Below are 144,179 nucleotides of genomic sequence, written 5' to 3' on the forward strand. Positions count from 1 at the left end.
TACGGCCAAAGAGTTTACGGCCAAACAAGTTTACGGCCAGGGGTTTGCGGTTGAGAGTTTGAAGCTGTGAACATTAAGAACTCGATGAGTAACTCAAGTGACTCGGCGAGTTGACGAGTTAAGCAATGAACTTGACGAGTGGCTGGTTATACTCGACGAGTCGAGGTCAACATGGACTGTTGACCTTGACTGTTGACTGTTGACTTTGGCCATGGTTGATCAGGGTTGACTTTAAGGGTAATGATGGGATTATGAAAATTTAATCACATAATGATTATAGGCACCTGAGTGGGAGCAGCACGTGGGACATATCTAATTCTATCTATTCAGCCCAACATCCGAGAGGTGAGTCTTCTTACCATACAATTGGGTCTAAGGCACCAAGGCCGACCCATGTTATGTTATGTGGTACACTATTTGTAGTAGAGATTTGTGGTATGGTAGTTACCTTTATGCTAAATGGTATGCTAGTGATTATATGATATGTGATATGCTAGTTGTCTTTGTGATACTTGCATGGAAGACACCGGGGGAGCCCGTGGCATTGGATTTAAGACCATGTGGGGTAGCCCATGACACAATGGTGTAAGACCCTGGGGGGAGCCCACGACATCCTTACAGGTTTATGTTTGTGTTATGTGTAGATATTTATGTGATATATGTTATATTATGTGATTATGTAGATTATTGCATGGAAGACCCCGGGGGGAGCCCGTGGAAATTGGATGTCAGACCATGTGGGGTAGCCCATGGCATTCCTAGGTTAAGACCATGTGGGGTAGCCCATGACACAATGGTGTACGACCCTGGGGGACCCCATGACATCCTTACAGGTTTTTGTATGCATGGATTATGTGTTATAGGTAGCTTCTATAGCAAGCAAGATATGTGATACAGGTAGCTTCTATAGCTAGCAGGATATGTGTTATAGGTAGCTTCTATAGCTAACAGGATATGTGATATGTGGATTGTGTGTGTGGTATGCTCTAGGAAACTCACTAAGCTTCATGCTTACAGGCTTTGTTTATGCTTTCAGGTATCATCGTTTTGGAAAGGAAGAGCTCGGATTGATCGCAGTGTATACACCTACGATTTCCGAAAGGAATGATTTTGGGATAAACTCTGAGAAATTATTTACTTAACTATTATTTGAAATGTTTGAATTAAATGGTATCAATGTTTTAGTTAAATTAAAAGTGAAATTTTTACCCTTGATTTTTGGGTCGTTATACCTGAAATCCAGGACTATTCTCTCATCTAAAATGCTTGTTTAGTTATTTCCTAAGAATAAATGTAGTTTTGAGGGTCAACACAAGGTTGGTGACAATTACAAGTTTTCTTCTAGAGAAGTAGTATTACTTTTAAAACATTTAAAAAGTATTTTCCTTGTAAGTAAAACCGTATTTATAATTGAGTTTGTATAGAGCCTTTAGAAAAACTTTGAAAACCATAAGGTGTCTTTCCATAAGTAAAGCGATACTTATAACTGTTTTGGAAAGAGAGAAACTGAATCTGTGGTTTCTAGATAGATAGATAGATAGAGAGATACATTTAGTGTTTATAGCGATTCCTATAACCGAGCTATATGACTAGATATAACCCCTTACGACACTTCAATGGACGTCATGGATAATGAATTAAGATCTCTATCACCCGCTTCAATTGATCGGTCGAGGTTGTAGCTAGCAACCGCAGGTGGGGGTGTCAAGCCATATAGATCTATACATATGTACAACGCTATGAGTATTAACAGTTATAGTAATGTGGGTATACTAACTGTTTATACTTAGGTAATGAGAAATGTCTCACTATAAAAGCCATTGACTAATGTACAAGAATAACCCGACAAATTTTGTACGTGAATAAGCACCCGGTCTGTAATGATCGAGAGTGAAAAGCCCTAACCTATATGAGGATAAGTCATTAGGCAAAAAGATTTTTATTGAAATAAGTTTTACTATAAAAGTCGAGTATGTTTGATAAGGATATATGTAAAGGTATAAGGTACTCGCTTTTATAAAGAGGTAAATCTCATAATAGTGTACACAAGTACATGTAAAACTTTGAAGTTATAATATTTATAACTTATATATATATATATATATATATATATATATATATATATATATATATATATATATATATATATATATATATATATATATATATATATATATATATATAACTTCCTGGGAAGAGTTAAAGAAGCAAATGATTACGAAATTCCAGGTCAAGGCTTTAGGAGTATCCAAGATCATGGGAAGAGCTCTCCCCTGGTGGAGTATCAGGTCAAGGAATTAGGAGTAGACGAAGCCTATGTAACTTCCTGGGAAGAGTTAATGAAGCAGATGATTAGGTAATTCCATTCCGGAAGAGAAATGGCACGACCCGAGCAAAAATTCAATCATATAAGCACCAAAGAGTTAGGATTCGCTATATATACGGTACACTTTGAGTACCTAGTCACCATATGCCTTGAGTTAGTCAACTCAGATATCCATAAGATCAATGGTTATCTCTAGGGATTAGCTCCCCATATCAGATTCGAAGTGCAGTCGCAACAGCCTAATACCTATGAGGAAGCTAAATATTTAGCCTTCAGTCTCAAGGATCATGTGTCCCAAAACCCAAGAAGGAGGAAGATGAAATCCAAGGAGCTTAATAACAAGTGGGGAGGAATCATCAAGTGAAAATTTATTCGGCCCTTGTGGAAGGAAAATGTGGAAAGGAAGCCTCATGAGAGATCACCCACTTCACCAAGGGGATACTTGGGAAGACTCACCTTATGCAGTAACTACGAAATTCATCATCTGGGAAAATGTGAGTAGTTTAGTTGTAACAACTGTGGAAGACTAGGGTACATCACCAATGTTTGCAAAAGTCAACCCGTCCTGTAGAAGGAAAGGACGTTAGAATAAGGATATTTAGGAAAAAGCTTGTAACACCCCGTTTATTAAAGAAATAAATAGACAATTTAATGAATGAATAGTAGCCCTAAAATTAATAATAATATAGCAAGGCATTGGTCTCGAGGGTTAATTGTTACAATTTTAGAAGTTGGGGGGGTTAAAAGTGTAAGTTCTGGATTTTATTTGAAAAGGATTTCAGATGTCAGGGTGCGTTTGGTATTTAATGGATCTTAATTGAAATTATTTGAAGGATTAGGGGGCTGATTGGTAATTTAGGGACCTATTATGAAAGGAATTTATGGGATCAAGGTTTAAAGGGTAAATTATAGACTTCCTCTTAAAACAAATATTGTGGGAGGGATTGATTTTGTAAAAAACACTCAATGTTTGAACAAACACGGGTTGCATCCGGTGTTCATTACCTGTCACCACCTTACCATTCAACCCTAAACCTAATGATATGCAGCAGCCGCCACCATCATGTGAACCTTCTCAAGCGCCGCCGCCTAGCAGAGAATCGACCGCGTCGGTCGCTGCCGGTGATGCCCACTGCCGACAAAGCCGAAAACCCGAAGCCCAACCTCGCATTGTACCAGAAAATTGCCAAAATCGATGGAGGAAACCGGGAACGATGAAGTTCAGGCCGCGGACGACTAGAAGGCCCTCGGTAAGGTTAATCTGCAACTTATCTCTTCCGTCTTTTGTTCTTTTCTTTGGCTTGACGCCTTGAACGATGGCTGTGGTCGCCGGTGGTCCTTGAACCGTCGTTTCTTCTTGTTCCGATGATGACAGCCTCCTAGTCGGCTGTTGGAAGCTTTGATCTCGAGTCATTTTCATGTATGTGTTGCTGTCACGAGTTGAATGTGTTGGCATGTGTGTTTTAGCTAGAAAATCCACCGCTACCACCTCATGGTGGTGGCTGCCACCGCTTGCTGCCGCCTACCACCGCATGGGTGGTTGTATATGTGTCTTTAGATTTGTATGAGTGCGTTCCTATGTGATTAGGACAATGATTAGGTGTTTGGCCGGAGAAAAACCAAGAAAAACCCTCACCACCACCATGAGGCGGTGGCTGCCACCGTGAGCGCTTGCCGACCACCATTGCCCAAGGTTGTAGTGGGTGATGCCCGACCTAGTAAAACCGTAATGGACCTAAAAGCTTAATGTTAGACTTGGTTGGCTCGTGTTTGGGTTAGAAACACTAATTAGGGTTTAGAAAACAGTAATTTGGGTTTGTTGGTTTGGACCTATCAGGACCTGCGTCTGGACTGTTAGACTGGAATTTTTTATATATGTCCAACTACATTGTATGAATGGCCTATTGGACTGAGGGACTTCATGGATTAATTCCTTAATGGATTAAGTCCTTAATGGGTTAAGTGAGGAACACTTAACCCTAATTGTCATTTTATGTGAAACCCTAATTTCACTTGGGCCTTGAGTTCGGCCTTTCTATTGGGTTTTAGTAATTGGGCCAATAATGGGCCATCCAAGAATGATCATATGGACTAGAGTATTTTGATGGGCTTTAGGGTAAGGCCCATATGAGGGTTTGGGCCCAATTTGGAAAATTGGGCCATAGTTTGGCCTTGATGGTTATATGATATTGGGCCATTACAATGCCAAGTGTTGGACCAATAATAAATGGTTGGGCCTTAAGGAAAGACCATGTAGAGGTTTGGGCCCAATTTGGAAAATTGGGCCTTAGTTGAGTCTTGGTTCACTATTAGACTTTTGGGCCTTTGGATTAGGCCTTGGGCTTGAGTCAAGTTAAGTTAGGGGCAAAGTAGTCTTTTACTCCAAGCATGGACTTATGGATATGTGTTGAAGACCCACTTATTAATTGGGTATTATTTTGATGTTGACAGATTCGGGAATCTGTCATCCAGCAGCTACGGATTTGACAGCGGGACTTCAGCAGTACGAGGTGAGTCCTCTTCCAGTTGGAACGGGTCTAAGGCACCAATGTCGGCCCGTGTCGTTTATATGTTCTTGATACGAATACGAAGTGTGGGTGGGTCCCGTATCTCATTAATTACAGAGTATAGATATAAGTCAGATTGTTGGATTACTGTATTTTTGTCTGTGTGATACTTGTATATGTTTGTTTATGTATGTGAGTGTGGGCGAGGCCTGTATCTCATTATTATTCGAGTGTGGGCGGGGCCCATATCTCATTATTATTCGAGTGTGTGCAGGACCCGTATCTCATTATTATTCGAGTGTGGGCGGGGCCCGTATCTCATCATTACTTGAGTATGGTTACTAGTATAATGGTAGGTTGTGTATTTGTTGTCTCTGTGATACTTGTATGTGTTTGTTTATATATGTGAGTGTGGACGGAGCCCGTATATCCTTAAGTGTGGGCGGGGCCCGTATCTCATGATTGCTTGAGTGTGGGCGGTGCCCGTATCTCCTAGTCAGCAGAGTGTTGGCGGGGCCCGTATCTCCTAGTTAGCGGAGTGTGGGCGGGGCCCATATTTCTCAGCAGCCTGATTATGTGTATGGTATGTGGTAGTTTGGGGAGACTCACTAAGCTTGGTGCTTACGATTTTCAATTTTGGTTTCAGGTACTTCGGTTTCAAAAGAAGAAGCTCGGGATGATTGCAGAGTACACACTATTTGTTCAGCCTGGGATGTTTATACTCTAATATATTTGACAGATGTTATGATATTATTGAGATACACGATTCATGACTTTTATATGTTGAAAGATAACTATGGTTTTATTAATGATTTAAAACGAAATTTTTAGATTGTATTCTTGGGATGTTTCAAGTTGGTATCAGAGCCTTAGTTTGAGGGATTCGGGTACACTCTTGGGTGTTTCTGGACTCAAACTAAGGACTTGATATGAAAATTTTCAAAACGAAATCTTTTTCATAAAAATAATTTTGAAATGAGAATAGAATTTTGAAAAAGAAAAGTACTTTGAAAAGAGAAAAGTGTGTGTTGCATGCAATCAGCCGAGCTGAAGTAAGTACTCCCAAATTATGCATATAAATTTATGTTATGATATGATTTTTCGCTTTATGAGAACTGCATGCTAGATTAGGGCTAAGGATCTAAGAAGGATGCCTTATGTGCCTACTGTATGAGCTTATTGAACTGTATGCTAGTACTGATTAGTCAGTAATATGATAGTCTGAGAAGAACATGCTTGATTATGTTACTCAATGCTCGAATGCTGCTTGCTTTGTGCTTTTAGGAGTTCTAGTTATCTTTAACTAACTAGTAAATGAATATGTTAAGTTACAGATTACGAGGACTAAATAATTTCAGAAGGTTAGGTTTAGGTCTATATCGTAGCTCTTGTCTGAGTCCAACCGTTGTAGGGTAGGACCTCTCATTCGAAGAATTATCTAGTCTTAGTGATATGTAATGGTATTCACGATCTAGTTTGGGGAAGATAGCAGGAACTTCTTATGCAGATGATGGTGGAGAGTGGATTGGTGATTACCCTAGGGCAGGCCTAGGATAAGAGTAGCAGAGAGCAGTAGCAGTAGAAGTGACTTGGTAGAGTCGAGGCAGTTCTTGAGGAAAGTACGGATAGATGTGGAAACCCGTACTACTGAAAGCAGAGGATCTGTACTCAAATCAAGGAAGCCTAAGATGACTCCAGGAAACTTGTAGTGTGTGAGATCCCTCAAGTTATGCTGAGTATTATGATGTTAGTGATGGTATATTACCGAGTATACTGACGCTACATGGTCGGACAGATGGGAGTTCTGGTGGCGGCGAGGGATCAGGCTCGGACCCTGGAGCCGGGCAGCTTGATGGTCTGATGAGGGAGTTCATTCCATCTGAGAGTATGCGCAGTATCATTGATCAGACTCCTGTGATTTTCAGTACGATCAAGGAGGGTATTTTAGAGATTTGTGATGAGAGGCTGGGTGCATTCTACACTGAGATAGCAACCATGATAGGGGCACATATATTGATGATTCGGGAGTTAAGAGCTTGTGAAGCTCCAGATTATCATGGGGCTATGGACCCCATTGCTAGCAGCAGGTGATTGGCAGATGTCGCTAATATTTTCGTACAAGTCGTAGTCTCGAAAGGGGACAAGGACCGACTTGCTTCCTGCCTCCTGAAGGACAAGGCATATGATTGATGGAGAGATTTTGGTAGAAGGTTGAATGATGATGCGGTTGATGCTATGTCATGGGATGACTTTTAGACCAGATTATGGGCAGAGTCTGCCTAGGTGATTAAGGCGCAGCAGTTGGCGCAAGAGTTGTTAGGTCTCCACCAGACGACTGAGACTGTGGCAGAGATCACTGCCAAGTCTCGGGAGAGAGTTTAGTTTGGACCGAAATATGCATCAGTTGAGGAAATAAAGAAGATAAGGTATCATGACATACTGCAGAATGATAGCAGGGAGATTGTGAGTATCTCGGGATGCAAGACCCTGAATGCTATGACTTCTAGAGCTCGAGAACGGGATATGGACTTGGAGCATATTGGTCAGAGGAAATTAGATCAGTTGCTTATACTAAAGGGTCTTGGGAGGAGACCCAAGATTTAGGATTAGCTTTTGAGAGGCCAGCAGGGCCAGATTCGGTGCAACACTTGCGGGAAACTACACCAGGGAGCCTTTCGTTCCAAGGGTTTGAGTAAGTGTAACTCTGGTTTATCCTCTGTTTGTGTTTGAATTACATTTTCAAGAGATGGCATATGCCAATTGCATACCGTGAATTATTAACGGATATCGATAGATCATTTCCCAATTTGCGGGATTGAGCGAGTACAGCGTCATCTTGGTTTATTCCAAGACTGAGGAGCAGCATGAAAAGCACCAGAGGGAGGTGCTAGAGACTTTGAGGGGGGAGAGACTTTTTGCAAGGTTCTCCAAATGTGAGTTTTGGTTGCACGAGATGCAATTGTTGGATTAATGTCTAAGTCCATAACTATATTTGGTATGTACTTGACCCGACCCGGCATGGTCCATTTGGGTTGCACTTCACTGGCACAATTTATATGGATAGTCTTTTGAGAATAGTATATTTATGATTTATATTAATATATTATAAGTTCTATATATTAATATATAATCATATTATTTAATTAGTATTGATCAAGAATTAATTTATAATTAATTAAGTGATCAAAAGGAACTAATTAAATATGGACTCTTAGGTATATATGTGTAGTGGGCCAAGTTCATTTAGGTTGGGCTAAGTCTTCATGGATAGTCCATGGAGCTTTAACCTATGGATCCTAGGAAATGAAAGGTCATGGGTATTAGGGTTTAACCCTAATCCTCCACACTATATAAAGGGTCTTATGGTTCATGAAATTAGGCTAGTGGCTAGTGTGGATACACTAAAGAGAGCAATAACCGATTTCATAAGTGTGAGCCAAGTAGCCATATTCTCTAAAGTCTTCCAAGGTGTTTTGGTGATTTGTGATTCCACTTGAGGCTTCCACACTATTGGGGCTAAGTTCTTAAAGTTCAAGATTTCAAGCTTCATTAAAAGGTATGTATTCTAACTTGTTATATTACCCAAGTATCAAGGATTGTATGCTAGATAGGGTAATACCTTGGAATATTCATATTTGCATGTATAATAGAGAAAAAATAGATCCATGGTATTTAGGGTTGCATGTACACTTAGGAGTGTTAGAATGCTCAAAACCCAACAGTGGTATCAGAGCCTAGGCTTGTTTTCTTGTTATGCTTGCTTAAACTGCTTAAAAATCGAAGTTTGGAGCTGTCTGCACAGCAGACTCGCCGAGTCCATGAAGGGACTCGACGAGTCCAAGGAAAAAAGCATCCAACTCGTAGAGTTTGTTCATGCACTCGACGAGTTGGACCCCCTGACAGCATATCTTCGAGTTTTGGTGCTGGAATTGGTCTAGAATCATTACCTTAAACTGTTTTGGACTTATAAAACCTGTTTTTGATGTGGTAATGATTATGGTAAACCAATTTCAGAGTTGTTATCAAAATTTCAAGTTTTATATGGTTAATTTTATGATTCTTGAAATTGTTGATATGCTTGTTCTTGAACTTATGAGCTTAGATGATCATATGAATTATTTGTAACCTTCTTGGTAGTTTAATTCTTGATCATTATGTGTTTTAATGGAGTCCATAACTTGTCCTCAAGTTATGGATAACCAAAAGTCACAAGTCATTAAATCCATTAAAAGAACACAATGGTTACATAAAATGAAAAGTCACTCATTTTAATAGGTCAATAACTCATAAGTTATGAGAAATGAAAAGTTTTGAAAGTTTAAAAAACTTGCCCTCAAGTTTTGGAACATGTAAAGTCATAATTAAAACTTTAGTTCCAATCCCTAGAATTTAAAAAAAAATTAAAATTCAACCCTTATACTTTATAATATTATAAGTTTAATAATATTTATATATGTATGAGAACAAAAAGTCGTCTTACCATTAGTAGGCCTCATTCACGAAGCCGTTCTATAAGGGGGGTATAAGGTTACTGCCTATAAAATGGCAGTTTAATGGGTGTCCACTCTCACCCACCGCTTCCTTGACCGGTAGAGGGTCGTTAGCCGAACAGGTAGGACAAGGACTATAATTCTCCCTTCATTAAAAGTATTAATGATAAATACTACGTAACTAAACCTTTTATTAATTCCCAATCTTAGTTACTTAGGAAAATGTGAATAAGGTGCTAATCCATGAAATTACACTTTGCACTTTGTTTAAACCGTTAGTGGAGCGTGTGTGGTTAACCGGCACATCGATTGAGGGGTAAATATTTAGGGTACCAAGTATATTTGCATGGTTACTTCACACCTTGTTTTGTGATCCTCGGCATCCCAGTCACAAAACCTGAAGGGCACACTCGAGATTGAAACATGCCATTGAAAAGTTCAATGAATCTCAAAAGATCTAGGAGTTTCAAATCCAAGTAATTAAATTATTTCGTTTTTCATGGTGGAAATTGGTAAATCGTCATTTACCTACCTTCAACTATTTTATAACTCAGATTACGGCATCCCTCTTCCAGTTATAAATAGGTTGTTGGATCCTAGCCTTAATATTTCATATTGGGTGTTATATTAAGGACTTTAGATCAACTATCTTGAATATCTCCCAAAAGATGTCTAGTTCAGACATCTATGATCTTCCCAAATCTCTTGCAACTTTACTTCCTCCACCTCCTCCAATTATTCTCCCTAACCCACAAGTTCAAGGTCACTCAAGCCCTAATGGCAAGCAAGGTCTATGCGTGATCACATCTTAGAGATGAAGTCACATATTGACAAGCCGGGAGAGTTGGGTGTCAAAGTCTTGAGAAAGTTGGATGTTCAATCACTTTCTAAGTTACATAGTGAGTTCCTTTGGGACTACTATAAAACAGACTATGACATGAACCTTAATGATCATATCTATTTGCTTGGTGCTGCTGAATCAGCAATGATTTGGAACGATAGTAAAGCAAATTTGATTAGAAGATCAACTTCCCAAAAACTTAATGGACAGTGACAATGGTGACACTGGAAATCCAGAAAAAGCATTCTCTTCCCAGTGGAAAGGGATTGGCCATAGTCAACCTGGTTGACCAAATGGTAAAGAGAAAGGCTAAGTGTGAGATAGTCCCATTACCAAAGGGTCCATATGTTTATTTTGCCAAAGGAAGGGGCGTTGATTGCAAAGCTCCCAAAGGAAAAGGATGTTAAAGTCAATAAGTTTGACTCTACATCAGGTAGAGCCCATTATCTAACTCTGTTAAGTTCTATTATGAGATCCTCATTACATGATGTGACTGGGTCACATGTTGTTGTTTTAAGAATCAAAGAATAGAGAGAAATCTTAAAGGAAGTATATGCTGATTCTGATCGCGAAGGTGGATTTTGATCGCATCAGAATTTTGAGCAGTTGCTTAAGAAGTTATGATATATTGCTAAGGAATAGATAACAACAATTTTCCATGTGGATTGTAAGGATAAGTTTTTCCACAAAGTTTTAAAATAAAAGAAAATTGTTTAACTTTATTTATTTGAAGTATCCTTACAATGGCATTTGTGGAAAATTGTTGCTTATATGATTCCACTGACAGCAATATTGGAAAATGGATTTGATTCTTTCATTTGTGGTAGTGTCTAAATTTCCCAAATCAGGAAAGTTCCTCATCGCCCAAGTTTCAATTGGACCGAAACTTGGAATCATGCAAGTTGAATAGTATGATGAATGAGAACTTTCTAGCATTGGAAAATCAAGACTAATTACTTGTTCACATGGATGTGTGAGTCAAGTGAAGGACTAAAGGGATCGAGTACACATTCTTGTGCACTGGTCATGTCCACCACAAAGCTCGTTAAGACTATTTGATTTACTAAAGTTTAGTAAATATGGTTATACTTACAAGTTTAAGTATAATTCTGAAACATTGGAAAAGTCTCAATGTATGGTAGAACGAATGGGAAGAATCAGATTAGGCAGAAAGATAAAAGTTTCTCAAATCTGAAAAGAGGGGAGAGTACTTTAGTATCATGTTTCTGATCATCTTAATGATTTAGAAATCATATCACAATTAGTCCTCTAAAGGTCATCTAAGTGCATTCTTATGATTAAGAAGAGGAGTCATGAATTGTTGAAATGGTTAGATCAGGAAGATGAGTCATACTTCGTTCCAAAACAATTCTTAGAGTCATACTCCAAGATTGTAACTTGAGTGACATATCTTAAAGAAAGGTTTAAAACACTTGTCAAATGTAAGAGTAAAAGTGTCATACTCTTGTACATTTGAAATTGGTAAGTTGTGATGTTTTGGATAAAACAAAGACCAAATAAGGCCAATTGTGTGAAGTGTTGGATTGATTCGACTTAAGGAAATTCTATATATTTCGTTCTCAAAATTCGATTATGATTACGGCATCCCTTTTCATAGTCATATTTTGAGAACATGACAAATAAAAAATATTGTAGCAAAAGACTTGTTTAGAAATATGTCTTTATGTGAGACATCATGAATCGTGTCCCATTTGCTTTGGGTACAAGATCGATTACATGTGCTATAATGTTTATCCTTTCTAAATTTTCCAAATGCCTTGGGGCATAAAGGAGGGAAAAGGTTTAGAATTGGATATGACTAATGTGATTAAGCAATTGTCGAGGACAATCTAAGGTTTACCAAAGATTGGTTGCTCAAGGACAATTGGAAGTATAGTGTTAAATTTGGAAGGACCATATTGACATAATTTGAAAAAAGGCAACTCTTGTTCAGAAGGGGTAGTCAAAATGGGAATATGGAGTTGTCTCCATAGGTGGAAGCTGTCTGTGTAAGATTAGAAAAACTTAATGCAAGAAGCATGTTCAAAGCTATGTACTTTGAATATGAGACTTAATTTCCATGAAGTTGATCTTCATTGGAATACCCTGTAATGAATGTTGACAAGTTTTGTGACTTTGTACACATTCATTACAAGAGGGTCAGTGCATATAAATTTAAAATCTAAACAAATTTCGATAAATGATAGGAATTTGGAATTCTTACATTTTTTGATAAGGATTTGGGAGTGTGAAAAGAGAATCATTGAAAGTATGTTCAATCGATCTAGTTCACAAAGTAAGGATCATAGACAAACATAGAGTGCATACTTGGTGTATGGAAAACCTATTGTTTAAGAAAAACATAGTGTACATGCTTGGAGCATGGGACAACTAGTGTTTTTAATTCAAGTATAAAGTTGATAAAACCGAAACAATGAATAATGAGTAATCAGTATGGTGATAAATAAAAGTGTTTATTTATATTCATAGGGTTTGATACCATATTTGATTCATTTATTCTTGTGTTTCACTTTGCATGTTTTGACTTCCAGAATAACTAAGTCGCTCTTCCTGAATGATTAAGTTATTCAAACCATCCACAGTCGGTCATATGTTGGAAGTAGATATGAATCAAGACTGTCATGAGTTGGCTTGTAGAGGTCCAAGTTGGTGGACAAAGTGGTGCTACAACACTCATGAGTGCTCATAAGTTCTGAGTATTGGATTCAACCCGCACTCATTTGAATCAGTTCATGGATTTTGTCACGAGTGATCATGAGACGATAATATCTTATATTCTTCAAACCTAGAGATATGAGTTGTTACTATGAGTTGATAGTACATTGATTGCACGAAAATGCATTGGTAACTCGATGTTATAAAACGTGCCTTTATGTATGATTCAACAAGTAGCAGAACAAGCCATATGAGTCGAAGTTTATCCATTCCTTTTACCTTCGGGATAAAAGCGATATATGTGGGCCCCTCGATGATTTAGTGATGACACATGTGAGTGCTTGGTCAAGCCAGGACTGATTTGATTTGTTCAATCAGCCAGTCATCATGAATCGGAAATCAGGAAACAACAAATGGACAGAGAGAATGATTTATAATCCATGTCTCAGTCCATATGATATCTAGAATGGAGGAATATATGATCCCTTATCTAATGGACAAGTCATTGACAAAGGTCAGAGTTCGTTGACAAGATCAGAGTTCGACAACGACTTTAAGAGCTACGATTTCCAGTTGGGTTTTGAAGTCATACTCAATAATAGCTTTAGACTTATCCAAGTGGGAGACTGTAGGATTAATGTCTAAGTCCATAACTATATTTGGTATGTACTTGACCCGACCCGGTATGGTCCATTTGGGTTGCACTTCACCGACACAATTTATATGGATAGTCTTTTGAGAATAGTATATTTATGATTTATATTAATATATTATAAGTTCTAATATATTAATATATAATCATATTATTTAATTAGTATTGATCAAGAATTAATTTATAATTAATTAAGTGATCAAAAGGAACTAATTAAATACGGACTCTTAGGTATATATGTGTAGTGGGCCAAGTTCATTTAGGTTGGGCTAAGTCTTCATGGATAGTCCATGGAGCTTTAACCCATGGATCCTAGGAAATGAAAGGTCATGGGTATTAGGGTTTAACCCTAATCCTCCACACTATATAAAGGGTCTTATGGTTCATGAAATTAGGCTAGTGGCTAGTGTGGGTACACTAAAGAGGGAAATAACCGATTTCATAAGTGTGAGCCAAGTATCCATATTCTCTAAAGTCTTCCAAGGTGTTTTGGTGATTTGTGATTCCACTTGAGGCTTCCACACTATTGGGGCTAAGCTCTTAAAGTTCAAGATTTCAAGCTTCATTAAAACTTATGTATTCTAACTTGTTATATTACCCAAGTATCAAGGATTGTATGCTAGATAGGGTAATACCTTGGAATATTCATATTTGCATGTATAATAGAGAAAACATAGATCCAAGGTATTTAGGGTTGCATGTACACTTAGGAGTGTTAGAATGCTCAAAACCCAACAACAATTTCTTGGGCACCTTGTCAACAAGAAGGGTATTCTAGTCGATCCGACCAAGATAGAGGTCGTGACGCAGTGGGAGATTGCGAGGTCTCCAACTGAGATTCGGAGCTTCCTGGGTCTAGAGGGTTATTACTGGAGATTTATTCAGGAATTCTCCAAGATTTTAGTTCCTTTGACCCGATTGACCAAGAAGTCGGTGGCCTTTCGCTGGGGGCCGGAGCAGCAGACAGCCTTTGAGACTCTCAGACAATGGTTGTGCGAGGCACTGATTGTCACCCTGTTAGCCTATTATGATCAGATGGATCAAAGGATTTAAGGAGCCATGAGTAGCGGTATAGATAGGGCAACGATTGTCAGACGAGGTATCCTTTGGAGGTCACGTGGGAATGCTGTGTGTGTCCTGGCCCAGCAATCGGTTAGGTGTCCGGTGTTTCGAGCAGTTAACAGATAAGGTGTGATCAGGGAGGTCTCGGATGCCTTTGGAGAGAAGCAAGAAAAGTCAAGGTGGGTTTAGTGACTTGGGAATTGTGTGTGGAGTCACTTATATTTGGGGTATACCCTATGTTGAAGATATTAGTGTTGCGTCATTGGGACTATGTTATCTAGTCCATTTTGTATAAACGAGTTGGGCCTGTCCACTCGTATTTAATGCTAGGGTTTTAGTATATAAGGTGCATGCATGCTACATATTTTAGTTAAGTCTGATATTATATTTTGTAACCCTAATTAACGCCTCTACAGAAGCAATTCTTCATCGAGTTCTTCTGAGGCGTGACGATTAATCTCTCAGCACCAGTTTGATCATATTGAGTTCTTTACCTATTTAATTATATTCAATCATTAAGGATTTATTCCTATTAATTGGTATCAGAGTAGGAGACTATGTTCTTAATACACATCTCTTCTATTTCAAGAAATTATTAGGGTTTCCGCAAACATTGGATCTATCAAGAGTCGTCACTGATTTATTGACGTTACTCTGTGATCTCAATGTTAACCTAATAAGTGTTTACAGTCTGATTAGTTACAGGTAATAAAAGATCATTCACCATGAAGAACGAAGACTCAAATATCAACTCCTTGAATACCTCAAGCAGCATCGGATCAACCACCAGGATTCCAATTCTCTTTCCTCAAGAATATGAAGGTTGGGTGATGCACTTTGAATATTATGTTTTGGGTTCAGAAGACAATGGTTATCTGATCTGGGAAGCAATCACTCTAGGTTCGTTTGTTCACACAGAGACCAAAAGAACCATCAAAACCTAGAAAGAATACATCCAGCTGCTTCTTGATATGAAGGACGTGCCTCAAGATGAAAAAGACAAACTCATGAGCAAAAATAGAAACTGGCAGGGAAGCTACAGCTCAGAGAAAGTGAAATAAGAAAACAAAAGTGGTTCTCCCAAAGACGAAGAGAAGAAGGAGAAAAAGTTAGTTGGAGACTCCGGATACGATTGCAATTATTGTCATGGTAAAAACCATCTTGCTAAGGAGTGCATGTTGTGAAGGAAGAATGAGAAGAATGAAGAAGAGGATGAGGAGGCCTATCACAAACGAAAGCTGGAAGAGATTAAGAAGAAGAAATCTAACGATAATTCTATGCCTGCTTTTGTTGTACAGGAAAACTTGGCTAAAGGAGAGTTCGGAGGAGTGGAAGTCTGGTCAACAGACTCTGAAGATGAAGAAGTATGCAAGCCCTCACATGGAAGAGTGTTGGGTTAAAAGTGTTGCGCCATTGGGCCTTAGTAGTAAGGTCCATTATGTACTCTCGGTTTGGGCCTGTCCAACCGTGATTGTCTTTCTAGGATTTAGTATATAAGGTGAATACATGCATCCATTGTAATTAACTCTTTCATTATTATTTTTGTCAAGTGTATTGCAAACCCTAGCACATCTCTACACTGGAAGTTCTTGATCGAGCTCTGCTGAGGTGTGACTACATTCTAATCATTCGACATATGGATTGATTTATTGTGTGTTATAGTATTTATTGTTCTTGCTTATTTACATGTTAAAGATCTATCGATCTAAAAAATTTTAACTCATCAATTGGTATCAGAGCAGGAGACTGTGTAATCTATACGCATCTCTTCTGTTGAAGAAGGTTTCAGGGTTTTTTGCTAATATTGATCTCTGTTAGAAGCCGTCATCTTGTTGTTGACGTTGTTCTTGGATTTCGATCTTACCCTGACTTTGATTACAAGTCTGATCTTAAACAGTTTTTTAGCAATATCATAATGTTACACGACGATTCCAACACTAACCCTATCAATATCTCCAACAACATTGGATACACGACTAGGATTTCAATTCTATATACTCAAGATTACGAAGTATGGATGCATCACTTTGAAGATTATGTGATCGGTTCAGAAGACAATGGGTACTTGATCTGGGAAGCAATCACCGTAGGTCTGTTCGCTCACACTAGCACAGACCGAATAATAAAGACTCAAAAGTAGTACAACCAACTTATGGTTGATGTTAAAGACGTTCCTCAAGATGAAAAGGAGAAGTTTGCATGCAATATTAAAGCACTAAGAATGATCAGATTTTCCCTACAGTCTGACACCTTTCGGTTGGTTAGCTCATGCACGATGGCTAAAGTGGTTTGGGACAGGTTGAAAGAGTTCTATTCTACCGATGAGGATCTTGAGCATTCGATCCAGACTCTATTGCTTTCAGAGTTTGGAGACTTCAAGTAGAAACCTGAAGAGAAGATTATCCAAGCCTTTGATCGCTTTAATCATCTTCTTAGCAAAATGATAAAGCATGGAATAGAGAGGAAAGTTATTGAACAGAAGGTCACATTCATGAATGACCTAAGGTTCGAATGGGATGGATGTAGTGTCTACTATAAAGGCCCGTGAACAATTCAAGGCTTACTCTTTGGTGAAGCTAGTGGGGATACTAAAGTCACATGAAGGTGCAGTGACTAAGGAAACGAATGTGGTTTCTAGAATGGGTTCTTCGGCCCTAATTTCTAAAGGAAAGAATGCAATTGAAGAAGAAGAAGATTTAGATCTCTCTGAATTCGGTCTGACTAATGAATAATATGATTTGATGGCTTCAAACGCAAAGAAGTTTATCTACAGAAGGTTTCCCACCAATAAGAACCGAAACTGGCAAGGAAGCTACAGTTCAGAAAAGGCAAAGGAGGAACTGAAGATCACTCCCCAGCAAGAAGAACCGAAGAAGGAGAGCAACATGTCGAGTGACTTAGGATTTAATTGTCACTTTTATGGAGGAAAAAACCACTTTGCCAAGGACTGTATGTTGAGGAAGATGACTGAGAAGAATGAGAGTGAAGACGATGAAGCATACCACCTACGAAAGCTAGAGGAGATTAAGAAGAAGAAAGCTGCTGCAAATAATACTATGAATGTTCTTATTATGTAGGAAAATATTGCAAATGATGAATTTGGTAGTGTTGAAGTCTGGTCAACTAACTAAGAGGATGAAGAAGTAAGAAGGCCTACACATGGAATAACTTTCATGGCGAAAGAAGATGAGTATGTTGCTGAGGAAAAGTGCTTGATGGTGACTGCTGGAGTGTCACAGATGAGGGGTTACACCACTGATGGGGTAAAGATGAAGCGAAGGAACGAGAAGACAGGTTCTTCGCTGCCAAGCCTGTTGGTGAGCAGATCAATGAGTGCGACCAATTGATCAAGAAGGTACAATCTATTCTCGAAACATTAAAAATCCCTGTTACAAACTATGAAAAAGAAATGAACGGATTAAAATCTAAATTTTCTAGTTTAAGTGGTAGTTTACTACAGAATCGCATAACAAACTCTAACATAACTGATCAACTCAGCAGGGTGTCTTCGAAGAGTGAGGAGAGACGTATGTGGATAGAGCAAAAGGAGATCGAGTTAGTTAGGATTAAGGATGAAACAATTTATTTGCAAAGGGATAATTTAAAGCTTTTAAAACAGAGAAATGTTTTTTGTTTAATTGTCAAGCGTTTATATACAAACATTACCCAACTGCATTTGAATTGTGAAATAGGTAAGAAAATTCAACGTATGATTCTGCCCTTCCTTGAATTTAAGGAGGATGAAATTGATGCTGACGTATATAACTGTGAAGCTGTTGTTTCTTCTGACAAAATTTCTCCAGCATACAAAATTGTTCTTGACAAAATCGAGTCCTTCATAAAGTCGAAAGACCATAAGGACATGCTTAAGAACCTCTTGGACGAAAATGACAAATTGAAAATTAAAACCGAAACTATGCAAAAATTTGATTCATTGAATGCCAAATTGAATTCAGAAACAAAAATTAATGTTGAAAATTATTCTGAATTTGATGAGGATGATGATATGAGTGAAATATGTGTAGAAGATGAGGTAGACTGTTCTGAATTTGTCAAGAGCGAACCCGAACCCACCAAAAATCTCATTTCTGAAAACTCGGTGGAATTTGCCCGTTTGTCCCAAAATAGGTCCAAGGTTATGAAAGAAAAGGCAATGGTGTATCAAAAGGTCCAAACCATGCCAAATCAAGTGTATGCTGTTACTGGTGTTACACAGAAGCAAACTGCCGAACTCACAGCAGTAGTAAACGAAGATAATGCTGAAGGATGTGATGAATTTTTCTGGTCGGCACCAATAGACAATGTTGATGACACGGTCGGTCTATCTGAGAAAACATCATGGAGAGTTAAAGGCAGATATGTGGCAGAACCACATAACAAGCCTATGCATTTTGATGTGCCAAGCACAAGTGGTACCAAAAAGATTCCAAGTGAATCAGTTAAAGCGAAAAGCGAAACCTCCTCGTTGAAGAGCGAAACTCATGATAAAAGATCGAGACCGAAGGCCAACATCCATAAAACTCCCAAACAGGTGTCTGAAAAGAAACATGAACGTAACAGGAGATACAAGAAAAATCTCACTGAAAGGAAACAGTTTTGGCAGTCCCAAAACCCAAATTACGTTTAATCAGACAAGAGTTTAACTGTTAAGGATAAAGGATTGTTGAAGAATCAAGCTACTTCTTGTACTCAATTCTATTCATGTAGCCAAGCAAACCGAAAGGGAAATTTCAGTCCCCAAAATGGAAGCGAAAGAAACCGAAAGAGTGGTTTTGGCTCACAACTTAACAACCGAAGGAGCAGTTTCAGTTCCTTAACCACAAGCGAAAGGAACCGAAAGCAAGGTTTCGCTTCTAAAACACACTCCTCTCACTCAAAGCACAATCCTAAAGAAGATGTGAAGGGAAAAGGGAAGATCATCTCAGAAGATGAAAAGAAGTTGAATACTAACCTAGGGAAACAAAACCAAAAGTTAGAAAACAGAAAGCGTCCAATTCCTAGACCTAAGGTTAAAGCGTCAAAAGATAATAAAATCAAAGTGTTTAAAATCAAAAGAAAAGATGAAACAACCCTAATAAAACGAACTTACTTGGTTGATTCTTCTATTGTCATAACCCGTTCTGTAAAAGGCTCACATGGACCCAAGAAACTTTGGGTTCCTAAATCTGCTGGATTTTTGCAGGTTATGCTTGATGAGCAGTTCGACGACGAATCATACATTGATAGTGGCTGCTCACATCATATGACAGGGAGAAAGGAAGAGCTTCGGGAGTTTCGAGCTATTAAGGATGGTGGATGTGTCAAATATGGCAACAACTCATTTGGCACAATAAAAGGCTATGGAATGATCACAAATGGCGAATTCTCGATCAGGAAAGTAGCATACGTAGAGGCATTACAACACAATCTCATCAGTGTTTCACAACTGGTGGTGGGAACTGGGCTGAACGTTTCGTTCAATGATAAAGGGTCTGAATTAGTAGAGAAGAAGACCAAATCAATTCTACTAAAATCGAAAAGAAAAGGTGAAATGTACCCACTGAATCTCAATCCCATTCGAGGGAAACCAACTGTGTGTCTACTAACGAAAGCACACTCAGACGAAAGTTGGTTATGGCACTGAAGGCTCTAGCACCTCAACTTCAAAGACGTCAACAAGCTAGTTCTTGGTGATCATGTGCGAGGACTTCCAATACTCAAGTTTGATAAAGAACATCTGTGTGTTGCATGTGAAATGGGAAAGCAAAACAGGAAAAGTCATCCAACACGTGTCAACACGAAGATCATCCAACCACTTGAGCTTCTGCATATTGATTTATGTGGACCTTCGGCTATTGAAAGCATTGGTGGTAACAAACATATACTAGTAATAGTAGATGACTTTTCTCGTTTCACCTGGGTATTTTTTCTTAAATAGAAATCAGAGGCTGTATCAAAGCTCAAGGTTTTTGTCAAGCAAATAGAGCTTAAACTGAGAAAGTTGGTCAGAAATATTCGAAGTGACAATCGGTTGGAGTTCAAAAACAATGAATTTTAAGACTTTCTTGCTGAAAATGGAGTAACTCACAACTTTTCTGCTCCCTACACTCCACAAAAAAATGGTGTCGTAGAAAGGCGAAACCGCTCGTTGTGTGAAGCAGCCCGAACCATGCTCAGTTTCGCCTCATTGCCTTTATATTTCTGGGCTGATGCTATTGCTGCTGCCTGCTATACACAGAACATATCTCTTCTCAACAAGCTTTTCTCTATTAATCCATATGAGATCTTGAACAATCGAAAGCCAAATGTCAAGTTTTTCCATGTGTTCGGTTCCAGGTGCTTTATTTTCAATTCAAAGGAGCACCGAAACAAGTTTGATGTTAAAGCTGACGAAGGGATTCTTCTTGGCTACTCCTTAAACTCCAAGGCATATAGGGTTCTGAACAAACGTTCCAAGAAAATAGAAGAAACTTATTATGTCACCTTCGATGACAACTTCGTCAAAAAGCTTCAAACAACCGAAGGTTCAACGGAGGAAATCTTTACAACGTCTGGTTAAGTTACTGTTTCCATTTCGAATCTATTTGAGCAATATATGTCATTGTTCGATGAACCAGAGGAAGCCATTCACTCTGAAGCAAAGGCTGCTGACAACAAGATTGATTCCTTGAAGCAAATAATTGATGATGCAGCGAAAGATATGGAAAAAGAACAACCAAGAACAACCGAACAGCCAAGTCCAAGCGAACCTCCAAAAGAAAAATCTGCATTTCAGGGGGAGGGTTCATCTTCATCCAATAACCCTGAATTATCATTCCAGGGGGAAAACCCATCAACTACCATATCAACCGAACGTCCAGTTAAGGGGGAGAATTCAATGCCTGAAGGCGAAATAGTCTCATCATTTGAGGGGGAGAATGCAAATACAAATGATGATGATACTTAGTCAGAATTCAAAGAAGAAGTAAATGCTGAGTTGGATCCCTCCTATGATCCAAATTATCCACCTCTCACCAAATGGACAAAACATCATATAAAAACTCAAATCATTTGTGAATAATCAGAAAGAGTTCTTACTCGTTCTCAACTGAAAGCGAAGCAAACTGTATTATTCTCTCAAGTGGAATTTTGAATGATTAATTCGTTTGTCGCCAAAATAGTACCGAAGAGTGTCAATACTGCACTCGATCACTCTGATTGGGTACAGGAAATGCAAGACGAACTCAACGAGTTTGAGCGAAACAAGGTATGGAGATTGATTCCTACACCAAAGGATGTATCTGTAGTTGGACTGAAATGGGTATTTCGAAACAAAATGGACAAAGAAGGGAATGTAATTCGTAACAAAGCAAGGCTGGTTGTGAAGTAATATTGTCAAGAAAAAGGGATAGACTACGAAGAGACCTTCGCTCCTGTTGCAAGGCCAGAATCAGTTCAGATCTTTCTGGCCTATGCTGCTCACAAGAACTTTGAATTATATCAAATGGATGTCAAGTGTGAATTTCTAAATGGAGAATTTGAAGAAACGGTATATGTAGAGCAACCACCGGGTTTCGTGAACGAAATTATCTAGATCACTGCTACATTCTGGACAAGGCGGTTTACGGTCTAAAGCAAGCCCCTAGAGCTTGGTATAAAACATTAACTCAATTTCTAAAAATGTCAAAGTTTAAACAAGGTTCGGTTGACCCAACCTTCTTTCGTAAGAAAGAGGATGACCACCTTATGATCGTCTAAATTTACATCGATGATATCATCTTCGGTTCCACGAATCCCAGCCTCACAGCTGAATTCAGGAAGTTGATGGAGACTAAGTTTGAGATGAGCTCAATCGGTCCAATTAACTTTTTCCTTGGATTGAATATTAGACAAGGACCCGAAGGCAATTTTATTAATCTAGAGGCTTACACGAAGACATTGCTTGCCAAGTTTGGAATGATGGGAGACTCAAAAGTGAAGGTTCCTATGGCATTTGGCACGAAGTTAACACCTTCTCTAGAAAAACCGGCTGTCGACATGACTCTCTATCGCCAAATGATATGTTCCTTAACGTATCTGACAGCCCATCGACTAGACGTAATGTTTTTTGTCTATTATTGTGCCAGGTTTCAAGCTAATACACGCGAACCTCACATGATGGATGTGAAGAATATTTTTTGGGATCTGAAGCGAACCTTATCTCTCAGTCTGTGGTACCTGGCAAAATCAGGGTTCTTTGTTCAGGCATTCTCTGATGCTGATCTAGGAGGATGTGGACTGGACCGAAAGAGCACTACTGGAGGATGTCAGTTCCTTGATGGCAAACTTCTCAGCTGGAAATCTAAGAAGCAAACATGCGTGTCTCTATCCACAGCCGAAGCCGAGTACATAGCCGCATCGTCTTGTACCTCACAGGTCATATGGATACAAAGTCAACTTAAAGACTATGGCCTGAACATGAAGAAAATTACTTTGTATTGTGACTCTGAAAGTGAAATAAGGGTATGTCACAACCCAGTGCAACACTCCGCAATGAAACACATAGCACTGAGTTATCATTTTATTAAGGATCATTTCGAATTACATTTTGTAAGAACCACTTATCAACTAGCTGACATCTTTACAAAAGCCTTGCCTGAAGCAAGTTTTAACAAAATTTACAAGGCTTAGGAATGATGGAAGCTGAATCTGTACCAAAATAGCTTTCGCATCATTAAAATTTATCAAGCGAAATAGAACGAACGCTCAGTCTATTTCGGCTCCTGATTTTTTGGGAACCGAAATGAACCGAACGTGAAATAGAGCGAACGGTCGGTCTATTTCGGCTCCTGATTTTTTTTTGGGAACCGAAATGAACCGAACGCTTGGTCTATTTTGCTTCACTACTTTTCGATTGCAGTTTCGGTTGTATATTTTTGTACATTGTTTGTGTCTTTTCTTTCTTCGTTTCTATTCATAAAAATCAAAAATATTTTTCTTTCTATTTTTAATTCTTTTTCAGAAAATTCATAAAAATCAAAAATATTTTTCTTTCTGTTTTTAATTGTTTTTCAGAAAATTCATAAAATCCAAAAATATTTTTCTTCCTTTTGTTTTGTCTATGTTGCTTATCATTAAAGTCAAAAATTACAAAATATCACTGAAAGGTATCATTGTTCGTTCAAATGGTGCAGCTAGGACAGGTATACGTTTCTTTCTCTTTATACTAGCTCTGTGTCCCTAGAAGCATGTTGTTGTATGTCGAACAAAGCCTCAACGATTTCAAGTGTAGCCATAATGATTTGATATACACAAATCAAATCTTCCCAATCAGGCTGATACAATCACTTATGTTATGAGCCACCTTACTCGTCTCATATTGAGTTAAGAGTTGTCTGCTCGGTCCTTACTCTATAGCAGAGGTGCTTTCGGTTCTCCAACCTCCTTACCATTTTTCTCCACTTACTTTTGGTTCATAATTGTAACCCTTGAGACTCTCAATCTTTAACACTGTGGTTTATGGTTACACAACATCTGTGTTAATGATCTTAGTTTCCTTCTACCACGACCTGAGTGAAACCCAAAAACCAACACCAATAATGAATTGACGGTGAGCAATCAAATGTTCTAGCTTTCACCCACGATAAAATGAAACCATTCTTGTGGAACGTCCCCAGAAAGCAAGGCTTTTCGATTGCAGTTTCGATCCTTATGAAAATGTCTATTACCAAGGCTTTTCTTCCCAACGGATCCATTTTAATTTTTTTTGGGGTTTCTAAAAACAAATTTCATCAAGTCACTGAGAAATGTACAAACCTACTTGTTTAACAGGCTACATCGGTCTCACAAGTACTTCGTCCACTTTCGGTCTTATGTCAAGCATCAAAAGCATGGATTGAAGCTCAACCACCATCAATAGCTGTATAATAAAAAGATGCCTTTCTATACTTCTTAAAAAGTATTTGATCGTATTTTCACGGGGAACCACACAAGCACTTTGAAGTCTCTCTTGACTTTGAAGGAAGAGATTCATGCCCGGGATCCACTACTTCGTGTCTTGATTGACATCACTTATATCCCACATAGAATTTGCTTTATTTCTTTATCTTTCACACTAACTTGCACGAAAATCTTTATGAATTTTCCAGACTCTTGTTCGGTTACTAATCAGCTATTTTCAGACATATAGCTTCGGTTCTTTATGGTGGCGTTGATTTAATTAAAGAGGTAATGGTGAGTCAGCATGAATATGAAACGGTTTAAAATTTGAAAAGAAGATAAGGATGGAAAACGGTTCCACATATTACGCCTGATGACGTTTTCCTAGGGAAACCCAACTGTCACGTCACGCTTTTTCAGGCGTCGATTTAGAAGATCGTCGAATCATTATTGTGGATTCTTTCTCTCTCTTGGCGATGGTATATAAAGGTTTCTCACACCTGTTGGACTACTTTACCAATTCTCCACTTTCTGAAGAACACACCGGCAATTCTCTCTACTGTTCATCTTCTTCTTCACACCTGCAACAATGGATGAATCCTCCTCTGTTCACGAACAAACTGCTCAGTCATCTCTTCTCACCATCAAACCCAATCAGAATCTTATCATCAACTTGAATTCCTTTGTCTATGATTCGTACATGCTTCATCTGTTCGAATGCCTCAAGTATTCCTCGTTAGTGGTCGCTCTTACGCACGTTGAGTGTGTTCTTATGTCATCGCTTTCTCAAGTTTACTCAACTGCTGTCTACGATAAAGCTCAGGACCGTATTTTCTTCGAGATCGTAAATCAAAAGACATCGATTTCAAAAGTTAGGTTTTGTTTGCTGCTACGCCTTGTTGTCGCCGACTCCATGATTAGCCCTGATTCAATCACCACTACTCAGTTGTTCACTATGTTCTATGATATGGGGTACACTGAGATTCTCACCACTGTTACCAAGTTCAAGAAATCATGTCTTCCTCCTCTGTGGAACAGTCTATTTACCCTCCTCTCCAAGGGTTTATCGGAGAGGGTTGCAGGTTCTGATGGAGTGAGCAGGGCGTTCATGACCCTTCTTTATGGTTTGTACCATGGGGTTAACATGGATTTTGGTTCAATCATATGGTCTCAACTAGTTCAGAGTATAAGCTCTTCTTCAAGGTACTCTGAAATTTCATGTGCTAGCTTTTGGACTCTAGTCACTTAATGGGCGATGGATAAGTTTCATGTTCCAACAATGGCCGATTCACTGCTGTCATCTATTGCCACTTTCCACACGATGATGATTCTTGTCTCAGATCCCTCCAAATATCTTTTTATTTGTTCGAATCCGGAGTCTGTGTACAGATGTGTTTCCAATGAAATCAACGTTATAACACAGTACAAGAAGCTTCCCCATACAGGACCGAGGAAGCTTACTCCTAAGATGCAAAGTTACCTAGATGCAGCAGTTAAACCAACAAAAAGAGAGAAGAAGCCAGGTAGAAAAGGGGAAAAGGTAGGTCAATCCTCAAAAGCTTTTACTCCCAAGAAGCGCAAGTCTGAAAAAGCTGCCTCTTCTGCTCCAAATAAGCAAAAGATCAAGAAGAAAGCTCACAAACCAAAGATTCCTTCCCCTTTTTCAAGGTACTCAGATTATGTTCCATCTGACCCACAGCCAGACCCCGAGTCAACTGAAAGCGACGCTTCTCCAACCGAAAGTCCGGCTCGAGTTAATTCGCCTCCACCATCACCAACCAATACACGTAACCGAAACTCACCTCCTCCTGTTTCTACACAATCGATTCCTATTACCATTTCTCCATTTCCTCCACCCATCACATCTACCACTACTACCTCGATTCTAATTCCAACTCCTTTATTCACCGATGTTACAACCACAACTACCTCTCCAACCGAAACTATTGTTAATGTCAACGTATCTAATACGGGGGCATCTACTTTCGGTTCTGAAATCCCAATCACCTCAAAACCTTTATCTCTATCTCCTTCACACGACTCTAAGCCTGTTCTTGGCGGAGAAGACATGGAATTTGACTCTACTTACTATAGTCCTTATCGAGTACAAAGTGAACAAGCCTCAAAACCCATTTCGTTATTACAACTCCTTCATGATCGGTTACTGATTTAATCCCCAAAATCGACTCCAAATCAATCGATTTACCAAAATCTTGAACTTTCAAAATCAAATACCTTCGAAATCGTTATTACGACCATCGATCCAATGTCGATTCCACATCATCAATCGACTTCCAATAAATCTGTTCAATCATCAAACCAAAAACTTCGATCGAACGATTCCGAAATTATTTCATCACCAAGAACGAACTCAGAATCAATTTTGTTTTCCAGTTCCAACAAATCAAAAAATCGTACACCAAAAGCAAAATTCAATCATCCCATTTCGAATCCTCAACGAACTCAGTTTTTGTTCTATTCCAAATAAGCCCTAAACTGAAATCAGATTCATGTTTGATATCGATCAATACCACAAGATATTAGGCTAAATCGACTTTAATTTCTGATTATAGAACTTCCGATTCCAGATCCAAATCACAAAATCTTCTTGTTCTTCATTGATTTCAAGTGTTCTTGATCAATTTGACCAAAATCAAGAATCAACTTGATGATTTCTTCACTGGAACATGTATAAAATCGATTTCATTATGTCTCAAATCACATGAAATCGAAAATCATTTTCAGATTAGCAATCGACACCGATCGGAAAGAAACAATGAGAAAACTTGATTAAGAATGTAAAAACAACTGATTATGAAGATACAAGAACCAATGGTACAAGTACAAGATGCGTGTGTACAAGTGATGAACATCTATTGACGATTGAATAAGTTTTAAAGATCTGTGGGCTTATTCCATTGTAAACTCGGATTTTTATATGAATATTGATTGGGCTTGAAATCAATTAACAAATAGACTGAACTTGGACTGGGCTTCGAAATTAATCAAACAAAAGTATTTCCAAAATAGCTGAATGAATGAATAGTACTCGAAATTAAAAAAATGAGTTTGATATTGGTTTTGATCTAAACAAAAATTGATTGGATCATCAATGGGGTTGAAACGGATTTGATCCAATGAGGCAAATCGATCAAAAATAGAAAAACGAAAAACACGAATTGAAATCATGGACGTTTTGGAATCCATTTGAGAATTTGAGATACCTTTTTGACGAATTGAGTTCCGTTTTCAACGAACGAATCAAATTTAGAAGATCTTGGTTCTTTTGTTGGAATAAGAAAATCTCCAATTTGAACATTGTACCACCCACTATGCGAGATGTACAACTCGTTCTTCGTGTTCTTCGTGTTCTTCAACGATCCAAGAACATCTTCAAAAGAACCACCAACACTTTTGGGTTTTGACTTCAAATTCAATGCAACACTTGGAGATTGTTGCTTTGGAACCCAAATTTGCTTCACGGATTTCGGCTTCACAACATTTAACGATTTTTGTGAGTAAACCCGCTTGTTTTTGTGATTAATCTTCTTCTTCTTTTTCTTTCTCATCTTTTTGCATCTTGAAGACTTGATTTCATATACAAACCCACTTTCCACAACTCCTTGAGTTTGAATAAAATCTTTTGGAGTTTGATACTTGTGAATTTCTTTGATCACCGACTTTCGATAAGGAATCATTCCTTCAAACGAATCACAAGAACACAAAATATCATCAGTTTAAACTCCAATCGAGCAAAAAACATTTTCATCTTGAGAATCAACTTGAATCTTCTTATCATGAACTTCAAGAACATCAAGAACATCACATTGAACTCCATTGTCAACAACTTCAACAAACTTAAGTGCACGAAGATCATTCGGGTTTTAAATTAGAGAAATGTATTTCTTATTGAACAAATCTCTTTCTTATCCTTCCTTTTGATTTCTACTACGAACTAATATGGACAATGCAATTTTATTCAACCATGCAATCTTACAAATTGGTTGAAATACCAAGCTTACATGATCATCCTTCAATACTCCATAAGAAACCATATTACCCCATGAAATCAATTTGCTTAACACCAACCCATAAAATTGATCTTCATTGACTTTGTATTTGATGTCTTCAACAATCACAATCCAAGAATCATATGGCAAATCCACCATGATCACAAAACCTTGAAGATTTCTAGAGAGAGAAAGTGATTTTGAATGGGTTTTCTAGAGAGAGAAAGTAAAAATCACTAGAATTCTAGTGAAGAAAATCGAATTATGAATAGAATCAAAGATGAATTTGATTTCTAGAATCCAAAAACTCTCTAAAACATGAAGATCAAAGATCAAAAAATGAATCACCAAATCAAGATTGCCACCATGGATCAATTCTTGTTGAAATCAAGAACACCCGCTCTGATACCAATTGTAGTGGTGTTAATTATGATTGCATGTGCAGAATTAGAAATATCTAGTGAGTTATCATGTAAAATCAAGAACACAAGGAGTAAATAAATCTGTGTAAGCTCATATTAGATCTAGAAAGAATATACAAATGGGTTTGTACAAAGTTTCTCTCTCTAGTCTAACACTCCAAATAGTTCCTTACATAATGGGAGCCACTCACTTCCTATTTATAGGAAAGACTCAACCCCTTTACACATACAAGAGGGTAAGCCTAAAACACTACATCCAAGAGTGACTTTGCACCCTAACATGCTCCTATCACGAAGAAGCATTTAAAGTCCATGAATGATAAACTTGACCAACTGCTTTCTTCCTCTTTTGGCAGTGCATACTCCAAGGCAGCAATCAAGGCTCTATTGGAAACCTTTGGCAAAGAGCATGACACTTCCATCTCTACTGTTGTTAAAGCTATTGAAGCCTCCACTTCCACCTGTCAGAAGGCTTCCATTGCATTCGAAGCCTCAACCAAGGATTTCAAGCAAGCGACTGCAAATGTCGAAAAACTAGTTCTGATGCTCAACTGTTTCTTGATTCACTCAAAGATGCATCTCAGAAGAATGCTCAAACAGTGGATGCCTCTGTTGATAATCTTACACGTTCACTGGAGGCTGAAAAGAAGCATTTTGAGGACGCACGCAAAGCAATTCAGGCCGCCAACACTGAGCTTCACACTTCAGTTGATGCACGTCTCTCTCAACTTGAAGCTGAACTTGCTGTCGAAAACAGGGTAATGGATGAGCTGGATAAACGAACTTCTCAGCTTAAAATTCCGAATTTGAAGCTCAAGACTGCAACCAAGGATATTGATGAATTAAAGTCTGAGCGTGCAGTGGTTAAAAGCTCTATTGGTGATGTACACTCCATTCTTCTACATCTTTTGGAAGCTCATGATTCGATTCTTACCATCTCCATCAGACTCCACTTAGCTGAAAAATTGAGACCTGCTCTCGATATTTTAAGCAGGATTATGGGTGTTCCGGAGCCCGTTGTCCCTCCGAAACAAGGGGGAGAAAATTTTACTTAGGGCCAAGGTCAATCTCAACCTCCTCCAAAAAGTAAACCTTTCACCCAACCGAAAGTCACTACTGAGCCGAAGGGTAATGAAGCTTCGGGCAGTATGAAGGACAGACAAAAGAAGAAGATTGGTGATGATGATGAGGATGAAAACGATGATGAAACTGACACAGGAGAAAAAGGCTCTAATACCGATAGTCTCAAAGTTAAGCTTAATGATCGAGAAATTGAGGAAAAGGTTCGAAAAGCGAAGGAAATGCTTGATAAAGAGAGGAAAGCGAACGAAATGCTATAACAAAGGAAGTCTATGTTTCCTCTGTGGTCTATGGAAACGCTTCAGAGGGAGGTAATTGAAGCTCCAAGCACTCATTGGCTTGAACCGGTCCTTTCTTTTGCGCTTGAGAATTCTAAGGACTCACAATTTGATATGAAACCATAAAGCAAGGTAGAAAATTGATTACCACAAAATGATGAAGATGAAACAAACTTCCTGGATCTACCACCTTCTCCTTGAACCTCTAACCTCCTTATCCTTTCTCTAGCATCTAAGATCACTCGAAACACTTCAATAATGACTCACACACTCCAAGAGAACACTAGGGTTTCGTGGGTTAGGCTCTGAGTAATGGAGGCTACAAGGAGGCTGATAGAATGAGAATGAGATGCTTAAATAGGGTACCAAGTCCCGAAATTAGGGTTTCCCAACCAAGACCAGACTCGTCGAGTCAGTCCCCTGACTCGTCGAGTCGGTCACTTAATCCGCGACCCGGAACTCGCTCCTACTCGTCGAGTTCCTCCATGGACTCGACGAGTTAACTCCTTGACTTAGGGTTTTCGTTTCCTTTCTTGGTCTGCTAGATTAGGGGTGTTACAACTCTCCCCCACGTAAAGTAGACTTCATCCTCGAAGTTCGCCACAACCAACTATCCTGCAATCTGCTCACACACTTCCTGCCCGATTCACACTTCACTTGCTCGGTCCAATCCTCAGAGGACTGCCTCCAATGGCCTTCTACCCGATCATTCCGGCTAAAACTAGTCCTTGTAGATAATAACCTCGAGTGCACTCTAATCCCCGTCAATCCTGGGAACACAACATACTCAACCGACAATCCTTCTGGTACTCCCCGAGTACTTATGGTGGATATCCTAGGGGTTCACCCCTTTTCCTTGTGCGTTTACTGGCCTTCCCAAGGCAACATTCCATAACTAACTATCTCCTTTATCACTGTGAAGGACGTACCCGTCACGGTATCCATTACTCCAGCCACTCCTAGTGTTGATCACTACTGCTAATACACACTGAATGCTTCTTACTTCTATAACTTAGTGCTAAGCACCCAACCTAGCGAATGGATCAGATAATCCTTCGAGTAAAAGATTCATCCCTGCAATGGTTAGACTCATACGAGAGATGCGCAACAGGGTCAAACCCTTCCCTATGAGATTATTAACCCTGCTGTGAGAGGCGTATCACTCCCCGGTCAACTAGCTGCCCCATACCGTACTTTTCTTATCACCACTGTCCTTGTCTTAAGATTTTGATGTCCCTTATCCGCCTTTCGGATGAAGCGAGACCACCCTGGTCCAACTAATCTGCCGATAACTGGGTTACCGGACTCCCACCGGTTACTACACCCCAGCACAACCTCTCAGTCGCTCCCAGCGACTTCCGAAGAAACTTCGGCTATCTACAACTGCTCTATCTACCTTGCCACTCTAGCCCTACAAGTCCTGGGATCCTCAATCCCCTATCCTAACCCTACGGTCTCTACGAGGTCCCACCTGTCTCACTATAATCGCACGGGCCTCGCCCACGGGTCTCACCCGAACCATTCTATTAAGCTACCCTGCCCCTAGGTCTCACCTATACTACTACTGACATACGGGCCTCACCCACGGGTCTCACCCAACTGTATCTTCAAGCGGCCTCTCCCAAAGTCTCACCTCTCTAGGGCTATGCATGCCAATTCCATACTAAATCTCAACGAACTATCCTTTCCTGATCCCTACTTTTTAGAACTATCCTTTCCTGATCCCTGCATCCTGGAAACCGGTTCTAAAAAGGGGTACCACTATGAACTACCACCCGAAATCCATGGTATGCAGATGGCATATGATCCGAACACGAACATAAATAGAATTCTAACATACATTCACTAACATAGATGCAGTACCATAACGATATAATAATGAATAAAAATTGATAGCAAGGAAAAAGGTAAACACCTGCAACGTCCGGTGCCGCACGCGTCTCCACTGTAGATAGCTGGAAAACCCTGCTCCCCACCGCAGGCGCCTCTGCTCGGCCCTGACGGCCATCGGTGATCCTCATGGTTGCAGGCGCAGGTGCCATCACCTGTCCTGCTGGAAGCAAACTCAGACACTGGGCCTTCTTGTGGCCCGTCTGACTGCAATGGAAATATATCAGATCTGATCCCTGAGTGATGGTACCAGTACAATCCCTGCTGAAATGACCAGTCCGGCCGCACTTGAAACAGCCAGAATCACCACTACTATCCTTGTACCCACCCTCGTGCGTCCTGCCACACTTGCCACAACAACTGCGGCCTTGAAAATCCCTCGATCTCACATCCAACCCCTTGGGTCTCTTGCCTGAACCTGCAGCTACCTGAATCTCCTCCGGCTTCCTCCTCCTGAGGTGCTTTAGGTCGATCTCCCTCTCCCTGGCCCGAGCGATAATATCCTCTAGCGTCCTGTAGCTGGACCTGCTCACAAACTCCCTGATATCACTCCTTAGCATCTCGTGATATCGGGCCTTCTTCATTTCTTCGTCCGCGACATATTGCGGAACGATAAGAGCCCTCTCTCTAAACTTGACGGTGATTTCCGCCACTGTCTTGGTAGTCTGCCTCAAATCCTGAAACTCTCGTGCTAACTGTTGTACCTCAATCACTGGTGCAAACTCGGCCCTGAACCGGGTCGAGAAATCACTCCATGTCATCGCGTCCAACGCGACATCATCCCCAACGGCATGACCAACCTCCTCCCACCAATCCCGTGCTCTGTCCTTCAGAAGACAGGAGGAAATTCGGACCTTGTCCCCCTCAGGACATCGGCTCGTACGAAAAGCATTGGCAACATCGGCCAACCACCTACTGCTAATGATGGAGTCCTTGGCCCCATGGTAATCCGAAGCTCCACAAGCACTAAACTCTCGGAAACTCAGCGAACGCGCCCCCATCATGGCCATTATCTCAGTACGAAAAGCACCCAACTTCTCATTCAGAAGCTCCAAAACACCCTCCTTGACCGAACCAAAGATCACATGAGTCTGGTCTAGAATAATACGCGTAACCTCAGCTGAAATAAACGCTCTAATCCGCTCCTCGAGCTGCTCGACTCCTGAAACTGAGACCGATCCCTCTCCGACGCCTGTTCCGCCCACTGGTCTCTCACGCAAAGTCACCATGCTGCAAACATACCATAACAAACATCAGGATACACATCACTAACGAGGGATCACACACGCATTACTAGTTCCCTGGTTTTATCTCATCCCTCCTCGAATCGAGTACGGATCCTATGCTTTCAGTAGTATGTGCCTCTACTACCTTCCACATCTATCCGTACTTTCCTCAAGAATTGCCTCGACTCCACCAAGTCCCTTACTACTACTACTACTGCTCCCAACACTACTCTCATCCTATGCTTTCCCTAGGGTATCCTCTAACTCGCTATCTACCTTCAGCTGTATAAGAAGTTCCTGTTACCTCTCCCTAACTAACTTGCGAATATCATTACATATCACTCAGATTAGATAATTCTTCGAATGAGAGATCCTACCCTACAACGGTTGGACTCAAACAAGAGCGGCGGAATAGGGATAGACCTAACTTCTGAAATTATTTAGTCCTTGCAATATGTAACTTAACATATTCGTTCACTAATTAATTAGAGATAACTAGAACTCCTAATAGTACAAAGCAAGCAGAATTCGGGCATTGGGAAACTAACCACATAATCCAATCAAGTTGTTCTATCCTCTAATTAGAAATTTGTACTAGCATGCAACACATAAAGCTCATACACATATAACAGGCACATAAGGCATCTTCGTAGATCCTTGGACCTAATCTAGCATGCAACTCTAATAAACATAGCATATAAAACATGTATGAGTAATTTGGGAGACTTACTTGAGCTCGGCCGGTCGCGCACATCACACATCTTGTTCTTTTTCAAAGTTCCCTTTTCTCTTTTCAAACTTCTTTTTATAAAGTGATTTACTTTTGAAAATTTTCTTACCAAGTCCTTAGTTTTAGTTCAGACACACCTGAGAGTGTTGTTGGGTTTTGAGCATTATAACACTCCTATGGTGTACATGCAACCCTATAAACCTTGGATCTATGTTTTCTCTATTATACATGCAAATATTAACTATTCCAAGGTTTCATCCTAACTAGCATATTATGAAGCACCTATACTACAAAGTTCTAGTTAGATGACATACCTTTTGATGTAGCTTGATGTCTTCAAGCTTTAAGAGCTTAGCCCCAATAGTGTGGAAGCCTCAAATGGAATCACAAATCACCAAAACACCTTGGAAGAACTTGAGAGAATATGTATGCACACTAAAAATCGGCCCACTCTTATTTTCACACACTTGTCCCAATTTTATGAGCCAAGGACCTTTTTATATATTATGGAGGATTAGGGTTACATCCATGTAAACCCTAATACCCATGACCTTTCATTTACATAGGATCGATGGGTTAAAAGCTCCATGGACCATCCATGAAAGCTTAGCCCAACCTAAATGAACTTGGCCCATTCCATATATATAAGAGTCCATATTTAATTAGTTCTTTTTGATCACTTAATTAATTCTAAATTAATTCTTGATCAATACTAATTAAATAATATGATTCCATATTAATATATTAGAACTTATAATATATTAATATAAATCATAAATATACTATTTTCAAAAGACTATCCATATAAATTGTGCCGGTGAAGTGCAACCCAAATGGACCATGCCGGGTCGGGTCAAGTACATACCAAATATAGCTATGGACTTAGACATTAATCCAACAGTCTCCCACTTGGATAAGTCTAAAACTATTATTGAGTATGACTTCAAAACCTAACTGCCAATTGTAGCTCTTAAAGCCGCTGTTGAACTCTGACCTTGTCAATGACTTGTCCATTCGATAAGGGATCATATATTCCTCCATTCTAGATATCATATGGACTGAGACATGGATTATAATCATTCTCTCTGTCCATTTGTTGTTTCGCGATTTTCGATTTATGATTACTGACTGATTGAACAAATCAAATCAGTCCTGGCTTGGCCAAGCACTCACATGTGTCATCGCTAAATCATCGAGGGGCCCACATATATCGCTTTTATCCCGAAGATAAAAGGAATGGATAAACTTCGACTCATATGGCTTGTTCTACTACTTGTTGAAACATACACCAAGGCACGTTTTATAACATCGAGTTATCAAATGCGTTTTCGTGCAATCAATATATAACCAACTCATAGTAACAACTCATATCTCTAGGTTTGAAGAATATAAGATATTATCGTCTCATGATCACTCGTGATAAAATCCATGAAGTGATTCAAATGAGCGCGGGTTGAATCCAATACTCAGAACTTATGAGCACTCATGAGTGTTGTAGCACCACTTTGTCCACCAACTTGGACCTCTACAAACCAACCCATGACAGTCTTGATTCATATCTACTTACAACATATGACCGACTGTGGATGGTTTGTATAACTTAATCATTCAGGAAGAGCGACTTAGTTATTCTGGAAGTCAAAACATGCAAAGTGAAACACAAGAATAAATGAATCAAATATGGTATCAAACCCTATGAAAATAAATAAACACTTTTATTTATCACCATACTGATTACTCATTATTCATTGTTTCGGTTTTATCAACTTTATACTTGAATTAAAAACACTAGTTGTCCCATGCTCCAAGCATGTACACTATGTTTTTCTTAAACAATAGCTTTGCCATACACCAAGTATGCACTCTATGTTTGTCTATGATCCTTACTTTGTGAAATAAACCAATTGACCATAATTTAAATGATTCTAATTTCACACTCCCAAATCCTTATCGAAAAATGTGAGAATTTCAAATTCCTATCATTTATCGAAATCTGTTTACATTTTAAACTTATATGCACTGACCCTCCTGTAATGAATATGTACAAATTCACAAAGACTTGTCTACAGTCATTATAAGGTATTCCAATGGAGATCAACTCCATGGAAACTAAGTCTCATATTCAAAGTACATTGCTTTGGACATGCTTCTTGTATTAAGTTTTCTAATCTTACACAGATAACTTCCACCTATGGAGACAACTCCATATTCTCATTTTGACTATCACTTCTGAATAAGAGATGCCTCTTTTCAGAATATGTCAATATGGTCCTTCCAATATTAGCACTATACTTCCAACTGTCCCTGAGCAACCAATCTTTGGTAAACCTCAGATTGTCCTCGACAATTGCTTAATCATTTTTAGTCATATCCAATTCTAGACCTTTTCCCTTCTTAATGCCTCTGGGCATTTGGAAAAATTTAGAAATGACAAATATTATAGCACATGCAATCGATCTTGTACCCAAAGCAAATGGTACACGATTCATGATGTCTCACATAAAGACATGATTCTAGACCAGTCTTTTGCTACAATATTTTTATTTGCCATGTTTTCAAAATTTGACTATGAAGAGGGATGCCGTAATAATAATCGAATTTTGAGAACGCAATATATAGAATTTCCTTAAGTTGAAACAATCCAACATGAAATTCATATATATATATATATATATTCTTGACTAAAGATGATTAAGGTCTCAATCTAAGCCTTTAGAACTGAAATGAAGTATATCCTCTCCCTTAATTATAGCAAAACAACTTTTTCAATCCCTGCAGCCTCACAAATTGAAACTTTTGTTTTCTATAATTAACATTGCTAACTTGCAACACTAAGAATAATTATCATGCTCCCACTAACATGATGATTATTAGCATAACACTTATGCTCCCACTAGCTTTGACATGTACTCAGAAATCAGCTGGACTTCTAGAAATCAATACTTTATTGACTTTCTTACCAAAGTTCAGATTTCTGATACGAGATGCTTTGATAAAACTTTATCAAAATCATACACCTTTCCTTAGATAGCATGCATGTGTGTCTAAACAATTTCAGAACTATGAAAAGGGATGCCGTAATCATAGTCTCAATTGTTTAGACCTTTTGCCATCTGCTTCAAATCTACTTGGTGGAAGTGTTTCCTCACCATCATTTTCATGAATCGGAGAGAAACCTTATGACCCTTAGATTTTATGGTGTATGTGTCCTTATCCATGTGAATCGTCAAAACCATAGTCACAAGACAAGGATAATGACAAATCCAAACTCATATGGACTGAACTTGTGCAATCTTAACTTCTTGCCACCTGGCAGTACAGGGTCTGCCGTTGCTTCCAAGTTGTTATGCAACCAATTGAGTACTTTCAGAACTCCTATGCAAAGCCAACTTTAACTGGAATGGGCACAGTATATGTCAACACGATAGGTTATAAACCTCAAGTCGTGTGCTAGTGAAGAACCTCAGGTTTTATTCTTGATTAGTTCTTGAAATTCTTTTTAGGATCTTTAAGACTCCCACTATCCTCTTGACATATAAAACTATCTTGCCAAATATTCAAGAGATAGTGCGGATTCTTTATCATGAGAAACACTTCACACAATTGGCCTTAGTTGGTCTTTGTTTTATCCAAAACATCACAACTTACCAATTTCAAATGTACAAGAGTAGGATACTTTTACTCTTACATTTGACAAGTGTTTTAAACCTTTCTTTAAGATATGTCACTCAAGTTACAATCTTGGAGTATGACTCTAAGAATTGTTTTGGAACCAAGTATGACTCATCTTCCTGATCTAACCATTTCAACAATTCATGACTCCTCTTCTTAGTCATAAGAATGCACTTACATGACCTTTAGAGGACTAATTGTGATATGATTTCTAAATCATTAAGATGATCACAAACATGATACTAAAGTACTCTCCCATCTTTTCAGATTTGAGAAACTTTTATCTTTCTGCCTAATTTGATTCTTCCCATTCGTTCTACCATACATTGAGACTTTTCCAATGTTTCAGAATTATACTTAAACTTGTAAGTATAACCATATTTACTAAACTTTAGTAAATCAAATAGTCTTAACGAGCTTTGTGGTGGACATGACCAGTGCACAAGAATGTGTACTCGATCCCTTTAGTCCTTCACTTGACTCACACATCCATTTGAACAAGTAATTAGTCTTGATTTTCCAATGCTAGAAAGTTCTCATTCATCATACTATTCAACTTGCATGATTCCAAGTTTTGGTCCAATTGAAACTTGGGCGATGAGGAACTTTCCTGATTTGGTAAATTTAGACACTACCACAAATGAAAGAATCAAATCCATTTTCCAATATTGCTGTCAGTGGAATCATATAAGCAACAATTTTCCACAAATGTCATTATAAGGATACTTCAAATAAATAAAGTTAAACAATTTTCTTTTATTTTAAAACTTTGCGGAAAAACTTATCCTTACAATCCACATGGAAAATTGTTGTTATCTATTCCTTAGCAATATATCATAACTTCTTAAGCAACTGCTCAAAATTCTGATGCGATCAAAATCCACCTTCGCGATCAGAATCAACATATACTTCCTTTAAGATTTCTCTATATATTCTTTGATTCTTAAAACAACAACATGTGACCCAGTCACATCATGTAATGAGGATCTCATAATAGAACTTAACAGAGTTAGATAATGGGCTCTACCTGATGTAGAGTCAAACTTATTGACTTTAACATCCTTTTCCTTTGGGAGCTTTGCAATCAACGCCCCTTCCTTTGGCAAAATAAACATATGGACCCTTTGGTAATGGGACTATCTCACACTTAGCCTTTCTCTTTACCATTTGGTCAACCAGGTTGACTATGGCCAATCCCTTTCCACTGGGAAGAGAATGCTTTTTCTGGATTTGCAGTGTCACCATTGTCACTTTCCATAAAGTTTTTGGGAAGTTGATCTTCTAATCAAATTTGCTTTACTATCGTTCCAAATCATTGCTGATTCAGCAGCACCAAACAAATAGATATGATCATTAAGGTTCATGTCATAGTCTGTTTCATAGTAGTCCCAAAGGAACTCACTATGTGACTTAGAAAGTAATTGAACATCCAACTTTCTCAAGACTTTGACACCCAACTCTCCCGGTTTGTCAATATGTGACTTCATCTCTAAGATGTGATCACACATAGACCTTGCTTGCCATTAGGGCTTGAGTGACCTTGAACTTGTGGGTTAGGGAGAATAATTGGAGGAGGTGGAGGAAGAGAAGTATGACTTCCATGAGCCAAACTCGGGAAGTCATATTCATTAGGAAAGCTTGGTTTGGGAAGATCATTGTTGTCTAAACCAGACATCAACAATGAGAGAAATTCACGTAAAGTTGATTTAAGTCCTTAATATAACACCCAATATGATATATTAAGGCTAGGACCCAACAAACTATTTTATAACTTGGAAGAGGGATGCCGTAATCCAAGCTATAAAATATTAGAAGGTAGGTGAATGACGATTCACCAATTTCCACCAAGATAAACGAAATGTATTATTAGGTTTTAATTGGTTTTGAAACTCCTAGATTCTTTTGAGATTCATTGAACTTTTCAATGGCATGTTTCAATCTCGAGTGTCCCCTTCAGGTTTTGTCACTGGGATGCCGAGGATCACAAAACAAGGTGTGAAGTAACCATGCAAATATACTTGGTACCCATAATATTTACCCCTCAATCGATGTGCCGGTTAACCACACACGCTCCAACGATACTATGATAAACATTAAGTTACCCTTTGCCTACCTTGTTAAGTCCAGGTTAGTGTGTCGGTTAACCACACACGCTCCACTAACAGCTTAAACAAAGTGCAAAGTGTAATTTCATGGATTAGCACCTTATTCACATTTTCCTAAGTAACTAAGGTTGGGAATTTATAAGTGTTTAGTTACTTAGTATTTATCATTATACTTATAATGAAGGGAGAATTATAGTCCTTGTCCTACCTGTTCGGCTAACGACCCTCCACCAGTCAAGGAAGCGGTGGGTGAGAGTGGACACCCATTAAACTGCCATTTTATAGGCAGTAACCTTATACCCCCTTATAGACTGGCTTCGTGAATGAGGCCTACTAATGGTAAGACGACTTGCTCTTATACATATAATATATTAAACTTTTAATATTATAATAGTATAAGGGTGTATTTTAGACATTTAAAATACTTGGTGGTTTAATCTATTAATTAAACTATACTCTTAATTTAATTAAATTTAAACCATGTCATTATGGAATTATTAATTCTCTTTTAATTAAACACTTTAATTATCTATTAATAGAGTCCATAAGAGTTAATTGAATTATTCAATAAAAACATCATAATTCCAATTATTAAATTCAAAAATAAAACCATTTAATTAATTGTTTAAGTTATGAACCCAAGAGTTTTAGAATTCATTTTTTTTTTATCATAAAAAACTTTTTCCAAATTCCAAAACTTGAGGGCAAGTTTTGTAACTCTTGAAAACTTTTGGATTCCATAACTTATGGAGTTAAATACTTGTTTTATGATGAAACTTTTCATGTTCCATAACTTAAGAACAAGTTATGGAATTCTTTAAAACATTAAGACCAAGTTTTGTAACTCCATAAAAAACTTTAAATCAATTTTTTTAAAAACCTTTTCATATCCATAACTTATGGAGGTTTCAAAAAACTCTTTAGATCAAACTTTTAGAACTAATAAAATAATCATATCATTTTATCTTTTACTAAATTTGACCTAATTCAACTCATATAGCAAATGATTTAAATTTTACAAATAATTAGTTTTTCACAAAACTAGTAATTATCTTAAAATTTGACAAACGTCATGTTTTTTTTTTCCTTTTTTTTCAACTTGAAAATAAAACATTTGCATCAATATAACAGAAAACAACCATGGCTCTGATACCACTGTTGGGTTTTGTGCATTCTAACACTCCTATGGTGTACATGCAACCCTATAAACCTTGGATCTATGTTTTCTCTATTATACATGTAAATATTAACTATTCCAAGGTTTCATCCTAACTAGCATATTATGAAGCACCTATACTACAAAGTTCTAGTTAGATGACATACCTTTTGATGTAGCTTGATGTCTTCAAGCTTTAAGAGTTTAGCCCCAAAAGTGTGGAAGCCTCAAATGGAATCACAAATCACCAAAACACCTTGGAAGAACTTGAGAGAATATGTATGCACACTAAAAATCGGCCCACTCTTATTTTCACACACTTGTCCCAATTTTGTGAGCCAAGGACCCCTTTATATATTATGGAGGATTAGGGTTACATCCATGTAAACCCTAATACCCATGACCTTTCATTTACATAGGATCCATGGGTAAAAAGCTCCATGGACCATCCATGAAAGCTTAGCCCAACCTAAATGAACTTGGCCCATTCCATATATATAAGAGTCCATATTTAATTAGTTCTTTTAGATCACTTAATTAATTCTAAATTAATTCTTGATCAATACTAATTAAATAATATGATTCCATATTAATATATTAGAACTTATAATATATTAATATAAATCATAAATATACTATTCTCAAAAGACTATCCATATAAATTGTGCCGGTGAAGTGCAATCCAAATGGACCATGCCGGGACGGGTCAAGTACATACCAAATATAGTTATGGACTTAGACATTAATCCAACAAGTGTATCCGAATCTCTCAAACTAAGGCTCTGATACCAACTTGTAACATCCCAATTTTCAAGGCAAAAAATTCAATTTTAATTAAGTAACTCATAAAATAGATTACCAAAAACCCTTGCCAATGTCATAATAATTTATAAAACTGTAACAACGTATCTCAAAACCATAACATCACTAGTAATAAAAATCAGAGTACAATCCCAGAAAACTCGATGCAGAATCATGTGTGGGTGTGATGTGCCGCTACCGTGCCAGCTCCTTCTCTTCGGTGAAGAGGTACCTGAAACAAAACTGAAAATTGTAAGCACGAAGCTTAGTGACTTCCCCAACCTACCACATACCACATACATATCCACATACTGGGCCCCCGCCCGCTGCATCGGGACTTGCCCGGCATCGGACTAGCTCTGGCATCGGGCCCTGCCCGGCATCAGGCCCCGCCTGGCATCGAACCCCGCTCGGTCTGTATCTGTCTCTTTTAGGCCCTTCCTGTCTCCGGGCCCCTCCCACTCAACACATACAATCACATAACATAGCACATAATGCAATAACTAAACATACTCTACTGAATCCATGTACTAAGGCCTCGCCTATCTTGGGCCCCACCCCTGTCCTGCTACTGGTGAGTCATGGAACCCCGTCTATGCTCCTGCTAATAATGAGATACGGGCCCACGCCCACACTCATCTCTCTCCTAACTCGGGCCTCGCCCCTGCTCTGCTACTAATGAGATATGGAACCTCGTCCATACGCTGCTAATGGTGAGATACGGGACCTCGCCCACACTCTCCTCCCTACCATGCACATACAAGTATCACAAAGACAACAAGTATAAACTAACATACAAGCATTCCTCGAACTCCCACCCGGCATCGGACCTTGGTCCGGAATAACATACTAGCATACAGTGCCTCGGGCTAACCCCGGGGTCTTCCTACTCATAAACTACATGGGCCGGCATTGTGGTCGTAGACCCATTCACACAATGAGGAGACTCAGCTCGCACTACTGAAGACTAGCTGAACACTTCTGGCGGCTAACCGACAATTTCTGAACTGCTGACCCTTTGACTTCCCGAACTATCAATACCCAAAATAACATTTAGACCACAATAAACCCTAAAGTCAAACCTGGTCAAAGTCAACGGTCAAATTCAACATCCAGTTGACTTGAATCGCCGAGTTGGTCTGCCAACTCGTCGAGTCCGCACTCCTACTACCCATTATAACCCCGAATCCACTCGTTGAGTTTAGCAAGGACTGGACGGGTTCTCCTTCAACCATACAATCGGGACCATCTTCATCCGACTCGCCGAGTTCGACCTTGAACTCGTCGAGTTCATCATCCACATAAGAATGTGTCTAGGCTGTGACTCGCCGAGTTGTATGAACAACTCGTCGAGTCCATCTTCATAAACTAAGGAGATTGACTTAGACTCGCCGAATTCTTCCTTGAACTCGTCAAGTACGATGAACTTCATGACCGCTATGGATTCTGACTGGCTCAGTCCCTAACCATTCAACTCATACCCTTTAACAGAAGGGTTTTGCGGAAACAACTGCCCTGACTCGCCGAGTCCCATAAGTGACTCGTCGAGTCCCTCTATGTCCAACTCTATTCAGATGATTTTAGTCGAGCACAAGGCATCCAGGACCTAGATCTATGTAAGGTCCTAGAACGGATCTTTACCAATGATCAAGCAATCAAGCAATCAAAAGAGATTAGAATACGAGTAGAAGAAGAAGAGAAATCAAGCTTGCACACATTTATTACTGAAAAACGTCTGGTACAACTCGATATACTTGACCGTGAACTCTGTGACATCAACGACCAACAATGACCTAGACAACCTCTATATATAGTGGACTTGGGCCGGAAACAGGGTTTACGGCCGTAAACAGGCTTACGGCCGTAAACTCACTACAGGGCCGTAAACACTCTAACAACCTACTAAACCACATAAAAGACTCAAAAGAACTATTAAAATGAAAGCCTAGACCAAACCACTAACTGGACCCTTCAATCTCCCTCTTGGTTTGGTGCTAGCTTGGACTCAGTCTTTATCAACCACCATCACATCTGACTTCCCCATTGCCCCGTTCCACATCTTCTTGTTAATGATCTCGGCAACCATAGCTGTGTACTCTTTCGCTGCAGGCTCAAAAATATCTTCAACAACCTTAATCTGATGCAGGTTCAGCTGATGAATATCCCACCTACCAAATTGAAGCAAATCTCTTTTGTCATATAAGCGTATGCATCCATCTTCAAGCTTGATGATAGTAGAGGCTGTAGTTTCATCAAACACCCAGTAATGCATGGACTTTAAAGATCCATCTGGATGATTCTGAAGTACAGGAATTTGTTTCACTTGATCGGTAGCAGGCCACATCACAGATCGAAGAGGTTGATTGGTTTTAGGATCAATGACACTTGGGTATATCTTAATAAGCGACTCTGCACTCATCATTGAAGGAAAACCCTTAAGCACTTGATCCTCCAAGAAATGCTTGAATTGTGTAGCCTTGGGATTTTGAGAGGGATTTGCAAAAGGAGCCTTTGATAACTCTGAAAGATCAACCCTGGTCCAGGAGTGGAAGTCATGTGCATCTTTATACAATTCTGTGTTGCCACTCTTACGTCTCATGTTCCACATATTCAAAGTATCGTGAAATCCCCATGAGATGATCCCTGACCTATCACCATATACATCCCTAAAGCGATTCTCTCCAAGGTCTGTAACAGTGATGTTAAGTTGATCCCCATGAGCATTTTGACCCGAGCTCCTTTTAAACAACAGTTGGCCTTTCTCAACTGCTTTGGCTAACTTAGCACGTTTGTCACACCCCCGAAACCAGACGGTGGAAACGTCCGAGGGCTCGTGTAACTTAAATTGAATACCATCACAATGAATATACATGAATCATAACATAAACATCACCATGCATCAATACATTATAACTGATATTGTTTACATCCAGTACATTGTTTTAAATATTACACATTCATAACATAAATTCTTTGAGAGTTTTCAAAAACATAACATCCTAACATTACTTGATATTACCCTTCCGCTTACCTGTTACCTGAGAATACAAGTTATTTTGGAAAAACTCAACATATGTAATGTTGGTGAGTTCATAAGCAATGTTGTGATAAAAATGATTTGTGTAGTTTGTAAAACCCAGAAAATCCGATATTTTCTGAAAAGACAATAGTTTATCAAAGTGTGAAGATCCATAAGTTGATGCATGAATGATTTCATAACGTGTATAAAAAGGGAGTTTTATATTACAATTATTTAGATTACGAGCGAGTGTTGTTGAATTCCCCGAAAAACCCGATGTTTTCCGATGACGAAAGATATACTTGATTACTAATTTCTATAACGCCACAACGAATGATTTTTGATTACTCTTCCTTGATTACTCGGGTGGTGTCGGAGATTATCAATTCTAGTGAGTCGTTATAACTATGCCTGATAATGACTGGTTATAACTACCAACTACAAACGACCCTTAGAGGTGTCGTCCGTTATTACTCACTTAATCCAAACCACCTTGATTATTATTGATTAACAACCCGAGTCTGTTTACTTCGATTACTCACAAGCCTTAGCAAACGAGAGAAGAGGAGTATGAAGTCCTACCACTTTCGTGAGTTACTTTAGGCTGTCGGGGAAGCGAAGAACACGTTGGCCCATCTCGCATTTGATTACTTTCACCTTACTAGCAATACTAATGGACCACTAGGGCCCAATAGCACATAAAAGCCATTGAAGGTCCATTTATATGGAATTGGGTCATAGGAGGCCCAATAACATATAATCATTTTCCCTTGGGCCCAAAGATCATGTTAATGGATTTGCAAGGTCCAACAAGCATGATTTGAAACTTTCAAGCCCAAGTGTCGAATGTTTACTTGTCTTAGGTATCGCATAACTACTGGAGGGTTCGATTAAACGATTGTTGTTTTTGTATCGACTCGAGACCGGTGGATTTGTTTACAACGATATTTGGATTTATGCGTGTATTCATCTTACAATTTTTCGTAAGTCGTAGTTAGTATTTTTGGCTCGATACTCTTTAAATAAATCAATTTACTTAGAAATAGTGGTCTGACCTTTTCAACCCCTTTCTTTTAAAAAAATAACAATTTTAATCCTTTATATAAAAGAAAAGACATTTTAAGCCCTTAAAACATTTTCTTGACACTTTTGCATCATAGACTTGTTTAAATGATATTTTTGACTCAAGACTTATACTTTGGCAGTTTCAGCCCTTCCAGAATAGTATTTTTCGGTTAAAGCCCAACTATTTGCAATTTTTACAATTTTTGCCCAAAATCGAAAAACTTTACATTTTTTATCCTTTTCGAAAAGGAAAAGCATTTTCAACCCTTGAAATAGTTTTGTTACACTTTTTATCCCCTGTTTTGAAGAAATTACCACTTCAGCCCCTTTAAATGTCATATTTTCGCAACTTTGGGTTTATTGGGCCGAAAAGCCCAAAATTTAGCCCATTAAGCTAACATTTACATTATAAGTCCTTTGGAGGTTATAATGTTCATAAAAACAATTATTGTAACGGTTTTGACTCTTTTGACCTTTAAGAAACCGTGATTTGGCAATTTTGAACCCAACTTTTGTATTTTTGACAATTTAAGCCCAAAAATGAGTTTTGTGGTGAAATATATTTATCACAATCTTATAAGTTATTATTCTTGACTTGTTTAGTGTAAATAACTTAGATTATGTTTGATTTCCTTATTATGTCATAAATCTCGAGATATCTTCCCTTGTGGTTACATGTTCATCACAAAAACACATAAAATCACACATACATGCATAGAATCACACATAGCATACACATACACATAGATCTACACATTTTCTTGTATTCTCCCCCATAAAACATATATAAACCGAAAAGAGAGGGGTATGAAGCTCACCTTTGCTTGTTGTTTTCGGTTTAGAAGGAAGAAATGAAGAAAGTTTTGATCCTAGCTAGTCTTCTTGGAAGATCTCGAACTTAGAGGCTTCTAAGATGGTGATCACGAGTTTGAATAGATTAGGAGGAGGTTTTTGATGAAATGAAGTAGTTAGATCATAGATTAAACATCAAATTACCTTAGATGATGAATTTTGTGGAATAATCTCCTTGAAAAGCCCTTAGATCTCGAAAATTTGATGAAGAATGAAGAGAGTTCTTTGAGAGTGTTTGAGTGAATGTGTGTGTGTTTTTCCTTTGTGGTTCTCGGCCGAGGATAGAAAAGAGAGAGGAAGAGAAGTGAGTGAAGTGATGTGTGCATGGAAGTATGTGTTGGTGCATGGAAGACCAACATATAATAATGAGGTGGCAATCCTAAAGTCAACTTCTTCCCCCTTTGTGTTGTTGGGCCGAGAAGAGGAGAAGAAAGAAGAGAGATTGGGCCCTTTAATGCTTAAGCCCATATTATGATCCAATTAGGTGATTTTCGGCCCAAAATAAATCAAGGAATGATTTTTATGATTCATTAAGGCTATACAAATTTGTTGTGGCCCAATAAGGCCCATTAAAGTTAACCTAGTTCATTTTAGGCTTATAACGCCCAAAATATTAAGTTTCATGTATATGGGTCCAATTAGGGCCCATTTGAGAGTTCTATGTTCAAGATAGTTAAATTGGAAGCTTATTGGTCCATTAGGCCCAATAAGGAAATCCTAGTCGAAAATGGACTTAAACCGGGATTTCTAGGGCTTCCAATTCTTTGTTGACTATTTGTAGTGCTTGAATAAAGTTTTGGATTGAAGTTTGGTTGTTATTGAATAAGCATCATGCATGCTTTCACATTGTTGGTTTACAAATGTTATCATTGTTGTTGTTACAAGGCGTCAAAATTCCTAGTTGTGACATCATCCCCCTGTTAGAGGGAATTTTGTCCCAAAATTCTTTTGAAAGCTAGATTTGAGAATGCGAGAATAGGTGAGGGTACTTCTGCTTCATTTGATCTTCGCGTTCCCATGTGAATTCTGGTCCGCATCACGCGTTCCATCGAACCTTCACAATCGGAATGCGGCTCTGCTTAGTACGCTTCACCTCCCTATCCATGATTTCAACTAGTTCCTCAATGAACAGGAGATTCTCGTTGATTTCGACTTCTTCTAATGGAATGACGAGAGTCTCGTCGGATAAGAAATTTTTCAAATTGGAAAGAGTGGAACACGGGGTGTACACTGCTGAGCTCAGCGGGTAGCTGCAGTCTATACGTCACTGGACCGATTCGGGCAAGAATCTCGAAGGGTCCAATGTATCGAGGGTTCAGTTTTCCCCGCTTTCCAAAACGAATCACTCCTTTCCAAGGAGAGACTTTTAGTAACACCCTAACTCCGACTCTGAATTCCAAGGGCTTCCGTCGTTTATCGGCGTAGCTCTTTTGTCTGTCTCGTGATGATTGCAGTCGGGCCCTGATCTGAATTATCTTCTCGGTCGTCTCGCGTATGATTTCCGGTCCCGTTAAGGCATTGTTTGGCATTTGTCCTCTTGCTAGCTGGGTGTCTCCTACCTCAGCCCAACACAATGGTGATCTACATTTACGTCCGTACAATGCTTCGAAATGAGCGACTTTGATGCTCGAGTGATAGCTGTTGTTGTATGAGAACTCGATCAAAGGCAAGTGGGTATTCCACGATTTTCCAAAATCTATCACACACGCGCGAAGCATATCTTCTAGCGTTTGAATGGTTCGCTCGCTTTGACCTTCCGTTTGTGGGTGGTAGGCAGTGCTCATGTCAAGTTGTGTTCCCATAGCTTTCTGAAGCGATTACCAAAAGGGTGACGTAAACCTACTATCTCTATCTGAGATGATAGATACGGGCACTCCGTGGAGTCTCACGATTTCTTTGATGTAGATTCTTGTCAGGCGCTCCATCTTGTATGATTCTTTTATTGGTAGGAAATGAGCGGATTTTATTAATCTATCAACTATTACACATATGGTATCCAAACCATCTGTCGACTTGGGTAGTTTGGTCACAAAATCCATGGTAATCCTTTCCCATTTCCACTCGGGAATTACTGGTTGCTGTAGTAATCCGGAGGGCTTCTGATATTCCACCTTTACTTTAGCACATGTGAGGCACTTACTAACGTAAGTGGCAATCTCTGCCTTCATGTTAGGCCACCAATAATGTTGCTTAACATCCAAGTACATTTTGTCTGAACCTGGATGGATGGAGTATCGCGTCTTGTGGGCTTCGTTCATGACTACTTCTCTGAATCCCCCAAGTTTAGGGACCCAAATGCGGTTCATGAAGTAATTTGTTCTGTCTTCCTTCACTTCAAAGTCCTTCTCCATTCCACGCAACGCTTCACTTGTTTTGTTTTCTGCCTTCATGGCATCGAACTGGGCTGCCCTGATTTGAGAGGTTAGGTGGGATCGAATGGTTATGGAGAGAGTCTTCAAACGACGATTCGAGTATTCTTTCCGACTCAAGGCATCAACTACCACGTTAGCCTTGCCTGGGTAGTACTTAATTTCACACTCATAGTCGTTCAGCAGCTCACCCCATCTTCGTTGCCTCATATTCAACTCCTTTTGGTTCAAAATGTGCTGGAGACTCTTGTGGTCGGTGAAAATGGTGCACTTAGTACCATGAAGGTAGTGCCTCCAAATCTTCAGGGCGAAGACCACTCCTCCTAGTTCCAGATCATGAGTGGTGTAATTTACCTCATGCGTCTTTAGTTGCCGGGACGCGTAAGTTATCACCTTTCCATGCTGCATGAGTACACAACCTAAACCCTGATTTGACGCATCACAGTAAACTATAAAATCTTTTGTTCCTTCTGGTAGTGACAGCACCGGCGCACTGCAGAGTGCTTGTTTCAGGGTCCGGAATGCAACTTCTTGCTTGTCCGTCCATTCGAAGGGTACGCCCTTTTGTGTAAGCGAGGTAAGTGGCTTTGCTGTTTTGGAGAAGTTTTGAATGAATCTCCTGTAGTAGCCTGCGAGGCCTAAAAATTGGCGAATTTCGGTAGGTGTTGTTGGGATTGCCCATCCTTCGATAGCTTGGATTTTAGAAGGATCCACATGAATTCCTTCCTGACTAACAACATGTCCCAAAAAGTTCACACTACGGAGCCAAAACTCGCCCTTAGAGAGTTTTGCATATAACTTTTCGGTTCACAGGATTTCCAGGATTTGTCGGAGATGTCGTCCGTGTTCTTCCTCGCTTCGAGAATAGACGAGGATGTCGTCGATGAAGACGATGACAAAGTTATCGAGGAACGGTCGGCAGATTCGATTCATTAGGTCCATGAATGCGGCAGGAGCATTCGTTAGACCGAAGGGTATTATAACAAATTCATAATGTCCGTAACGAGTTCGGAAGGCGGTTTTAGGAGTATCCTCCTCCCGGACTTTGAGTTGGTGGTATCCAGATCGCAGATCTATCTTTGAGAAGTAACTAGCTCCTTGGAGCTGGTCAAATAGATCGTCGATTCGCGGAAGTGGATGGCGGTTTTTGATGGTAAGCTTATTCAGTTCCCTGTAGTCGATACACATCCTGAAGGTACCGTCTTTCTTCTTGACAAAGAGAACCGGAGCTCCACAAGGTGAGAAACTGGGTTGAATGAATCCTTTGTCCAAAAGCTCGCTGAGTTGACTGGACAACTCTTGCATCTCCGCAGGAGCCAACCTGTAGGGCGATTTAGCGATGGGAGTAGCTCCTGACACTAGATCAATTCAGAACTTGACTTGTCTTTCTGGGGGTATTCCCGGGAGATCCTCCGGAAAGATATCCGGGAAATCACAAGCCACAGGGATGTTTCGAATATTGATCTCTTCTTTGGACTTATCCACTATGTGAGCTAGAAACGTCAAGTCCTTATTTCGTAGGTACTTTTGTGCATTAATGCACGAGATGAGACAAAGGTTCGTGCTGGGTTTGTCTCCGTAAATAACTAGGGTTTCGTGATTTGGGAGATGAAGGCGAATGGCCTTCTCGTGACACATAATTTCAGCATGGTGGGGGTTTAACCAATCCATGCCGATAATCACATCAAAACTCCTAATGGAAACATGCATTAAGTTTATTTGAAAGACGTGATGATTTAAGGTCAGGGTACATCCGATGTAGATTTCCCCAGTGGATTTTGTTTTCCCATTAGCCATTTCCACCGTGAAGGTTTCATTAAGCTTCTGGGGTTGTTGTTTTAATAAGTGTTTGAATTTATTGCTCACAAAACTCCGTTCTGCCCCGGTATCAAATAGGACGCATGCATAAGTGTGGTTTAGGAGAAACGTACCGGTAACAACAGCGGGATCCTGAACCGCTTCTCCCTGACCCATAGCTAGCACCCTTCCTGTTCCTCCATTCCCAGGGTTGTTGGTGTTGGGGCAGTTTCGACGGATATGCCCAGTCTTTCCACATCCATAGCAGGTGGGGCTTGGTCCAATGTTATTGCCGCTATTGTTGGTGTTGTTGTTGTTGTTGCGGTTACTGTTGTTGTTGTTTCCTTGCTGTTGGTTCTGGTGAGGATAGGTCCTGCAATACCTTGTCGTGTGACCCTTCCGATTGCAACTGGTGCATTGCATTTCCTTGCATTCGCCATTATGATGGAGACCGCACTTGTTGCACTTTGGGAGATTCCCAGAATACTGCCTAGAAGTGCTTGGGTTAGCTGAGGCTGGAGCATGTGGTGTGAAGGGTACTTGGGTGGTTGCAGCGTTGACTGTCACTGTCTGTTGCTTCTTTGTCGACTCCGAGCCTTTTCGCCCTTTTCTCTTGTTGTTCTTTCCCTTCTTGTTGTCACTCTCCTTCTTGCCTTCAATTTCTGCTGGCTTCTCGCCCTTTTTGTTGTTGTGGTCGTACAGTTTCTTGGCCAACCTCTTGGCATTGTCGAAGGTTTCAGGATTTGCAGCGATTACATTTCCTTGAATTGGGGAGGTCAATCCCTAGATGAATCGTTCGATTTTCTTTCCTTCTGACGTAATCATGCCAGGGCATAACAATGACAGCTCGCTAAACCTTGATATGTATGCATCAATGTCGGAATTTCGGACGGTGAGGTCCCACAGCTCTTGCTCCATTTTTTGAATTTCGCCTCGCGGGCAGTACTCAGCCATCAACATTTCTTTCAACTCCGTCCACGGCATAGCGTTGGCTACGGGGAGAGTCATGGCCTCTACATGTCTATTCCACCAAGTAAGAGCTTGGTCAACGAATGTGCATGCGGCGAACTTCACTTTCACCTCCTCGGGGCATTCACATATTTCAAATATCGATTCCACTTTTTCCACCCATCTCTTTAAGGTTATCATTCCGCCCGTGCCATTAAAGGTTTGTGGCTTGGCGTTGGTGAAGTCCTTGTAGGAACATGTTCTGGTAGGTCCGTGATTAGTTCCGTTGTTCGAACTCCTAGCCCCTTGTCCATTGACTCCACCATTGTTCCCTTGCTGGTTTTGTTGAGTGCCTATAATTTTCGTGAGATTGTGGTCCTACAAACTAAGTGTTTTGCATGTACTTAAGTGGTTTCACAAATTAGCATACAATCATGTATATATAACACATAGCAGATCACAACATCACAATAAAACACATAAAACTTTTCATTAATATTATCCGCATTTTTGATACATGAAAATTTTGCTCAGGAGAGCATACATAAGTGGTGCAAGTTCGGCAGCGTAACGACTCTATGAGTAGTGTAATCACTTAAACATAGAGTCGATGGTACATAGCATAGATCACCTAAGCATAATACTAAAGATAGATATGACTAATCCTAACAATCCGAGATGCGCTTGCCGGTGGTAGATATGGTCATATACCGAAATGTTGTGCCAACAACTGGGCCATCTCGGTCATTTCTCCAATGACTTCATCTCTTTCATGTCCTGCTTGCACCGCGCGTGCCTCCATAGCGAATAGCAGTTGCCGCAAAGCAGCAATGTCAGCCTCCGGAGAGCGATTCTCCCTTGCGGGATTTCTCGATGGGGCGGGGTGATCCTGCTGCATCTCGTTGGTTGGTGATGTGGCAAAATCCTTGCCTGAGTTTTGTTCTTCATCCATGTCGTCGTCGGTACCATCAAACTCATAGTCTGTGTCTGTGTACTCGTCGGGCCCCACTTCGTGTGCTTCTGCTTGCTCTACCTCTGGCTCATCCTCGATCATCCCGTGGGCTACTAGGACCTGATGAAACTGCATGCCCTGATGTTCTCCTTCCATGTCGACTGAGAGGGGGGTATAAACTATTATTACTCCTAATATGATTTAGTTATTATGTAATTTGAACTAATGTTCTCTTCTTGGTAATAAGGGGTATGTTTTTAGGTTTACTGACCATCGAGGTTTTTCCCGGAGCATGTGATAGTTGCACTTCGGAGGAAATGTAGTTGATCAGGCTACACTCACCCCTTACTACAACCATGAACAGTCCCGACTTAACTGAGATGTCAGTGTTATCTTATTTGATTTGGTATCATATTCTTTCTCCTATATCACACAAGTAAAGATGTTTTATCGTTGTGTTTTATTTGTTTTGTTCAGAGTTGTTTTAGTCCTTCTTTGGTTTATAGTTTCATATCAATGTGTGGTTAGATATGCCAGTTCACTATAAACAGAGCTCTGGTACCAACCTGTCACACCCCCGAAACCAGACGGCGGAAACGTCTGGGGGCTCGCGTAACTTAAATTGAATACCATCACAATGAATATACATGAATCATAACATAAACATCATCATGCATCAATACATTACAACTGATATTGTTTACATCCAGTACATTGTTTTAAATATTACAAATTCATAACATAAATTGCTTGAGAGTTTTCAAAAACATAACATCCTAACATTACTTGATATTACCCTTCCGCTTACCTGTTACCTGAGAATACAAGTTATTTTGGAAAATGTCAACATATGTAATGTTGGTGAGTTCATAAGCAATGTTGTGATAAAAATGATTTGTGTAATTTGTAAAACCCAGAAAATCCGATATTTTCTAAAAAGACAATAGTTTATCAAAGTGTGAAGATCCATAAGTTGATGCATGAGTGATTTCATAACGTGTATAAAAAGGGAGTTTTGTATTACAATTATTTAGATTACGAGCGAGTGTTGTTGAATTCCCCGAAAAACCCGATGTTTTCCGATGACGAAAGATATACTTAATTACTAATTTCTATACCGCCACAACGAATGATTTTTGATTACTCTTCCTGGATTACTCGGGTGGTGTCGGAGATTATCAATTCTAGTGAGTCGTTATAACTATGCCTGATAATGACTGTTATAACTACCAACTACAAACGACCCTTAGAGGTGTCGTCCGTTATTACTCACTTAATCCAAACCACCTTCATTACTATTGATTAACGACCCGAGTCTGTTTACTTTGATTACTCACAAGCCTTAGCAAACGAGAGAAGAGGAGTATGAAGTCCTACCACTTTCGTGAGTTACTTTAGGCTGTCGGGGATGCGAAGAACACGTTGGCCCATCTCGCATTTGATTACTTTGACCTTACTAGCAATACTAATGGACCACTAGGGCCAATAGCACATAAAAGCCATTGAAGGTCCCTTTATATGGAATTGGGTCATAGGAGGCCCAATAACATATAATCATTTTCCCTTGGGCCCCAAAGATCATGTTAATGGATTTGCAAGGTCCAACAAGCATGATTTGAAACTTTCAAGCCCAAGTGTCGAATGTTTACTTGTCTTAGGTATCGCATAACTACTGGAGGGTTCGATCGAACGATTGTTGTTTTTGTATCGACTCGAGACCGGTGGATTTGTTTACAACCATATTTGGATTTATGCGTGTATTCATCTTACAATTTTTCGTAAGTCGTAGTTAGTATTTTTGGCTCGATACTCTTTAAATAAATTAATTTACTTAGAAATAGTGGTCTGACCTTTTCAACCCCTTTCTTTTATAAAAATAACAATTTTAATCCTTTATATAAAAGAAAAGACATTTTAAGCCCTTAAAACATTTTCTTGACACTTTTGCATCATAGACTTGTTTAAATGATATTTTTGACTCAAGACTTATACTTTGGCAGTTTCAGCCCTTCCAGAATAGTATTTTTCGGTTAAAGCCCAACTTTTTGCAATTTTTACAATTTTTGCCCAAAATCCAAAAACTTTACATTTTTTATCCTTTTTGAAAAGGAAAAGCATTTTTAACCTTTGAAATAGTTTTGCTACACTTTTTATCCCCTGTTTTGAAGAAATTACCACTTCAGCCCTTTTAAATGTCATATTTTCGCAACTTTGGGTTTATTGGGCCAAAAAGCCCAAAATTTAGCCCATTAAGCTAATATTTACATTTTAAGTCCTTTGGAGGTTATAATATTCATAAAAACAATTATTGTAACTGTTTTGACTCTTTTGACCTTTAAGAAACCGTGATTTGGCAATTTTTAACCCAACGTTTGTATTTTTGACAATTTAAGCCCAAAAATGAGTTTTGTGGTGAAATATATTTATCACAATCTTATAAGTTATTATTCTTGACTTGTTTAGTGTAAATAACTTAGATTATGTTTGATTTCCTTATTATGTAATAGATCTCGAGATATCTTCCTTGTGGTTACATGTTCATCACAAAAACACATAAAATCACACATACATGCATAAAATCATACATAGCATACACATACACATAGATCTACACATTTTCTTGTATTCTCCCCCATAAAACATATAAAAACCAAAAAGAGATGGGTATGAAGCTCACCCTTGCTTGTTGTTTTCGGTTTAGAAGGAAGAAATGAAGAAAGTTTTGATCCTAGCAAGTCTTCTTGGAAGATCTCGAACTTAGAGGCTTCTAAGATGGTGATCACGAGTTTGAATAGATTAGGAGGAGGTTTTTGATGAAATGAAGTAGTTAGATCATAGATTAAACATCAAATTACCTTAGATGATGAATTTTGTGGAATAATCTCCTTGAAAATCCCTTAGATCTCGAAAATTTGAAGAAGAATGAAGAGAGTTCTTTGAGAGTGTTTGAGTGAATGTGTGTGTGTTTTTCCTTTGTGGTTCTCGGCCGAGGATAGAAAAGAGAGAGGAACAGAAGTGAGTGAAGCGATGTGTACATGGAAGTATGTGTTGGTGCATGGAAGACCAACATATAATAATGAGGTGGCAATCCTAAAGTCAACTCCTTCCCTCTTTGTGTTGTTGGGCCGAGAAGAGGAGAAGAAAGAAGAGAGATTAGGCCCTTTAATGCTTAAGCCCATGTTATGATCCAATTAGGTGATTTTCGGCCCAAAATAAATCAAGGAATGATTTTTATGATTCATTAAGGCTATACAAATTTGTTGTGGCCCAATAAGGCCCATTAAAGTTAACCTAGTTCATTTTAGGCTTATAAGGCCCAAAATATTAAGTTTCATGTATATGGGTCCAATTAGGGCCCATTTGAGAGTTCTATGTTCAAGATAGTTAAATTGGAAGCTTATTGGTCCATTAGGCCCAATATGGAAATCCTAGTCCAAAATGGACTTAAACCGGGATTTCTAGGGCTTCCAATTCTTTGTTGACTATTTGTAGTGCTTGAATAAAGTGTTGGATTGAAGTTTTGTTGTTATTGAATAAGCATCATGCATGCTTTCACATTGTTGGTTTACAAATGTTATCATTGTTGTTGTTACAAGGCGTCAAAATTCCTAGTTGTGACAACGTTTCAGACCTACCACATTTGGAGCTTCAGCTGGTTCCTTATCAAATCGATCCACAATTCGAGTAGTTTGAGCAGAAGCTGGAACAACGGGGGCATCTTGATTGGGGATATAAATTCTAGGCTCATCGACCGACGACTTGAACTTATCTCCAAGTTCTTCTTCTAACTTCTTCTTCAAGTCATAGTAACTGGCAGTCATCAAACCAAAGTGAGTCTGAAGATCAGTGATCTGCTTGGTCTTTAGAGCTTTGTCTTCTAGAAGATCAGCAACATGAATGTTGAGCTTGGTCTTTCCAGTCTGAAGGTCAGTAACCCGGATATCAAGCTCTATATTCTTCTGATTCAGTACGTTGATCTCCTTCTGTAGTCCCAGAATAGTAGGATTCTCTTCTCCAGAGTTGCCTTCCCCAAAAGATATTCCTTTACCACGGGAGGGAGGCATTGAGAATTGTTCTTCAGCCAAATGCATGGCCAGCTACACTGAAGCAGCATCATGATCGGGCCTGGGAGGAGAAAATCTTGTGGGGATAGAAGAACCACCAGCTTCATAAGTGGTGCTAGGACCTTCACTGAAAGGTTCTGATGAGATAATGGCAGGAGTGGTTATTGATGGTGTTGAAAGGCCTTGAAGAACACCAGGCACAAGAATTCCTTGTCTAGGGTCACGTCTTCTTTTCTTCAGAGGAGGTTGAGAGGTTTGTGTTGTTGTGCGATCACTCTCAAGCGACTCAAATGTAGGAGAAACAATATCAAGGGGAGGAATCCCTGACACTGTCACCATAGGAATTGCTGTTTCAGCCACTTGTTGGGTAGTAGGAGGCGTAGATTCAAGAACGTCTTCATTTTCCCGTATCTCCGTTGCTGGATTAGAACATCATTGATATTGTCAAGCAGTGAGTTGAGATTTTCACTTGACATGAAATCTTCATTACTTCCAAAATTCAGCGGAATTTCATCTTTATCAAAACCAGAAATATCAAGGTCTTCATATAAATCAGTCTCACTCCCACTCTTTGAAGACCCTTCATTGTAATCACTTTGGACTGGAACTGATGTCAGAATATGTTCCTCTGCCACACAAACATTTGGAGCTGCTGTTTCTTCTCTTTCTTCATGATCTGACAAGGTGATAACATCATCTTCTGAAATTACCCTCTCTAAAGAAGTAGGATCAGATGATATTTTATCTGAAGATCCATGAGACTCGGATGCTTCATTTAGGTCTGCAAAATTTCCAAATTTCACAAGCGGATACAGTCCTTGGAAAATGACCTTTCCCTTACGGTTCTGCTTTATAAGCCCAACAGTGTGGGGAGCAACTGACTTCATATCTAGGGTATCTCCCTCCTTGACCATCTCCGGAAATTGATTATTGATGAACAGTTGGATGAACCTAGGATACATCAAGAAAGTATCCCGGGTTGTTGCATTGATGTTCACCACGAACTCATCTAAGATAAACCTTGAGAAGTTGAAGTCTATTCCGGCAGCAAGAGAAACAAATGCTCCAGTGTTCCTTAGAGAAATCTCGTCAGCTCCAGACCTTCTCCCTGAAATGCAGCTCGCAAATACATGAGCCAAGAATCTCTAGTACGGTGGCAGAAGCTTTTTCACAGTGGGAGGAAAGTTGCCTTCGTAACCCATCTTCTTAAGAACCTTCTGGGCATCTTCAATCCCAGTCTCAGTAGGAAAGCCAGATTGATCATCAATCAGCAACGCTTCTCTGATGAATTGTTCAGTAATAGCAATCTTGCAACCCTTCACAACAGCTTCAACAGTAACTGCTCCATCAGAATCTGTCTTCAGTTTGGCAGTCCGCCAGAATTCCCTAATGATATTCTGATAAACCACTGGATTCACAGTAATTGCAGATGCCAAGCAGCAATCCCTCAGTCTGTGGATCATCGACCTGAATTCTCCATGAACAGCAGGAGGATCAGCCAGTACGATGGCCAAGTTGTGCATGTCAGCGAACTTCAAATTTTCCATTTGATCTGTACTGAAATAAGCCAAGTAAGAAAACAAAAATATTTGAACAATTAATGTTTTAAGTTTTCTTTATTAATCGATTTAATTTTGGCCTTAAAAAATTATTTTGACTAAAATGGAGTTTACGGTCAACTAGGGGTTTACGACCGTAAACCCATGGCAGTAAACTCATGGCCGTAAACGGAGTTTACGGCCGTAAGCTCCTCGGCCGTAAGCTTCGACCGTAAGCTCCAACAGATCATTTTCATCGATTTACGCCCCAAAAATCCGTCGATTTGAAGAACAAAACAAATTCCCACGGTCGATTTTGCTATACCTTTGAGATGAACCGAACGATTTCGCAAAAACACGCAATTTTTTTTCGAGAGGAGAGAGAATGGGAGAGAGTTTACGGCCGAAAATTAAAAAATGAGAGGTGAGAGGGTTTTCGGCTGTAAGCTCTCCTTAAATACCCTGTTCGATTTTACCTGTCTTCCACACAATATAAGGCACAGTCCAAATCCCAAATGATTTTCAAAAATAAAATTTTGAGGATTTTAACAATTAAAATTAAAATTAAAATAAACTAGAAATAAAATAAAAATAATTTCTAAAATTTAAGAATTTAAAAGAATTTGACAATTATAAAAATAAAATAAAATAAAAATTAAAAATTAAAACTAAAATTAAAATAAGATAAAATAAATGCAGACTAAAGTTTATCTAAAAAAATCACTGAATATAATTTTGTGACACTGGGATCAAAGTTGTTAAACAGCCTTAATCCACTTGTCGGTACCCTTATCTTCATGTCTTTGTTTGGTCGATCGCCGGTATTGTGGTCCACTTAAACACGAAAAATTTATGATAAATTTGGACAAGCTAAGAAATACAAGACATTTTTGAGCCTTTAGTCTTAGATAAAATTTCCTAGGGACCATTTAGCTGACGACGATCAGGGATATTGTTGTCCACCTAAATTGAGCAGCGAGATCTACAGACAATCTGTAAGTGTTCCATTTTAATTGTACCAGAACATGTTTCCCGCTTCCTGATATGCTCCAGTAATCAAGGACTTCCAGAATACTCCTTACATCGGGTGAGCAGACAATTATTACGATAGAAGATAGATTTAGAATGCATATGTTATACACCCAGGTCGGATCTTTTCAATCACGCAGAGCGTGAAACATATGACTAACTAAAGTTTTAGAGGGATTGAGAAAAAGAATGATGCATATACTGTGTACCAGGTCGGATTGAAAGTCACGCAAATGAGACAGTATATGACTAACAGATAGAAAGAATTGCATAGATAGAGGATGCAGAGTGATAGAGTTGCATATGTTACAGTCCAGGTCGGATCTCTCGATCACGCAGAAGAAGCAACATATGACTAACAGACAGAAAGAAAGAAAATAATCTTATATAGACCTAACTTATCGGAATTCACCAGTCACCCCATAAATACCAGAATTAAGGACAGAATCCGCACATCGAGGAAAAGTTAATCCACAGTTCTAGATACGAGTTCTTTTAATGTGACCAGTAGATTCCCGTGTATATCTCCCTGCTCAACCTATCCGAGCGTCGTATTGTCAGGCTAAATCGGATTTAACTAGGTCAAGATTTGTCAAGTCTTTGAATTCCTTAAGTTCAACTCTGCCTAGTCAAGTCCATTTAGAATATTTCGTGCCTACCAGCGCATCCAAACACAGATCGTAGACAATTTAATTTTGGTACGTTACGCAGATTCAAATTGCCTGTTATCAGTTGATAATATCACTTCCTGTCACATCGCTTACAAGCAAAACTGTTAGCAACATATTTTTGATTTTCTGATTTTTAATGTTTTTGGGTTTTTCATATTTTCTGAAAAAAATAAAACAGAAACAAAATATTTTTGGATTTTTTATTTTTCTGAACAAGAAATAAAACAAAAATAACACTATTTTTGGATTTTTTTATTTTTCAATTTTTGTTTGGTTTTTATTTATTTCTCCCCCTAAATTTGTGCATGGGTGAGAATGAAATCACTAAAATGCGCAAATTTAAACTAACTTAACCTAAAAAAAAATTAATCCTCAAAACAAATCATTTTCAAAAATCTCACAAGCACATCGAATCGAGCTTTTTTAAAAGGCTTGGTGAACAGATCCGCCATATTATTAGCAGAGGGAACCTGTTCCAGCAGGATGAGCGAGCGCTCATAACAGTCTCTGATAAAATGAATTTTGATATCAATGTGCTTGGTTTTGGAATGTTGGACAGGATTTTCAGTAATTTGAATCGCAACCTCATTATCACAGTAAATGGGGGTTTGTAGATAATTCAAACCGTAATCCAACAAGCAGATGCAGTAACATATTTCGCTTCTGCTGTTGAGGTTGAGACGGTATGCTCTTTCTTGCACTGCCATGACACCAGCCTGTCTCCAAGGAATTGGCACACTCCTGATGTAGATTTCCTGTCAAGCTCACAGCCTCCATAATTACTGTCAGCAAAATCATATAAATCAAATTCGGAATTTTTCGGATACCAAAGACCCAATTTTGGGCTGCCTTTGACATACCGAAAAATCCTTTTGACAGCAATAAGATGTGAAAGTTTAGGATTAGCCTAATAACGTGCGCATTGACAAACTACAAACATGATGTCTGGACGGCTTGCAGTAAGATACATCAGCGATCCGATCATTGATCTGTAGAATGTCTGATCTACGGATTCGCCATCAGTATCTGGATTCATCAGGGGTCTTTTAGCCATCGGCGTCGAAGCAAGTTTTGCGTCTTGAAACCCGAACTTCTCAAGAATATCCTCCACATACTTAACTTGATGAAGCAGGATTCTGGTTGAATTTTGTTTGACCTGAAGCCCCAGAAACATGGTCATTTCTCCCAATGAACTCATCTCAAACCTCTTCTCCATAACGGCTTCAAACTCTTTGCATAGCTGTGCACTGGTAGACCCGAAGATAATGTCGTCAACGTAGATCTGGACTAGAATCTGATCATTACCAACATGCTTGATGAATAAAGTTTGATCGATAGTGCCACGAGAGTATCCATGATCGAGCAAGTGCTTTGTGAGAGTCGCATACCACGCTCGAGGAGCTTGATGTAACCCATACAACGCCTTGTCTAACTTATAGACATGATTAGGAAGCTTCGAGTTAACGAACCCAGGGGGCTGATCAACGTAGATTTCCTCCTTTACCTTGCCATATAAGAAGGATGTCTTGACATCCATTTGGTAAACCGTGAAGTTCATGTAGGAAGCATATGCAAGGAAGATACGAATAGCCTCCAAGCGAGCCACTGGAGCATAAACCTCAGTGTAATCAAGACCCTCGACTTGTCGAAACCCGCGAGCCACCAATCTTGCTTTATTGCGCACTATAACACCAGAATCATCCTGCTTGTTTCCATAGACCCAACGTGTGTCAAGAGTCTTTCTGCCCTTTGGTAACTCAACCAATTTCCAAACCCCAAGCTTTTCAAATTGATTAAGCTCTTCATGCATAGCATCTACCCAGATGGGTTCATTCAAAGCCATTTCAACATTCTTGGGCTCTATTTGAGATATAAAGCAAGAATGGAGACATGCATTAACATCTCCACTCTGACTTCTGGTTTTAACTCCATCACCCAACTGGCCAATGATGTTTTCGATCAGATGATTGCGTTGAATTCTTGATGGTATCTCTTGGTTGATATCATAGAATGAAACGGGAAGAGTGTGCATGTTGAAACCTCCATCATTTGCTGATTGTTCCACATTGGATAAACTGCTACAAACTCATTAGCAATTTCTTCAGGAAAGAGTAGTTCCATAAAAGTTGGAGTGATAGCGGAAGCATTTCTAGACATGAACTCTCTTTCAACAGGGGTAAGAGGTGTAGTATCAGTATCTGGAGTATCATTTTGAATTGGAGACTCTAGACTACCAAGTCGAACAGATGACTCCCCCTCAAGTGGTGAAGAGGGTACCGTTGGAGGTCTGTAAACAACTTCTTCGTCTTCATCTTCAGAAACAATCTTCGAACCAGAGGAAGACCCAGATGAACCATCTGAAGACACATTAATGGACTTGAAGAGCGTTGTGTAATCAAATAACCAATTAGGGCCCACTCGAGCATCCGTCTCATTCTCCTCTAACCAACGTACGTCGAAGGATTCTACAATCTGCTTCGTCTTCTTATTCTAAACCCCATACGCGGTGCGTGCAGCATATCCTTGTTGGGTTTTGAGCATTCTAACACTCGTATGGTGTACATGCAACCCTATAAACCTTGGATCTATGTTTTCTCTATTATACATGCAAATATTAACTATTCCAAGGTTTCATCCTAACTAGCATATTATGAAGCACCTATACTACAAAGTTCTAGTTAGATGACATACCTTTTGATGTAGCTTGATGTCTTCAAGCTTTAAGAGCTTAGCCCCAATAGTGTGGAAGCCTCAAATGGAATCACAAATCACCAAAACACCTTGGAAGAACTTGAGAGAATATGTATGCACACTAAAATCGGCCCACTCTTATTTTCACACACTTGTGCCAATTTTGTGAGCCAAGGACCCCTTTATATATTATGGAGGATTAGGGTTACATCCATGTAAACCCTAATACCCATGACCTTTCATTTACATAGGATCCATGGGTTAAAAGCTCCATGGACCATCCATGAAAGCTTAGCCCAACATAATTGAACTTGGCCCATTCCATATATATAAGAGTCCATATTTAATTAGTTCTTTTTGATCACTTAATTAATTCTAAATTAATTCTTGATCAATACTATTAAATAATATGATTCCATATTAATATATTAGAACTTATAATATATTAATATAAATCATAAATATACTATTCTCAAAAGACTATCCATATAAATTGTGTCGGTGAAGTGCAACCCAAATGGACCATGTCGGGTCGGGTCAAGTACATACCAAATATAGTTATGGACTTAGACATTAATCCAACAATCCTACGAAATAACAATCATCGGCTTTGGCATTGGACTTTGGGTTGGACTCCAGGTGAAGAAGGGTGCAAGCGCAGCCAAATACACGAAAATGACTGACTGAAGGCTTGTGACCACATAGAATCTTGTACGGTGTCTTCATCTGAGCTTTGTTGATTAAAACACGATTCTGCATGTAGCAAGCAGTGTTAATCGCCTCAGCCCAAAAGAAAACAGGTAACTTGGAATCACACAGCATCATCCTTGCGGCGTCTTTTAATGTTCTATTTCTCCTCTCAGCAACACCATTTTGTTGAGGCGTGTGGGTGGAGCTGTATTGACGCACAATTCCCTTTTCTGCGCAAAAATGATCAAAAACTGCATTCTTGAATTATGTTCCATTATCAGTACGGAGCGCCTTCACTCGGTTGTTGGTTTGGTTCTCAATCATCACAATGAACTTCTTTATCCTATCAGCAACCCCAGCTTTGTTGGATAAGAAGAAGACCCACGTAAAACGAGAGAAATCATCGATCACAACCAGACAGTACGAACTTCTGTTGATGCTTAGGATGTTGACCGGACCAAATAAGTCCATATGCAATAACTGGAGCACCTGACTGATTGAGTTAACTTGTTTTGGCAGGTGTGGTTTTCTATGATGTTTTCCTTGGGCACATGACACACACTTCTCAAACGTTATAAAGTCTCTGACAGGTAGGCCGCGGACCATCTCATTCTTTGCAAGACGATTTAGGTTCTTAGCGTTAGCATGACCGAGTCTTCGGTGCCACAACATTGAGTTCTGTTCGGAGACCTTTGAAAAGAGGCAAGTTATTTGTTCAGGAATGTTGTTGTTCATATCAATAATGTAAGTATTCCCATCCCGCTTAGATTTGACAAGAATCCACTCTTCCGGGATGACAATGTCTGGCTTGAGAATCATGCACTCCTTGTCAGTGAAATGGGTAGAATAACGTTTGTCACAGATTTGAGACACACTCAACAAACTATGCTTTAACTCGGGAGCAAAGTTGACATTATCGAAACTTAGCACTCCATTTGTAACAGTTCCCCTCTGAGTGATCTTGCCACCTTCTCCGCCCGCAAAGGAAACATATCCCCCATTAAAAGATTGAATGTCGTTCAGTTGGGAGATGTCTCCTGTCATATGCCGGGAGCAGCCGCTGTCGACGTACCAAGGTCTAACGACATTCCTGCGCAACTGTCCCTGTAAAATGAGCGGGATCATTTAGATTTGGGAACCCAGGTCATCACTGTCCTGGGTTGCCTTTTCACTTTGTCTGATTGATCTTTTAAAATCTTTAAATTTGAATCATCATTTCTAATCTTTTTTAGAGGATGCTGATGATTGATTGGAAGTTAATTTGGGCATCCAATGATATTTAGGTTTTCTAACAGTCACAGGTGGTTTTGAAATATGTTTCTTATCAGTTTGCACTGAGCATCTGGATGTTTTATCAGAAGAGATAGAAGATCCAGAACTGCTCTTTGACGAAACCGATCTTGGCGGAGCCTTGTTCGGTTTTGGCAAACTATTTGTGACTTTGTTATGAAAAACCCGTTTATTCTTTTGAAAAACCACCCTTTTTCTACTTTGATTATTTTTCCAATCATCATCCCGAGAGCGAGTTCTTGAGGACTTTCTAGTTAAAGACCTTCCTCTAGATTCGTTCTCTCCTCTTGGTGACATATAATGCACAAAAATCCTATTTTGACAATTCCTAGCTATATGACCACCAATACCACAATTAAAACAAATTTGTTTATTATTATTGGAACTGCTACTGCCTTTCTCATATTTATTTTCTTTACTGACAACCTTATTTTTCTCATTAGAACATGTGCATGAAACAGGTTGTGAGATAAGTGAGGGTGTATCAGTTGGTGTGACTTGTGGAATTGGTGTGTTTTCATTAGAAGCATCACAAACATCAGGATTATCAAACAATTCATCAAACATTTCAAAGAAATTCAATTCAACAGGAGCAGATATGGATGCATCACAAAACACATTGTCATTTTTAACATCAGAAACAAAAGATTTTTCATTTGAAATAAAAACATCAGGATCAGACTCAGTTTTATTATCAGAAACAGATCCTTCAACTTCGTGCTTTGACTGATCTAAGGATTGATATGCAGGGGAAGTAGAAATGTTAGTACTTTCAACATTAATAAATCCTCCTGAAACAAAACCAGATGGCTTGACATAAACCATGAATGGTTCGCTGGCAATCTCCTCTTTGGATAAGGGTTGATACTGATAATTGTGATTGAAGGGAGGAGGTACATTATCGTATCCTAGACCCTTTTGCTGGTTTTGTTTGAACTGCAGGCAATGGTCAATCATGTTGGCAACTACCTCGCTTGATACATCAAACCTTTTAAAATCAAATTTTTCAGTTTCAAATTGTCTCTTTAATGTATCAAGCTCAGCAATTAACTCATCATTCTATCTCTTAATATAATCATAAAGTTCACATTTGTTACAGTATTCTTCCGGAATTCTCTTAAAGTCCTTTATTTTTGTTTCTAACTGGGCCTTTAGGGGTTTTTGTCCTTTTCTATGTAGATAGCCCTCATATCTAAGATCCTCTACTTCTGTACGTAATAATTGTATTTCGTCATGAAGAATTTTAACATAATCAATACATGCCTAAGAACAAGAAGGTAGACTTACCTCACTTTTCTTGGGCTCGGAAGTAGAAGATACCATCAATGCAAATTGCAGCTCCATCATCTTTTCTTCAGTATCAACTGCAGCATTCTTCAAGGGAGCATCATCATTGATTTGGGCTAGGTGAGCATTTTCAGGTCCTGAAATATTCAGACCCTGGATTTGGTCCTCTCAGTCAAATGACTGAGAAACCATAGCAGTCTCACCATTGACTGCAGCACCTCCACGATTGTTTCCCACCGCAACCATCATCCTGTCATTGTTCATCCTTCGATCCGGTTTCGGGCACTCACGAGCAGAATGACCCGGCTCGTGACAGTTAAAACATCGCAACTTTCCCTTGTTGAACACTACCTTTTTATCAGCATTCATCCCCCAGTTATTTTTCCCTGTCTTTTTAGCAAACTGCTTTGCCCTGAATACTGCCATAGCAATTTTCCACGTAATATCCATCTCTTCCACATCTTCTGGATGAATCTGATCCAGATTAGCAAATGACAACTGAGGTGGAAGCTCTCCAGCTACAAAAGCATGGTAGCAGTTAACAAGTCATGTGGCAAGAGCAAGATTTTCATCACTTTCCTTTGTGTTTGAGGAAGAGGCTACAACTGGCACATTGGGGGGGGGGACAGCTTGTGGAGAGACAAATGGCTGGCTTTGGGAATAAGGCATGGATGACGCAGTAGTGAAGGTTTGAATCTGAGGTTGTTCAACAGCAAATGCTTGACCTGAGGAAGAGATGATTGATGAAAGGGCATTGTTAGAGGAAATTCCGAGTTTTGCAGTCGAATACGAGTTCACATGGTTAATCTCTCGCTGTTTATCATCAATATCACAAGCTTTGATGATCGCCATTGTTTCAGCAAGAGTAAGGCGATTCAGATCCTTGGTCTTCTTAATAACAACAACATTCATGTCCCATGACTTTGGAGGAGCATTCAGTAGATTTTTGTTTATCTCGGACTTGGTCAAGAAGATCCCAGATATGTTTATATTAGTAGTGAGAGTTGTGAATCGTTGCAGTTGTGCCTCCAGGGTTTCTCTGGGAATGTAGTTGAACATATTGAATTTCTGTCGCAACATATCCTGGCGACTTTCCTTCATGTCTTCATTTCCTTCATACACCTCAATCAAGGCTTCCCACAAATCTTTAGCTGAAGTATACTCTCTGAAACCTTGAGCTATATTAGGAGATAATGCCATGGTCAGAGTGGCCAAAGCCCTTTCATGTTCTTCAACTTTCTCAAATTCGTCATATGTATAGTTCTCAACTGCTTTGTCAATCACTTGTCCTCCAACCATCATAGTAATTCGAACAGGACCCTTGATGATGCTTCTCCAAACTTTGAAGTCTTTCATTTTAATGTACTTCTCAATCCGGTATTTCCATTCAGGAAAACCATCTGCAGACAGCAATCTCGGAATACGTGTGGTTGTGCCCATGACAGTATCCAATTCATGATGATGTGTTTGACTTTGAGAATCCATTGATGATTAAATTTTAAATTAGAAATTTAAAACAAAAGATTGTCAATAGTGAGTTTGCGGTCAGAGGGTTTACGGCCGTAAACTGAGTTTACGGTCAGATGTTCACGGCCGGATGTTTACGGTTGAAGCTTAGTTTACGGTTATTGAAGATGCTTTGTTTACGGTTCAAGAACACAGTTTACGGTTATTGAACATGCTTTTTTTATGGTTCAAGAACACATTTTACAGTCCTTGAATGTTCTTGAGTTTACGGTTGTAAACCGAGTTTACAGTCGTAATCTCTTGGCAGTAAACTCCCAGAAATTCTCGAAAACACGATTCAGGAGTAGATTCGATCCCTTAAGCAACGAAAACACCAAACCCAATCTTGAACAATGAAGAATATAAGTTCAAACGACCGAAAACTCGATTGAATGATGCTTTGACACCGGTTTTTCTCTGATACCAATTGTAAGGTCCTAAAACGGATCTTTACCAATGATCAAGCAATCAAGCAATCAAAAGAGATTAGAATACGAGTAGAAGAAGAAGAGAAATCAAGCTTGCACACGTTTATATCCTGAAAAACGTCTGGTACAACTCGATATACTTGACCGTGAACTCTGTGGCATCAACGACCAACAATGACCTAGACAACCTCTATATATACAGTGGACTTGGGCCGGAAACAGGGTTTACGGATGTAAACAGGCTTACGGCCGTAAACTCACTATATGGTCGTAAACACTCCAACAACCTACTAAACCACATAAAAGACCAAAATAACTATTACAATGAAAGCCTAGACCAAACCACTAACTGGACCCTTCAATCTAACCTCCTATGGTCGGAATATCATGCAAAGCTACTGCCTTTACGTCCATGCATGGCCCTTTTTGCTCCAAAAGGCCCAAACAACCTCTTAAACTTTGCATGGGGAGTTCTAATTGCATAAAGCTTGCACCTTTATGCCATAACAGCCCTTAGTGGTACTAGATCTGAAATCACAAGCCCTTAGGACGTCCATTCCTCTCATCCTACGGTTCTTCGACCAAAATCCCCAAAAGTGATAAAGAAGAGATCTATGAAACCACAAAGCAAGGTAGTAACTTGATTACCAGAAAATGATGAAGATGAAACAAACTTCCTGGATCTACCACCTTTTCCTTGAACCTCTAACCTCCCTCTCCTTTCTCTAGCCTCCAAGATCACTCTAAATCCTTCCATAATGACTCACACACTCCAAGAGAACAGTACGGTTTCGTGGGTTAGGCTCTTAGTAATGGAGGCTACAAATGAGGCTAATAGAATGAGAATGAGATGCTTAAATAGGGTACAAAGTCCTGAAATTAGGGTTTCCCAACCCAGACCAGACTCGCCGAGTCAGTCCCCCGACTCGTCGAGTCGGTCACTTAATCCGCGACTCGGAACTCGCTCCTACTCGTCAAGTTCCTGCATGGACTTGACGAGTTAACTCCTTGACTTAGGGTTTTCCTTTCCTTTCTTGGTCTGTTGGATTACGGGTGTTATAGGGAGGGTTTCGCATCACCCATTTCTACAGGGTCTCCTTCTGATGGAGATAATTCCCTACCCACTTTGATTCATGAACCTCCATTCGCAAGTGATGATCCAATTCCTAAAGTCAACGAGTTTGCCTCATTCGAGGGGGAGAATAATGAAGCGAATGACGACTCAGACACTAAATCTGTTCAATCAGAATTTGAGGAAGTCAATGCTGAGCTGAATCCATCCCTAGATCCAAATTACCCTCCTCTGACCAAATGGACAAAAGATCACCTAAAAGCTCAAGTTCTTGGTGAATCCTCCGTAGGTGTCCTTACCCGTTCTCAACTGAAAGTGAAATAAACTGCATTATTCTCCAAAGTAGAATTTTGTATGTTTAATTCGTTCGTATCCAAGATTGAACCCAAAACCTACAACATAGCTCTTGATCACTCCGATTGGGTGCAAGCAATGCAAGATGAACTCTTTGAGTTTGAGCGAAACAAAGTTTGGAGATTGATTCCAACTCCTCCTGATGCATCGGTCGTTGGTTTAAAATGGGTGATTAGGAATAAAATGGATAAAGAAGGAAACGTGATCCGAAACAAAGCTAGACTGGTGGTCAAAGGTTATTGCCAGGAAGAAGGGATTGACTACGAAGAGACTTTCACACCCGTTTCCATATTGGAATCCGTTCGCATCTTCTTAGCGTATGCGACACACAAAAACTTTGAAGTTTTTCAAATGGATGTGAAGTGTGAATTCTTAAATGGCGAATTGGAAGAGACCGTTTATGTGGAGCAACCGCCTGGGTTTATAAATGAAAAGTATCCCAACCACTATTACATTCTTGACAAAGCGGTTTACGGTCTAAAGCAAGCTCCACGAGCCTGGTATGAAACACTAACTCGTTTTCTTAAAATGTCCAAATTCAAGCAAGGTTCGGTTGACCCAACCTTCTTTCGCAAGAAAGAGGGTGACCACTTGATGATCGTACAAATTTATGTTGATGACATCATCTTCGGATCTACTAATCCCAGCCTAACAGCTGAGTTCCGAAAGCTGATGGAGACTAAATTTTCAAATGAGCTCAATGGGTCCAATTAACTTTTTTCTTGGATTAAACATTAGACAGGGAACGGAAGGAATTTTCATCAATCAGGAGGCTTATTCAAAAACCCTGCTCACTAAATTTGGAATGTTGGGAAATTCTAAGACGAAGGTTCCAATGGCATTCGGTACAAAACTGACTCCTTCTCTAGATGAACCAGCTGCTGATATGACCCTTTATCGTCAGATGATTGGTTCACTCATGTATCTAACTACTACTAGACCATATATCATGTTTTCAGTATGTTATTGTGCTAGGTTCCAAGCAAATCCACGCGAACCTCATATGGTGGCTGTAAAGAATATATTCCGTTATCTAAAACGAACCTCATCTCTTGGAATTTGGTATCCAGCGAACTCAGGTTTCTTTGTACAAGCATTTTCAGATGTTGATTTAGGAGGCTGTGGTTTAGATAGAAAAACCACAACTGGTGGATGCCAATTTCTCGATGGCAAGCTGGTAAGTTGGCAATCGAAGAAACGAACATGTGTTTCATTGTCAACAGCTGAAGCTGAATACATAGCTGTGGCTTCGTGCACATCTCAGGTCATTTGGATTCAAAGCCAACTTCGTGACTATGGATTGAATATGAGAATTCCTCTCTATTCTGACTCCGAAAGTGCCGTTCGCATATGTCACAACCCAGTGCAACACTAAAAAATGTAACACATAGCACTGAGGTATCACTTTATCAAGGATCATGTGGAAGATGGCAATGTTGAGATTCATTTCGTAAGATCCGCTGATCAATTGGCTGACATATTCACCAAGGCCCTACCTGAAGCAACATTTAATAGAATCCTTCAAGGGCTGGGAATGATGGAAGCTGATTCATTACCAAATCCACTATCGCATTCATAAAATCTTCATTACGAATCGATGCGAACGTTCGCAGGCTTTCGCAGTCCACTGTTCATTTCCACTCTGTTTTTATCAATGCGAATCAATGCAAACGTTCGCAGTAGTTCGCAGGGCACTGTTCATTCGTGGTTTGGTATTTCCCGTATCCTTTTGTATGTATCTTTGCTTATCTCTATGTTTAAATTGCTTATCTTATCTCTGTTTTGAAAATTGCTTATCATTGCGAATCGGTGCGAACGTTCTCAGCCTTTCGCAGTGCACTGTTAATTAACATTCTATTTTTATCTTATTTTTCTTACTTTCAGAAAAAAACTCCAAAAACCAAAAATAATTTATTTGCTTTATTTTACTGATTTTCAGAAACATCAAAATCACAAAAATATTTTTACTTTTTGTTCATTTTCTTTGCACACCTGTATCATAAACGAAGACGTTCGCTATGTCTATCTACTTGTGTGATGGGGCAGGTATGACTCTCGTTACTTATGTATTAGCTAAGTGTCCCTAGAAGCATGCTGCTGTATGTTGACCTAAGCCTTAACGACTCGAATGTGAAGCCTTAATGAATTGATATCACCAATCAAATTCTTCCCCATCAGGCTGCGAATTCACTTTAGTCATGAACTACCTTACTCTTCTCGCATTGAGTTAAGAGTTATTTGCATGGTCACATTCGCATTGCAAAGGTACTTTCGCTCTCTTGTAACCATCTACTCTCTTCTCCATCACTTTCACATTCATTCATGTAACCCTTGAGACTCTCAGAAATTACCACTGAGGTTTATGGTTATACAAACATCTGTGTTAGTGATCTTAGTTTCGTTCTACCACGAACTAAGTGAAACCCAAAATTCAATACCTACGATGAATTGACGGTGAACAATCAAATGTTCTAGTTTTCACCCAACGATTAATGAAACCACTTTCGTGAGAGGTACCATGAAATCTCTTTTTATCTTTTGAGCGTTCTTTATGCAATTGTCTAACACCAAGACTTTTCTACCCAAAAGATCCAGTTTATTTTTTTTGAGATTTCAATTTTTGTTCCAAGTCAATGACAATAAATTCCCAACGTACTCGTTCAATTGACTACACTGGTCACACGAGTACCTTTTTCCAACTTTCGCACTTATGTCAAGTTCGTAGTTTGGCTAACGGATAAACCACCTTTATAAGGCTTAAACAAAAGATGTCTTTCAGTGTTTCTCATTAAACAACTGATTGTATTCAACAGGGAACCACACAGACACTTCTTAGTCTCTCTTGACTATGAAGAAAGAGATCTTTGCCTGGGATCAATAGTTTTATGTCACATGTATGACATCACAACATCCCACAGATAAATTTTGTTTTATTTCTTTTTCTTTGACACTCTTGCACGAAGATCCTTGTGATTTTCAAAAGTCTGGTTCGTGGTTACATTTAACTCTCATGTTCGCAGTCATATGTACTCAACGTGATTTCTTTACTGTAGAAGTAGATAGGCTGGCGCGACAAATTTTAAAAGATCAGAATTCAAACAGATGCGTGAAAAGTTGAACGGACAACTATTCTTACGCCGAGTGATGCACGCCTCTTAGTTGTCATAGTTGTCAAATCACGCTTTTCCAGGTGACGGTTCAGTACTCGAGTTTCTCTCTCCGGCTTTCTCTCACCAAATCAAATCGTATAAAAGGATTTTGACGGTTCATTATTTCCTTACCACTTTCAAAATTCTCTCAAAGATCTCTAGCAACTAAAAAGCTCTTTACTGTTCATCTTCTTCTTTAAAGCTTCATCAATGGCGGCTTCATCTGAGAATCAGTCTGTTCAAGATCAAACTGCTCATTCAACACTTCTTTCAGTGAAGCAACATCAAAATCTCATCATCGATTTGGATCCGGTCAAATATGAAGCCTTTCTTCTACCTCCGATTGAGTGCTTGAAATACTCTCCACTTACCATTGCTATGTCTCAAGTTGAGAATGTTCCTCTCTCGATTCTCTCTAAAGCATATACCACTGCCAACTATGTCAAGGACGAGCAACGAATTTACTTCGATATCCATAATCATACAATCTCGACTTCAAAGACCCATTTCTACAAACTGCTAGGGCTTCCACAATATGACAATCTGATCAATCCGGAAACCATCCCCAACGCAGCCATCTTGGAAATGTTCTATCAAATGGGATACAAGGAAACCCTCACTGCTGTATCTAAGTTCAAGAAACCCAATCTTCCACCAACTTGGAACGCCCTTTTCACTATCTTGTTCAAATCCTTTTCTGAAAGGGTCACAAGCAACGACTGAAAAGCTATGACCGGTGTTCGCCATGTTGCATCGTTTGGAGGGTGTTTCAACGCCGATATCTTTTCAGAAACAAGGGGGAGAAGGTAGTTCTAAAGTTCAAACGGGTGATGATAACCCTAAAGTTTTAGTTAAACCTCCTATCATCAAGCCATATCCAAAGGAAAAGGAACCGTTATTCAGTAATGAACCCATTATTGACATTGACGAAGACGAAGAGGCTGATGAAGCCGAGCTTAAAGGGAGGAAGGTTCGTGAAGCAGAATTGGATGAAAATGCTCGTATCGTCAAGGAGGCTGAGGAAAAAGAAAGAGCTGAAAAGGAAGCTCATGCCACTCTTAAAAGCAAAATGCTATTATTTCCAAAGTGGACCCTGAAGCGCATGCAAAACCAAGATGTGGATATGCCAAGTCAGTATTGGTTGGATCCTATTGCTTCCTTTGATGTCCAGAATACACAAGATTCGCAGTTAGATCTTCCTATCACACCAAAGGCATTCAGGTTTCGTGCCTTTGTAAAGGTTGCTAATGTACCTTTCTCAGACAGCACTGCGGATCAACTGTTGTTTGTCTTCTACTTGAAACATATGAAGCCCCAGTACGAAACTTGGAGTGCGAGCAAAAATGTAGCTGTGAAGTTTACTGGGCCAATCGAGACTGAAAGCTTCCCTAATGCGAAGTTTAAAGTTGGGAGAGGATCTACATTTCAAGCCTACAAATTCACTCTCGCAGATTTGCCTTGCTTGAAGCCCCATGACTGGATGGTGATATTGAATATTTTGTTGCGAGAGAAGGAGAAGTATGAACCTGTGTTTTCCCATCTTCAACTTTTGATCAAGTCTTACATTTTAGAAGTTGGATTGATGGATGTGGAAATTACCACTGTTCTGAGGCAAAAACCAAGTGTTGTTCCAAAAGAAGCTCCGAAATACTTCCAGAAGCTCAAGCCAGGAAAGATTTACACGGCTAGAGATCATCTAGGGGCAGATCGACGCAAGTTATTCTTTCATCTTGAAGACAAGCACTTGTTTACTACTTCATGTCTGGAGTTTATTTTGGAGCTTGTTGTGAAGTTTAAAGGCAACAAAAATGATGACGTAAAGTGTTTCACTAATGTGATCATTTGGTACACTCATGTTCGCAAGCTGTTGTTGAGTTTCATTCCCAAAGTCTATGATGTGCAGAAGCGAATCACGAATTAAAATGGCCATGGTTTCAATTGACGCAAAGGGGGAGATTGTTGAAGATATTAGTGTTGTTTCATTGGGCCTATGTTATCTAGTCCATTTTGTATAAACGATTTGGGCTTGTCCACTCGTATTTAATGCTAGGGTTATACTATATAAGGTGCATGCATGCTATGTATTTTAGTTAAGTCTGATATTATATTTTGTAACCCTAATTAACGCCTCTACAGAAGCAATTCTTCATCGAGTTCTTCTGAGGCGTGATGATTAATCATTCAGCACCAATTTGATCATATTGAGTTCTTTAACTGTTTTAATCTATTTGATCATTAAGGATTTATTCCTATTACCCTAAGTTGTTTGTAGTTGGATTAAATAATCTTAGAGTGGTTGATCTGACCCTGTTGCACAGCTCTCCTCTGAGTCTAACCATTGCAGGGATGAGCCTTTTACTCGATGGATTATCTGATCCGTATGTTGAGTTGGGTATTCAGCACCGGAACATAGTAAGTGGAAGCAGTCAGTAAGTAGCAACTTGGTGACCTGCACAGGGAGTGGCTGGAAATTTAGTTTCAGTAAAGGATCTATCCTTCACAGGGATAGGAAGGGTTGTTGCGTATAAACAGCAACCTTGGGAAGGCTGTGGACTGCGCAGGGTAAAGGGGTGAACCCCCTTGGATGTCAAGTGTAAGTACTCAGGGAGTACCAGAAGGATTGTTGGTTGGATAAGAGTGATGTATCCAGGATTTACAGTGATTAGAGTACCTTCAAGATTTTTAACTCTAAGGGTTAGCTTTTCGCTCAGGAAGACCTGAAGGAAGGCCAATAGAAGCGGTCTTTCGAGGAAGACCTGACGGAAGGCCAATAGACGGAGTTATGCATTGTATATAACTATTATAAGATGTATGCACGGTAGGTGATTGATAGCGAAAGCCGAGGGCGTGACGCGTGGGGAGTATTCGAGATGGGTCACCGCAGAAGACTTCGAGGAAGAAGTCTAGTTCAAGTGGGGGAGATTTGTAACACCTGTTCTAGGTATTACTTATTTTTATCTAAAGTTTTAAAGTTTTGATGCGTGGACTCGGTGAGTTGGGAGTTCAACTCGTCGAGTAGGGGCATTTAATCATGGAAACGGATCGGGACCAACTTGGCGAGTCGGAAGGCCTGACTCGGTGAGTTGGAGCTGCAAAGAGAAAAGCCTAATTTCGGGGTTGGCCACCTATATAAAGATCATTAACTGCCCTTGTGGCCTCCCCTAGCACCTTATCTCCCTACAGAAAGTAGTTTTCAGCCGTAACCCCCCCCCCCCCCCCCGCTTGAGTGCGAATAAGAGCTTGGTTTAGCAAACTTGGAGTGTTGAAGAAGGGATTTAGAAGAAGAAACAAGAAGGGAAGCAGTGGATCCAGAATCTACACTGTATTGGTCACCATTCTAAGGTAAAAAGTAATAACCTTGACCTCTAATTGTTTAGGTCTCATTTCTTGGAAGCGAATGACCATTTTTGGGAACAATGCAGTCAAGCTTGAATCTGGACTTATGGTCCCATATCTAGAGCTCTTTAGGTCCCCAATGTCATAAAGTTGCTCCCTTTATGCAGTTCAGCCCCTTTCCATGCACAAGATCCTTGTATGAAGACTAGTTTAAGTGTTATGGCCATGTGAGGCCTTGCATGCACGTAAAGTTTGCAACTTTACATGACATCTACACCAGGGAAGGCTAGATCTGAAGTTTGGGACTCCGGATCCCACAGGAAAAGGCCGAAAACGAGAAGGACTAAAGGAACGTGCCAAGTCCTTTAATCGAATCGACGAGTCAGCCAAGTAGTTTACAGCCAAAGAGTTTACATCCAAAACAAGTTTACAGCCAGGGGTTTGCGGTTGAGAGTTTGAAGCCGCGAACATTAAGAACTCGACGAGTCACTCAAGTGACTTGGCGAGTTGAGGAGTTAAGCAAGGAACTCAACGAGTGGCTGGTTATACTCGACGAGTCGAGGTCAATATGGAATGTTGACCTTGACTGTTGACTTTGACTTTGACCATGGTTGACTAGGGTTGACTTTAAGGATAATGATGGGATTATGACAAGTTAATCACATAATGATTATAGGCAGCTGAGTGGGAGCAGCACGTGGGACATATCTAATTCTAGCTAGTCAGCTCAGCATCCGATAGGTGAGTATTCTAACCATACCAATGGGTCTAAGCCACCAAGGCCGGCCCATGTTATGTTATGTGGTACACTATCTGTAGTACATATTTGTGGTATGGTAGTTATCTTTATGCTAAATGTTATGCTAGTGATTATATGATATGTGATATGCTAGTTATGTTTGTGATACTTTCATGGAAGACCTCGGGGGGAGCCCGTGGCATTCCTAGGTTAAGACCATGTGGGGTAGCCCATGGCACAATGGTGTAAGAACCTGGGGGGGCCCACAACATCCTTACAGGTTTATGTTTGTGTTATGTGTAGATATTTATGTGATATATTATATGTTATGTGATTATGTACTTTATTACATGGAAGACCCCGGGGGGAGCCCGTGGCAATTGGATGTAAGACCATGTGGGGTACCCCATGGCATTCCTAGGTTAAGACCATATGGGGTAGCCCATGGCACATTGGTGTAAGACCCTGGGGGAGCCCACGACATCCTTACAGGTTTTTGTATGCATGGCTTATGTGTTATAGGTAGCTTCTATAGCTAGCAGGATATGTGATACAGGCAGCTTCTATAGCTAGCATGATATGTGTTATAGGTAGCTTCTATAGGTAACAGGATATGTGATATGTGGATTGTGTGTGTGGTATGCTCTGGGAAACTCACTAAGCTTCATGCTTACATATTTTGTTTATGGTTTCAGGTATCATCATTTTGGAAAGGAAGGGCTTAGATTGATCGCAGTGCACACACCTTCAATTTCCGCAAGGAATGATTTTGAGATAAACTCTGATAAATGATTTACTTGACTATGATTTGAAATGTTGGAATTAAATGGTATCAATGTTTTAGTTATATTAAAAGTGAATTTTTTACCCTTGATTTTTGGTTCGTTACACCTGAAATCCATGACTATTCCGTCATCTAAAATGCTTGTTTAGTTATTTCCTAAGAATAAATGTAGGTTTGAGGGTCAACACAAAATTAGCGACAATTACAAGTTTTCTTCTAAAAAATTTAAAAAGTATTTCTCTTGTAAGTAAAACCGAATTTATAATTGAGTTTGTATAGAGCCTTTAGAGAAACTTTGAAAACTATAAGGTGTCTTTCCATAAGTAAAACCATACTTGTAACTGTTTTGCAAAGAGAGAAACTGAATCTGTGGTTTCTAGATAGATAGATAGAGAGATACATTTAATGCTTATAGCGAGTCCGATAACCGGGCTATGTGACTAGATATCACCCCATACGAAACTTCATTGGACGTCATGGATAAAGAATTAAGATCTCTATCACCCGCTTCGATTGATCGGTCGAGGTTTTAACTAGCAACCGTAGGTGGGGGTGACAAGCCGTATAGATCTATACATGCGTATCTCGCTTTGAGGATTAACAGTTATAGTAATGTCGGTATAATAAATGTTTATACTTAGGCAATGAGAAGTGTCTCACTATAAAAGCCATTGACTAATGTACAAGAATAACCCGTCGAATTTTGTACGTGAATAAGCACCCGGGCTGTAAGGATCGAGAGTAAAAAGCCCTAAGGTTAATCCGCGACTTATCTCTTCCGTCTTTTGTTCTTTTCTTTGGCTTGACGCCATGAACGATGGTTGTGGTCGTCGGTGGTCCTTGACCCGCCGTTTCTTCTTTTTCCGATGACGACAGCCTTCTAGTCGGCTGTTGGGAGCTTTCATCTCGAGTCTTTTTCATGTATGTGTTGCTGCCACGAGTTGAATGCGTTGGCATGTGTGTTTTGGCTAGAAAATCCACCGCCACCACCTCATGGTGGTGGATGCCACCGCTTGCTGCCGCCTGCCACTGCGTGGGTGGTTGTGTATGTGTCTTTAGATGTGTATGATTGCGTTCCTATGTGATTGGGACAATGATTAGGTGTTTGGTCGGAGAAAAACCAAGGAAAACCCTCAGCACAACCATGAGGTGGTGGCTACCGCCGTGAGCCGCTGCCGGCCATCACTGCCCGAGGTGGCAGTGGGCGGTGCCCGACCGTGTAAAACCTTAATGGACCTAAAAGCTTAATGTTAGACTTGGTTGGCTCGTGTTTGGGTTAGAAACCCTAATTAGGGTTTAGAAAACCCTAATTTTGGGTTTGTTGGTTTGGAACTAACGGGACCCGCGTTTGGATTGTTAGACTATAATTTTGGATATATGACCAACTACATTGTATGAATGGCCTATTGGAGTGAGGGACTAAATGGATTAAGTCCTTAATGGGTTAAGTGAGAAACACTTAACCCTAATTGTTAATTTATGTGAAACCCTAATTTCACTTGGGCCTTGAGTAGGGCTTTTCTATTGGGTTTTAGTAATTGGTCCAATAATGGGCCATCCAAGAATGATCATATGGACTAGAATATTTAGATGGGCCTTAGGGTAAGGCCCATATGAGGGTTTGGGCCCAATTTTGAAAATTAGGCCATAGTTGGGCCATAGTTTAGGCCTTTATGGTTATATGATATCGGGCCATTAGAATGCCAAGTGTTGGACCAAGAATAAATGGTTGGGCCTTAAGGCAAGACAATGTAGAGGTTTGGGCCCAATTTGGAAAATTGGGCCATAGTTGGGCCTTGGTTTACTATTAGACTTTTGAGCCTTTGGATTGGGCCTTGGGCTTGAGTCAAGCTAAGTTAGGGGTAAAGTAGTCTTTTACCCCAAGCATCGATTTATGGATATGTGTTGGAGACCGACTTATTAATTGGGTGTTATTTTGATGTTGACAGATTCAGGAATCTGTCATCCAGCAGCTAGGGTTTTATCAACGGGACTTCAGCAGTGCGATGTCAGTCCTCTTCTAGTAGGACCGGGTCTAAGGCACCAATGTCGGCCCGTATAGTTTATATGTTCTTGATAGGAACACGGAGTGTGAGCGGGGCACATATCTTATTATTACCAGAGTATAGATATCAGTCAAATTGTTGGATTACTATATTTTTGTCTTTATGATACTTGTATATGTTTGTTTATGTATGTGAGTGTGGGCGAGGCCCGTATCTCATTATTATTCGAGTGTGGGTGGGGCCCGTATCTCATCATTACTTGAGTATGGTTACTAGTATAATGGTAGGTTGTGTATTTGTTGTCTGTGTGATACTTGTATGTGTTTGTTTATGTATGTGAGTGTGGGTGGGGCCCGTATCTCCTTAATTGTGGGCGGGGCCCGTATCTCATGATTGGTTGAGTGTGGGCAGGGCCCGTATCTCCTAGTCAGCGGAGTGTGGACGGGGCCTGTATCTCCTAGTTAGTGGAGTGTGGGCGGGGCCCGTGTCTCCTAGTTAACAGAGTGTGGGCGGGGCCCATATTTCTCAGCAGCCTGATTATGTGTATGGTATGTGGTAGTTTGGGGAGACTCACTAAGGTTAGACTTAGGTCTATTTCGCAGCTCTTGTCTGAGTCCAACCGTTGTAGGGTAGGACCTCTCATTCGAAGAATTAATTAGTTTTAGTGATATGTAATGGTATTCGCGATCTAGTTAGGGGAAGATAGCAGGAACTACTTATGCAGATGATGGCAGAGAGTGGATTGGTGATTACCCTAGGGCAAGCCTAGGATGAGAGTAGCAACGAGCAGTAGCAGTAGAAGGGACTTGTTAGAGTCGATGAAGTTCTTGAGGAAAGTACGGATAGATGTGGAAAGTAGTATGGGCCCGTACGACTGAAAGCATAGGATCCTTACTCGAATCTAGGAAGGCTGAGATGAATCCAGGAAACTTGTAGTGTGTGAGATCCCTCGAGTTATGATGAGTATTATGACGTTAGTGATGGTATTTTACCGACTATAGTGACGCTACGTGGTAGACCGGATGGGAGTTCTGGTGGCGACGAGGGATCAGGCTCGGACCCTGGAGTCGGGCAGCTTGATGGTAAGATGAGGGAGTTCATTCCATCTGAGAGTATGCGCAGTATTATTGAGCAGACTCCTGTGATCTTCAGTATGATCAAGGAGGGTATTTTATATCTTTGTGATGAGAGGCTGGGTGCATTCTGCACTGAGATAGAAACCATGATAGGGACGCGTATATTGATGATTTGGGAGTTCAGAGCTTGTGAAGCTCCAGATTATAATGGGTCTAGGGACCCCATTGCTAGCAGCAGGTGATTAGCAGATGTCGCCAATATTTTCGTACTAGTCGTAGTCTCGAAAAGGGACAAGGACCGACTTGCTTCCTTCCTCCTGAAGGATAGGGCACGTGATTGATGGAGAGATGTTGGTAGAAGGTTGAGTGATGATGCGGGTGATGCTATGTCATGGGATGATTTTTAGATCAGATTCTGGGCAGAGTGTGCCCAGGCGATTGAGGCGCAAGAGTTGTTAGATCTCCACCAAGACGATTGAGACTGTGGCAGAGATCACTGCCAAGTCTCGGGAGAGAGCTTAGTTGGTACCGCAATATGCATCAGTTGAGGAAATTAAGAAGAAAAGGTATCATGACATGCTGCATAATGATAGTAGGGAGATCGTGAGTATCTCGGGGTGCAAGACCCTGAATGCTATGACTTCTAGAGCTCGAGAATGCGATATGGACTTGGAGCATATTGTCAAAAGGAAATTAGATTAGTTGCTTATACTGAAGGGTCTCGGGAGGAGACCCAAGATTTAGGATTAGCTTTTGAGAGGCCAGCAGGGCCAGATTCGGTGCAGCACTTGCGGGAAACTACACCAGGGAGCCTTTCATTCCAAGGGTTTGAGTAAGTGTAACTCTGGGTTATCCTCTGTTTGTGTTTGAATTATATTTTCAACAGATGGCATATGCCAATTGCATACCGTGAATTATTAGCGGATATCGATAGATCATTTCCCAATTTGCGGGATTGAGCGAGTACAGCGTCATCTTGGTTTATTCCAAGACTGAGGAGCAGCATGAAAAGCACCCGAGGGAGGTGCTAGAGACTTTGAGGAGGGAGAGACTTTTTTCAAGGTTCTCCAAATGTGAGTTTTGGTTGCACGAGATACAATTTCTTGGGCACCTTGTCAACAAGAAGGGTATTCTAGTAGATCCGGTCAAGATAGAGGCTGTGATGCAGTGGGAGATTCCAAGTTCACCAATTGAGATCCGGAGATTCCTGGGTGTAAAGGGTTATTACCAGAGATTTATTCGGGACTTCTCCAAGATTTCAGTTCCTTTGACCCGACTGACCAAGAATTCAGTGGCCTTTCGCTGGGGGCCAGACAACAGGCAGCCTTCGAGACTCTCAGACAGCGGTTGTGCTAGGCACCAATTCTCACCCTGCCAGAGGGTGTAGATGATTTGATGGTTTACTGTGACGCTTCGATCACGGTATGGGTGCGGTACTGATGCAGCGGGATCACGTGATAGCAGGCCTTAAGGAATCAGGTTGGGGATTCCAGTTGGGACATGAATTTAGTTTGGGATGATAGGCCATGTGTATGCTCAACGTTGGATGCGTTCGAATTAGTAATCAACAGCCAGATAGTGTGAGTAAGTGTTGTAAGTCTGCGGGTGTAGCGGTAGCATTCACTAGTAGGTAGATAGTGTTAGGGTATTGTAAGTAGACGGGTGTAGCCGTAGCATTAACTAGCAGCCAGATAGTGTTAGAGTGTTGTAAGTCTGAGGGAGTAGACGCCGCATTCACTAGAAGCCAGATAGTGTTAGAGTGTTGTAAGTCTACGGGTGTAGCCATAGTTTTCACTAGCAGCCAGATAGTGCTAGAGTGTTGTAAGTCTACGGGTGTAGCCGTAGCACTCACTAGGTTAGTTGATAGTATGAGCATGTTGTTAGAACGTGGAAGGAATAGTGGTACCCATCAGTTCGTGTGCAACAGTGAGGTCGTGGCAAATACATAGATTGATTTATAGATTTCCCAGATGAATTGCACCTGTTTGAGCCACTAATAAGACCGTAGGAACGCCACAACAGTTATGGGAACAGGGAAGCAATGGACCGTATGAGGTCGTTTGTGATATAAGGCTACCATTGATCATGTAGCAATCACTTTTAGCTTTGGATTGGTGACGTCAGGACTCAACGTAGGGATCCGATCATCTAGGTCAGAAGGTCGTTAGAGCCTTAGCGGCAAGATATCTAGTGGCAACTGTTGACAGACAAGGATTTCGTTCGGAAGTCGTGTAGAGCGACTGTATGGGAGTCTTTTGGCTCCGCAACCGGGCCGGAACCCGGTATTTCAGATGACTGGTGAACGAATTGAGACCTGGGAGGTCTCATTAGATTTTGGGAAGGGGCTATGTTGCAACATGCTGTTTCAGGCAGTTCAGTATCTCAGGTAGTTCAGTGCTTCGGACAGTTTCAGTGCCTCAAGCAGTAATGGTATTTAAGGATTTCATGTATGGTTAGAGTCACAGATAACTTGGGTTATGCTAAGTCCCTCTTAGCAAGATTATCGGGCGTTGGCCAAGAATAGTGATCTGTAGGGATAATTGGGTCTGTGATTCTGTTTTCTAGTGGGAACCTCGAGTTATCAAAAGTTGAGTAGTCAGTTGAGATATAAGTGAACTGGGTTCAACAATAATGATTCAGTATCGGCGGTCTGTCAGGGAGTCAGACCATGTCGATACTACAGACTTTAGATTGAGTAATGGGATCATAGTGCAAGGAATTTTTTATCTTCGGGTTTTAGAACCCTTCGAGGATGGTTTTGGTTGCCTTGGAAAGACTAGGTTATGCACGGGCTTGTGGCCATATCGTTCAAGTTGTCGGGCATGTAAGGGATGGTAAGGAGCGATTTCAAGGAAGAAATCTAATTTATATGGGGGAGAGTTGTAGCACCCCCTTTATTAAAGAAATAAATAGACAAAGTAACGAATGAATAGTAGCCCTAAAATCAATAATAATATAGTAAGGTGTTGGTCTCGAGGGTTAATTGTTATAATTTTAGAAGTTAGGGTTAAAAGTGTAAGTTCTGGATTTAATTTGAAAAGGATTTCAGAGGTCAGGGTGCGTTTAGACTTCCTTTGAAAACAAATATTGTGGGAGGGACTGATTTTGTAAAAAAAATACTCAATGTTTTAAGAAACACGGGTTTGCATCCAGTGTTCATTACCCGTCACCACCTTACCATTCAACCCAAACCTGATGATATGCAGCAGCCACCACCTTCATGCGAACCTTCTTCAAGCGTCGCCGCCTAGCTGAGAATCGACCGCCTCGGTCGCTGCCGGTGACGCCCACTACCGACGAAGCCGGAAACCTGAAGCCCAACCTCGCACGCTGCCGGAAAATCATCGAAATCGACGGAGGAAACCGGGAACGACAAAGTTCACACCGCGAACGACTAGAAGGCCTTCGGTAAGGTTAAGTCGCGACTTATCTCTTCCGTCTTTTGTTCTTTTCTTTGCTTTGACGCCGTGAATGACAGTTGTGGTCGCCGGTGGTCCTTGAACCGTCGTTTCTACTTGTTCCGACGACGACAACCTCCTAGTCGGCTTTGATCTCGAGTCGTTTTCATGTATGTGTCGTTGCCACGAGTTGAATGCGTTGGCAAGTGTGTTTTGGCTAGAATATCCACCGCCACCACCTCATTGTGGTGGCTGCCACCACTTGCTGCCGCCCGCCACCGTGTGGGTGGTTCTATATGTGTCTTTAGATGTGTATGAATGTGTTCCTATGTGGGATGGTGGCTGCCGCCGTGAGCCGTTGCCACCACCGTGAGATGGTGGCTGCCGCCGTGAGCCGTTGCCGACCACCACTGCCCGAGGTGGCAGTGAGTGGTGCCCGGCCTAGTAGAACCTTAATGGATCTAAACGCTTAATGTTGGACTTGGTTGGCTCATGTTTGGGTTAGAAACCCTAATTAGGGTTTAGAAAACCCTAATTTTGGGTTTGTTGGTTTGGACCTATCGGGACCCATGTTTGGACTGTTAGACTAGAATTTTTGATATATGTCCAACTACATTGTATGAGTGGCCTATTAGAGTGAGGTCCTTAATGGATTAAGTCCTTAATGCGTTAAGTGAGAAACACTTAACGCTAATTGTCATTTTATGTGAAATCCTAATTTCACTTGGGGCTTGAGTTGGGCCTTTCTATTGGGTTTTAGTAACTAGGCTAATAATGGGCCATCCAGGAATGATCATATGGACTAGAATATTTAGATGGGCTTTAGGGTAAGGCCCATATGAGGGTTTGGGTGGACCATAGTTTGGGCCTTGACGGTTATATGATATTGGGCCATTAGAAGGCCAAGTGTTGGACCAAGAATAAATGGTTGCACCTTAAGGCAAGACCATGTAGAGGTTTGGGCCCAATTTGGAAAATTGGGCCATAGTTAGGCCTTGGTTCGATATTAGACTTTTCGGCCTTTGGATTGGGCCTTGGGCTTGACTTAAGCTATGTTAGGGGTAAAGTAGTCTTTTACCCCAAGCATGGATTTATGGATATGTGTTGGAGATCCAATTATTAATTGGGTGGTATTTTGATGTTGACAGATTCGGGAATCTGTCATCCACCAGCTAGGGTTTTGTCAGCGGGACTTCAACAGTGCGAAGTGAGTCCTCTTCCAAAAGGAACAGGTCTAAGGCACCAATGCCGGCTCGTGCAGTGTATATGTTCTTGATTGGAACACGGAGTGTGGGCAGGGCCCGTATCTCATTATTACCAGAGTATAGATATCAGTCAGATTGTTGGAAAACTATACTTGTTGTCTGTATGATACTTGTATATGTTTGTTTATGTATGTGAGTTTGGGTGAGGCCCGTATCTCATTATTATTCGAGTGTGGGCGGGGCTCGTATCACATTATTATTCGAGTGTGGGCGGGGCCCGTATCTCATTATTATTCGAGTGTGGGCAGGGCCCGTATCTCATCATTATCTGAGTGTGGGCAGGGCCCGTATCTCATCATTACTTGAGTATGGTTACTAGTATAATGGTAGGTTGTGTATTTGTTGTCTGTGTGATATTTGTATGTGTTTGTTTATGTATGTGAGTGTGGGCGGGGCTCCTATCTCCTTAAGTGTGGGCGGGGCCCGTATCTGATGATTGGTTGAGTGTGGGCGGGGCTCGTATCTCCTAGTCAGCGGAGTGTGGGCAGGGCCCGTATCTCCTAGTCAGCGGAGTGTGGGCGCGGCCCGTATCTCCTAGTTAGCGGAGAGTGGGCAGGGCCCGTATCTCCTTGAGTGTGGGCAGGGCCCGTGTCTCTCAGCGGCCTGATTATGTGTATGGTATGTGGTAGTTTGGGGAGACTCACTAAGCTTCGTGCTTACGGTGTTCAGTTTTGGTTTCAGGTACTTCGGTTTTCAAAAGAAGGAGCTCGGGATGATTGCAGAGCACACACCATTTGTTCAGTCTGGGATGTTTTTACTCTGATATATTTGACAGATGTTATGATATTCTTGAGATACAGGATTCATGATTTTTATATGTTGAAAGATAATTATGGTTTTATTAATGATTGAAAACGAAATTTTTCGACTGTATTTTTGGGATGTTTCAAAGCTCCATAGAAAGAACTATGTAATGATTAAGCAAGGGGATTGGAAACCCTTGAAGTTGTACTCAAGATTTTATATATATATATATATATATATATATATATATATATATATATATATATATATATATATATAAAGGTTTATTTGAGTACATGTTGTGATAGGCAAATAAAAATAGAAATCCTTCCAGAAATCTACACCAATATTAATATAAGAGATTTATGTTTGCAATTGGTGTAAAATAAGGATAAGATTAAATAGGATTTCAAAAGACAAATATTAGATGCTAATGATAAAAGTTGATGAATTAAAAGCAGAAAACTTAAAAGGAAATTTAGTTATCCCGATAAGAAGAAAAAATGAATCAACTTCCTGATTAAGAAACCGATCTCCCATACTAAAGATTACCATAAGGTCTGAATTTCAGGGACGAAATTCCTAAAACGTGGGAGAATGTAACAATTGGGAATTTTCCATCACCAATTGTTACTCAATATTAGCACCAACGAATGATGATGATAGAACTTTTCATATTAAAGGAAAATAAGATCAGTTAGATAATAATAATAGGATCAAAATGAGTGACCAAAAAGTTATATCAATTTTTACTACGGTTAGTGTATTTCAAAAATACACAACAAAATGATCCCAAGGATATAAGTGTTGCAAAAATCTGACTCCAATTGGAGGAGTTATGATTTTATAAAAGATAAAAAACAATCGCGTTAATAACTCAATTAACGTCAAAATAGCATATAAAGATCGGTTGAGTTTTAGTTAACGTCACTAAAAGGAAAATCATAGTAAACCATAAGATAAGTACTTTGAAAGGAAAAAAGTAAAAAAACGGAGTTAATATTAAGGAGATAAGATTTTTAGAAAACTATAAAACACGGGTTGAAAATGAAAGTCAAAATTTGGCAACGCGGCCTTAAGAAAAATTGTATCACAAGAAGAGAGCTACACACATATATAAAGAGGATAAGAAACAATATTCATATAAGGAAGATATGAATTATTATAAAAGATATAAGGGTGCATGTTAGGCACGCGTCATGCCCGGGTCGCACACTTGACACCCATATTCGTCGAAGATTAGGGAAACATGGACCATCAGAAGTGTGACACGTGGCAAGCTCTTGATGGAGCCACGAAGCGAGTGCACGCCGCACATGAATTGCACCGTGGACACAACCCCTATAATTTGAGGTGCTCACTTTTTGATTTTCTCAGCCCAAATAATCTTCCAAACACTCTCCCTATACCTCTCAAGTTGTTTTAGAGACCTTCTCGATGGTGCGAAGCTTCGAATGCAATGACTCGAATGCTTTAGAATACGCTACTAAAATGAGTATACGACCCCTATTTTACTGTTTTAAATCTTTTATGGTGGGGAATACATGCTTATAAAAAGGTTTTATCAGAATATATTTATAGTTATAAATATCAAATCATTTTATGAAGCTTAAAGCCTTAGGATAATGTAGTTGTAGATACTATGCCTAGTGTTAACCTATGGTAGTATGCCTAAGAGATATGATGCCCGATAGTCTAGGAAGAGATAATACCTAGATGTCATAATGGCCAAATCCCTAGAATAACATAGTATCTAGAAGTTATGCTGGTAAAATATAAGGATATGCAATGTACTTAGTTGTTACTCTATCAAAATATCATGTAATCAAATAACTATAATTAGGGTATATATATGGATACTTATATATACAAAATAATTATGAGATCAAAAGTTATAACTATCAAATAAAAGATAAATGATTTGTATTGTGATAGTTATAGGAAATCCCTAGGAAGGATTATGATACTTGATAAAAGATAAATACCTAAGGGCAATGCGTTAGTGAGTAGTTAATCGATCCAAAGGCCTTGATTAAATTCAACATTCCTCAGATACCTATAATCATTAATCTTGTGAGAGCAAGAAAGATATGTATAGATCTATAAAGGGATTGGCAACCCAACCTGCGATTTCTAGCTACAATTTTGGTAGGATAACTTTCTTACTATTCACTCTTCAACGTCCGATGAAGATCTTCATGAAGGGGGAAAATTTATTAGTCAAACAGCATCAATTATAGGGGCTCATGGTAATACATTAGATCACCTTAGAGTTCGGACTACCATTAGGGATGACTAGAATGGTAGTTTAAGTTAGATAGTTTGACAACTCTTGGTCTAATGCCTTATTGCATGGTTCTTGTCAGATTTATTGCTTTCGGGTGGGATCACATGCTTGATAATCTATCTAACTCCCGAGTACACGTGACTAAGTATTCATGAGGTAGTTGTCAGTATTAGCATTGGCCCCAATATGGATATTGTTCTCGCACAAGGTTGATGATGTAGTTACGGTGCGAGCCCGATGATAGCAGGGCAACTGATAGTCGATAGAAGTGGTGGTTGAGAGCCGATGGCAAACTGTTATTGTTTGATATGTATGGTTGTATGTATGTTGTATGCTTATGAATAGTAGATTTGGCGGATCGCTGTTATAGCCGAGAACTTGTGTAGAGCCATTGTATGTATGGTGGAATATGTGTTATCTTGGGGAAATCACTAAGCTTTATGCTTACAATTATGGATAAAATATTTTGTAGGTTGTTCGTTGGAAGAGCTCATGGGGACTATACATACATCAAAGATTCTATTCCACATTTTTGTAACTTGACTCTGATAACATTATGCTTTTAAACAAATGAATATCACTTATTGTATTTAAGCAAAAGCTTTTATGTGGTTAAACTTATTTTAAATGAAAATTGTATTCTAGAATTTGGGGACGTTGCATTTCCCTAACGTTAACCCTATTAGAGATTTATGAGTTCATTGTGTGTCTTTTTTGTGTGTTTTTGAAGAAGAAGATGGTCTCTAGTGCAAGAAGATTTTTTTTCTAACCAAGCTCTTCCATTCTCCTTATCTTCTGGACGTTTGTGAGGTATAAAGTCCTCACCCTCTGATTTTTGTCTTTATATCTAAATTAGCAATGATTTTAAGGTTATTTTGGTCCCAAAATTGTTGTGTTCTTGGAGTTTGGCGAACTGTAACACCCGTGTTTCTAGGCTAAGCATTAATATTGACATAATAGTCTAGGTTAACCTTTGTAACTCATTTTGAAGAAATGAAAAGGGATTATGGGAATATTATGTGTTTATGCTTAATTATTAAGGTTAATTAATTAAGAATAAAAATGAGTGTCGAAATTAAATATTAGATAAAGCCGATATCTATTTAGAAAGTTGTAGTGGTCGTGATAAGGATTACGGGTACATAAAGAATGCCGAAATCTGAGTTATAACGAAGAAGTTATGACCTATCGAAGTTTCACGACAAAACCGACATGGTGCCGAATGTCGTAAAAAGTAAGTTTTTGATAAACTACTTTTTAGCCTTAGTGATCTAAACGAAAGTCGTAGTGTTCATTAAACCGAGAGTATGTATACAAAGAACGCCAAAATCTGACTTCGTATGACGAAGTTATGATTTTTCTAATTTCAGCTTAGCAGTTAGACAGCTAAAAACTCGAATTTTAGATTGAGTGATTTTTGGCCGACACGACCTAAACGAGAATCGAAGATCTCGTCAATAGTAGCCCAACGGTAAAAAGACAGACGAAAACGGACGTCGGATGAAGAAGTTATGAATTTTTAACGGATTTCCTGTCCAGGTCTGTTAAAAATAATAATATAAAAATTAAATTCAAAATTAGCCGACGAAGTCTGAACGAAAGTTGTAAAGCGTAATTTTAGCTACGCGTGCATATAAAGAACGTCAAAAACGGAGCTCGTATGCGAAAGTTATTAATTTTAGAAGTTTTGGCGCGAAAATCGAGAAAAAATGTCAAAACCGGGAAATTTCGCATACGTGGACTTCGGCCACGTCACCCTCGCCCAAAATGTGCCGCGTGTCCGAATTGCGGAGTCACCCTAGGCCACCTGTTGAGACGTGTCGCCTGCGCTCGCATCCGAACTTCAGTCCACTAAGAATGCGACGCGTGCCTACTGATGACCCATCCGAGCTTCGCAGGTGTGCCACAGAACCCCCCTCCTCGGACTAGACCTCGGTCCAATCAGGAGCTGCCAGCGAGGCCCTCGCATGCGCAACCCACGTGCGAGCCATGGGACTACTCTTCGGATCTGCTGACGCGTGGCTTCTTCTCAACCCTTGGATCAGCAGCCTCGCATGCTATAAATAGGAGGGTGCGAGACCTCCCGGGGAATATTTGGAAAATTGTCACTTTTAGCCCCTAAACCCATATTTCTTTCATTTCAACTTCCCCCGAAGCCCCGGTATCGATGATAGCACCCGAAACACGTCCCGAAGTGCCCGAAGACCCATAAAATTTATCTTTTCGGTTTCAAAGCCCGACCCTCGCAGAGCCCGGTTTCTCAATAAAACTCCTGGTTTTATTAGAAACGATCGTTTTAGGAAACAAATTGCTGCCCGATTTTCATTAAATCAGGTGAGTGTATAGTCACTTTCATCTTACACATAGATATGAAGTATTTTATATAAAATACGTGCTATGTGTATATATGTTGTTTGTTTATTTGACATGGATGTTGAATGAATGTTTTATACATGTTTAAAATGATTTAAAATGTATATCTATTTTATCTTCAAATATGTTGGGTAAAACAGGGATAGATAATGAATGAGGGATAAAATTAGAGTATAGATGTATATTGGTAGCTATGAATTTAGTACAGTATATATGTACGTTGGTAGCTAGGATTTAGTATGTTGGCAGCTATGGACTTAGTGCCTGTTGAATAAACCTTGGCGACGATGTGACTTCGTGCCTATTTGACATAAATTGTTGAGGGAAAAGCAATGTTGTCACCCCGATGTTTGTTTTATTTGACATAAATTGCTGAGGAAAGAAGTGTTGTCACCACATTGGTTGTTTTATGTCAGGTTGTTTTATTTGACATAAATTGCTGAGGAAAGGAATGTTGTCACCTTATTGGTTGTCTTGTTTGACATAAATTGTTGAGGAAAGCAATGTTGTCACCCCATTGGTTGTCTTATTTGACATAAATTGCTAAGGAAAGCAATGTTGTCACATTAGTGGTTGTCTTATTTGACATAAATAGCCGAGGAACTTCCGAAGCAATGTTGTCCTCCTAATGAAAAGCCTTAGGCTAGGTCCCTAGTGATAGTTGTTTTAGGGACGTAAGGTGTGGATAACGGGAATGGGTAATTAGGTTTATGTTTCGTTGATGAAATTAATAAATTTATTGCTGATTGATAAGTTTATTATTTATTGTGGGTTGAAAACCCTGTATGCTCACCAGGCTCCCAAGCCTGACCCACTCAGCTTTTTATGTTACAGGTAGTAGAGCCTGAGCATAGTCAGATGATGATGAGAGATTTTTGGATTATAGGCCAGTAGTTATAAATAACTGTTGTAAGGCTTATAATGTCTTGTTTATGCTTTTGTTCTGTATTGGAACATGACATCCCGATGTTTTTATATAAAATGAAAATATATATTTCTTAAAGAAAGGTTTTGATAAACTTTTATCATGTTTTCTTTTGGGAACAAATTCCGCAACATATGGAGAATTTAAATACCTGTCGTGGATAAAGGTTTAAATTCACCTAATTTGGCGTATAGATCATAATGGCAAGAACCCGAAGTGGAGCTGGAAATGTAAATAGAAATCCGCGACCTCAACCCCAAGTGATGGAACAGGTGCCTATAGTAGGAGCTGCACCAGAACCCATCACCATGGCTGGGGTACGAGCCATGATTCAGTCAATGATGGCTGAACAAAGGGAGGAAATGAGGCAAATGTTGCTAAACAACAGGGATGAACCTTCAGTTCCTGTTGAACAACGTGAATTAAATGACGATCGATCTGAAGAAGGAAACAATAGTAGATCTGTTGGTCATAGTGAACCGCTTGTGGTTGGGAGAAATAACCACGAGAATAGAGTGGAGAGAAATGGATGTAAGTATAAGGACTTTATGACTTGCAAGCCATCAACCTTCACTGGAAAAGCAGATCATGTCGGAGTAATGGATTGGATCTCGGAAATGGAATTGGCTTTCATGACATGTGGTTGCGAAGGCAAGTTACAAACCACATTTACAGTGCGTCAGTTCAGAGGTAGTGCTGCTCGTTGGTGGAATACTCTGGGGAAAACCCTAATCCCTAATGAGCCACTGCAACTGACTTGGGCAGAGTTCTTGGTGCACTTTAAGCGCAAGTACTGCTCGTCCCAAATTGTGCTTGACCTAGAAAACCAATTCCTGACGTTGAAGAAGGGAAGTATGACCATTGATGATACACCAATAACTTCACAGACAAAATGGAGTTTGCTTTGTGTATTGTCCTAGATGAGATAACGAAAATAGACAGGTAAGCAAAGGGACTTCCACGGGAGTATGCAGTGCCAGTGCGTCAAGCACTTAGCTTGGAGGCGGCTATCTGGGCTGCCAAGTCTGTAGAAGATATGATTAAGGGAAGAGCGGCCAACAAGATTGAAGTTGGCGAGAAAAGAAATTTTGAAAGGACTTCAGGGTCCAACGAGAAAAGAAAATTCTCGAAGCCTGGAGGAGGAGAAGGCGAAGCAAAATGGTGCGAGAAGTGCAAAAAGAAGCACTTCGGGAAATGTAGCGAAGAGGTGACCTGCTACAAGTGTTGAAAGACTGGGCATTATGCCAACGAGTGTCCGTCCAACAAGAGGATGTGCTATCGATGTAACGAGGAAGGGCACATTTTGAAAGACTACCCAAAGAAGAAAGAGGCAGCAATGCCCAATGTTCCACCAAAACCAAAACCAAAGGCATTCCAAATGATCCTTAATGAAGCAGATGGAAATACAAGGGATCAGGAGTAAGGACCTTATATTCCCAAAGCTAAGATATAAAGTAGCAATGCAGTTAGTAACTTGTGGTGTAGCCTACTAGAGGCGTAGTATGGGTTAAACTCGAACCTCTGTGTAATTATTTTAAGAAATAATATAAACCCTGGTTTTGCCATCTGATGAATTGAATGACTATCTGAAATTCTTGTATGGTTACTTGGAGAACTATGAGACAATACTTGGGACGAGTAGGAGTAGGTGTGAATGGTAGTAGAGGCCCATACTATCGGAAGCACAAGACTCGTACTTGGATTAAGGAAAGTCACAAGGTTACCAAGAAGCCAGAAATTGATTCCGTTTTTGTTCGAGTATTTCATTACCTTTGTTTCGGTAATGACTAAGAAGATGATTGTTATTCCGACCCTAGAGGTCATATCAAATTGAGTCCGACTAAGATAGGTATGTTACGCGGTTCGGGAAAGTTGAGTCCAAGGTTTATTGGACCGTTTAAAGTTCTTCAGAGGATCGGGAGTCAAGCTTACATGCTAGAATTACCAGAAGAACTAGAGGGTCTTCATAACACCTTTCATGTGTGTTTTTTGAGGAAGTTCATGGGAGATGTGCCCGACATAATTCCAATTTCTGAATTAAGGTTGGATGAAAACAAGAGGTTGATTGAAGAACCAGAGGCAATCATTGACCGTAAGACTAAGAAGTTGTAACGCAAGATGGTCAATTTAGTTCTTGTGCAATGGAAACATACGAATGGGCCAAATCTCACCTGGGAAACGGAGAGTGACATGATGAGTCCTTACCCGTATTTGTTTGCTGATGTGTGATTCCGGGGACGGAATCATTCTAAGGGGGAGAGAATTGTAACACCCATGTTTCAAGGCTAAGCATTAATATTGACATAATAGTCTAGGTTAACCTTTGTAACTCATTTTGAAGAAATGAAAAGGGATTATGTGAATATTATGTGTTTATGCTTAATTATTAGGGTAAATTAATTAAGAATAAAAATGAGCGTCGAAATTAAATATTAGATAAAGCCGATATCTATTTAGAAAGTTGTAGTGGTCGTGACAAGGATTATGGATATATAAAGAATGCCGAAATCCGAGTTATAACGAAGAAGTTATGACCTGTCGAAGTTTCACGACAAAACCGGCATGGTGCCGAATGTCGTAAAAAGTGAGTTTTTGATAAACTACTTTTTAGCCTTGGTGATCTAAACTAAAGTCGTAGTGTTCGTTAAACCGAGATTATGTATAAAAAGAACGCGCAAATCTGACTTGATATGAGGAAGTTATGATTTTTCTAAGTTTCAGCTTAGCAGTAGACAGCTAAAAACTCGAATGTTAGATTGAGTGATTTTTAGCCGACACGACCTAAACGAGAATCGAAGGTCTCGTCAATAGTAGCACAATGCTAAAAAGACAGACGAAAACGGATGTCGGATGAATAAGTTATGAATTTTCAACGGATTTCCTGTCCCGGTCTGTTAAAAATAATAATATTAAAATTAAAGTAAAAGATAGCCGATGAATCCTAAACGAAAGTTGTAAAGCGTAATTTTACCTACGCGTTCATATAAAGAACGCCAAAAACGAAGCTCGTATGCGAAAGTTATGAATTTTAGAAGTTTTGGCGCGAAAATCGAGAAAAAATGTCAAAACCGGGAAATTTCGCATACGTGGACTTCGGCCAAGTCACCCTTGTGACAACCCGAAACTTCTACCTTGTACCTTAGTCAAATTCTATCAATGTTAAACTCGTTTCAGCAATCTTTTAGCATTGTTTTGAGCCTGTTTGGATGATCTAAAGGCCAAACACTCCATCAAAAGGAGTGTGTGGCCGCACACCCGAGTGTAGGGCCACACACATGAGTGTGTGGCCGCACACCCGAGTGTATGGCCGCACACATGAGTGTGTGGCCGCACACCCGAGTGTATGGCCGCACATACGAGTGTGTGGCCGCACACCCGAGTGTATGGCCGCACATACGAGTGTGTGGCCGCACACCCATCCTCCAGCCGCACACTCATCCCTATTTATATAGGGTGACCCTTTCACTCATTCCTTTCATTTGGCTACACTCTACTTTCTCTCTCTGCTTTCTCTCTCTAAAAACTTCATCCAAGAACGCTCTCAAGGCCTCAAAAACATGAGTTTTCCATCACTTAACTTATCATACATGAAGGTCCCATTGATCTAAGCCCTTAACCATCAAAGTTCATCATGTTCTTCATCACATGAAGGTGTACGGCCGCACACCTTCATAAGATGGCCGTACACACCTTAAAGCTCTCCAAAGTGAAGAGTTTGGCCTTCATTCACTAGTAGGACTTGGTATTAGCACTAGAACATCTACAAATCAACATTTCGGGCACAAATGAGGAGTGTATGGTCGCACACCCCTGTGTACGGCCGCACACACCCTCTGTACGGCCGCACACTCCTGTGTGCAACGGCACACACAGCCTGGCCGCACACCCTGGCAGCACACACACCCTAATGACCATACACCTCCTTTGTTTGATCACATGAGGTCCCGACAAGCATTCCCAAGTCTTTAAGGTGGTTTCTCGTCATGTTTTGTCATGGAGTACCTAAATCTAATACATATATGCGCTGTTATATGTTACTAGGATCCACTTGAGTGCGAAACCTCAATTGACACTCAACACTCGTAACCGATCATCCGCTCGAATCATCCGTCAAACAGTGAGTTCATACCCCTATGCTTTTTCCGAGTTTTTCATGTTTTCAGGGGGGGAATACAAGCAAAAGTACAAGGAAACTTTTGCTCAAATATATTATTTTGTTTAAGATAATTATATTTTCAGTATGCTTTTAAACACGGAAAACGGTTTTACCAACCGATTAAGAAATCAACACGTAGAAACAGTTTTCAAAAACTAGAACAATGAACTTGTGAATCATGTAGTAAAATGTATTATTTTATAAAGGATTCATGCAAATCATAAACAGGATTTTCTGTATTATTACTTGTAAATTGGTTAGGCTAAGTTTGAGACACGTCCTTGGTAACACTCCCACAGAATCAGAGTGTAGGACTAGCACTTGTGACCAGAGTCTCTTGTAGGGAGAGCGTGACTGTTGTGTATAGATGTATACGGGACTGACAATCCCGGACCTCACTGCTAGCTACAGTCGGACCGGCAGGTCTGCGGGTGACAAAGTCATTAAGGATACAGGCCGTTGCGGGCTATATCCAGTCAGTTATGGTTATAAAACTCAAAACCTAGATAACAGATATTTACTTTTGTAATAATAAATCAAGTGAACTAACCTCAAAGTAATAACCGATTTAATTACTGGAGGGTATTACTAATAATATCTTCAGGACTTAGTTCATCACGGTTTTCTTTTATTTAGTTTTTAAGACTAATATACTTCTCTGGGTGTAACCAGGGATTTTAAAAGAAAACTGCTTTTATATACACAAGTATGGTAGATATTGCAAACATCAGTTTAAACGGATAATGAACCTTCAACCTTCAGGGAAAATATAGGATTTTCCCAGGATAAACCGGCTATTCAAAACGAATTGTTTTACAACCAACGAATATTCGTATTCATTCCACGACTCATTGGATTGTACATGTTCTGTACGAACCTGGAAGTCATGGAATGAATGGGTTTTCAAACACGCTTTTCATAAGAAAATATAGGATTTTCTTTAGGAACACTTTTCAAAAGGATTCAAGGAACATTTTTCCACCAAAACTAAATGCTTCTGAACTCACCAGCTTTATGCTGATATACTTTCAAAACTGCTTGTATTCTCAGGGAATCAGTTGACAGGTACTTCTTGGATTAGAGGAGCCGGAGCAATAAGAGTCATGTTTTTCTATATTTTACATACTTTAGATGTATTTTAAACAAGTTTCAAATCGATGTCAACACTTTTCATGATTGTATTCAATGTTTGGTTGTGTTTACTATGCTTGCTATACAAATGTTGTGGTACTACACATGACGTCCTCCACCCCGGAACGATTCTGCCATCACGGTTTCGGGGTGTGACAGATTGGTATCAGAGCCCTTGTTTATAGCGAACTAAGTATACCGAACCTTACATGGTATACAACTATAAATATTAAGGGGCCTAAGTACTCTAAACTAAAAAGTATACTTTCAAAAATACAAGTATTTTTATATAAGTATACCCGAGTATCAGAATCCGTGTCGTAAGTAGAACAAAACAAAAGTATTTGGATGTTGGACATTGCGGTTAAACCTGGGCAGTTATGTAATCATGTCTAGGGTCAATATAGCCTGATCAACTATATTTATTCGAGACATGACCAACATGTGCGTGGGAGTGACTATAGTGTTGCAGCAAGCCTAAAAACATACCAAAAACATCTCACATAAAATACTATAGGAGTATTTTAGCTAGAGCCAAACTCAGTATATAGAATCACTCCAAGTGTTGCTACCTCTTCTTTCCTAAGCGATAACTTACTTGCATTAGTAACCTTCATGTGCTTATCGCTTGGTAGAACACTTTTATCATCAGGATGAAATATATCTCGTTTCATATATTTTGAGGACTTACCATCCTCTTCTTCTTGATTGTTTCTAGAAAAAGATGCCTCCTCGACCAAGACCCAACAGAAGGGACAACACTCCGCCACCACCACCACCTCCCCAGTTCGACCCCGTCATGTTCCAGGCAGCAGTTACCGCCGCTGTAACCGCAACAATGGCACAAGTAAAACTCTGGTGGGGATGGAGGTGGAACCGATCCGCAAAGACAAGACGGAAGTCAGGGACATCAAAAGGAGTGTGCCTCCAAGGACTTCATGACTGCAAAACCCAAGTCCTTCGATGGAAACGGAGGAGTCATCGCTCTGAATCGATGGTTCGAGAAGATCGAATCCATCTTCGAAATTTGTGCCTGTTCCGAGGCAAACAAGGTGAAGTTCGTCGCCTGCACCTTCACCGACAGAGCCTTGACCTGGTGGAATGGTCGAGTCAAAAAACTAACCCTACCGGTGGCTAATGCCATGGGTTGGGAAAGACTGAAGGAACTCATGCTTGTAGAATACTGCCCGAGGGGCGAAGTGCAAAAGTTGGAGCACAAACTTTGGAACTTGAAGATGAAGGGTTCTGACATCGCCGCCTACACTGCTAGGTTCTATGACTTGGCGCTCCTCTGTCCGGGAATGGTCACCCCGGAAAGCAAGAAAATCGAGATGTACATCTGGGGGCTGACACAACCAACCAAATGAAATGTCTTGGCTGCGAGGCCGACCACATTCGAGAGCGCCAAGGATCTGGCTCAGACTCTGATCGATCATGGAGTCGATCTTGACGAGGTGACTGCTGCTCCTGCACCACAGAAGGAGAGTAGTGGGAAAAAGAAATTTCAAAACAAGCGCAAGGGCCAGTCCTCTCAGGAGCCCTCCAAGAAGAAACAAATAGTGTCAGTCCACGCTGCTACTACTCCTGCTACTACTCCTGCTGCAGTCCCCGTTACTCCAACAAACCCCAGTCGCTACGCTGGAAAACTACCTCTTTGCAACAAGTGCAACTACCATCATCAGGGACAGTGCCGGGAGATGTCGTGCACCAGCTGTGGCAAGAAGGGACACACAACTCGATTTTGCAAAGGACCAGTCCAACCAACCAATCAGGCTCCTGGGGCGGGTGCTGGCCAAGCCTGTTATGGCTGTGGAAAGGTGGGGCACTTCAAGAGAGATTGTCCCAAGGCAACAACGGGTGTCAATGCAGGAAGGGTGCTGGCAATGGGCCAGGAGGAAGCGGTCGTTGATCCTACCGTTGTTACGGGTACGTTCCTCCTTGACAACTCTCATGCATGCATTCTTTTCGATTCTGGTGCGGAGAGGAGTTTTGTTAGCCATGCATTCAAACATCTAATCAAATGTAAATCCCAACCTTTAACCGAAACGTTCACCGTCGAGATGGCTAATGGAAAGAAAGAGAGCGCGAACGATATATTCATAGGCTGTACTCTTACCTTAGGAAATCATTCCTTTCCTATCGATCTTATGCATGTATCTATTAAAAGTTACGATGTCATTATCGGTATGGATTGGTTGAGCCCCAATCATGCTGATATCCTTTGTTTCGAAAAAGCTATTCGCCTCAACCTTCCCTCTGGCAAAGCCCTTATGATTTATGGTGATAAACTCAGTTCAAACCTTCGTATCATCTCGTGCATAAAATCTCAGAAGTACCTGCAGAAGGAATGTCATGCGTTTCTAGCTCATGTCGTTAATGAGACACAACAGGGTAAAGATCTCGAGAGCATCCCTGAAGTCTGCAACTTTCCTGATGTCTTCCCTGAAGATCTCCCAGGAATTCCTCCCGAGCGTCAAGTCGAGTTTCCCATCGACTTGATCCCCGGAGCTACTCCTGTAGCTAAGTCTCCTTACCGTTTAGCGCCATCGGAAATGCAGGAATTATCCAGCCAGCTCAATGAGCTGATCAGCAAAGGATTCATAAGGCCGAGTTCCTCACCCTGGGGAGCTCCAATCTTATTTGTGAAAAAGAAGGATGGATCCTTTCGGATGTGGATTGACTACCGAGAGCTGAATAAGCTGACCATCAAGAACCGATATCCCTTACCCAGAATCGACGATCTCTTCGACCAACTTCAGGGAGCCAGTTATTTCTCAAAGATCGATCTAAGATCAGGGTACCATCAGTTGCGAGTTCACGAGAATGATGTGCCCAAGACAGCATTCCGAACTCGCTATGGACACTACGAGTTTGTAGTAATGCCCTTTGGTCTGACCAACGCACCGGCAGTATTCATGGACCTGATGAATCGAGTGTGCCGCCCTTTCTTAGACAAGTTCGTGATTGTGTTCATCGACGATATACTTGTCTATTCGCATAGTGAGAACGATCATAAACAGCATTTGAGGCAGGTGCTGGAAACCATAAGGGCAGAGAAGCTATATGCAAAATTTTCAAAATGTGAGTTCTGGATCAGGAAGGTGAATTTCCTTGGTCACGTGGTTAGCAAGGAAGGCATACACGTGGAACCTTCCAAGATCAAAACGATAGAGAATTGGTCTGCATCGAAGACGCCCACAGAAATCCGACAATTCTTGGGTCTCGCTGGCTATTATCGAAGATTTATCCAGAATTTCTCCAGAATTGCCAAACCCTTAACCACTCTGACTCAGAAAGGCGTACCCTTTTGTTGGAGTGAGAAGCAAGACACTACGTTCCAAACGTTGAAGCGGGCCCTATGCAGCGCACCTATCTTGTCCCTGCCTGAAGGGACGGAGGACTTCGTTGTCTACTGTGATGCATCTAATCAGGGCCTAGGCTGTGTGCTCATGCAGCAAGGAAAGGTCATCGCCTACGCCTCGAGACAGTTGAAAACGCACGAGGTCAATTACACAACTCACGATTTAGAGTTGGGAGCAGTGGTCTTTATGTTAAAGATCTGGAGACATTATCTCTATGGAACCAAGTGCACTATCTTCACTGACCCTAAAAGTTTGCATCATATCTTCGACCAGAAGGAGCTAAACATGAGGCAGCGACGATGGGTTGAGCTACTCAGTGATTACGAGTGTGAAATCTGCTACCATCCCGGCAAGGCCAATGTGGTGGCAGATGCCCTCAGCCGAAAAGAGTACTCAGGTCGTAGAGTGAAGGCACTGACCATGACTATCCATTCCCATTTATCCGCGCAAATCAAGGAGGCTCAGCTGGAAGCCTTAAAACCAGAGAACATGCCGGGTGAAGCCTTGAGAGGAATGGAAAAGAACCTAGAGATCAAGGGAGACGAAGTCTATTATTTCATGGACCGGATCTGGACCCCAAAGTTCGGTGGTTACAGAGAGGTTATAATGAACGAAGCTCACAAGACTATATACTCCGTTCACCCAGGTTCAGACAAGATGTACCTCGATCTCAAGAAACTGTATTGGTGGCCGAACATGAAAGCAGAGATCGCTACCTTCGTGGGCAAGTGCCTGACTTGCGCCAAGGTGAAGGTCGAATATCAAAAGCCCTCAGGTCTACTCCATCAACCAGAGATACCTGAGTGGAAGTGGGAAAGGATAACGATGGATTTTATCACCAAGTTACCCAGATCTCCGAGTGGGCACGATGCCATCTGGGTAATTATCGATCGGTTGACGAAGTCCGCCCACTTCCTGCCAATCAAAGAAAACTTCAAGATGGAGAGACTCACACGGATCTATATTCAAGAGATAGTTCGCCTTAATGGGGTACCTGTATCCATTATCTCCGACCGAGATAGCAGGTTTACCTCGATATTCTGGCAATCACTACAGAAGGCTCTTGGAACTAAATTGGATATGAGCACGGCTTATCATCCGCAGAGTGATGGACAGAGTAAGAGAACAATTCAGACCTTGGAAGATATGCTGAGAGCCTGCGTCATCGACTTTGGCGCGTCATGGGACACTCATCTTCCTTTGGTCGAATTTTCCTACAACAACAACTACAATACCAGCATCAAGGCGGCGCCGTTTGAAGCCCTCTATGGTCGCAAGTGCAGATCCCCTCTGTGTTGGGCTGAAGTGGGTGACACGCAGCTAGTCAAGGGTCAAGTCCCCGACAACACTCTCACTGGTCCTGAGATTATCCGAGAGACGACTGAAAAGATTGTGCAAATCCGAGAACGACTGAAAGCCTCACGAGATAGACAAAAGAGCTGCGCCGATAAACGACGAAAACCCTTGGAATTCCAGGCCGGTGACCGCGTCCTTTTGAAGGTCTCACCATGGAAAGGCATGATACGTTTCGGAAAACGTGGAAAGCTAAACCCAAGGTACATTGGGCCATTCGAGATCCTTGCTAGGATCGGTCCCGTAGCATACAAACTCTAGTTACCACGAGAGCTCAGCAACATCCATCCTGTCTTCCACGTGTCGAACCTAAAGAAGTGTCTGTCCGATGAGACACTTGTGATTCCTCTCGACGAGATCGAATTAGACGATGGTCTACACTTCGTGGAAGAACCTGTTGAAATCATAGACCGTGAAGTCAAACGTACCAAGCAAAGTCGCATCCCGATAGTGAAGATCCGCTGGAATGCCAAGCAGGGCCCTGAATTCACTTGGGAGCGCGAGGATTCAATAAAGCAGAAGTGTCCTCATCTCTTTCCAAGTTCATGATTGTACTCTATTCTTGAATTTCGGGACGAAATTCCCTCTAACGGGGGGATGATGTGACAACCCAAAACTTCTACCTTGTACCTTAGTCAAATTCTATCAATGTTAAACTCGTTTCAGCAATCTTTTAGCATTGTTTTGAGCCTGTTTGGATGATCTAAAGCCTTGTACAACCAAAGTTTGAATTAGGGATGGGTTGGCTTAAGAATTAGGATTGCAAAAAGGCCAAACACTCCATCAAAAGGAGTGTGTGGCCACACACATGAGTGTGTGGCCGCACACCCGAGTGTATGGCCGCACACAGGAGTGTGTGGCCGCACACCCGAGTGTATGGCCGCACAAACGAGTGTGTGGCCGCACACCTGTCCTCCAGCCGCACACTCATCCCTATTTATATAGGGTGGCCCCTTTCACTCATTCCTTTCATTTGGTTGCACTCTACTTTCTCTCTCTACTTTCTCTCTCTAAAAACTTCATCCAAGAATGCTCTCAAGGCCTCAAAAACGTGAGTTTTCCATCACCTAGCTTATCATACATGAAGGACCCATTGATCTAAGCCCTTAACCATCAAAGTTCATCATGTTCTTCATCACATGAAGGTGTACGGCCGCACACCTTCATAAGAGGGCCGTACACACCTTAAAGCTCTCCAAAGTGAAGAGTTTGGCCTTCATTCACTAGTAGGACTTGGTATTAGCACTAGAACATCTAAAAATCGACGTTTCGGGCACAAATGAGGAGTCTACGGCCGCACAGCCCTGTGTACGGCCGCACACACCCTCTGTACGGCCGCACACTCCTGTGTGCAACCACCCAAACAGCCTGGCCGCACACCCTGGCCGCACACACACCCTAATGACCATACACCTCCTTTGTTTGATGACATGAGGTCCCGACAAGCATTCCCAAGTCTTTAGGGTGGTTTCCCGTCATGTTTTGTCATGGAATACCTAAATCTAATACATATATGTGCTATTATATGTTACTAGGATCCACTTGAGTGCAAAACCTCAATTGACACTCAACACTCGTAACCGATTATGCGCTCGAATCATCCGTCAAACAGTGAGTTCATATCCCTATGCTTTTTCCGAGTTTTTCATGTTTTCAGGGGGGGAATACAAGCAAAAGTACAAGGAAACTTGTGCTCAAATATATTATTTTGTTTAAGATAATTATATTTTCAGTATGCTTTTAAACACGGAAAACGGTTTTACCAACCGATTAAGAAATCAACACGTAGAAACAGTTTTCAAAAACTAGAACAATGAACTTGTGAATCATGTAGTAAAATGTATTATTTTATAAAGGATTCATGAAAATCATAAACAAGATTTTCTGTATTCTTACTTGTAAATTGGTTAGGCTAAGTTTGAGACACGTCCTTGGTAACACTCCCACAGAATCAGAGTGTAGGACTAGCACTTGTGACCAGAGTCTCTTGTAGGGAGAGTGTGACTGTTGTGTATAGATCTATACGGGACTGACAATCCCGCACCTCACTGCTAGCTACATTCGGACCGGCAGGTCTGTGGGTGACAAAGTCATTAAGGACAAAGTCATTAAGGATTAAGGCTATATCCAGTTAGTTATGGTTATAAAACTCAAAACCTAGATAACATATATTTACTTTGGTAATAATGAATCAAGTGAACTAACCTCAAAGTAATATCCGATTTAATTACTGGAGGGTATTACTAATAATATCTTCAGGACTTAGTTCATCACAGTTTTCTTTTATTTAGTTTTTAAGACTAATATACTTCTCTGGGTGTAACCAGGGTTTTTAAAAGAAAACTGCTTTTATATACACGAGTATGGTAGATACTTGCAAACATCAGTTTAAACGGATAACCAACCTTCAACCTTCAGGGAAAATATAGGATTTTCCCGGGATAAACCGGCTATTCAAAACGGAATGTTTTACAACCAACGGATATTCATATTTATTCCACGACTCATTGGATTGTACATGTTTTGTACGAACCTGGAAGTCATGGAATGAATGGGTTTTCAAACACGCTTTTCATAAGAAAATATAGGATTTTCTTGAGGAACACTTTTCAAAAGGATTCAAGGAACATTTTTCCACCAAAACTAAATGCTTATGAACTCACCAGATTTATGCTGATATACATTCAAAACTGCTTGTATTCTCAGGGAATCAGTACACATGACGTCCTCCACCCCGGAACGATTCCGCCATCACGATTTCGGGGTGTGACAACCCTCGCCCAAAACGTGCCACGTGTCCGAATTGTTGAGTCACCCGAGGCCACCTGGCGAGACGTGTCGCCTGCCCTCGCATCCGAACTTCGGTCCACTAAGAATGCGACGTGTGCCTACTAATGACCCATCCGAGCTTCGCAGGTGTGCCGCGGAACCCCCCCTCCTCGGACTAGACCTCGGTCCAATCAGGAGCTGCCAGCGAGGCCCTCGCAACCCACGTGCGAGCCATGGGACTACTCATCGGATCTGCTGACGGGTAGCTTCTTCTCAACCTTTGGATTAGCAGCCTCGCATCCTATAAATAGGAGGGTGCGAGATCTCCCTGGGAATATTTGGAAAATTGTCACTTTTAGCCCCTAAACCCATATTTCTTTCATTTCAACTTCCCCCGAAGCCCCGGTATCGATTATAACACCCGAAACACGTCCCGAAGTGCCCGAAGACCCGGAAAATTTATCTTTTTGGTTTTGAAGCCCGACCCTCGCAGAGCCCGGTTTCTCAATAAAACTCCCGGATTTATTAGAAACGATCGTTTTAGGAAACGAATTGCTGCCCGATTTTCATTAAATCAGGTGAGTGTATAGTCACTTTCTTCTTACACATAGATATGAAGTATTTTATATGAAATACGTGCTATGTGTATATATGTTGTTTGTTTATTTGAGATGGATGTTGAATGAATGTTTTATACATGTTTAAAATGATTTAAAAAATATATATATTTTATCTTCAAATATGTTGGGTAAAACATGGGTAGATAAAGAATGAGGGATAAAAGTACATTATAGATGTACGTTGGTAGCTATGAATTTAGTACAATATAGATGTACGTTGGTAGCTATGGATTTAGTATGTTGGCAGTTATGGACTTAGTGCCTGTTGAATAAACCTTGGCGACGATGTGACTTCGTGCCTATTTGACATAAATTGCTGAGGGAAAACCAATGTTGTCACCCTGATGTTTGTTTTATTTGACATAAATTGCTGAGGAAAGCAGTGTTGTCACCACATTGGTTGTTTTATGTCAGGTTGTTTTATTTGACATAAATTGATGAGGAAACCAATGTTGTCACCTTATTGGTTGTCTTGTTTGACATAAATTGTTGAGGAAAGCAATGTTGTCACCCCATTGGTTGTCTTATTTGACATAAATTGCTGAGGAAAGCAATGTTGTCACCTTAGTGGTTGTCTTATTTGACATAAATTGTTGAGGAACTTCCGAAGCAATGTTGTCCTCCTAATGAAAATCCTTAGGCTAGGTCCCTAGTGATAGTTGTTTTAGGGACGTAAGGTGAGGATAACGGGAATGGGTAATTAGGGTTATTTTTTGTTGATGAAATTAATAAATTTATTGCTGATTGATAAGTTTATTATTTATTGTGGGTTGAAAACCTTGTATGCTCACCAGGCTCCCAAGCCTGACCCACTCAGCTTTTTATGTTACAGGTAGTAGACCCTGAGCATAGTCAAATGATGATGAGAGATTTTTGGATTATAGGCCAGTAGTTACAAACAACTGTTGTAAGGCTTATAATATCTTGTTTATGCTTTTGATCTGTGTCGGAACATGACATCCCGAGGTTTTGATATAAAATGAAAATATATATTTCTTAAAGAAAGGTTTTGATAAACTTTTATCATGTTTTGTTTTGGGAACAAATTCTGCAACATCTTTTAAAAAGGATTACTCTGATTTTATTTTAAAAAGCATAAATGAAATCGGTCTTTTCTGATCCTGAAATTGGGGATGTCACACGAACTCCAATACCTCTTGGTGTAATATTGCACTTCTAGACCATTAGTGTTGAAGAAAAGTATGGTTGCATGTGTATGCTTTGGATCCATGCCCTTGGAATAATCTCTTTAGACTTAGGGTTTAAGATATTGACTTATTGAGATGTCTAAATGGATAAAGTTGGAAACTTTATCCATTAAAACCCTTAGAATAATCAAAACTAAGCTTTGAGCTCTGGAGGTTAAGGGTTAAGTGCTTAATCCAATAAACTATTTTGGACGCTCACTGTAACATCCATGTATAGTGATAAATTTTCATTTTTGTTTTAATCTAAAACCATCAAGTTTTGAAAAGAAACCAACAAGGTATGCCAAATAAGAGTTATTATCAAAGTACACATGAAATCACAAAGAAAATACGTCACACGTATAGATGCATGCGATCAGGCCAGACCCTTCCCTTTCGTACCGGATGTACTTGAAACCATAAAAAAATGTAAGCATAAGCTTAGTGAGCTTCCCAAAATACCACATACATCATACATATAATATAACATCACATGGTTGTGTCAGGTCCGTATTAACCCCGGATCCATATCAACCCAAGATTACCGCAAGTAGTTGTGTCAGGTCCGAATCAACCCCCGTATCCATATCAACCTCGAGTCTATTATGAATCAAAGCCTATATTAGCTCAATACATAAATCATACAATTACATTATACATAATCATACGACAGCATACAATTTTACTCATACAATATAGTGGGTCAGCCTTGGTTCCCTCGACTCACTTAAGGTGATAACAAGACTCACCTCTCAGACAAACGAAAAGCTAAAATGACACGTTGATCTGAAACCCATGCTACTAGTCCCCTTTGTGAATAACAGTGAGCAAAACTCATACTACCACTCAAATACCTAAAATACCCCTAGGTCAAACCCTAGTCAAAATCCAAGTCAACGTTAACTAAGTCTGCCAAGCTCAGTCAGTGAGTAGGATGGGCGTACTCCTTACGTATGCGGGACGTACATCATGGTTGACCACAGATCTAGGAGCTGACCACGTACGTACAATGTACCACCAGGTACGCCCAACGTACACGGTTTCTCTCCACTCAAGTCATTAAGTGCTTATTCCTTAAGCATTTACATCCAAAATCTTGATCTAGGCTCAAAAAGATGTCCTCAACCACAAAGTTTCCAACTTTATGGTTTAGCATGGCTATTAAGACCTTAGCTCCAAAACCGTAACTTCTTAACCTTTTAAGACACTCTAGAACATGCACGAGGAGAAACTAGTGACTAAAAGCACATTTTTATGACCTAACACCCCTTAAAACTTCTAAAAGGACAACTCAAACGTATTAGAGTATGTACTACTCACAAGGATCAAGTTTGGGACAAAATATGACAACTTTGGGCTAGAACTAGATTTATGAGAAACATACACCAAGATTGAAGATTTTTACCTCCACAAGATGCACAATGAAGAGAAAATGTTGGATCCAAAGCCATGAGTGAAACACCACAACTTCAAGGTTCTTCCTTCTACACCAAGGCTCCAAAACGACACCAAAATAGACTCTTTAAGCCTTACAATTGACTCACACACTTTAGGGTTTCAAAATGAGGAATGGTGCTAAGGATAAGAGGGTGCATGAGTCCATAAAGGTGCTAAAATAGGGTCCAAACCCTAGAAGTTAGGGTTTGCACCCAGGATGCGTATGCCCTACGTACTAGTATACGCTTAGCGTACTTGCACGAAACATAGTACGCCCAACGTACCAAGGTGTACGCCCCACGAACTAAGCTACGTCTGGAATTTATGAAAATGCCATTAGGGACTATTGTTGTAACAAAATACAACCCAAGGGTTAAAAGCGAATACCTTTAAATTAGATGTTACAAATCTCCCTCACTTGAACTAGACTTTGTCCTTGAAGTATGTTGTCATGAATAAATATGGGTAGTGCATTCACATCTCCGCCTCAGGCTCCCATGTCCATTCAGAACCCTTCTGATGTTGCCACTAGACCTTGACCAGTGCCACTTATTTCTTGCGTAGAGCCTTCGTCTTCCGATCTAAGATCATTACAGGTCTCTCCACATAGTTTAGGTGATCATCAACCTGAATCTCATCTAGAGGAACAACTACAAACTCATTGACCATACATTTCCGAAGCTGAGACACATGAAAGGTGTTATGGATTTAGCTGTGCTCATCAGGCAAATCCAGCCGGTATGCAACCTTGCCCACCCGGGCCGAAATATTTAAAGGTCTAATCAATCTGGGGCCCAACTTTCCCCACTTTCGAAATCAGATGACACCTTTCCAAGGTGACACCTTCAGAAGCACTAAGTCTCACACTTGAAACTCGAGGTTCGAACGTCGCCGATCTGCATAACTCTTCTGCCGGATTTGCACGACCAGCAACCAGCCGCGCACCAGCTAAATCAACTTGGTAGTCTTGAGTATAACCTCTATACTCCCCATGACCCGATGTCCGACAACCCCTTAACAAATCGTGGTCATGCACCTTCTTCCATACAACATCTCAAAAGGCGGCCGGTCGATACTGGCATTATAACTATTGTTGTAGGATAACTCTGCCAGTGGGAGGTAAGCATACTAACTCCCTCCAAAATCTAGCACACAAGCCTGGACCATATTTTTGAGTGTTTGAATCGTTCGCTCGCTTTGGACATCACTATGGGGATGGTATGTTGTACTAAAATGCATCTGAGTACCCAACTCCCCATGAAACTTTCTCTAAAACCTGGAGGTGAAACACACATTCCGAGCCAAAACTAGTGAAACTGGCACCCCGTGCCGAACTACCACGTTCCAAACATAGATATCGGCTAACTTCCTAGTGGATATTCTCTCCCAATCGGTATGAAAAATCCACACTCTTGGTCACTCTGTCAACAATGACCCAGATAGAATCAACACCACGTGCCATCCTTGGAAATTTTGAAATGAAATCCATAGTAATCTCCTCCAACTTGCATATGGGAATGGGTAAGGGTTGCATCTTACCGTGGGGTCTCAGGTGCTCGGTCTTGACTTTCCTGCAAGTCAAGCATTGCTCAACAAACCAGGCTATCTCCCTTTTCATACATGGCCACCAGTAGCTCAATCTCAAATCCATGTACATCTTTGTGGCCCCAATATGGATAGAAAAATTTGACTTATGTGCCTCCTCCAGAATTGTCTGTTCACCCCATGTAACACTGTAAATTTTCAAACAATTTTTTTCAATTTAAAATCACATAATTCTCATAACACTTTTCACGAAATCCCATTTATTCAATTTACAAAACACAACTCCATAATTGTTTGATTAACAATCCAGGATCCTCAAAATATAACTCTTCCTCTGGTGTGTACAATCGAACCGGCGCCCTCCCGCAATCCTGAGAAGAACCTGAAACACATATCACATAACACGGTAAGCATGAAGCTTATTGAGTTCCCCAAAATACCACACATATCTCATTAACCTCTCATGTCTATACACATATAAGACCCTCCGGTCAATGTGTCTCAGTGGGACCCTCCGGTCCTAACTCAGCAAGCTCAAAATAATACACAACATAAATCACAGAGACATAATGCAGGATATCACAATTCTCAATATAAGCACATAAGACACCTCAGTCACACAAAGGTACCACTCATGGTAAGTATATTGAGAAGACTCACCTTGTAAGAACTCAAACAACCTCGAAATCGAATCACCGGTCTAGCCTTCGCCTAACACATACGATAAATATCTCTAATTAATACTCTATTCACGACTCTAAATAAACCAAGGCTATTTATCATTCTCTCAAACTCTTGGAATGGGTAAAAGACCATTTTAGCCCTCTATGGCTTTCCATTACTCATGTTGACCAAACCCTAAAGTCAACAGAAGTCAAACTCGAGTCAACACTCCATGTTTGACCTGACTCGCCGAGTGCACCCATGTGACTCGTCGAGTCCACTATTTTCGTTAGAATTCTGGTGAAGGTCCAACTCAACTCGCCAAGTTGGCCCGTTAACTCGCCGAGTTATCACATGTTCAATCTCATCGTGAAAACCCTAGCCGACTCGTCGAGTCGGCTCATCGACTCGGTGAGTCCATTCAGACTCATTTCTTATTCAGATGATTTCAAGGCAGAGAACCTTCCCCAACTCTAGATCTAAACTCTAAAGGATCGTTTATCACGTAAAGTCACAAGTTGTACGTCGACGCATGGCACTTTGGGCTTGAAATGCCAAGAACATGCTCTAATAAGGGTTTTTCACTCAAGAGCTCTATTAAGGCTAAATAAAGCAGGGACTTTTGGACTCTAGGGACCTCACAAGGTCCAGATCTGAAGTCCAAACCTCCATATGAACACAATAACATCAAAGTCCAAATATAAGATAGGAAAGTAGCCCTAATCTCCAATAATATGAGATCTACACAAACTAATGAGAAAGGTACAAACTTTATACCTTTTACAGAAGCTCATGGATGAATAGCAACAGATCTAATAGCCTCCTCTCATTCCTTGCTTGAAATCTTTCTCTTCTCTTCCAAAGATGCACCAAGATACTCAATATTAGCTCAATCTCTCTCTATTAACTCAAAGCGCGATTAGGGTTTCTCTCAGTGAAGGTAAGCAGTTGAGGAGCCACAAATGAGGCTATAAGTGCCCTTAAATAGGCCCCAAACCCAGGGATTTAGGGTTTCTCTTCACAGCGTCTACTCGGCGAGTCGACTCTCTGACTCGTCGAGTAGATCATTAATCCCACGTAGTACAACGCGACTCTACTTGACAAGTTGAGGCACCAACTTGCCGAGTTACTCAATAAACCCCAAGAATAAAATATATAAAACAATATACCTGGGAGTCCGGATGTTACAATTCTCCCCCACTAGAATCAGACTTCGCCCTCGAAGTCATACTCTAGAAATAACTCTGGGTACTGCTCGCTTACCTCAGACTCCAGCTCCCATGTCCACTCGGATCCCTTCCGATGCTACCACAAAATAATTTAGGCTATCACCAATCTGAATATCCTCCAATGGTACAATTGCCGTCTCATGTCATACAAAAATCTCTTTCTCCAGACACCCAACCCATACAGAAACTCTCCATCCTGCCACAGGACGGATCCCCCCGCCGTTGCGGTTCCAGTTATGACTCTTCAGAACCTGAGACTCTAGCTGTTTGACTCCCTGCACGACCGCACATGCACGATATCATCATGTCATTCGCTCATCGAGTGACCGATCTCAAAATCATACCCTCAGCTGTAATCATCTTGTTACGACTGATGTAATTAGATCACTGACCATAACAACTGCCGAACACTCATACTTGACATATGAGTCGATCCAGATCGTAATACAAAGGAACGAAAGGGTCACATCTCACCAGAGACCTATCATCTGCACTGCTATGAGAACCCATCTGAACAAAACGTACCCCAATAGTCTGTTCTCAATACTAGAAAATGATCATGCCTGCTTAGAAGTATCCTCCGACCTCTATGAGCATAAGCCCCGACTCCCTCTCACATATCACTTTCAATGTTGAGCACCAGGTCAACTCTCGACCCAATAGTTGAACCTCCCAATATTACCCACTCCACATTGAATAAAACGACTTACCGGCTTTCTTCTCACAATGACTATCTCAGCCCGTCGTGATGCACAAGTCACGAAGTTCGTTTTACCCCAAGCGAATACTACTTACTAGTCTCGTGTGTCTCGGGTGCCTCTCTTTCGACCTCTGTCATCTACTACTTACTAGTCTCGTGTGTCTCGTGGTCCTTCCCAAACCAACGAACTAGCTCACTCAAGTCTAAACCATCAAATGCAAGAATGAGATCCACCCGAAATTTCAAACTGCTCATCCTCCACACAGATAGAACCAAACTCACCCACCAGAGTCTGGTTCGACACAAAAATGCAACCACTCGTCCCAATCTAGCACTCCACTCATGACCCATGTTCCTGATGGGTTTTTGTATACTACAACATCCTATGGTGCACATACAACCCTAAATACCTTGGATCTATGTTTGCACTAATTATACATGTAAAGGTGTTTCCAAGGTATTAAGCCTATAAATAGCATGCAATTAACATAAACAATATAAGACACTACTTAGGATAACATACCTCTTTGTTGTAGCTTGATTCTATGGAGCTTAAGATCCTAGTGCCCCAAGTGTGACATCTCAAATGGTTAACACAACACCACCAACAACTTGGAATAACTTTAGAGAAAAGTTCTTATGCTCAAAATCGGCTAGTCCTCTCATATGAATCCTGAGAGCCGATTTCTTGAGCTATGGGGTCTTTATATATTGTGGCTATTAGGGTTACACCATGTAACTCGTGACTTTCCATATTCTTCATGCTCCATCGGTTAAAACCTCCATGGAGTATCCATGGGTTACTCCATGGGTTTAGCCAAACATGAAGAACTATGGATTATAAGCCCACATATATAAGAATGAATGATTTACACAATCAATCCCCATATATTTAGTTAGTCTCTTTTGATCACAAAATTAATTCCAAATTAATTCTTGATCAATACTAACTAAATAATATGATTTCATATTAATATATTACAACTTATCATATATTAATAAATCATAAATATCCTTTTCTCACAAAATTCTATCCAAATTGTTCCGATGCCATGCAACCCAAATGGACCATGCCAAATCGGGTCAAGTACATACCAATTATAGTTATGGACTTAGACACTAATCCAACAGTCTCCAACTTGGATAAGTCTAATAACTATTATTACAAGTATGACTCTGCAACCTGACTAGCTATCGTAGCTCTTAAAAGCCGCTGTCTAACTCTGAACAAATCAATGACGTGTCCATTAGATAAGGGATCATATATTCCTCCATTCTAGATATCATATGGACTGATACATGGATTATAAGCATTCTCTCTGTCCATCTGTTGTTTCCCGATTTATGATTTATGAAGACCAACTAATTGAACAAATCAAATCAGTCCAGGCCCAGCCGAGCACTTACGTTTGTCATCACTAAATCATCGAGGGGCCCACATATCTCTTTTATCCCTCCAAGGGTAAAAGGAATGGATAAACTTCGACTCATATGCTTGTACTAACCACTTGTTAAATCATACACAAAGGCAGATTTTATAACATCAAGTTACTAATGCGTTTTCGTACAATCAATGTACAACCAACTCAAAGTCAATAAATCATATCTGTAGGTTTGAAGAATATAAGATATTATCGTCTCATTATCACTCGTGATAAATGTTGGGTTTTGAGCATTCTAACACTCCTATGGTGTACATGCAACCCTAAATACCTTGGATCTATGTTGTCTCTATTATACATGCAAATATCAATTTTTCCAAGGTATTGTTCTAACTAGCATAATATAAAGTACACATAATATAAATTCTAGTAGAATTACATACCTCTTGTTTGGTTCTTGATTCCGTGGAGCTCAAGAGCCTAGTGCCCCAAGTGTGACACCTCAAATGGTTCACACAACATCATAAACACTTGGAATAACTTGAGAGAAAGTACACACTTCATGAAATCGGTTTCCCTCCACACATAGACTTAGTGGCCGATTTTGACAAGAATGATATGTTTATATAGTGTGACACAATTAGGGTAAACCCTAATTGTCATGGCCTTCCATTTCCTTGGATCCATGGGTTCAAATACACCATGGAGCATCCATGGAGCATCCTATGGGTTTTAGCCCAACTTGGTAATCCATGGAGCATTAGCCCACAATATAAGTATGGATGATTTACACAATCAACCCATATATTTAATTAGTCTTCTTTTGATCACTAAATTAATTCTAGATTAATTCTTGATCAATACTAATTAAATAATCTTATTAATATATTAGAACTTATAATATATTAATAAACCTTAAGTGTTATTTCTCTCATTTTAGTCTATCCAAATGCATGATGCCATGCAACCCAAATGGACCATGCCGGGTCGGGTCAAGTATATACCAATTATAGTTATGGACTTAGACACTAATCCAACAGTCTCCCACTTGGATAAGTCTAATAACTATTATTGCAAGTACGCCTTCACAACCTGACCAGCAATCGTAGCTCTTAAAAGCTTCTGCTGAACTCTGAACAAATCAATGACGCGTCCATTAGATAAGTGATCATATATTCCTCCATTCCAGATATCATATGGACTGACACATGGATTATAATCATTCTTTCTGTCCATTTGTTGTTTCCCGATTTCCGATTTATGACGACTGACTGATTGAACAAATCAAATCAGTCCAGGCCCGGCCGAGCACTTACATTTTGTCATCACTAAATCATCGAGGGGCCCACAGATATCGCTTTTATCCCTCTGAGGGTAAAAGGAATGGATAAACTTCGACTCATATGCTTGTACTGACTACTTGTTGAATCATACACAAAGGCACGTTTTATAACATCGAGTTACCAATGCGTTTTCGTGCAATCAATGTATAACCAACTCATAGTCAACAACTCATATCTCTAGGTTTGAAGAATATAAGATATTATCATCTCATGATTCACTCGTGATAAAATCCATGAAGTGATTCCAAATGAGCGTGGGTTGAATCCAATACTCAGGCCTTATGAGTACTCATGAATGTGGCAGCAACCATTGCTATGTCTAATGCACATTAGATAAATCATACAAGCCAAATTCATGACAGTCTTGATTCATATCTACTTCCAACATATGACCGACTGTGGATGGTTTGAATAACTTAGTCATTCGGAAAGAATGACCTAGCTATTCTGGAAGTCAAAACATGCAAAGTGAAACACAAGAATAATACTAATCCTATATGGCCCTAACACTTTGAGTGTAAATAAAAAACACCTTTTATCTAAGCACCATATTGATTACTCATTATCCAATGTTTCGATATATCAACTTAATACTTGAAATAAAACAATAGTCATGCCATGCTCCAAGCATGCACACTATGTTCGTCCAAACAATAGCTATGCCATACTCCAAGTATGCACACTATGTTTACATGTGGTCCTCTCTTTGTGAAACATATCGATTGACAATATTTCAATGATGCTCATTTCACAATCCCAAATCCTTTACAATAAATGTAAAAACACCAAATTCTTGTCATTTACCGTAATCTTGTTAGATTATAAACTTATATGCAATGATCCTCTTGTAATGAATATGCACACAAGTCACAAAGACTTGGCAACAGACATTACAAAGTATTCCAATGAAAACATTCCTTTGAACATCCTTCTTTGCATTAAGTTCTTTAATCTTACACAGATTCAAAGAATAACTTCCACCTATGGAAACAATTCCACATTACCATTTTGACTGTCACTTCTGAACAAGAGTTGCCTCCTTTCAGAATATGTCAATATGGTCCTAACTATATACTTCCAATTGTCCATGAGCAACCAATCTTTGGTAAACCTCAGATTGTCCTCGACAATTGCTTAATCATTTTAGTCATATCCAGTTCTATTCCTTTTTCCCTCCTAATGTCCTGGGCATTTGGAAAATTTAGAATGGATAAATATTATAGCACATGTAATCAAACCTATACCCAAAGCATATGGGACATGATTCATGCTATAAAAAATTTTATTTGCCATGTTCTCACTATTCGAACTATGAAGAGGTATGCCGTAATCATAAACGAATTTTGAGAAAGCAACATATATAGAATTTCCTTATGTTGAACCATTCCAGCATAACATTCATATATATTCTTGACTAAAGTAGATTAAAATCTCAATCTAAGCTTGTAGAATTGGAATGAAGTATAAAATCCTCTTTCTTAATTATAGCAAAACAACTTTTTCAAGGCGAATTGAAACTTTTGTTTTCTATAATTAATATTGCTGACTTGCAACACTTAACATAATAATCATGCTCCCACTAGCATAATGATTATTATCTTACTAGCGTAACAGTTATGCTCCCACTAGCTTTGATATGTATCCAGAGATCAGCTGGACTTTTAGAAATCAATACTTTATTGACTTTCTTACCAAAGTTCAGATTTCTGATACGCAATTGCTTTGATAAGACTTTATCAAAATCATACACCTTTCCTTAGATAGCTGACTTGTGTGTCTAAACAATTATGAAGAAGGATGTCGTAATCATAACGTTTAGACCTTTTGTCATCCTCACAATTGCTATCTACTTAAAATTTACTTAGTGAAAGAGTTTCCTCACCATCATTTTCATGAATCGGAGAGAAACCTTATGACACTTAGATTTTATGGTGTAAGAGTTCCTATCCATGTGAATTTGTCATAACCATAAACACAAGACAAGGTTAGTGGCAAATCCAAACACATACGTACTGAACTTGTTCAATCTTAATTTCTTGCCACCCGACAACACAAGGGCTTACCATTGCTTCCAGGTTGATATGCAAACAATTGAGAACTCATAGAACTCACAAGAATAGTCAACTTTTAACTGGAATAGACACAAAAATAAGAATATGTCAACATGACAGGTTACAAACCTCAAGTCGTGCTAACGAAACGACGGGGCTGAAAATCTGTGATCGACCCGAAGAACCCTTACCTTGATGCCTACAGAAAAATTGATTTGACAGTGATGGCAAGAATCCGAGAAAGACTGTTTTTTCTTTTTCTTATTCTTGTGTTGTTTCTGAATGGCATCATAGCTACACGAGGGAAAGCGATGCTGCCTACTCTGCTCTGCCGCAAAAGGGGGCCGCTTTCTTCCCCCCAAAAATGCCAGTTCCACCATCAGGGCCTAGCAAGCACCATAATTCTGTTCAACATCTTTCTCTCCCTCATGCACCGTCTTTTGTGTTTTTGGTTAAAGGGAGGAGCGTTAGCAAAGGAAGGAGGAAAGTGGAGGAGCTTTAGAGACGATGATAGCAACTATGATAGCGATGATGACGATAAAGGGAGAGCCCTTTGATTTTGATCTTTCACTTCATTCAATCATAAAGAGCTCGATCATCAACTAATAGATAGAAATTATAACACGAGGATCATCAACACACCGGCTAATAAAAAGTGCGTATACCCCTTGGAAGGAATCGACCCGGATAGATTATTATGAGAAAGAACTAGGCATTGTAGGTTGAGCCAAGATTCTCTGGTATAGGCCCATTAAGATTGTTATTTCCAGCCCATTGAGTGCTCTACCTCGGGCCATCGACATCATACGCTCTACTGAAATAGATTTCGCAGAAAACCAGCTATATCCGATCTTGGTTGGCCTTTCACCCCTAGCCACAAGTCATCCCCGTATTTTGCCACATACGTGGGTTCGGTCCTCCAAGGCCCTTGACTTAGATTCAATTAATAGGGCATTTGCCCCGTCACTTGAATAAGCGGCAACCCCTTAGTGGCACAAGCCTCCTTTCCGGAGCTGTAAAGGAACTTCATTCCCATCTATTCGGCTCCTACCCGCTCCGACCAGGGGTTACCAATTCGTTATCAACGGATTTCTTACAAGAAATGTTATATCATGGGCTTGAGGTATCACTGTATAGATTTCCCTGTTTGGTACAAGCATACTTTTTCGGATCCAAACTTCTTTGTTCTTTCTAAGTCTTCGTCTTGCATAGAAGAACGCAATTGTTGCAAAAACGGGTCTTTCAGTAGTAGGCGGCATCCCCTCTTAGTTTTAAATAAGCGGAACCATTCCGTTTTGGTTCTTCTCCACATTCTTACCGGGCTATCCAGGAATTTTCCTATGATTTTAGAAACTGAAATTTCGATATAGAAGGATCTCCTGATTAACAATACTCTTGATTAGTTCTTGAAACTATCTCAAGACTCCCACTGTCCTCTTGACATATAAGACTCTCTTGCCCAATATTCAAGAGATAGTGCGGATTCTTTTACAAACACGTCACACAATTGGCCTTATTTGGTCTTTGTTTTATCCAAAACATCACAACTTACCAATTTCAAATGTACAAGAGTAAGAAAACATTTTACTCTACATTTGACAAGTGTTTTGAACCTTTCTTAAGATTATGTCACTCAAGGGTTAATCTTGGAGTATGACTCTAAGATTTTATTTTGGAATGAAGTATGATTTATCTTTTGATTTAACCATTTCCACAATTCACGATTCCTCTCCTGAGCCAACAAATGTACTAACGTGCCCTTAGAGGATCAATTGTGATATGGTTCCATAATCACTAAGATACTCATAAAACAAGATACACAAGTACTCTCCCATCTCTTCTGATTGGAGAAACTTTTATCTTTCTGCCTTATTTGATTCTTCTTATTCATTCTGCCATATATTGAAACTTTTCCAATGTTTCAGAATTACACTTAAACTTGTAAGCATAATCATATTTACTAAACTTTAGTAAATCATAACGAATAATCTTACCAACCTTTGTGGTGGACCTGACAAGTGCACAACCTAATGTACCCGATCCTTTACTCCTTCGCTTGACTCACATGCGAATGTGAACAAGGAATTAGTCTTAATTTACCAAAGATGAAAAATCTCATTCATCACACAATACAACTCGCATGATTCCAAGTTTCTATCCAACTGAAACTTGGGTGATGAGAATCTTTCCTTATTTGATAAATTATGACACTACCACAAACGAAAGAATCAAATTCATTTTCCAATATTGCTTATCAATGGAAACATATAAACAACAATTTTTTCACAAATGACTTTGTAAGGATACTTAAAATAAATAAAATCAAAACCTTTTCTTTTATTTTAAAACTTGCGGAAAAACTTATCCTTACAATGCAAATTCATATGAAAACTTTGTTGTTATCTATTCCTAAGCAATATCTCATAACTCTAATGCAGTGGCTCAAAATTCTGGTCATCGAACCATGCGATCAGAATCAGCACACTTTTTCTTTAAGCTTCCTTTGATACTTCAAAAACATCAAAATGTAATTACATTACATCATGTAGTAAGAATCTCCAAAAGAGACTTAATAGAGTTAGATAGTAGACTTTACCTGAAGTAGAGTTAAACTTTTGACTTTACCATCCTTATGAGGTTTCAGGTAAATTCGGCAGCTTCGCAACCAATGCCCCTTTGGCAATAGGCACATATGGACTCTTTGGGAATGGTACATGGGACTATCTCAGACTTAGCCTTTCTCTTTACCATTTGCTCAACCGAGTTGACTATGGCCGATCCCTTTCCATTGGGAAGAGAAAGTTTTCTGGATTTCCAGTGTTACCATTGTCAATGTCCATGAAGTTTTGGGAAGTCGATCTTCTAATCAAATTTGCTTTACCAGTGTTCCAAATCATTGCTGATTCAGCAGCACCAAGCAAATAGATAAGATCATTAAAGGGTCATGTCGTGATCTGTCATAAGGGAGTGATTGAAGAACCAAGTCAACAGCCAGCTACCTCGAGACTTCGACACCCGACTCTCCCGGCTTGTCAATATGTGACTTAATCTCCAAGACCTAAGCACATATAGACTTTGTTTGCCAATAGGGATTGAGTGACTTAGAACTTATCAAGTCTTGAAACTTGTGGGATAGGGAGATTTATTGGAGGAGGTGGGGGAAGTGAAGTATGATTTTCAGTCCCATTAGTGCTCAATAAAGGGATTAGTCTTTCACCTTGATTGCCTTTTGGGATATCATCTTCATTAGGAAGCTTGTTCCTAAAGATATGGGAAGACCATAGTTGTCTAAACTAGACATCTACAAGGGAGAAATTCAAGTTAGTTGATTTAAAGTCCTTAATTAAACACCCAATATGAAATATTAAGGCTAGGATCCAACAACCTATTTATAACTGGAAGAGGGATGCCGTAATCCGAGTTATAAAATAGTTGAAGGTAGGTAAATGACGATTTACCAATTTCCACCATGAAAAACGAAATATAATTAAGTTTTAATTGGATTTGAAACTCCTAGATCTTTTGAGATACATTGAACTTTCAATGGCATGTTTGAATCTCGATTGTGCTCTCTCAAGTTTGTGACTGGGATGCCGAGGATCACAAACAAGGTGTGAATAACCATGCAAATTTACTTGGTACCCTTAACTTTATCACCTAATCGATGTGCCGGTTAGCCACACAGCTCCTCCGATCTATAATAAGGTCAAGTTACCCTTTGCCACTCTTACTAGTCCTTATTAGCTTGCCGGTTAGCCACACACGCTCCACTAATCGACTTGGTAAGGTGCAAAGTGTAATTTCATGGGTTAGCACCTATTTCACATTTTCCTAAGTAACTAAGATTGGGAATTTATAAGTGTTTAGTTACTTAGTATTTTTCATTATACTTTTAATGAAGGGAGAATTATAGTCCTTTCCTACCCGTTCGGCTAACGACCCTCCACCAGTCAAGGAAGCGGTGGGTGAGAGTGGACACCCATTAAACTGTCATTTTATATGTAGTAACCTTATACCCCCCTTATAGACCGGCTTCGTGAATGAGGCCTACTAATGGTAAGATTGACTTTATCTTATACATATCTATATAATTAAAATTATAATAATAGTATAAGGGTGTATTTTAAACATTTAAAATACTTGGTGGTTTAATCTATTAATTAAACTATACTCTTAATTTAATTAAACTTAAACCATGTCTTTATGGAATTATTAACTCTTTTAATTAAACACTTTAATTAATTTAATGAATTCCATAAAGTTTGAATTTTAACTTTTAAAATTGTAGAGTTTGGAATTAAAGCATTAATGTGTGTGAGACTTTACAAATTCCAAAACTAGAGGGAAAGTTTTGAAACTATTCAAAACCTTTCATTTCATAACTTATGAGTTTAATGGTTCATTAAAATGAAGACTCTTCATTTTTATGTAACCTCTTATTCTTTAATAACACTTTTAAAGAAGTAACTTTTATGTAACCTATGGCACTTTTATGATCTTTAAGATTCATAAATATGACTTTTCATATAACTTGAGGATAAGTTACAAAAACATATTTTATTAACTTCTTTTAGATCAATATGGATTGAAAACAACTAACACATAATTTTTGTCATTAATCAAAATCAACTCATAAACAAGGTAACATAAAAAACTTTTGGTAATCCATAACTTGAGGACAAGTTATAGACTCCATACAATTTCATTGAGATCAAGAATTATACTAACAAACAATTTACACATAATTCCTATGATCTACCAAAACTCATAAGCATGAACATTCATAATCAACATTTTTCAAGAATTACATAAACATATATAAACTTGAAACTTCGATTATAGCATTGAAATTGGTTTAACATAATCATTACCACAATAAACATGTTTTATAAGACAAAAACAACAAAAGGTAATGATTCTAGACCAATTCCAGCACCAAAACTCGAAGATATGCTGTTTGGGGGTCCAACTCGTCGAGTGAATGAACCAACTCGGCGAGTTGGATGCATTTTGCCTTGGACTCATCGAGTCCCCTGTCCAGACAGTACAAAACTTCGATTTTCAAGTAGTATAAGTTGGCTCTGATACCACTGTTGGGTTTTGAGCATTCTAACACTCCTATGGTGTACATGCAACCCTAAATACCTTGGATCTATGTTTTCTCTATTATACATGCAAATATCAATTTTTCCAAGGTATTGTTCTAACTAGCATAATATAAAGTACACATAATATAAATTCTAGTAGAATTACATACCTCTTGTTTGGTGCTTGATTCCATGGAGCTCAAGAGCCTAGTGCCCCAAGTGTGACACCTCAAATAGTTCACACAACATCATAAACAATTGGAATAACTTGATAGAAAGTACACACTTCATGAAATCGGTCAGCCCTCCACACATAGACTTAGTGGCCGATTTTGACAAGAATGATATGTTTATATAGTGTGACACAATTAGGGTAAACCCTAATTGTCATGGCCTTCCATTTCCTTGGATCCATGGGTTCAAATACACCATGGAGCATCCATGGAGCATCCTATGGGTTTTAGCCCAACTTGGTAATCCATGGAGCATTAGCCCCCAATATAAGTATGGATGATTTACACAATCAACCCATATATTTAATTAGTCTTCTTTTGATCACTAAATTAATTCTAGATTAATTCTTGATCAATACTAATTAAATAATCTTATTAATATATTAGAACTTATAATATATTAATAAACCTTAAGTTTTATTTCTCTCATTTTAGTCTATCCAAATGCGTGATGCCATGCAACCTAAATGGACCATGCCGGGTCGGGTCAAGTATATACCAATTATAGTTATGGACTTAGACACTAATCCAACAATAAAATCCATGAAGTGATTCAAATGAGTGTGGGTTTAATCTAATACTCGAATCTCATTCCAGGAGCACTCATGAATGTTGCAGCAACTTTTACTATGTCTAAAGACTTTACACATCTACAAGCCCAATTCATGACAATCTTGATTCATACCTACTTCCAAAGTATGATTGACTGTGGAGAGTTTGAATGACCTAGTTATTCGGGAAGTCAAAACATGCAAAGTGAAACACAAGAATAATATTAATCCTATATGGCCCCAAGCACCTTTGAGAGTAAATAAAACACCTTTTATTTAAACACCATATTGATTACTCATTATTCATGGTATAATGTTTCGAATAATCAACTTAATACTTAATTGAAACAATAGTCATGCCATGCTCCAAGGATGCACAGTATGTTTGTCTAAACAATAGTTATGCCATACTCCAAGTATGCACACTATGTTTGTCTATGATCCATACTTTGTGGAATAGATCAATTGAACATAATTCCAATGATTCTCATTTCACAATGCCAAATCCTTATCGTAAATGTAAGAATTCCAAATTCCTGCCATTTACCGAAATCTGTTAGATCCTTAACATATATGCATTGATCCTCTTGTAAAGACTATGCACAAAGTCACAAACACTTGTCAACAGACATTACAGAGTATTCCAATGGAGATCAATTCCATGGAAACGAAGTCTCAAATTCAAAGTACATTCCTTTGAACATCCTTCTTGCATTAAGTTTTCTAATCTTACACAGATTTAATGAATAACTTCCACCTATAAAACATTTCCATATTCCCATTCTGAACATCACTTTTGAATAAGAGTTGCCTCTTTTCAGAATATGTCAATATGGTGCTTTCCAAAAAATTAACACTATACTTCCAATTCTCCATGAGCAACCAATCTTTGGTAAACCTCATATTGTCCTCGACAATTTCTTAATCATTTTAGTCATATCCAATTCTAGACCTTTTCCCTCTTAATTCCCTAGGCATTTGGAAAAATTAGAACAGATAAGTATTATAGCACCTGAATCGATCCTATATCCAAAGCATACAAGACATGATTCATGATGTCTCACATAAAGACATGATCCTAGACCAGTCTTTTGCTACAATATTTTTTATTTGCCATGTTTTCATTTTTCGACTATGAAGAGGGATGCCGTAATCATAATCGAAATTTGAGAACGCAATATATATAGAATTTCCTTATGTTGAATCATTCCAACATAAAATTCATATATACATCCTTGACTAAAGATGATTAAAATCTCAATCTAAGCTTTTAGAATTGAAATGAAGTATAATCTCCTCTCCTTTAATTATAGCAAACCAACTTTTCCCAATTGAAACTTTTGTTTTCTATACTTAACATTGCTGACTTGCAACACTTATCATAATTGATTATGCTTCCACTAGCATAATAATTACTAGCATAACAATTATGCTCCAACTAGCTTTGACATGTACTTAGAAATCAGCTGGACTTCTAGAAATCAATAATTTATTGATTTACTTACCAAAGTTCAGATTTTTGATACGACATGCTTTGATAAGACTTTATCAATATCATACACCTTTCCTTAGATAGCTCACATGTATGTCTAAACAATTTTTACAGCTAAGAAAAGGGATGTCATAATCATAGTCTCAATTGTTTAGTCATTTGCCATTTCTCATAAGTCCATGTTAGTGTGTCGGTTAACCACACACGCTCCACTAACGACTTTGAGAATGCAAATATCACAATTGATATCTACTTCAATCTACTTAGTGAAAGCGTTTCCTCACCATCTTTTTCATGAATCAGAGCGAAACCTTATGACACTTAGATTTTATGGTGTATGTGTTCCTATCCATGTGAATTTATCATAACCACAAGAGCAGGTTAGTGACAAATCCAAACTTCTATGGACTGAAATTGTTCAATGTTAACTTCTTGCCACCTGGCATGACATGGGCCTATCATTGATTCCAAGTAGTTATGCAAACAATTGAGAACTCATAGAACTCACATGCACAGTCAACTTTAACTGGAATGGGCACGGAAACAAGAATATGTCAACACGATAGGTTATAAACCTCAAGTCGTGTGCTAGTGATAAACAATAGGTTTTATTCTTGATTAGTTTTTGAGACCCTTTTCAAGATCATTAAGACTCCCACTGACCTCTTGACATATAAGATCCTCTTGTCAAGAACCATTCCTTGACAAAACAAATATTCAAGAGTTAGTGCGGATACTTATCAAGATAAACACTTCACACAATTGGTCTTAGTTGGTCTTTGTTTTATCCAAAACATCACAACTTACCAATTTCAAATGCACAAGAGTAAGAAAACATTTTACTCTACATTTGACAAGTGTTATAAACCTTCTTAACATTATGTCACTTAAGGCTCGATCTTGGAGTGTTACTCTAAGACTCAATTTTGGAACGAAGTATGATTCATCTTTTGATTTAACCATTTCAACAATTCACGATTCCTCTTCTTAGTCAAACAAATGCACTAAGATCTCCTTAGAGGATCAATTGTGAAATGGTTTTTCCTAATCTTTAAGATGATCATAAACATGATACTGAAGTTCTCTCCCATCTTTTCAGATTGGAGAAACTTTTATCTTTCTGCCTAATTTCATTCTTCTCATTCGTCCTGTCATACATTGAAACTTTTACAATGTATTAGAATTACACTTAAACTTGTAAGCACAACCATATTTACTAAACTTTAGTAAATCATGACGAATAGCCTTATCGTTCTTTGTGGTGGACCTGATCAGCGCACAACCAAGTGTACCCGATTTCATAGTCCTTCACTTGACTCACATATACATGTGTACAAGGAAATTAGTCTTAATTTGCCAAAGATAAAAATTCTCATTCATCATACAATACCAATTGTATGATTCCAAGTTTCAATCCAACTGGAACTTGGGTGATGGTAATCTTTCCTTATTTGGTAAATTATGACACTACCACAACCGAAAGAATCAAATCCATTTTCCAATATTTCTTTCAATGGAATCATACAAACAATATTTTTTCACAAATGCCATTGTAAGGATATTTAAAATAAATAAAATTAAAACTTTTTCTTTTATTTTAAAACTTGCTGAAAAAACTTATCCTTATAATGCAAATGCATATGAAAACAATGTTGTTATTTATTCCAAGGCAATCCATCACAACTCTTAAGCAACAACTCAAAATTCTGATCACCGAACCATGCGATTGAAATCCATCTTTGCGATCAGAATCAAGATATTCTTCCTTTAAGCTTCCTCTCTTTTCTTTGATTCTACAAAATATCAAAATGCGACCTAGTCACATCATGTATTAAGAATCTCAAAATAGGAACTTAATAGAGTCAGATAATGGACTTTAACTGAAGCATAGCCGGATTTGTTGACTTTTACCATCCTTATGGACTTTCAGGTAAATTGGGCAGCTTCGCAACCAATGCCCCTTGCTTTGGCGATGGACTCTTTAGTAATGGTACACGAGACTGTATCAGACTTAGCCTTTCTCTTTACCATTTGGTCAACCGGGTTGACGATGGCCAATCCATTTCCATTGGGAAGAGAATACTTTTCTAGACTTCCAATGTTTCCATTGTCCATGTCCATGAAAGTTTGGGAAATAGATCTTCCAATAAAATTTGCTTCACTAGTGCTCTAAATCATTGCTGATTCAGCAGCAACAAGCAAATAGGTATGATCATTAAGGGTCATGTCATAGTCTGTTACATAGTAGTCCTTAAAGAACTCACTATGTGACTTAGGAAGTGACTAAAGAACCCAGTCAACAGCCAACTTCCTTGAGACTTTGACACCCAACTCTCCCAGCCTATCAATATGTGGCTTCATCTCCAAGATGTGAGTGCACATAGACTTGCCAATAGAGCTTGAGTGACCTTGAACTATTCAAGTCTTTAAACTTCTAGGTTAGTGAGAATTATTGGAGGATATGGAGAAAGTTTGTTCCAAGAGATTTGGGAAGATCATAGTTGTCTGAACTAGACATATATGTGGGAGAAATTCAAGTTAGTTGATCTAAGTCCTTAATATAACACCCAATATGAAATATTAAGGCTAGGACCCCACACAATATTTTATAACTTGGAAGAGGGATTCCGTAATCCAAGCTATAAAATATTTGAAGGTAGGCGAATGACGATTCACCAATTTCCACCATGAAAACCTAATAGGGTATTGGGTTTTTCCAATGGCATGTTTAAATCTCGGTTGTGCCCTCTCAAGATTGTGACTAGGATGCCGAGGATCAAAAACAAGGTGTGAATAACCATGAAAATTAACTTGGTACTCTTAATCTTTATCACCTAATCAATGTCCCGGTTACCCACACGCGCTCCACCGATCTATGATAAACATTAAGTCACCCTTTTCCACTCTTACTAGTCCATGTTACTATGTCGGTTACCCACATACGCTCCACCAACGACTTGAAAGATACAAAGTGTAATTTTAAGGTTTAGCACCAAATTCACATATTCCTAAAGTAACTAAGATTGGGAATTTAATATAGTTTAGTTAGTTTATATTTATCATTATACTTTTAATGAAGGAGAATTAATGTCTTGTCAAACCCGTTAGGCTAACGACCCTCCACCAGTCAAGGAAGCGGTGGGTGAGAGTGGACACCCATTAAACTGCCATTTTATAGGCAGTAACCTTATACCCCCTTATAGACCTGCTTCGTGAATGAGTCCTACTAACGGTAAGATTGACTTTGTTCTTATACATATATATAACTATTAACTAATAATATTATAATAGTATAAGGGTTGAATTTAACTTTTAAAATTCTAAGGGTTTAACTTGGAATTAAAGTATTCATGGGGGGAAACTTTACAAATTCCAAAACTTGAGGGCAATTTTTGAACAATGCAAAAACCTTTTGGTTTCCATAACATATGAGTTTAATATGGCTTTTAATGGCAAGACTCTAGAAACTTCATAACTTGATGACAAGTTATGGATGTCATAAAACAATTTATGGGAAAAACTCTTCAAATTCATAACTCATGAATTTTAAAGACTCATTAACAAGAAATACTTTTGGTTTTCCATAACTTGAGGACAAGTTATGGAATCCATTAAAGGCCATTTAGATCATCTAATAAACAAACAAACATGTCAAGAAAAACTATGATCTAGATTAAACTCATATGAACAAGACAATTCAAATCAAACAATTTTCATGTAATTAGCCTAACCATTAAACTAATAGAAAACATGAATCTATTGACAATTATCTTTTGAATTAAATTAGCATGAACATTACCACATCAAAAAACAGGTTTATAAGTTCAAAAACTTCTTAGGGTAATGTTCCTAGTCCAATTCCAGGCTTAAAAGTCGAAAAACTGCACTCTGGAGCACCAACTCATCGAGTACATGAACTAACTCGGCGAGTTGCTCAGATTTGTACTTGGACTCGACGAGTCCACCAATGGACTCGGCAAGTCCAAGGCAAAATGCATGCTACTCAACGAGTCTGTCAGTGGACTCGGCGAGTCCACTGTCCAGACAGCCAGAAAATCGATTTTTTCAGCAATTTGCATGAAGTATAATTGAAAACAAGCCTTGGCTCTGATACCACTGATGGGTTTTGTATACTACAACATCCCATGGTGCACATACAACCCTAAATACCTTGGATCTATGTTTTCACTAATTATACATGCATAGGTGTTTCCAAGGTATTAAGCCAATAACTAGCAGGCAATTTACATAAACAATATAAGACACTAGTTAGGATAACATACCACTTTGTTGTAGCTTGATTCCATGGAGCTTACGAGCCTAGTGCCCCAAGTGTGACATCTCAAATGGTTTACACAACACCACCAACAACTTGGAATAACTTGAGAGAAAAAGTTATTATGCTCAAAATCGGCTAGCCCTCTCATATGAATCCTTAGAGCCGATTTCTTGACCTATGGGGTCTTTATATATTGTGGCTATTAGGGTTACACCATGTAACTCGCGACTTTCCATATTCTTTGTGCTCCATGGTTTAAAACCTCCATGGAGTATCCATGGGTTACTCGATGGGTTTAGCCCAACATGAAGAACTATGGATTATAAGCCCACGTATATAAGAATGAATGATTTACACAATCAATCCCCATATATTTAATTAGTCTCTTTTGATCACAAAATTAATTCCAAATTAATTCTTCATCAATACTAATTAAATAATATGATTTCATATTAATATATTAGAGCTTATAATATATTAATAAATCATAAATATCCTTTTCTCACAAAAGTTTATCCAAATTGTTCCGATGCCATTCAACCCAAATGGACCATGCTAAATCAGGTCAAGTACATACCTATTATTGTTGTGGACTTATACACTAATCCAATAGTTCCATGATTATACGTGTGCATTACACCTCGATCCGTTTGTTTCGTGACAACCCCTCTCTAACTCAAAACACAACGGTTTTCGATTACTGTCGAGACCCCAGTCTCGCCTCTGTTCGGCCACCAGGTTCTCACAGACTCCTCTGGTAAGGCTATCCATGCCTAAGAGCCACTTTGTGTCATACCCTGACTAATAAGGCTGCAGCTCCCCGCAGTTATACAACACTATCTATCACTGACTAACACGTGCTACGGCTCTCCGTAGTCCTGTGGCACTCTCTCATTGCCACGCGACTGCTATGGTCCCCCACAGTCTTGCGATATTCTCTCTTTCTATCTCGCTAGGTCGCTAATGATTCGGCTCCCCGGAGTCTCACAATACTCTCTCTGACTCACGTATGCTACGACTCTCCGCAGTCACACAATACCCTTTCTGTCACTGACTCATGGATGCTACGGCTCCCCGTAGTCTTACAACACTCTCTCACTCACTGACTCACCATGGGCTCACTCCATGGTTTTCCCTGATAATCCTAAGTGATTACCCCCACCCGGATCCACTCGCTCTCTTATCACCTCATAATCTCATCATCAAGTCATCACTGCACTGAGCTCACTAACTCATGCTCCACAACCCAACATAGATAGGTGCACACACATACTCAGCTTATGCACCACCACTCCTGATGTAAATTCTCGTAAGCGAGGCAATTTTCTCAACACAGGTACACCCTTACATAGTCTCGCTCTGGCGACAATTAACTGATGGGTTCCCACTGGAACAATAGTCACTCGGTACTCCACTTGCAAACTCAAATCTCAAAATAATCCAAAAATTTAGGGCGTCATACTCAGATACCCCGGTACACCATCACAAAATCTTAATATGTCTTGTCTCATACACTGATCTTCACTCACGTCATCATACTCGGATACCACAATACACCTTATCAGAATCTCACAATGTGTTGAAACACGACGAAATCGTCAATGTCAAGAACACGTTGGCGACCATCCGATACCCCATCCTCTACGGCTCAACACCCATGCGAGAATACTCATACCGACTCTGAAGTTGACTGCCAAACAACTGTTGCCCCTTCCTGGAGTGCATATAATAACCCAAATATTGAACTAGAAATTCTCAGCAGTCGAAACCGGACCACGACGAGCCAACCGCCTTGAATCTCAACCACTACAACTTGAAGACCTCCTAACCACGATAAAATCCCTAGTTGTACCGCAGATCTCCATAATCAGTTCTCTAACCACACCTGAACAAATCTCTGATCCCCTTAATAAAAATTTTAGTTCTCCCCCACTCAGGGTTCAAACCGCCACCAATTTGCATACCAACAGTCTACTCCACAGTCTGTTTCACCAGGTACATCACACTTGACTCTTGGATTTGTGCAACGTAACACTCTATGATCTTCCGACGAAAACCAAACAATTCCAAATATCCCATAACTCAGACAAAAATCTCAGAATCCTCTCGACGTGACTGCCTCTAGTCATCTCGAAGCCTCATAGCGACACACCGCCGGATACCCCAACTGTTCCGAATTAGTCTTGACTCTCCATCTGGACATAATGCACTATCACGCACCTCGTCTCTGATTCCTCGACCAACCTCCCATCACAGAAATCATCATAAAAGCAAGAGACCTCACTCTCACAGTCGATACACAATGTAGACAATGAGGGCCACCGCCCCAGTATACTCCTCTTGATCACTTGAAACCGCTTCTAAAAGTATGCCTGACTCGGTTAAGGCATCTTCTTGTCCTCATCTCAGTCTCCACTAATAGCTCTCTCGCAACATATGGAATACCTCGCAGCAACATACTGCCCAGATACTCTAGTGAAAAGGTTGCAACCCTATGCTACCCCACGGGGTTTACCTCCAACTCTGAACCGGAAGCTGAATATCTCATTTTCCTTCTCGGAGGAAACGGGAACAGTGCAACTCTCGTCACAGAAAGTGACATCTCAAATATCTGCCTATTGCTCAACTCAGACCATAATTCTCCATAAAATCTCATCTCTACTCATCCCTGTGTTTTGTGACTCCAACTGGCATCTCACCAATGAAAATCTCTCAAAACTAACTCCATTTCCCTCTCTAGGTATGCTCTATTAAACTCGTTTGACATGGCCCTCTGGCCCCACACTCTATCATATATGTTCTCAGTCTAATCAATCACAACGGAATAACTGGTAAAACCAGGTGCACTAGACGCCACAAATCATGGTACTCGAACCATGTGATCTCCTCTCGATCTGCTACGAATCATGGTACTCGAACCATGTTATCACTTCTCAATCTGATACTTAGAACCTCTGGAATTCTCCCTGTTTCGAGTACGGGTCCTCTGCTTTCAGTAGTACAGGCCCATACTACCTGCCACATCTAGCCATACTTTCCACACAGATTGTCCTACATTTCCTAAGTAGATGCTCAACCTCCTCGATCACCAATCCCGATATACCTGGTTGCTATCCAACGAATACTCTCCTTTATTAGCATACTCTAATGACTAAATTCACTCCACAGGCTCTTTCTAGGTTCTCACACTTCGCCGCCATCAGCTGCTGAAGAACCCCACATAATGTCCGCCATCTACCTCCTAAATATCGTCATATTCATTCGGTAGCTGACTCCCATCATCAAGAGCTCCACAAAGCACAAAGCAAGCAGCATTTGGGAATCAAATAATCTCCACCAACACGTAAAACCACTCTAGGCTACAACTCCACTTGCTCTACTCACAATCAAAAGGTATCAATCAACTCAAACAACCCTACCTATCGCGGGTATCTCACTACTCCTTTAGTAGACTCCTCAATTGCTCATCTAGGTATCTCTCCTAGATTATTCCTCTACTTAAATTTATCTCTAAAAGATTCCTGCTGGATACTCTTACTTCTCACATACTTAGAGCACATCACAGATAACAAGAATTCCTAGGCTAAGACATCACAAATCAGGCAACTCTAGCCCTAAAACGTGAAATACCTAGCCTATCTTCGAGGATGCATCACTAATATCTCAATAATAACTTATAACACAAATAAATAAGGGTATTTTGGGAAATCACCGTTCGGGCTCTGGCTGATTGTACACACTGCTTCATTCTTGTTTTTCTCTTAGAGACTCTTGCTCATTTTAGAATTTGCAGTTAAGCGTGCCCGGGTGAGAGCAATCCGGGTATGGGTGACCCCCTGGGAAGTTTTAGTGTCGGGAGCCTAAAGCGGAAAATATTGTGATACGTGTCATAGGGGGATGTAACAAATGGTATCAGAGCTGGGGCACATGTCGATGTGTTCGATGCGGACGTTGAACCCTATAATGGGGGGTGAAGGTAGGTTGCACCTAATCCTACATCGACTGGGAAGGAGAAAGAAACACTCTTTATAATGGGTGTGGATACATTCCCTATCACAACGCGTTTTAAAGTCGTGAGGGCAGCAGTTCCCATAAGAACGCTGCAGTTAAGCATGCACGGGTGAGAGCAATCCAGGGATGGGTGACCCCCTGGGAAGTTTTCGTGCCGGGAGCCCAAAGCAGACAATATTGTGATATGTGCCATAGGGGGATGTTACACCCCACCTGATGTCGGAACCCAGACTCTACCATACTAAGTCAACAAACCTCGACTACCCCAGAAAAATAAAGGAATTTGTCCCTAATCTTTTCGGCCTTCCAATTCTCCTTTTTCAATCCCTCTACCTGAGTCTCCTTGAGCAAATCCAACAAAGGTGGCGTGATAACCATCCTCAAGCACATATCTCCGATAAAATAACTCACCGCCTTGCGGCTCAAAGCATCAGCCACCACATTGGCCTTCCCAGGGTGGTACATGATCTCACAATCATAATCCTTTAACACATCCAACCATATCCGATGTCGCATATTCAGATTCGGCTGGTCCATCAAGTACCTCAGACTCTTGTGGTCCGTCTATATTGTACACTGAACCCCATATAAATAGTCTCTCCAAATCTTGAGGGCAAAAACCATGACCCCCAACTCCAAATCATGTGTAGGATAGTTCACCTCATGAGGCTTCAGCTACCACGAAGCGTAAGCAATCACGTAACCCCTCTGTATAAGAAGGGCTCCCAAACCCGAAATAAAGTCATCACAATAAACCATGAAATCATCCAAATCCTCAGGAAGCATAAGAATAGGGGCTTCGCATAATCTCTGTCTCAGAGTCTCAAAATCCAATTGTGGATCCGGCCCCCATCGAAAGGTCAAATTCTTCATTGTCTAACGGGTCAAAGGCACTGCAATCTTAGAGAAGTCCTGGATAAATCTCTGATAATACCCTAAGAGGCCGAAGAATCTCTGGATCTCGGATGCGGTTCTTAGAACCATGCATCGCATCACGGCCTCGATCTTGGCCAGATCAACCAAGATACCCTTTTGGTTGATGATATTCCTAAGGAACTGCACCTCGCACAACCAGAACTCATATTTAGAGAATTTGGTGTAAAGCCTCTCCCTCCTTAAGGTCTCCAACACCTCTAGTACATCATCATCTCTAAATCTCATCTGATGGTACCCTAATCGAAAATCAATCTTGGAAAACCAAGATGCACCCCGAAGCTGATCAAACTAGTCATCAATCCTCAGAAGTGGGTAAAGATTCTCCACCATCAGCTTATTCAACTCCCGGTAATCAATACAGATCCTATGTGAACTGTCATTCTTCTTCACAAACAAAATCGGTGCTCCCCACGGAGAGCTGCATAGACAACTGCTGCATCTCTGGGGGTACCTGGCGATACGAAACCTTGGCTATCGGAGCCACACCAGGAACCAGATCAATCTGAAACTCCACCTGCCTCTCGGGAGGCACTCCTGATAAGTCCTCAGGAAACACATCGGGGGAAATACTGAACAATGGGTACTCCACTTAAACTTGTAGTACCCTCAACTCCAGTGCCTGCAACATAAGCTAGGAACCCATAACAACCCTACTGAAGATATCTCCTAGCTCTCGCAGCTGAACAGAGAGTCTGGTCAAAGGAACTGCAATCTTAGAGAAGTCCTGGATAAATCTCCGATAATACCCTAAGAGGCCTAAGAATCTGTGGATCTCGGATGCGGTTCTTAGAACCACCCATCACATCACGACCTCGATCTTGGCCGGATCAACCAAGATACCCTTTTGGTTGATGATATTCCCAAGGAATTGCACCTCGCACAACCAGAACTCATATTTGGAGAATTTGGTGTAAAGCCTCTCCCTCCTCAAGGTCCCCAAAACCTCTAGTACATCATCATCTTTGAATCTCATCTGATGGTACCCTAATCGAATATCAATCTTGGAAAACCAAGATGCACCCAAAGCTGATCAAAGAAGTCATCAATCCTCAGAAGTGGTTAACGGTTCTCCACCGTCAGCTTGTTCAACTCCCGGTAATCAATGCAGATCCTATGTGAACCGTCCTTCTTCTTCACAAACAAAATCGGTGCTCCCCACAGAGAGCTGCATAGACAACTGCTGCATCTCTGGGGGTGCCAGGCAATACGACGCCTTGGCTATCAGAGCCGCACCAGGAACCAGATCAATCCGAAACTCCACTTACCTCTCAGGAGGCACTCCTGGTAAGTCCTCAGGAAAAACATTAGGGGAAATACCGAACAATGGGTACTCCACTTAAACTTGTAGTACCCTCAACTCCAGTGTCTGCAACATAAGCTAGGAACCCATAACAACCCTACTGAATATATCTCCTAGCTCTCGCAGCTGAACAGAGAGTCAGTCCATGTGAAGCTCTGTTGCCATGAATAACTAGTTCTCCGCCACTTGGTGTTCGAACTCTCTCCAAATTCCGCTCACAATCAATCATGGCCCCATTAGGGGCCAACCAATCCATCGCAATAATAACCTTCGATCCTATCAAGGGATTCGACACCAGGACATAGAGTATCTCTCACTAAACAGATTCAGGACACACCAGCGATGAACCAGAGAAACATTCACAGTACGGTCATCGACAATCTCAACCTCCAGAGGAAAATCCAAAGTCCCAGGATCGTCACAAAACTTCTTGCTAAATGAAAGAGATACATAAGATCGGGTAGCACACGAATCAAGCAGAACATGAGCGGTCATACCATTGACCAAAAAGGTCCATATACAAGATTAAAGTAATTATAAGCATAAACAAGGAAAGCAATGTAAAGTAGAGATAAAACACACACCATTAACCAAATTCCGTGTTGCACATGCTTCATCGATGGTCAGCTGAAATGCCCTGCTCTTCATTACAGGATCCTCCTCCTTGTCCTAGAGGTCATCAGTAATCCTCAATGTGGCTGGCGCAAGGGCTTCCATAGCTCCTCTTGACAATCTCGGACAATCAGCCTTTTATGGCTGGTCTGATTGCAATAGAAGCAGATCAATGTGCTCTAGGGGCAATACCTACTCATATGACGAGTCTGCCCACACATGCAATGGCCTCGGCTCTGCTGGCCCGTAGAATGTGAATCCAAAACCTTGGGCTTATTGGCCTGGCCCACGACAGTCTGCACCTGCTTTGCATTATGCTTCGACCGAAGCTCCAACTCAATCTCCTATTCACTGGCCCTCTTAATCATATCATTCAGGGTCTCCCACCCCGAAAACTCACAAACTCCATGATTTCATCTCTCAACATGTCATGATACCTCATCTTCTTCATCTCGTCATCTACAACATACTATGGAACCAACAGAGCCCTCTCTCGGAACTTGGTGGTGATATCTGCCACAATCTCGGTACTCTAGTGAAGGTCCTGAAACTCCCTCGCCAGCTTCTACACCTCGATAGTTGGTGCAAACTCCCTCTTGTATCTCTGAACAAAATCCTCCCACGCCATCATTGCCATTTACGTTGTCCTAACAACTCGGGTAACTTCCTCCCCTAGTCTTGTGCTTTGTCCCTCAGCAGGCGGGATGCAAACCCCACCTTTGCCCCCCTCAGGGAAAAAGCTTATCCGTTGAGCATTCTCTATGTCAGTGATCCAATGTCAGCTAGAGTTGGGGTCCTTAGTCCCAAAGAACTCAAGAGCTCCACAAGCCTTGAACTCCCGAAATAAAGGAGGTCGAGTTCCGAAATGACTAGCAACAATCTCAGCTCGAAGAGTCCTGAGCCTCTCATCCATCAACTCCAAAATCCCCTCCTCGATGGTACCGAACTACACAAGGGTGGCATCCAAGATATCGCAAGTAACCTCAGCCGAAATGAACTCGCGCAAATGCTCATCAATCGGTTCTGTGCCAGAGCCAGAACCTGAACCAGAACCAGAGCCAGAACCTCCTCGAATGATCATCGCCATCCTACAAAATGAAACACAACATATAAACAATCAACAAAGGACTCGAGGGGATTCCTCTATACATATCATTCACAAGCCTCCTTAGAGTTTCCAAATTTGATCTTGTCTCATGTATAGGTCATGTGCTTGTAGTAGTACGGGCACAATACTACCATTCACAACTACATGTACCTTCCTCAAGGTTACTCTTGATTCTTCTAAGTCATCACACTAAAACCACACACTAATCCTATGCTATACCGTATACATATCCTAGAGTCTCCTAGGAATTCTCAATTGCCACCACCCGTAATACCAAGAACCTCAATCAAAACCGCCGGTTGCCTTATGCATGCAAGTTATACACAAAATAGGATCACATAGACTATCAAATGATGATTCTACCCTAAGTCCACAACCAAACAAGGAATAGGAAATGAGGCTAAATCGATCATTCTAGGGATATACAATCTTAATCGTATACAACTTTGAAAGCATATACTTAGCAAATAACTGAGCCGATATAAATTCCAAGTAATACAAAGCATCTAGCATGCAATTCTTATATCAGGCATACTACTCAAAATACATAGGTATGGGTAACTTGGGAATCACTTACTTGAGCTCGGCTGATGGCACACATCACACCCCTTTTCCTTTAAAAAATATTTTCAAAAACTTATTCACTTTATAAAAATCTTTTAGAAACTTACTTTCATTAAAACAAATTACCAATTCCCGAGTTTAGGTTCGGACATACTCGAGAGTGTGCCCGACTCCCTCAAACTATGGCTCTGATACCAACTTGTAACGTCCCAAAATAATGATAACTTTTTCATTTTTATTTTAATCGAAAACCATCAAGTATTCATAAGAAACCAACCAAGGTATGTCAAATAAGAGTTACTATCAAAGTACACATCAAATCATAAGGAAAATGTATCATACGGGTGGATGCAAGCGATCAGGCTGGGCCCTTCCCTTTCGTATAGGATGTACCTGAAACCACAAACAACTTGTAAGCACAACCTTAGAGAGCTTCCCAAAATATCACATACAACAAGCATATAATATAACAGCACGTGGCTATGTCTGGTCCGCATCAACCGTCGGGTCCATATCAACCCAAAATAACAACAAGTAGCTGTGTCGGGTCTGAATCAACCCCCGGGTCCGTATCAACCTCGAGTCCATGCTGAATCTGAGTCCAGATTAGCTCAATACATAAATCTTACAATTACATCGTTCAAAATCATACGAGAACATACAATTTTACTCATACAATACAATGCTTTGAAACCCATACTACCGGTCACCTTTACGAATACGAAGGCTCACCTATTAGACAAACAAAAAGCTAAAATGACACGTGTCACACCTCCAAACCGGAACGGCGGAAACGTTCGGGGGCAGAGGAAATCATGTTTAGTATCACAAGATATGCATCATAGTAATCAAAGTAACAAACAACCATTTCATTAGAAAGAAAGTGTTTACAAAGTATGTTGTTCACATAACATAAACTACAAAGTAATAACAAAACAAGACATGAAGCTATTATGCTCCATCTTCTGAATCCAAGTGCGCGTACCTATCTACTGGTCTCCTGAGAATACAAGTTATTTTGAAAAAGTCCTCCAGAAAATCCTATATTTCCTGCTTTGATGAAATATAAGTAAAAATAACTCAACAATCCTTTCTATGAGTACTAAATGGATAAAAGTTATATAAAACCCAGAGTAAACAAACAATCGATTGTGTGTATCTGCCCTAAGCCCACAACCAAACAAGGAACAGGAAATAAGGTGGAAGGCACACATCCCATTGTTTGTTAGATCATCGTTGATATAACCCTGGCGTATTCATTTGGTACTCACGGAGTTAACTGTAATAGTTTCTTTTGTAATTGATGAAAAGATTCTTTATGAAAACTGTCACACCCCAAAACCGAAATGGAGGAAACGTTCGGGGGTGGAGGACGTCATGTTTAGTATCACAAGACATGCATCATAGTAAGCAAAGTAATGAACAACCATTTCATTAGAAAGAAAGTGTTTACAATGTGTGTGTTCAACCTTTAAATACTTTAGTTATGTTCCTCTTGTGATACTTGTTCTAATATGTACATGTATAAGCAAGTAGGTATATTTTTATAACTTATCGTTATACTCTTAAAATATAACGTTGTCCAGAGCACTTAAGCCCCATTGTACTTATAGTTGTATATCTTTTATCGTTTGATATACTTAGTTCCCTGTAAACCTGGCTCTGATACCAATCTGTCACACCCCAAAACCGGAACGGCGGAAACGTTCGGGGGTGGAGGACGTCATGTTTAGTATCACAAGACATGCATCATAGTAAGCAAAGTAATGAACAACCATTTCATTAGAAAGAAAGTGTTTACAATGTGTGTGTTCAGAAAACATAGAATACATAAGCAAGTAATGAACAACCATTTCATTAGAAAGAAAGTATTTACTAGGTTCCTGAGAATACAAGTTATTTGAAAGAGTTGATCAGCAATTAAGCTGAAGAGTTCATAAGATTTTAGTGATGTAAGTAAGTTGTAGAAAGTTATTGTAAAATGTAGTTGAAAAATGTAGTAAGTTGTAAGTTCTGTTTTAGAAAAGTTTGCATGTTCCTCCAGAAAATCCTATATTTCCTGCTTTGATGAAAGATAAGTAAAAATGACTCAACAGTCCTTTCTATGCGTATTAAATGGATACAAGTTATATAAAACCCAGAGTAAACAAACAATCAGTTGTGTGTAACTGCCCTAAGCCCACAACCAAACAAGGAACAGGAAATGAGGCAGAAGACACACATCCCATTGGTTGTTAGATCATCGTTGTATATAACCCCTGCGTATTCACTCGGTACTCACGGAGTTAACTGTAATAGTTCCTTTATTATTTGATGAAAAGATCCTTTAAGAAAACCCTTATTTCTTAATATAAAATGGTAACCACAGTAGTTCCTTCTATAATCACTTAGTTTATACTAATTATATCTAATCCAATATCGAACGGATAGTTAACTGTGTGAATCTGCCCTAAGCCCACAACCAAACAAGGAACAAGAAATGAGGCGGAAAGCACACATCCAACTACCTATCAGATATTAATTATATATAACCATGGTGTATATACTAAGGTATTATAGAATTAACCACCTAAGGTCCTTTAAGTTTTACTGGTTTAATAAAATGGATTAAACCCTTTACTGGTTGAGTTTCTAGATTTGTATCCAAAGTTACTAGAAATATGTGCATTGAATAGTGTCCTATGACCTGACCCATACATGGTACCCCTTATGATTACTTGGTGTATACGGAACATATATATAGCTAAGCTCGGATAGTTAGTAAGTTGGGTGTATCTGCTCTAAGCCCACAACCAAACAAGGAACAGGAAATGAAGCGGAAAGCGCACATCTTACTACCTATCGGACCCGAGTAATATATATCCCTGAATGCATACACGAAGGAATCATAAAGTTAGCATTATAGGTCCCTTTCTACTGAACGTAGCCTTCTACCAAGGCATCTAATGCTATGTGTGTTTGTTTCTTGCATGAGTGTGTATTTTCCTAAGTGAGACTATCATTAACCAAAAATATAGTTTTTACATTACCGAATATGTGAGAATATCACAATGAATGTAATGGGGAAATAACAATAGTATTGTAGTGTTGTATTATAGTAATTACTTCTATACTACTTACCTTAAACCAATTGTTATTTAAGGTATTATGTGATATGATTGCACCATACTATCGACTAATAACACGATGATGAAAGACGTCGGAAGGAATGACATTTGGCACCCGTAGACTTGAAAATCCCACTGTAGCTAACAGCAACGTGTAGGATAGTCAATCCAGTATATGTCTATACCCAAATTCACACTCTCCCTCTAGGAGATTCTGGCTGCAAATCGAACCATGACAGGTAATGCCATGCCTCGAACCAGTGATCACATTTATCTTTTGGTATACTTGTATATGTATTGTATGTACTAGCTGTATTGTGTGTTCTCTCTGTCTAGTATGTAGTGTGTTATGTTTGTTTCCCATCATAGTATGTTCTGTTTTTTCTCATCATAGTATGTTCTGTTTGTTTCTCATCATAGTATGTTTTGACTCATGTATGAACTGACTCTTTGTATGCTAAGGAGTAGTGTAACATCCCAAAAATACAACCCAAAAATTTTCATTTGAAAATTCTCCTAAACCATAATATCAAATATTAAAAGATAAATCCATGGATCATGCGTCTCAAAATGTCATAATAAATTTATCAAATCAACTGATGACAAAACATATCAAATTATCCGAATAAAACTCCCAAGACAAACTGAAGCTGTGGTGTGTGCCATGCCATTATCCCGAGCTCTTCCCCTTACTAGCAGAAGTACCTAAAACCAAAAACTGAAACTGTAAGCACAAGGCTTAGTGAGCTCCCCCAAACTACCACATACCATACAATAACATATAAAGCAACTATTGGGCCTTGCCCACTGCATCTGACCGAGGTCCGGAAATTGCATCGGACCGATGTCCGGAACTAACCAGGGCCTTGCCCTCTGCATTGGACCGAAGTCCGGAAACTACATCGGACTGAAGTCCGGAACTAACCAGGGCCTTGCCCTCTGCATCGGACCGAAGTCCGGAAACTGCATCGAACCGAAGTCCGGAACTAACCAGGGCCTTGCCCTCTGCATCGGACAGAAGTACGGAACTGACTGAACATAGCATAGCATAATCAGAACTACTAGCATAAACACAGATACTGCATACTGCATCGGACTGAAGTCCGGAACACTTAACACAAAGTCATACTTGAATCACAAAGACATCAAGCACACTGAACTACTGCATCAGACCGAAGTCCGGAACTACTGCTAACTAAATGGGCCGGCATTGTGGTCGTAGACCCGTTCCTACTGGAAGGAAACTCACCTTGTAAAGCTGGCTGCTGAGGTGCTAAATCTGAAACTGTCTGACTGCTGCTCCGGAACTCCCCGGCTACAAATCCCATAAACACTAAATCAAATACTGATAACTAATCTCAGGGTAAAATGACTAGTTTACCCCTAGTCAAAGTGAACTTCCTGGTTGACTCTACTCGCCGAGTCCTTCTATGAACTCGCCGAGTTCCCGGACTCACACTTCTCTAACTCATGACTCGACTCGCCGAGTCGGGACGTGGACTCGCCGAGTCCCTCTACTTCCAGATCCTTGTTCTAACTCACTGAGTCCTCTTCCACTCGCTCTTTCAACTCACAATTCCAAAATCGGAGAAATCGGGAGGATTTGCGCTCCGACTCGCCGAGTCCAAGAACAACTCGTCGAGTCCTATGCATGTCCTCATGAAACAGTTGATTCTAATCGATTTTAGTGCATCCATATCATAGATCTGAGCTTCTACGGCCGATATAACACGTAATGTGTCCAACTTTACGTGCATGCATAGAGGTATGAAGCTAAAACACAAAAATAAGCTAGAAATGGGAACCTAGGTTTTGGAACAAGACCTTGCTTTGCATAAAGGTAGCTACTTTGAGCTCCTGGGGCTCAATGATGTCCATATCTATAGCTCACTACCCTAAGGGAACTCCAATCTCGAGTTTGGACCTTGAAATGTCCCAAAAGTGGCAAAACAAGCATATATGAAGATCTACTAGGAAAATGAACAAGGTAGAGACTTTATTACCTGATGAAGTAGCAAATGGAAGCTAGCTTCTGGATCTCCTTCTTCTCCTTTGCACCTTCTCTCTTTCCTTCACTTCTACCCTTCCAAGAATACACCAAAACACTCAAAATCAAGAAGGAATCACTCAAGCTCACCAATGGAGGCTAGGGTTTTGAGGGGGAACGGTTTAAGGGTGCTGGAGGCTGGGATAGGGGCTATAAGGACGTTTAAATAGGGTACAAACCCTAAGGATTAGGGTTTCCTCCAGACTGGCCTACTCGTCGAGTCCAGGCGCGGACTCGCCGAGTAGATCACTTAAAACCCGCGTCCAACCTGGCATCTACTCGACGAGTTAGGGCTACTACTCGCCGAGTAGCTCTTTATAAAAGAAATTTAATAAATTAAATACGTACCAAGAACGGGGCGTTACAATTCCCCCCCACTTATCTTAGACTTCGTCCTCGAAGTCTGCTGTCTCTGGAAACAATGTTGGGTGGTGCTCCCTCATCTCTTCCTCGGGCTCCCACGTCCACTTCGAACCCTTGCGGTGCTGCCACTGCACCTTAACTAACTCTACTGACTTGTTCCTCAGCTTTTTCACCTTGCGATCTAGAATTGCCACTAGTCTCTCGATATAGTTCAGGTTATCGTCCACTTGAATGTCCTCCAGGGGTACTACTGCTGAATCATCCACTAAGCACTTTCGCAACTAAGACACATGGAACGTTCTGTGGATCTGGCTGAGCTCTGCTGGAAGATCTAACCGATAAGCAACCCGACCCACCCGGGCCAAAACCCTAAACGGACCAATGAATCTGGGGCCCAGCTTTCCCATCTTCCGAAATCTGATAACACCCTTCCAGGGTGACACTTTCAGGAGGACCATATCGCCCACCTGAAACTCCAAGTCCGAACGCCTCATGTCGGCGTAACTCTTCTGCCGACTCTGCGCAGTCTGCAGTCTACTACGAACCTGCTGGATCAACTCTGTGGTCTTGAGCACCACCTCAGTGCTCCCGATGACCCTCTGACCGACCTCGCCCCAACAAATCGGGGTCCTACACTTCCTCTCGTAAAGCATCTCGAAAAGAGGGTGGTCAATACTGGCGTGGTAACTGTTGTTATATGAAAATTCCGCTAATGGAAGATACGTATCCCAACTGCCACCAAAATCTAGAACACATGCCCGCAGCATGTCCTCGAGAGTCTGAATCGTCCTCTCGCTCTGCCCATCCGTCTGAGGGTGGAAAGCGGTGCTGAAGTGAAGACGAGTCCCCATCTCGTCATGAAACCGCTTCCAAAACTTGGAAGTGAACCGGATGTCTCGATCTGATACTACAGATACAGGCACTCCATGCCATGCCACTACCTCGCACACATAAATATCGGCTAGCTTCTCGGCCGATATGCTCTCCTACATCAGTATGAAATGCACGCTCTTGGTCAGCCGATCCACTATGACCCAAATCGAATCAACTCCACGTGCGGTCCTGGGAAGCTTAGTGATGAAATCCATAGTGATATCCTCCCATTTCCACACGGGAATGTCTAACAGCTGCATCTTGTCGTGGGGTCTCTGATGCTCCGCCTTGACCTTCCTGCAGGTTGGGCATCTCTCAACCTACCAAGCTACGTCCCGCTTCATGCAGGGCCACCAATAGTCGGGTCGAAGATCTCTGTACATCTTCGTCGCCCCTGGGTGAATGGAGAACCGAGACTTGTGGGCCGCGTCCATCAGTACCTGCCGTACTCCTCCCTAGTATGGTACCCAAACACTCCCATGAAGGGTCAAAATCCTCGACTGTCATAGTTAAAGGAAGCTACTCGGCCCACAATCCGCTCACACTTCTGCCTCTCCTCCTTCAGGCCCTCAACCTGTGCCTCTCTGATCTGCTCCAACAATGGAGTAATCGCTGTCATCCTCAGACATACGTCCCTGATCGGGGCTGCTACCGCCTTGCGGCTCAAGGCGTTGGCCACTACGTTGGCCTTGCCCGGATGATAAAGGATCTCACAGTCATAATCCTTTACCACGTCCAACCATCGGTGCTGCCTCATGTTCAGATTCGGCTGATTCATGAGGTACCTCAAACTCTTGTGATCCGTGTAAATGATACAGCGGACCCCATAGAGGTAATGTCTCCAAATATTGAGGGCGAACACCACCGCCCCCAGCTCTAAATCGTGCATCGGATAGTTAGTGTGACAACCGTCAAAATTCGAGTCGGTTCTAGATTTGACTAGACTTAGTTGCACATATAGGCACAACACATATTAGACTTAGTAACTAGAAGCTAAGTAATAACCTAGTAGAAACTTGGAAACAAATAGAAACAATGGATGGTGTACTTAGATTTCACATTGACATGTGAATTCTACTACTACTTAAGTGTAGTGACTATCCATATTTGGGTCACTCTTTGACTCGAACAACATTTCATGAATCATATACACACATCATGCACTTGACCTAGAAGTAGAAGTT

Source organism: Lactuca virosa, chromosome 2, assembly GCF_052849685.1.
Source record: "Lactuca virosa cultivar CGN04683 chromosome 2, Lactuca_virosa_CGN04683_v6, whole genome shotgun sequence".
NCBI classification, from domain to species: Eukaryota; Viridiplantae; Streptophyta; class Magnoliopsida; order Asterales; family Asteraceae; genus Lactuca; species Lactuca virosa.